The sequence below is a fragment of the Cyprinus carpio genome, chromosome B10, assembly GCF_018340385.1.
Source record: "Cyprinus carpio isolate SPL01 chromosome B10, ASM1834038v1, whole genome shotgun sequence".
NCBI classification, from domain to species: domain Eukaryota; kingdom Metazoa; phylum Chordata; class Actinopteri; order Cypriniformes; family Cyprinidae; genus Cyprinus; species Cyprinus carpio.
In genome coordinates this window covers 377,755-521,933 of record NC_056606.1, presented here as the reverse complement: position 1 = coordinate 521,933, position 144,179 = coordinate 377,755, and the positions used below count along the sequence as shown (strand labels likewise).

Below are 144,179 nucleotides of genomic sequence, written 5' to 3'. Positions count from 1 at the left end.
GATGTAAATAATATAAATGTAACAATAAATGTAACTGTAACAAATGTAACAATCATTGCTGTTCTTTCAATTTATCCCCCCTAAAAAACCTAAAAAAATATATTCTCAGCTCTTTTCAACATTAATAATAATAATAATAATAAAAAAAAAAAAAAAAATAATAATAATAATAATAATGATGATAATAATGATAATAATAACAATAAATGTTTTTTTTTTTGTAGGAAATAAGATTGTTAAAAGGATTTCTGAAGGATTGTGTGACTGGAGTAATGATGCAAAAAATTCAGTTTGAAAGTCAGCTTTGATTGATCCTAATAAACTGTTTAACTGCACTCACAAGTGAATATTAAATTATGTTGTGGGATAATTAAATATATTCTAAATAAATTACAAACAGAAAATTATATAACATTTATTTTGTCCTCGCATTCGTTCTTGTAACTCATCCCTCTCAGTGACACAGCTGACTGAATGGCTCATTATGCAGCTCATTATGCAGGCCTTTGTCTTCTCAGGTGTGAATTCATGATAGTTGACGCCTACTCGCATATGACTTTTACCAACAAAAAGTGTCTTAGAAAATTTAAATCAATATATTGTTTTCTGTAAGTGAGTAAACAAGATGATTTTCACATCATTTAGAAAAAAAAAATCTAGGCTACAAGCTCCAGTTCTCAAAAGTCCTGGGAACCAATTTTCTGTATGTGTTTTATTGCCTTATTCAAGTGATTTAACATTTTTAGTTTTTCACTAACCACGCATAACATTTTTTTTCTCAAAAACACAATCATGTACATACATGCTGCTCACATATTATTATAGCCTAGTTTGTGCTGATTACAGTGAGATTAGACTTTAGCCATTTAGATATTTATAAGAAACTGAAAAAAGCACAAACGTCAGGGCATGACAAAACTTCTCCAGGCCCCAAAAATACCCTTAGACTCCAGAGGGTTAATGACGGCCTCCGTGGCCATGACAGGACAGGTGGTGAGTTCGTGGACGGCCTCCGTGGCCGTGACAGGACAGGCCGTGAGTTTGTGGGTGGATACTACTGACACCTCCGAAGGTTCTGCAGCAGTTGCCGCCACCTCTGGAGGTTCCACAGCAGTAACCGTCTCCTTGACAGCAACACAACAGGCTGAGAGAACATTGCTTGGCACAACAGACAGGATGAGACGAGGCTCTGGATGATCAGCTGTGATGTGACGAGGCTCTGGAAGTTCAGCTGTGACATGTCGAGGCTCTGGAAGCTCAGTGTGACTTGACCTGATTTGTGAAGATCAGCTGGACTTGACCTGACTCTGGAAGATCAGCGACTTGACCTGACTCTGGAAGATCAGCGGCGACTTGACCTGACTCTGGAAGATCAGTGGCGACTTGACCTGACTCTGGAAGATCAGCGGTGACCTGACCTGACTCTGGAAGATCAGCGGCGACTTGACCTGACTCTGGAAGATCAGCGGCGACTTGACCTGACTCTGGAAGGTCAGCGGTGACTTGACTTTGCTCTTGACGATCAACGGTGACTTGACTTTGCTCTTGATGATCACCTGTGGCTGCCATCTTGTGCAGTGGTTTTGGGTTGGCGACCATCTTGTGCAGTGGTGCTGGGCTGGCGGCCATCTCGTGCAGTGGCGCCGGGCTGGCGGCCATCTCGTGCAGGGGCGCCGGGGTGGTAGCCATGACAGGATGAGTCTCAGGAGCGGTGGCCATTTTGTGAACAGCCTCCGGGCTGGCAGCCATTTTGTGGAGAGACTTTGGGGTTTTAAAGTCCTCTGCCTCTCCCACAGTGAAAGGAGAACCACATAACAAGAGTGCATAGTCCATAATGTCTCTTAAACTGCAGGTAAAATCCCTTTCAGGTAACTGTGATTTAATGGGTTCTCTGAGTCCAAAACGGAACAAGTCCTTAAACAATATCTCATCGTATAGCGGTACTTGATATGACAACTCACAGAACCGGTGAACATACTCCTCAATAGATAGGTCTCCTTGACGAAGATGTAGTAGCTGATCTACTGGGTCCATGGTTGAGCTGGATAGGTGAAATGCTGACGTAACGAGAGGATACCGGGCTGCTGGATCCTGGTATGGCGAAGTCTTCTGTAACGTGGAGTCAGAGACGTTCGGATCCATTTGCAGTAGTTTAATATCAGAATGGTCAAACAGGCAATGATCGGGGAACAGCGTCAGTTATGTACAGGGATACCCAAAATCAACAACAGAAACAAGCAGAGGTCGGGGCAGGCAGCAGAGAATCACAGTCGGTATAAACAATCCAATATCAAAACACGGAAGGAACAACACAGGGAAACCGCTCTGAAATGCTAGACGGGGCTAAACAAATGCAAGAGTCCTGAGTGGAGTGCCCTCTGCTGGAGTTCATGGGCACTCCAGCTGATGATCGTGACAATAAGAACATCTTTGAAAAGTATGTGTATTTCTGTTTGTGGGGTGCGGTTGTGGAATGGTTTGGAGCAGGGGTTAAAGCATTGTATACATATGAAGCAATTTATATCAATGTATAAAAACACTTTATTAAAAGAATATGTGTATGGATAGGGTGATTGTTGTGAGGGTTAAAATGTTGACTGTGTTAGGTGATTATAAAAAGACTGGTGTGTTGGAGTGAATATTTTGGTTGGCATTTAGTAATTATGAATTAGTAAATGGGTAGAAATATAGAAAGAAAAGGGACGGATGTGATATATTAAAGCAAAAAAACTGGAACGTTTGAAAGTGCATAGGTGGTGGGAAAAAGAATAAGCTGTTGCTTCATCCCACTCCTTTTCGGACAATTTTGTATTGTATAACATCTTGGAAAGAGGTTTCTTTGTGGATTAGCAACAATTTGCTGTGTTATATAAGTAGTGTTTTGTTCGAAATAAAAGAAAAAAGAAAGAAGAAATGTTGTGGTCAATAGTGTCGAACGCAGCGCTAAGATCCAATAGCACTAATAGAGAAATAAAACCACGATCAGATGATAAGAGCAGGTCATTTGTAACTCTAATTAGAGCAGTCTCAGTACTATGATACATATTCTAAATCCTAACTGGAAATCCTCACAGATACCACAGATACCACAGATACGGTGTTTACCTAAAACATAGAGACACTGATTGATGTGTCTGCATCATCTGACATTCATTTCAGCGGACTTAAATAGATCACCCTTTACAGCGGATTTCGTTCACAAACAACTGACAGTTTTGACCTAAATATGATTTTCAGTTACAATAATTAATACTAAATTTCAACATTAATAACTTTCTTTTAACAGCATCAGACGTGCGTGCGCTCACAAGATCTCCCAGTTTTTACTTATGAATTTAGTTCACTGGAGACTCGCACTAAACGGTTCATTTGAATCAGTGAGTTGTCGACTCTAGAACAGCTGCAATCGTTTGGTGCGATTTTCGATCCAATTTAAAAGGTTCTTTGAAAAGAATCAGTCCGTTCATGAATCAGAAACCGCTTCTGCGTGTCGGAGCACGTGATATATTATAAGGAGTAACAATATATTCTATGAAATTTAGTGAAGTAAAAAGTACAATCTTATGCTTTGGAATGTAGTGAAGTAAAAGTAAAAGTTACTCAAAATAAAACTACTCCAGTAAAGTACAGATACTTGAAAAATGTACTTAAGTACAGTAATGAAGTAAAGCTACTCTGTTACTGACCACCACTGAATTCTTCCTCTCCTATAGTAGAGAATGAGTGGAATTGGTCCTCAGGCGATCTATAGCACACTATCTGATGTGATACTATAGGTGATGGCTGCATGGTTACAATTTTATCTCTAATAGTATCAATCTTAGAAGTAAAGTAGTTCATAAAGTCATTACTACTGTGCTGTTGGAAAATTTCAACACTTGTTGATGCTTTATTTTTCGTTAATTTAGCCACTGTATTGAATAAATACCTGGGATTATGTTTGTTTTCTTCTAAAAGAGACAAAAAGTAATCAGATCTAGCAGTTTTTAATGCTTTTCTCTAGGACAGGTTACTTTCCTGCCAAGCAATACGAAATACCTCTAGTTTTGTTTTCCTCTAGCTGCGCTCCATTCTCCGGGTTGCTCTCTTTAGGGTGCGAGTGTGCTCATTATACCACGGTGTCAGACTGTTTTCCTTAATCTTCCTTAAGCAAAAAGGAGCAACTGTATCTAAAATGCTAGAAAAGAGAGAGTCCATAGTTTCTGTTACATCATCAAGTTGTTCTGAGGTTTTGGATATGCTAAGGAATTGGAATAAATCAGGAAGATTACTTACAAAGCAGTCTTTTGTGATAGAAGTGATGGTTCTACCATACTTGTAACAAGGAGTAGAATTTACAGTTTTAGCTATATGGAGTTTGCACAAGACTAAAAAATGATCTGAGATATCATCGCTTGGCTGCATAATTTCAACACCATCAACATCAATTCCATGTGAGAGTATTAAATTTAGAGTATGATTTCGACAATGAGTAGGTCCTGACACGTGTTGTCTAACCCCAATAGAGTTCAGAATGTCTATAAATACTGATCCCAATGCATATTTTTCATTATCAACATGGATATTAAAATCACCAACAATTAAAACTTTATCTGCAGCCAGCACTAACTCTGATATAAAATCAGCACATTCTTTAATAAAGTCTGTGTGGTGCCCTGGTGGCCTGTATACAGTAACCAGTACAAACATCACAGGTGATTTATCATTTACACTTGTTTCTCTAGACAATGTTATATGAAGCAACATTATTTTAAATGAGTTATACTTGAAGCCCACCCTCTGAGAAATACTGAAAACGTTGTTATAAATTGAAGCAACACCTCCCCCTTTACCTTTTGGATGTGGCTCATGTTTATAACAGTAATCTTGGGGGGTAGATTCATTTTAAATAATGTAATCATCAGGTTTTACCCAGGTTTCTGTCAAACAGAGCACATCTAGGTTATGATCAGTGATCATATCATTTACAAAAAGTGATTTCGTAGAAAGGGACCTATTATTAATTAAGCCAAGCTTTATCATTTGTTTATCCGCATTAAATCTGTTTTTTATTTGTTGAACATCAGTTAAATTGTTGCTCTTAAATTGGTTTGGACATTTTTTGTATTTTCTAGTTCAGGGAACAGACACAGTCTCTATAGTGAGATATCTAGGTGAAAGAGTCTCTGTGTGCTGAGAATAAACTGATTTCTGAGGCATGAGGCGGCTAGCAGACGGTTGGTTTAGCCAGTCTGTCTGTGTAATGATCGGTCAGAAGCTTAAGGATCCATTTGCAGCTCTTTATTGAATGAATCAAGGTCAACAACAGGCTATGGTCAATCAGCAGTGTAAGGAATATCAGAGGCAGGACGGAGACAGAAACAATATCAGGCAGGAGTTGGGGCAACCAGCAAACGATCAGAGTTCCAGGTAACAAGATCTCAAGGGTAGGCGGCAGAGAATCAGAATAGTCAAACAGTCCAGGGTCATACACAAACAAACTCAGGAAGGCAGGGAAACCGCTCAGAAATGTCAGCCGGGGCAAAACAAGACTTCACAGTGTTTGTGAGTGTGAACGCTGGTTAAATAGGCCAGTGATGAGCAACACCTGTGCAGGTAATCAGTCCAGTACGGGTTATGGGAAATGGAATCCGGGGTGAATGTCACTACTCTGAAGGTGCCCTCCGGTGGCCATCGGAGAGAGAGCCACAGAGGTCAGATTCATGACATTCTGCTTCCTGACCTGGGCCCCAGTTAGTCAAGTACAAACTCTAAGACTATGTGCCATATTTCTAGACAGAAGAGCGGCACCACCCCAGGAGGGATGAAGACCATCTCTTTTCAACAGGTCAGGTCTGCCCCAAAAACTTGTCCAATTGTCTATTAAACCTATTTTATTCTGTGGGCACCACTTAGGCATCCAGCCATTGACGACATTGCGTTACATACAGTAAATCATTTCAACAGTTCTAAAATCAATACTGAATTTGAAATCTAAATTTACCGTCTAAAGATAAAATTGTATGCAGCTTCTTTAACCCTCTGCATGCCAGCGCGTTCACATTAAGTTTTTACTGATTCACAGAGAAACCTTAAATACTCAGAGACAGATAAGACGAAAATCAATTGAATCTAAAAAGGGCCTACTTTTGTTTGTGTACACTGACAATAACATAACAAAACAAACAGGGTGCAATTTCTGCCATCTATGTCTCCGTGAGCAACTTTCTACATGTCACAAACTCAGCGAATATTTGGCGCAGAAACATGAGAAATAGGATGAATATTATTTATGTAATCCGTATGAAACTAAAGCGAGATACAGTCTTTTCCCATAGGCCTATCTGAAAGCTTGAAGTGTTTACTTTTAAATTGAAAGAATTAAAATCTAAAACAAATATTCTCTGATTATGTAATCTGTATGAAACTAAAGCGATGTACAGTCTTTCCTGTATCTGAGCTCATTATATGCAGTGACCTGTGCGCAAACACCCTCATCTAGATACAAAAAAAAAATAGATAAAAAAAAAAAATTCATATGCATTACATGGGGATGCGGGCAGTAACGTGAATAACAGCATGCGCATGCTCACGTCATGTTGCTGTGCGCATGGTCATGAAAACGTCATGTTTGCACGCATTTTTAAGTACTGGATTTAAAACAACTGATTTTAGGCTGTTGAAACACAAACAAAAGAGCTATATGAGCATACTGTTTCTGTGTGAGAGGAGTGCGTAAACCGTGCATCAGCTGCTAATAGAGCTCATGAGCATTTTTGCCACTTTATTGGCTTTGAATGATTGCATAAACACTTAAATGCATCAAAATGCCCGGCTTTGCAAGTATCCTCATAAACAGTCATTTAGGTCTGAAGGGAATGTAAACAGTTGCGAGAGAAAGCGCATATATAACAGTATATTGGGTCTGGACTTCGGTCTTAAAGAGGAAGCTGTCCAATATTCGTCCTGTCTGCCATTCATTCCGGAGGTCCTAGGCGGAACTGATGGCGCCAGCAACCATCGCGGAGATGTGGATACTGGAGGCCGCGGTGGAACCAGAGTGACAGAGGACTGAGGTGGAGCCGAGGGGATGAAGGAGCCAGAGGGACGGAGGGTCGAAGCGCAGGATGGTCGACGCCAGACCAAGGCAGAGCCGGAGGGACGAGGGAGCCAGGCGGAGCTTGTGGACTGCCGGGCCACAGCGGAGAGGAGGGAGCTAGGAGTCATGGTGGAGCCGACAGGTCAACGGGCCAAGGCGGAGTCCAGGCCTCAGAGGCTGGAGGCGGAGGTGAGGGAGTTTCCGACCATGGCGAAGCTAGAGGATGGCAGTCCCGCAGAGCTCGCACCACAATGATGGTGGGCTGAGGGCGAGCAGAGGGGCTGCCAGACGATAGCAGTGGAGGTGGCAGGAGCGGGTGGGAGGGAGGGCAGGCATTTTCAAGGAGCAGGCACTGGAGGACACATTCTAGGACCTGGCACTGGAGTGAGCTCTGGGGGTGGAGCCAACACTGGAGCGAGCTCTGGGGAGCAGGACGAAAGAGGGCTGGTCGGGACCAGCGGAGACATCGAAGAGAGGAGAGGGGGCAGTTCATCCTCCGGTTCAGACTCCCAGTCTGTAAGATACTCCCAATTTTGACACTTTTGGCACTCCTTAGTCCACTCACCCTCGGCCGCGATGCAGGGGACGGAGCTCCACTCCGCCATCACACCATCCGTGGGTCTCTCCCTTGCAATGGGCACTGTAGCTGGCTCTCGCACCTGGTCTGACGGGTTGGGCTCTGGCTCTCCATCATTGGTGGGCTCAGGTATGCTCTCCGCACATCGGGGAGATGGTGGGCTGGGCTCTGGGTCCAGAGTGGACCTGGCGAGATTCTTCATCGGGCAGACGGTGAGATGTGACCCATTTCCTCGCCAGAGCCCACTCCACGAATGCGGCGAATTCCTACCAAGGACCATCTTCGCTCTAGCAGGAGGAGGAGGAATTAGGGGCGAAGGAGGGGATCCATGGACACAACAATACGGAAAAAAAAGGACTGAAGAAAACTGAAAAACAAACAGAGGAGAGACACGCAATTTAAACTTTTTTAGGTCGGGTCTTCTGTCACACAATGCTACTGGAAAGTCAAGCATAATCGAGAGAGTCTTTATTAATCCAACACACTGGGTAAATCCAACATGGACCACAGGAGGAAGACACACATACTGACTTGGATGTCAGTATGTGTGTCTGAAAGGATATGGGTTTTAAAGACAGGCTAACGATGGACTAAGGAGACACACCTGGGAACTAATCAGACACACCTGGGAACTAATCAATCAAAGAGGGACAGAAACTGGGTCACACAGAACATGGGGAATGAAACACATGCAGGGAAAACACAACATTATGAGTCCAGGGGTTGTGACAGTAATTAGTTTCTAGTTTGTGATATAAAATGTCTCATATCGTGATATAAGATTTTGGTCATATCGCCCACCCCTATTTTAATCGTTTTTGAAAGAAGTCCTGTTATGAAGAACATTGTGATCTGACACAGCTTTCTTTATTCAGCAGAGAAGATAATTTATATAATTTATACTTACCTACATTAGTTAACATGTTATTTTTACATAAACCTGTACTAGGGCTGTGCAATTAATAGCATTGGATTGTTATGCGCATCACGTCAGTAAAGCCAGTCCCGTGATTAGTAGTAAATCAACATCACCTGCTTTCAGACTGAGCGGCTTTCACTACACAGAGCCGTAGTTCACTGACAAGCTAGGCAATATCCCGCAATCGAATGCGATTCATCTGCGATTATGAGTTGTCAGTGAACTACAGCTCTGTGTAGTGAAAGCCGCTCAATCTGAAAGCAGGTGATGGTGATTTACTACTAATCATGGGACTGGCTTTACTGACGAGATGCACATGACAATCGAATGCAATTAATTGCACAGCCCTAACCTGTATGGATTTTACTAGTTGGGCTTTTCCTGAACATCTTGCCAAACTGAAATGTATTGTTTAACTTTTCTTAAGCTTTTTTGTTATTCACATATGTTATTATTATTCAGAGTATTTCTATTTGTTAACCAAAGAGGGTTATATTTTTTCATATATATATATATATATATATATATATATATATATATAATATAATGAAGAGTTTAATTTCTATTAAGGTTTTAGGGATTTTAAGATGTAGCCTAATTAGCAATTTGAATATTTAAGTTACTTATTGTGTAACTAAGCTACTTTTCAGACAGAGTAATTGGTAATTTAAATACAATATTGATGATGTAATTAGTAATAGTAATTAATTACTTTTCAAAAGTAACTTACCCAACACTGCTCGTCACCATGGTAAGCAGGGAGGGGACCAGAGAAGTCATGGCCTAGTGGTTAGAGAGTTTGACTCCTAACCCTAAGGTTGTGGGTTTGAGTTTCGTGTGTGTGCACTTTGGATGGGTTAAATGCAGACCACGAATTCTGAGTATGGGTCATCACATTTGGCTGTATGTCACTTTCACTTTTTTTTCACTTTCACTTTTTTTCCAGAGCATATAACAGTGTCTGACATTTTGCTTGAGAAGGAAAATTTTGTTGTCAGTTGACAGCAATATTACCCCAACAAGCCAATGTAAACATCTCAGTTGCATTGTCTGTAAATTTGCAACAAACAAATGTATAGAGGTCCATTTTTTTTTTCTTTTATTTATGGCCTACAAAACATGTTAGGTAAAAAAAAAAATGTATAGCCCGAATGCACTGGAAGTCGCTTTGGATAAAATCATCTGCTAAATGCATAAATGTAAATGTAAATGTAGAACATTCTCAAAACAACCTAAGAGGACAGTTAAAAGCTTATTCAAATAAATACATAAAAATACTAGTAGGCTAATTTCAAATGGTACCATAAAATAGCCTGGTATCTGCAGGATTTTTCAAATCAAATTTAAGACTTTTAAAGACCATATTAAGACCTGCACTTCACATTTCAGAATTTGAACAATTTGTTCAAAAAAGGGATGAGTCAAAATGTTACGGGGGTATTAAGCCCGTCGTGTAGGGAAAATGGATTACGGCTGCCCTGGAAGTTTGGACAACGAAAGGATCTTGGTCCCCGTTCCCCAACGTTTTAGTCTCGTTATACACTAACATGTGTATGTGGTTTCTTACTTTACTGTGTCGGAACACTACTGATTGACAAGGGTAGGATTCAGGTATGGTAATGTTACACGGTGGCTTCCTGAAGTGAAATTGCATACATGAGAGTACAGTGTTATATGCTCCTCCCTGCCCAGATCTAATAAAGTAAGTGAGACTCCACCATTCCCTTACAGCTCTCAACAGAAAGGTACACTGTAGATAAGTGTAAAAAGGAATTAAACTATTTATTCTTTTAGATTTCTCTTTCTTATGATGAATTATTTTTTTTCTGTTTTAGAAATCATTTAAATGAAAATAATACAAAGAATTTACAGTATTTGTGCTGTCTTTACAAATTCAAACAATCATCTTCAACACATCATTTGAAAAAAAAAAAAAACCTTTCACTTTTGGTGTAACAAATCCCTTATGACACTTCAAAATGAGATCACTTGCAATTTTTCAGTTGGTAAACCCACAATTTCTCACCCTTTTCAAATGATTACCTTAAAACAATCACATTTGAAAACAACAAAATAAAAATAAACAATACACAATTAAATCTCACTTTAGAATGAGCACTTATATGAAACATCCTTTCAAAGGTTTATTCACAGTAACTTAAGTTCCGTAGTCCACTTGAATTATCACAGTTCCCAGTTTATCAGTTCAGTCACAGAATAAAAGGGGGAAAAATAGAAAAATACCAGTTCATAGAACGATGAATTAGAGTGCGTTGTTTGGATGTAGTGTGCGTTGAAAGAAACTGAAGATCACATAGTTTAAGTTCAAAAATTCACTCAAGTAACAACTCAATCTTAACCTAACTCGGATCGGTGGAAATGTTATGTCTCTGCATTAAATGCATTATACAGCGATCTCTGTCTCACGTGCGCTGACACGTGTGGGAAACTTAATTACACGTGAACAGTCTCATTGAAATGTTAGCTCTTGGTGCTGCATTTCAATCAAAACACAAAAAGTGCAAAATGCAACAAAAACATATACAAGTCTCTTAATGACAAAAATCAAGCAGGGTTTTCACTCTAAGCGTACTCACAATTTCCGTGGCCCTTCATGATATGTAACTGCGTCACTCTAACAGCCAACACATATCATGAGAAAAACTATTTTCTTCTATGAACTGCGGGGCACTGTCCACACCTTCACTTAGTGCTGTTGTCCTTTATTCGGCTCAAGCCTCGATAATCTTCCACTGAAGCAACTTTATCGAATGAGCTTCTCGATCACAACACTGCACTCACTTCTGTGTCAGTGTCTCAGCTTTGGTTTTGTGTTGTTATTATAATTATTTTGCAATTACAGCATGCGCAAAAAGCGGACCACTCTCCAAAATAAAAGTATTCCAAAAATAAACGTCTTTCAAAATAATATACCCATTACATTCCCCTCTGCTAAACCCTGGCACTCCATTGACATCTCTGGCAGATTCATCTCTGAAACACAAAACAACATATTAGGAAACATAACATTATACATTAATAACTTGTTATTACCCAAAGTTACAGAACACTCTGAACTCTTATCTCACAATGTAGTCACTTCTGTACTTCACAGGTAAGATACTCTTGTTTTGCCTCTGAGAGCGCCTAGGCTCAGAAATACTTTCTCTCAGCTTCGGAAACATCAGCATCATCTGAGTCATCTTGTACCCTCAACTCTGATTCTGCTATTACATTCTGATTCTAGTGGCTGTCACCCTGTCTTATTTCCTCTGACTCCTCTTGACCCGCCCTTGTGTGTGCATGGTAAGTGGAGTGTTGTGGGGTTTCAGGAAAGCAGATAAAGTCTGACATGTCTGTGTCTGTCTCTGTTTTGTCTCTCACCCTGTGCCGGCGTGTCCATGGTGTTGTGGGTGATGGGAACGAACAGTGCAAAAGCTGATCTTCGTGTACTACTTTTGTAGGACCGCCCTTTTCTGATTTGACGGTAAACACATGTATGTCTGAGTGGTTTTGCTTTATCACTATATATGGTGTGTCTTCCCATTTATCGAGAATTTTATTTCTACTCCTGTGTTTGTGATTGCGCAGTAGCACCCGATCTCCAGGCCTCACAAGAGCTACAAATGACTTGCGGTCATAAATCCTCTTTCTCTTTCAGGAAACCTCTTGAGATGCTACATTTGCAACCTCCACAGCCGTCTTCAGTCTTGCATGATGACCTTTCACCCAGTCGTCCAGGTTATCAACCTCATCCTCTTCTAGATCCTTTTCTCCAAGAACATCCATTGGTAAACGTGCATCCCTTTCAAACATTAAATAGAATGAAGAATAACCAGTAGATGAATGGACTTGACTGTTGTAAGCCATTACCAGCTCTGGAAGGTGAGTCTTTCAATCTCTCTTCTTCTCTGGAGGCAAGGTTCTTAACAAGTCGTGCATGGTACGATTAAATCTCTCACACTGAGAGTTTCCCTGTGGATGGTATGGGCTTGTACGACTTTTTCCTATACCATAGATCCTGCAAAGCTCTTTGATCACATTGGCCTTGAAACATCTGCCCTGGTCAGAATGCAGGTGAGCCAGACAGCCATAATAAACAAACCAGTGCTTGAGCAGGGCCTTTGCTGTTGTATTTGCGGTCTGATTCCTGGTAGCAACAGCGACTGTGAATCTGGTAAACATATCGGTGAGAACAAGCACATTATCATACCCTCCAGAAGACTGTTCAAGCTGTATATAATCCATGGCTAGGACCTCTAATAGAGCTGAAACACTACTGCATGTCATAGGAGCTTGAAGCCTGGGGAAAACATCTTTGACCAGTGTACATCTCTTGCACTGCCTTATCCAGCATGGAACATCTGCAGACATGGTAGGCCAGTAATAACTGCGTCTCATTCGAGTTAATGTACTTCTTTCTCCGAAATGACCTCCGTGTTCATGTTGTCCCTCATGCACTTCATGCTGTAGAGGCTCAGGAACAACCACCTGCCAGATCTCTTCCCCATCCCTAGGGTCCAGGATGCGTCTGAACAGCACTCCCTGATGCAACTTAAGACAGTCAAACTCTTTGGCAAGCTTTTTCATTTTTGGCTCCATACAACTATGATTCATTCTACTTTGCCTCTTGTTCTCGCATACTGTTTTGTAAATGGGGCCGATCATGTGGGAGATTTTTATTAATAAGATTTTTTATCAATCAAGTATAATTAAGGTGAATTTAGCCACATATGTCAATAGTTATTATTCCATTATAATCCTATGGTTTTAGTATAGGAAGAAATATGCCTACGTGGCCAGGAGGTACCACCAGATGAGAAACATCTGGGGAGACCAACAAAAGGGCATTTCTCTTTATCAAAACAAGTAGGGGGCCCCATCTCTCTAGGGAAGAATCAAATTGTAAGCATAGGGAAAGTTGTGAAATATTTGGAACGCCCTGTATACTGTATATAATAAGATGCCACCTAGCATTCGGGAGATCTTCTCGCAGAGAACATCTCGGCTTCGTTTCTCTCTGAAATAAAGTCTATCTTCTGGAAACAAAACCCCAAGACTGAGTGTGATCCCTCAGATCCATGGCAGCTGACACGACACTACAATCACAGGATTGTTCTTCTGCTACTTACTGATCTCACTCCAGCTATACCCGTTTATTTCTCCTCTTATTGATGCTTGAACCGCAGCTTTACCTTCAGGTTCCTCTTAGTCAATCCTCTTGCCTGGTCACAAGCATGCTCTCACCTCATCAGCTCCTAGCCAGATGAAATCCTTTCCATCATCGTCCTCCTCTGGTTCCTCCCTTGAGGGGATCCTCGACAGGGTGTCCGCATTTGTGTTGTGTCGGCCAGGTTTATAGCATACCTCAAAGTCGTACTCAGCCAGCTGCGCTACCCAGCGCTGCTCAACTTCACCAAGATTAGCGGAGTAGAGGTACCGTAGCTGGTTATGGTCAGTAATCACAGTGACTTTTGATTACATAAGGTATTCTCAAAATTTTTCTGTGATTGGCCACTTTAATGCAAGCAGCTCCAAATTGAATGCACTATAGTTTTTGTCATTCTTCTCTGAACATCTTAGTCCTCTGCTTGCGTATGCCACCACACACACATTCCCCTCCTGCTTCTGGCTGAGGACCGCTCCCAGTCTGTGATGACTTCCATCAGTGGTAAGTCTAAAGGGCTCACTAAAGTCAGGATACGCCAGAATTGGTGGGGACATTAAACATCCTTTCAACTCATCCAGTGAGGTCTGGCAGTCTTGAGTCCAAGTGAATGTTACTGGGGTCTTGCTTCTCTTTCCTCCACTTACCAGTGCATGTAGTGGTTTGACAATTTGAGTGAACCTTGGGACAAATCTTCGGTAATAGCTCATAAAACCAAGCACTTGCCTGACTTCTCTTACATTTCTGGGAACTGGCCATGTGTCCACAGATTTAACTTTCTCGTTATCCACTTTTATGCCTTCTGAGGAGATCTGGTGCCCTAAAAACCTTACTTCAGGCCTTAGAAGGAAGCACTTGCTTGGCTTTAACTTCAGACCATGTTGTCTTAGCCGGTTAAAGACAAGTTCTAACCTCTCACAGTGTCTTTCAAAATCTCTGGAGAAGATAATGACATCATCCAGATAGACCAGAAGAACATCGAAGGCCAAGTCACCCAGCACAACACCCATCAGGCGCTGAAAGGTGGCCGGAGCGTTGCACAACCCGAACGGCATCTTGGTCCTCTCAAACAGCCCAAATTGGGTGGTGATGGCTGTCTTCTCCCTATCTTTCTCACTCACAGCCACCTGGAAATACCCAGCAGTCAAATCCAGTGTAGAGAATGGTTTAGCATTGCCCAACGCATCCAAGGACTCGTCCACCCGTGGAAGCGGATAAGCATCCTTATACGTCACTTGGTTCAGCTTTCGATAATCGCAGCAGAAACGCACACTGCCATCTTTCTTCATTACGATAACTGAGGGTGATGCCCAGGGGCTACTGCTCTCTTTGAGGATTCCCTGGGACACCAGGTTCTGGACATGCCTTTTGACTTCTTGAAATATCTGTGGTGGTACTCTACGATGGTGTTGTTTTACACCACAGCTGTGGTGTAACCATAATCTTGGTCATCTCTGGAGAAGACATCTCTGTGTTTTGATAACAACTCAGCGAGTCTTTCACATTGTGCTGGTGTGAGACCTTCATAGGTTACTTCAACTGGAACTGGTGGCTGCATGAGTAAGTTCTTTTCAGCCTGAACATTATCTTCCTTTAATTCTTTGACATGAAGTACACTGTCATCTTCCTCTAATTCAGGAACATCCTTTGTGACTACCTCTTTTGGATTAAAAATAGAAGCCACTCTAGATCGGGGTGCAATTCTAACAGTCTTTCCACTCAAGTTCAGCATACGCACAGGGACCCTTCCACAGTCTGTTTTAGCAAGAACGTGAGCCACTAAGAGACCTTTCGGCAAACTAGTGCCAACTGCAGGTTCTACCAGCACATTACTCTTCACCCTAGGTGAAGCCTCCACAGCGGTCCTCAAGTACCTTCTCACAGCGGGGAGGAATAGTGACAGCTTGTCTTCCAGCAGTCTTAACATGCTTGTGGGCCTGGAGACGTGTGACTACTTAAATATGCCTAATTCGATCCTGTTCGTGACGCCACTGTCATGATCCTGGTTTCTTCTCCTCTTTCTCTGTCTCCCTCTTGTGGTCACACACTCACTCGCACACTCACTCACACAATCACGCACACACATCCACTCCTCCGCTCATTATCTCTTTCAGCTGTTTCCCCTTTCGTTCCCTTCTCCTCACCTGTCCCCTTTTTCCTCTTGATTGTCTCTGCTTCTTATTCCCTCTTCCTAGCCCTGTCTTGTTGTCGGATTATTCAATGACCTCTCGTGAGAAACGTCTGTTCTCTAGTCCTAACCTGTCTTGTCCGTGGAAAGTGAAATCATAATTTCTGTTTTGAGTTATACTGCCATTGGACTGTGTATTATCCAGCTGTGCCTGTTTGTAGAGTACCTGTTCAGCGCCCGCCTATGGCTGTTCACCCTGTCTGCTGTCTTCACTATATCTGACTGGCTGAATGCATCTTGGGGTCCCTGCCTCTGTCCTCGTGGAAGTTTATGCAGATTTTCTTAGATCCAGTCGTCTGGCAGTTTCTGTTCTGGCTCTGATTAATGCCTGTGATTTGTGTTCTAATTATTCAGTGAAGACAATTTACTTTATTCATTAAAGACTGTTAACTGCATCCCGCCCTGGTCTTCCATCGTTCTTACCCTAACCGAATAATCCGACCAGAAGATGGACCAGGCGAGTGGTAACCCCCTTCACAATGCTGTAGAGCTTCAGGGTGTTCTGCTGGGTAAACATGAGGAGGATTTATCCACCGCGAGACGTGCCGTTGATTCCCTGACCGCCCAGCTCTCGAATCTAACCCAGCAGTTCCATCACTGCCGTCATGAAACCACTGCTTCCGCTGGACAACGCGACTCTTCTGAGCCACGTATAAACAACCCGCCGTGCTACTCTGGCGAGCCTTTACAGTGCCGAGCCTTCCTCACCCAATGCGAGGTTGTATTTTCCCTCCAGCCGTTCACTTATGCCAAGTATCGATCTAAGGTGGCTTATGTGATTTCTCTTCTCAATGGACGAGCTCGAGAGTGGGCGGCAGCGAACTGGGAGGCAGAGGTAGACTGCATCTGCAAGTTTTCTCTTTTTAAGGAGGAGATCATCCGAGTCTTTGACCGGTCTGCATACGGTGACGAAGCATCCCACCTCCTATCCACCTTGCGCCAGGGGAAAAGGTCAGTCACTGATTTTTCAATTGAGTTCCGAACCCTGGCCACAACGAGTGGATGGAACGGTCCGGCACTCATCGCCCGCTTTCTCGAGGGCCTGAACTCTGAGATTAAGGATGAGGCCAGCGCTTGTCAGTAGGCGGAGGGTTGCTGGCGAGCGCTACTTCAAGGGTCTCTCCGTCTAAGTCCTGCACTTCCCTTCCCGTACACCTCGTCAGTTTCCTGCTCTGCATTGCTTGATTCGGGGGCGGAGGTGAACTTCGTTGACGAGACTTGGGCCTTGGAACAAGGTATTCCCCTCTTAGATTTACAAGACTCCTTACAAGACTTACACCCCCCTGTTCGCCCTAGATGGCAGTTCCCTTCCCAGGGTACAGAAAAGGACTTCTCCATTGACTCTCACTGTTTCAGGAAATCATAGAGAGACTATTTCTTTTTTTTTATTTTTCATTCCCCTTTTACTCCAGTGGTTTTAGGCCACCCGTGGTTAGTTCTCCACAACCCCCAGATTAACTGGGTGGAGGGCTCTATTCTATCTTGGAAATTGTGTTGTCATGTTGATTGTCTGTCTTCTGCTGTGCCCCCTGTCTCGTCCGTAACTGTTTTTCAGGAAGAGCCAGGTGATTTGTCTGGAGTTCCGGAGGAGTATCACGATTTGCGGGAGGTCTTCAGCCGTTCCCGGGCCAACTTCTCTCCCCCCTCATCGCCCGTATGACTGCAGGTATAGATCTTCTCCCAGGTACAACACCCCCCCGGGGAAGACTATACTCGTTATCCGCTCCCGAACGGGAGGCGCTCGAGAAATACCTTTCTGACTCGCTCAACGCCGGTACCATCGTTCCTTCCTCGTCTCCAGCGGGAGCCTTTTTTTTTTCTTTGTTAAAAAGAAAGACGGCTCCCTACGTCCCTGCATAGACTATCGGGGTTTAAATGATATCACTGTCAAGAATCGTTATCCATTACCACTGATGTCATCTGCCTTCGAAGTCTTGCAGGGAGCTAAGATTTTCACAAAGCTCGATTTACGCAAAGACTATCACCTAGTGTGTATAAAGGAGGGGGCTGAATGGAAGACCGCGTTTAACACGCCCCTAGGGCACTTTGAATACCGGGTTCTTCCTTTCGGATTGGTAAACGCCCCTGCGGTCTTTCAAACTTTAGTCAATGACGTCCTACGGGACATGCTCAACGTCTTTGTGTTCGTCTACCTCAACGACATTTTGATCTTTTCGCCATCACTCCAGGTGCACGTCCAACATGTTTGTTGTGTCCTTCAGCGTCTACTGGAGAATCGACTTTATGTAAAGGCCGAGAAATGTTCTTTCCACGCCCCCTCAGTTACGTTTCTAGGTTCAGTCATCTCGGCAGAGGGGATCAGTATGGACCCAGCTAAGTTCCAGGCGGTCACTGATTGGCCCGTGCCCGACTCTCGCCTCGTGCTACAACGTTTTCTCTGGTTTGCACATTTTTATCGTCGTTTTATACGAAATTTCTGTCAAGTAGCCGCTCCTCTTACAGCTCTGACCTCAGTCAAGTCCCAGTTTAGGTGGTCAGAATCTGTGCAGACTGCGTTTGACGTTCTAAAATCTCTTTTTACTACCGCGCCTATCCTTCTTACTCCTGACTTCACTAAACAATTTATAGTCGAGGTCGATGCCTCTGAAGTGGGGGTCGGGGCTGTGCTTTCCCAGCGGTCCGCCGCTGATGGAAAGATACACCCCTGCGCTTTTTTCTCTCACTGTCTTTCTCCTGCTGAGCGCAATTACGACGTGGGCAACCGCGAACTGCTCGCCATCCGTCTAGCGTTAAGCGAATGGCGACAGTGGCTAGAGGGAGCTCCCATTCCTTTTATTGTCTGGACAGATCACCGAAACCTAGAATATATCCGCAAGGCCAAGAGACTAAACGCTCGTCAAGCCCGCTGGGCTCTATTCTTTACCCGTTTCGATTTTGCCATCTCGTATCGCCCGGGTACCAAGAACATCAAGCCTGACACGCTATCTCGTCTTTTTGACTCCTCTTCATCTTCTGAGCCTGAGGAGATTATTCCCCCGGGTCATGTTGTTGGCACGACCGTCTGGGGAATAGAGAAGCTGGTTAAGCGTTCTCTTTCTCGAGTCATAGTCCCGCGCAACTGTCCTAAGGGGCTCCTTTTTGTTCCTGTATCCGCGCGTCGAGCTGTCCTTCAATGGGGACACACCTCTAAATTGACCGCCCACCCCCATGTCCGGGGCACCCTCGCTTTTATCCGTCAGCGCTTTTGGGTGGTCAGTCGCTTTGGATAAAAGCGTCTGCTAAATGCATAAATTTTAATTTTAATTTTAAACTAAGGCTGGCAATTCCCCTCCGGCTGGTCTACTTCGTCCGTTACCAGTTCCTACACGACCGTGGTCTCACTTAGCTCTCGACTTTATCACCGGACTTCCTCTCTCGGAGGGTAACACCGTTATTCTGACCGTGGAAGATCGTTTTTCTAAGTCGGCCCATTTTATTCCACTCGCTAAGCTCCCCTCTGCCAAGGAGACTGCCCAGATCATGGTTGATCATGTTTTTAAGCTACATGGTTTACCAACTGATATTGTGTCTGATAGAGGCCCTCAATTTTCTTCTCAATTCTGGAAGGAGTTTTGTCGCCTGATTGGGGCATCCATTAGCCTTTCGTCCGGGTTTCATCCCCAAACGAACGGTCAAGCAGAACGGACAAATCAAATTGTCGCCCGTATGCTTCGCAGTTTCATCCATCAGAATCCCGCGTCCTGGTCACAGCAACTTTCCTGGGCTGAATACGCCCATAATTCGCTTCCCTCCTCTGCTACCGGTCTTTCGCCCTTCCATTGCTGTCTCGGCTATCAACCTCCGTTATTTGCGTCCCAAGACTCTGAATCTAATGTTCCGTCAGTGCAAGCTTTTATTAGCCATTGCAAACGCACCTGGAGGAGAGTGCGATCTGCTCTCTGTCGAGCTAGAAGACGCATGACAGTTACGGCCAATAGGCGCAGAATTAGAAGTCCTCGCTACGTTTGCTGTCAAAGAGTGTGGTTATCCACTTCAAATTTACCTCTCCAGTCCGAATCACGTAAATTGTCTCCCCACTTTGTTGGACCATTCCGCATTGTAAAGGTCATAAATCCTGTCGCAGTAAAGCTTCACCTTCCGCCTAATTTACGCCGGGTTCATCCCGTGTTTCATGTCTCTTGCATCAAACCAGTCATCCGTCCCCCTTCTCGCCCGGTCCGCATTCATAGTCTTGTCAATGATACCCCTATCTACAGGGTTCGCCAGATTCTCAACATGCGCCGTCGGGGACGTGGCCGTCAGTATCTTGTCAACTGGGAGGGGTATGGTCCTGAGGAGAGAAGCTGGGTTCCCTCCCGGGATGTCCTGGATCCTGCACTCATCGACGATTTCCTCCGGTCTCGCCAGTTGTCCTCAGGAGCGCCAGGTGGCGCTCGTTGAGAGAGGGGTACTGTCATGATCCTGGTTTCTTCTCCTCTTTCTCTGTCTCCCTCTTGTGGTCACACACTCACTCGCACACTCACTCACACAATGACGCACACACATCCACTCCTCCGCTCATTATCTCTTTCAGCTGTTTCCCCTTTCGTTCCCTTCTCCTCACCTGTCCCCTTTTTCCTCTTGATTGTCTTTGCTTCTTATTCCCTCTTCCTAGCCCTGTCTTGTTGTCGGATTATTCAATGACCTCTCGTTAGAAACGTCTGTTCTCTAGTCCTAACCTGTCTTGTCCGTGGAAAGTGAAATCATAATTTCTGTTGTGAGTTATACTGCCATTGGACTGTGTATTATCCAGCTGTGCCTGTTTGCAGAGTACCTGTTCAGCGCCCGCCTATGGCTGTTCACCCTGTCTGCTGTCTTCACTATATCTGACTGGCTGAATGCATCTCGGGGTCCCTGCCTCTGTCCTCGTGGAAGTTTATGGAGATTTTCTTAGATCCAGTCGTCTGGCAGTTTCTGTTCTGGCTCTGATTAATGCCTGTGATTTGTGTTCTAATTATTCAGTGAAGACAATTTACTTTATTCATTAAAGACTGCATCCCGCCCTGGTCTTCCATCGTTCTTACCCTAACAGCCACTTTTGTAATGGGGGTATTAAGCCCATCGTGTAGGGGAAATGGATTACGGCTGTCCTGGAAGTTTGGACAACGAAAAGATCTTTGTCCCCTTCCCCAACCTTTTAGTCTCATTACAAACTAACGTATGTGGTTTTTTACTTTATTGTGTCGGAACACTACTGATTGACAAGGGTAGGCTTCAGGTATGGTAATGTTACACGGTAGCTTCCTGAAGTGAAATTGCATACATGAGAGTAGTCAAGTCAAGTCATCTTTATTTATATAGCGCTTTAAACAAAAAAGATTGCGTCAAAGCAACTGAACAACATTAATTAGGAAAACAGTGTGTCAATAATGCAAAATGACAGTTAAAGGCGCAAAATGACAGTTAAAGGCAGTTCATCATTGAATTCAGTGATGTCATCATGCAGCTCAGTTCAGTTTAAATAGTATCTGTGCAATAATTTGCAATCAAGTCAACGATATCGCTGTAAATGAAGTGTCCCCAACTAAGCAAGCCAGAGGCGACAGCGGCAAGGAACCAAAACTCCATCAGTGATAGAATGGAGAAACAAACCTTGGGAGAAACCAGGCTCAGTTGAGGGGCCAGTTCTCCTCTGGCCAGACGAAACCAGAAGTTCAATTCCAGGCTGCAGCAAAGTCAGATATTGCAGAAGAATCATCTGTTTCCTGTGGTCTTGTCCCGGTGGTCGTCTGAGACAAGGTCTTTACAGGGGATCTGTCTCTGGGGCTCTAGTCCTGGATCCGGGTGACTGCAGTGACCCTCTGACTTGGATACAGACTGGATCTGGTGGCTACGGTGACCTCGGAATAAGAGAGAAACAGACTAATATGAGCGTAGATGCCATTCTTTTAACGATGTAGCAAGTACATCGGGTGTTATGGGAAGTGTTCCCGGTTCCGGTTTACCTAATTAATGCAGCCTAAAAATCCTTTAATAGATTTGGATATTAGAAGTGTATTATTATGTTAGGTGTAAGCCAGGTTAAAGAGATGGGTCTTTAATCTAGATTTAAACTGCAAGAGTGTGTCTGCCTCCCGAACAATGTTTGGTAGGTTATTCCAGAGTTTGGGCGCTAAATAGGAGAAGGATCTGCCGCCCGCAGTTGACTTTGATATTCTAGGTATTATCAAATTGCCAGTGTTTTGAGAACGGAGTGGGCGTGGAGGACTATAATGTAACAAGAGCTCGTTCAAATACTGAGGTGCTAAACCATTCAGGGCTTTATAAGTAATAAGCAAGATTTTAAAATCTATACGATGTTTGACAGGGATCCAGTGCAGTGTTGACAAGACCGGGCTAATATGATCATACTTCCTGGTTCTAGTAAGAACTCTAGCTGCTGCATTTTGGACTAACTGGAGTTTGTTTACTAAGCGTAAACAACAGAGTACAGTGTTATATGCTCCTCCCTCCCCAGATGTAATAAAGTAAGTGAGACTCCCCCATTCCCTGACAGCTCTCAACAGAAAGGTACACTGTAGATAAGTGTAAAAAGGAATTAAACTATTTATTCTTTTAGATTTCTTTTCCTTATGATGAATTATTTTTTTTCTGTTTAAGAAATCAATTAAATTAAAATAATACAAAGAATTTACAGTATTTGTGCTGTCTTTACAAATTCAAACAATCACCTTCAAGACATCAGTTGAAAAAACCTTTCACTTGTGGTATAACAAATCCCTTATGACACTTCAAAATGAGATCACTTGCAATTTTTCAATTGGAAAACCCACAAATTCTCACCCTTTTCAAATGATCACCTTCAAACAATCACATTTGAAAACAACAAAATAAAAATAAACAATTAAATCTCACTTTAGAATGAGCACTTATATGAAATGCCCTTTCAAAGGTTTACTCACAGTAACTTAAGTTCCGTAGTCCACTTGAATTATCACAGTTCCCAGTTTATCAGTTCAGTCACAGAATAAAAAATTGTGAAAAATACCAGTTCATAGAATGATGAATTAGTGTTGTTTGGATGCAGTGTGCGTTGAAATAAACTGAAGATCACATTTGAAATAAACTGAAGATCACATAGTTTAAGTTTAAAATTCACTCAGTCTTGTAAAAAATATCCCACAGATAAACTGTCTCAAAAAGGATCAACTGAGATGAATCAAATGGAGATGTCTCTTGAATTGCAGGGTAACAACTCATCTTCAAACATGGATCGGCGGAAAAGTTACGTCTCTGCATTAAATGCATTATACAGCGATCTCAGTCTCACGTGCGCTGACCCGTGTGGGAAACTTAATTACACCTGAACAGTCTCATTGAAATGTTAGCTCTTGGCGCTGCATTTCAATTAAAACACGAAAAGTGCAAAATGCAACAAAAACACATACAAGTCTCTTGATGACAAAAATCAAGCAGGTTTTCACTCTAAGCGTACTCACAATTTCCGTGGCCTTCACTATATGTAACTGCGTCACATATAGTCTAACAGCCAACACATATCATGAGAAAAACTTGAAAGAAAAACTATTTTCTTCTATACACTGCGGGTCACTGTCCACACCTTCACTTAGTACTGTTGTCCTTTATTCGACTCAAGCCTCGATGATCTTACACTGAAGCAACTTTATCGAACGAGCTTCTCGATCACTACACTGCACTCACTTCTGTGTGCGACACACTCATACGCCGCGCTCTTCTTTGTCTCCCCCTGCTGCACTTACAGCATGCGCAAAAAGCGGACCACTCGCCAAAATAAAAGTATCCCAAAAATAAACTCCTTTCATACCTGTTATACCTGTTACAAAAAGTATCAATTCAATATCAATAGTATCAAGTAAACCATTATTTTCAATCAATTATTATATTAAATAACATGTAAACAGTGGCGGTTTCTCCATAAGGGCGATTGGGCGACGCACCACCAAAGTGAGAAAAAGGGAGCGATTTTATCTCTTTTATATTCAACCACAGTGTTACGCAAGCTTTCACTATTCTAGACTGTTTGTTCTGCCTCTAAATAGTCCAATCAGCATCAAGTCGCGTTTTGTGTAGTACCACCCCTTTTTGGGCAATTTCTGTCAAACTGAGAATCGCCCTGAGTGCTCTCATAGACTTCCATACAAAGATAATTTTTTTCACACTGCAGGCACTGCAATGCAATCTTAATGTGTTCCAGGAGGGCTAGCCCTAACGTGCTTTCGTCATTGTGTGTAACCTTAACTTGTGCGAGGATTGGTGGGAACAGTGACATCCAATAATATTTAAAAACTATTTTGAATTTTAACAAGAAAAAATGACTACTCTAATATCTTTATCAAATATGGGAAAAAAAAAAAAACAGAGAGAGAAGGGGAGAGATTTGCAGTTCTTTGCCCAAATTCAGTTGTCAGCTGAACTTGACCAACATAATGGCGAACGTTACCTCAGCGCAGATGAATTCTATCGTGTCACTGAAAGAAATACCATTCATTCGTCGCAGCAATAAGGATAAATTGGCAATTGAAGAATTAGGACCACCAAGACCAAATTTAGTATAAACGAGAAGTTTCGAGGACTTGGTATGAGCTGACGTTTTATTCTGCTAATTTACCGCTGCATTTTGTTACATCCCGAGAGCATGATGGACATTGCATGGACAACAACAGGTGTCACCGACATGCATCATCTCTCAGAGAAGGTGAAAAACATGAAAGAGCAAAGATGCATATGGCTAGTTGGGAGCAGTGTAATATAAGTGAGCTATGTAATATAAGTGAGTAATTTAAGTAAGCAGTGTAATGTAGGTGAGTAATGTGGTATAATTGAGCAGTGTAATACAAACGAGCTGTATAATATAAGTGAGTAAAGTTGTAAATGAGCAGTGTAATATACTGTAAGTAAGTTGTGTAAACAGTGTTGTGACTACAATTATTTCTTATTAAACTGAAATCGAAGTAAAAAGTTTTTTTTTTGGTAAAACCACATCCTGGCTTCAGTTTTCATTTGCTGCTGAATTGTGTTAACACGCATATAGAAACATAAGGAGAGCCTATGTTCCCCTATATTCCTAAAGTCAGTTTATTTTTAATTAATACTATAGTAGTTCAGTTTCCTTTACATCTTTAACTAGCCGTTAATTTATCAATTGAATGGGTGACCTATCCTCATTAATCAAGCAAACATTTGCCCCCCTAAAGAGGATTGGCAGGAGCCGCCACTGCATATAAATATATCTTAGTATCTTAATTGTTTAGATTTTTATAATGCATTATCTCGATCTACTGGTTCACATTTAAAAATATGTAGCAAAAATAGCAGATGGGCTTATTGAAAAAGCAAATTCAATCTCTGCCAACAGGTTTCACTTTTGGAGTTGCAGAATATAGTGGTTTCCCTGGTAACCGCAGATCAATTGAGATCATTGACAAGATCCTCCCGTGTAGTTCTAGGCTGATTCCTCACCGTTCTCATGATCATTGAAACTCCAAGAGGAAGATCTTGCATGGAGCCTCACACCGAAAGAGATGCAAGATTCAAGATTCAAGATTTTTATCCATACACGATTATGTAGAGAATACAAAAATATGAGTCAGGTCCGCTCCATGGACAGTGCAATTATTAAAGAATACAACACAGAGGGAAAATATACATAAATATAGGTATGAAATAATTAAATAAAAGTAAACAATGAAAATATACTTCCACTCACTACTACGGATCTACATCCCCTCCAGAAGTTTGAGATCCACTAGTGATCGACGCCTCGTGGTACCATCACAGAGAGGCTCAAAATAACTTTCCAGAACATTCTCGTTCACTATTCCTGGCTGGTAGAATGATCTTCCCACCCCTATCCGGAATGCAGGATCCCTGACAATTTTCAAGCGACAGCTAAAAACTCATCTCTTTCGAAGCTACTTAATTTATATATATAAAAAATATATATTTCTCTTTATTTATTCCTTCTCTTTCTAGCTTGTATGTATTTGAACAATGTCTAAAACTTGTATTACAAACACTTCATGTGACTGTTTGCCTCTTTAAGAAGAATCGCTTTATGCATCCCCCAATTGTAGGTCGCTTTGGATAAAAGCGTCTGCAAAATGACTAAATGTAAATGTAAATATAAGTATAAAATATATAAAATAAAATGTGCATGAAAGTATACTGTAGACTTAAATAATAAGATACACAGGAATGTACAAGAGACAAATGTGCAAACAGGTTGTACATGTCATGTAGCAGCAATACAAACAGAGAAAAAGAGAAAAAACAGAGAGTGCTTTGTGCAAGTGATACTTTCAATATGAGGTAGAGAATAATGAATATCTTACTGATTATTAAGTGATTATTAAGTGGAGTCATGTTGATGTTAAGAGGCTGAGTTTGAGTATAGGAGCCTGATGGCCTGGGGGAAGAAACTCCTCCTAAGTCTCTCAGTTTTTGCCATCGGGCTACGGAAGCACTTACCAGATGGCAGCAAAGTGAAAAGACCGTTACTAGGGTAGTCTGAGTCCTTGATGATTTTAACAGCTATGCTTTTGCAGCGCTTGAGGTAGATGTCCTGCAGTGAGGGAAGAGCAGACCCTGAGATGCGCTCAGCTAAGTGCACAACTCTCTCCAGGGCTTTGCAGTCTTGACTGGAGCTGCTCCCATTCCACACAGAGATATGTTGAGTTAATACACTTTCTATGGTCCCTGAATGAAAGTTTTCAGGATTGCTGGTGAGACCCTGAATTTCCCCAGCTGTCGCAGATGGTATAGTCTTTGCCTGGCTTTATTAAACTGTGTTTGAATGTGGGTAGTCCAAGTCAGATCCTCTGAGATGTTTACACCAAGGTACTTGAAGCTGCTCACTCTCTCCAAGTTTCTCTACCTCATCCAGGTATGCGGTCTCATTATTGTTGGAAATGAGGCCCAGAACCACAGTATCATCAGCAAATTTAATAATAGAAGTGGAGCTCTGGGAAGACACACAGTCATGTGTGTAGAGAGAGTAGAGCAGGGGACTCAGGACACAGCCCTGTGGGGCTCCTACATTCAGGGTGTTGGAGCTGGAGATGAACTGGCCTACTTTCACCACTTGAGGTCTGCCGGTGAGGAAGTCTTGAAACCAGTCACATAGAAAAGAGTTTAGACAGAGGTCTGTGAGTTTAGAAGCTAGCTTGCTGGGGACTATAGTATTGAAAGCTGAGCTATAGTTGATAAATAGCAGCCTTATATAGTTTCCGTTACTGCTTGCAATGTGCTTGAGGGAAGAGTGCAGGACGTGAGAGATGGCATCTTCAGTGGATCTATTGGGGCGATAGGCAAACTGAAGAGGGTCCAAAGTTTAGGGATGGAGAAGCAAATGTAGTTCTTTACCAGTCTCTCAAAGACCTTCATGACTATTGATTGGAAGGCAACTGGGTGATAGTCATTCACACAAGAGGGTTTATTGTTCTTAGGCACAGGGATGATGACAGATTTTTTAAAGGGGATGGGAACCACTGAGGCAGCAAGGGACTCATTAAAGATGTGCGTAAACAAACCAGCGAGTTGAATAACATATGACCTCAGAACACAGCCAGAAATCCCATCAGGTCCGGCTGCTTTCCTGACATTCACTCACTTTAGGGCCCTCCAAACCTTGTCCTCCGACATGGTGATTACATGATTATCGCTGCTCTGACTGCTGCTACCAGACACGCTGATCAGCAGACTCATGTTGCCTTGATTGTTTTCAAAGTGGCCGTAGAAAGAGTTTAAGTCTTCAGACAGCAACGTATCTGTTCTCACAGCTGCAGAGGATTTATTTCCAAAGGCACAGATGGTCCTCAGTTCCAGCCACGTGCTTCAGGAGTCATTGAGCTGAAAATGAGACTATATTCATTCCCTGTATAGGAGTTTGGAGGCTCTTACTGCGTGTCAGAGAGCATAGCACGATGCTTTGTACTCACTCTTGTTCCCCGACAAAAGACTGGTGTTGTATGCGGCAGTGCGTTTGTTTACCGCAGCACAGATTGTTCTGTCCATGCAAGGTTTTTGATTTGAGAAGGTCATTATAGTTATTGTATCAGTTGCTTGCTCGCCTAGCATGTTTACAAAGCTTAATGCTACATCTGTGAACTCACTGACGTCAGATGAACTTGCCCGAAACATGTCCTAGTCTACGTCATCAAGAGCCGCCTGTAGCATAGCTTCTCTCTCTGCACCAGGGGTTCTTGAACGAGCCTTTGTTTATATTGCGGTGTGAGGAAAATGGCGGCATGGTCCGATTTGCCAAAAGCCAGTAGTGAGTGGGCTTTGTAGGCATTCTTAAACTGAAAGTAGCAATGATCCAGTATATTTGGTCCTCTGGTTAAACAGGATACATGTTGATAAAAGTTTGTTATGACCTGCCTGAGGTTTGCTTTGTTAAAGTCCCCAGCGATGATAAAAGCAGCGTCAGGATGTTTGTTGATGTAGCCGCTAAGTGCATCGAGAAGCTTAGGCAAAGCCAAGCCAGTGTCTGCTTGTGGTGAGATGTAAACAGCAGTAACGATGATCGATGAAAACTCCCGGGGCAGATAGAATGGGCGGCAAATAATGGATGTTCCAGTTGAGGCGAGCAGGAGCTTGACAGAGTGGAGATATTCCTGGGGTTACACCATTTCTTGTTAATCATGAAACACACTCCTCATTCCACCTTTGGATTTACCGCCCTCGGCTGTTCTTTCCATCCGTAAAACAGAGAAGTTATCAGATGGCATTACAGCAGAGTCCGTGACCGAGGTCGTGAGCCATGTTTCAGAAAAACAAAGGATGTTACAGTCACTTATGTCCCATTGGAAACTTATCTTGGCTCTAAGATCGTCCATCTTATTCTCCAGAGATTGGACACTGGTGAGCAGAATGCTTGTTAGAGGAGGACTGTGAGCTCTTTTCCTCAGTCTGTTGCGAATCCCGTAAAAAAGTAAGTAAAAAAGTAAATAAAAGCACAATCTTGGTGGAGTGTGATGTATTTTATTCGGTCTGTTGTGAGTCATGTTGAAAGTTATTTTGTGTTTTTTATATTTGTGAATAATAGCACCAACTTTTGTCTCCTTCTCACCAAGCTGCTTGACGATGGTCTTGTATGCCATTTCAGCCTTGTGTAGGTCTACAATCTTGTCCCTGACATTCTTGGACAGCTCTTTGGTCTTGGCCATAGTGGAGAGTTTGGAATCTGATTGATTGCTTCTGTGGAAAGATGTCTTTTATACAAGTAACAAACTGAGATTAGAAGCACCCCCTTTGAGAGAGTGCAATTTTCATTGTTTACTTTTATTTCGTTCTTTCATACCTATATTTATGCATATTTTCCTCTGTGTTGTATTCTTTAGTAATTGCACTGTCCATGGAACAGACCTGACTCACATTTCACTGCTGGTTATATATTCTCTATATAATCGTGCAAGTGCAAGTAAAAATCTTGAATCTTGAATCTCCCTGTCAGGGACAAGTCAAGCCCGGTCAAATCCACCTCACAACGATCACTCTCCCCAGAGTACTAATCACCCACACCTGCTCGCCATTACCAACCTCATCACAGCACACCATAAAACACTCACCACAACCCCAGTTCAATGTCAATCCTCCAACAGGAACAGACCATATGGTGTTGTCTCCTGACCTGCTGATGCACCACGGATTCAAGGACGTGATGTATACTCACTTTTGAAACACTAACCTCTGTGTCATTGTTCCACTGCTTCCAGGACTCCTGCTTGATCCCCTGTTACCTGTGAGCTGACGCTCATCTGAACTTCCAGTGTCTCCCTCCGAGCTTGCTGGGTTACGTCCACATCTGAAAGAAAGAAAGAGAGACAAGGATTAACCAATGGTGACGACCTGGCATTGACATATTTAGAGTAGACGTGCTCACCTGCATTCAGCCCCGCACTGAGTAATCTGCACCGAACCCGCACCAGAAGTCACTGAAAACTCACCTTGCACTTGTGATTCTGAAATAAACACTGTGTTCGGATTCACTTACCTCTGCCTCGTGTCTCTATCCTGAAACTCCCTCGGTCTGGGGCCCCATGCAAGATCTCACCTCCTGTTTCAGTGATCATGAGAACGGTGAGGAATCAGTCAAGAACTACATTGGAGGATCTTTTCAATGATCTCAAGGCAGTTGGGACCATAGTCACCAAGAAGACAATTTGTAACACTACGCCGAGAAGGACTGAAATCCTGCAGCGCCTGCAAGGTCCCCTTGCTCAAGAAAGCACATGTACAGGCCTGACTGAAGTTTGCCAAAGAACATCTTAATCAACATTTGCTGGGATGGGCAACTGGCGGCCCGCAGTGTCTTTTAGTATGGCCCGCTGGATCACATTAGACTTGGATGATCATTTTAAAAATATTTGAAAAAGAGTCACGTAAAGATTGCTTTCAGTTTATGATGTTATACGATCTCCACCCAGGTGAGGTTGCTAGTTTCCAGACCCTCCCCGTATTAATTTCAGCGTAGTACAAGGCTCGAAATTGTGACCATTTTAGTCGCGTATGCTCCCTAAATTTAATGTGTGTGACCTCAAAATATATTTGGGAGCATTTGTGCGAGTGCAAATAATTGTTGAGGAGCGACCAGTTTTCATTTCTCAACAAAACGTTGGCTAATTACTACACAGTATGTTCCTGCTGTGAGCTCATATAGTCACCGGTCTATCACATAATTTATTAAACTTTATGTTCTTACGTTTAAAGCAAATTTTAGGCTGGTTAATATTAGCCGTCAATCACTCCTTCAATGCGCTCGTTGTCATGTGACAGGGAGATAACTAGCGTGGAAAATATAAAGAGATGAGGATGAAAAGAACACTGTTAAACAGGGCTGTCACATTAACACTTTAGTTTTTAAATCTTCTGTGGAAAGATGTTATTACATATGCCACAGTTAAGTAACATTACAAAGAATGCAGTTTTCCAGAATATCCTGAATAAAACCATCAAGATTGAAAATGTGACACTGATTTCATACAACAGTTCAGTAAACTGTAAAAAGTAGTCAAAATTAAATCACTTACATGTTATTCGCAATATTATCTATTTTTGTTCTGTTTCAGCAGCGAAAATAGTTCCAAACAAAGATCTCATCGGAACTATGGTGCATTTCACGAGAACACAGTCATGTTTCCATTACTGAATGATTCAGCGTTTTTAACGAATCGGTTGAGTCAAAGATTCAATGATCCATTCATAAACAGCTGCGGCTGCGTCCGTGTCCGAAATGGCATACTTCCCTACTATATAGTATGGAAAAAGCAGTAGGCGAGCAAATTAGTATGTTTGAATCCTCGGTGTTCATAAAAGAGTAGGCGAGAATTGACTAATTCTCGCGAGATTTGGATGTGCGTATACTTAATTAGCATTCTAATATGCCTTCTTGCCTACTATATAGTAGGGAAAAGGAGTATGTGAAGAAAGAAGTACGTTCGAAACCGCAGTATTCATAAAACAGTAGGCGAGAAATCCCCGGATGTCCTACTGCTTCACCCCAGATTATGCAGTGTTCATTGATGGATACTATTCAATCCCAGGATACGTCATCATCGAACGTGAAGGAGAGCAGCGACAAGGGTGTTCACAAAGGTGAGTATTATAAACCAAAACACGGTTCCCATGTCTTAAAATCATATTTGTTGAGCTACTGTAGAGTAAACTGTTGATTTGTTAATGTGTAAAGACGCCAGCCAGTAACGTTACAGTATATTTGTAAAAAAAAAAAAAAAAATCTGTGAAAACATGTTTTATGTATAGCGAACAGCGGAGTTCCAGAAAGCACATATACGTCTCCAAAGTGGATTTACATAAACCATATACATCTTAAAGAAGATTAAATGTCTATTTAATATATGACAGGAAAATGTTCCAAGAGAATTGCAGATGAGCAAATCATAACATGAACAGACATCTGAGTGAGATGTGTGTGTGCGCTATTATGTAGAAGCTATTATGTAGAATTCACTGTTGTCAACACTGCTTTAGATGAATGTAAGTAATAAACAAAACTTGCAAAGAGTAAGTAAACCTAAGTTTATCATCGTTTGACCATTAGTACCACTGATAAAATGAGGAACATGTGTGTTAGATAAAAAGTGAGTTAACACAACATGTAAATGCAGTATATCACAGATAAATCACAGAGGAGACTGACTCTTATGTTACAGGGACAGATGACATATTTATTATTGTAATTTCAAACAGAGTTATTACAGCACTTTTCTGATTCTTGATTGCTGTTCATTTGATGAAGATCTTTTGTGGTGGAGCAGGTGACGGCGGCATTTGTGAAAAAAAAAGGAAAACCTGAAACCAAAATATAAAGTCATTTTGTTACTTCTAATACAGATATGAAATGACACTGATGTTAAATGACTGCTTTGTTTTGTGTTTGTGCATCTTTGCAGGATCTGAAATGTCTGCAGACTGCTGTGTGCACTGAGGATGGAGAAGTCCACAGCATCATCCTGGAAAATGGTCCAGTGCCATGAATGAAACGCTCCATCACTGCATCTGCCCTTCTTGCCTCATCAGGACCGGATGCTGCTGTGGTCTCTTCATCATCAGTGAGAAAGCCAGTGAGAACATCTAGAGAAAGACCAAAAGACATTGAATTTGGTCAAGTTTGTGTTGCTGGTTTCTGTTCATATGACATCAGTCAATGAAACCTGAGTTTCAGAAGCTAATGTCAGATAATCAGATCAGATAATGTCATGAAGAATCTGAAAGTCAGGCTCCATTGACTGATACTGTATGAACACAAACCAGTAGGAGAAACTTGACCAAAATCACCTTTGTGTTGCAGCTGCACACACACACACACACACACACACACACACACACACACACACACACACACACACACACACACACACACACACACACCAAACCAGTAGGAGAAACTTGACCAAAAACATTTATGTTTGGGTGAACTAACCTGTCGGAAAGCCACTGCCACCAGAGATCGGATGAGCTGGTTGGTTTACAGCTAACCTGAGTTGTAATGTATTTTTGCCGTAGGGCCAGGGAACAGATTAAATAAGTGGTGTACAACGTAGGCAATCTGTAAAGTCCAAGTGATTTATTTACTGACAGTCCCGTCACACGTGCTCTCACCAAAGTTCAAAATAAACAAAAATAGTCCAACAAAATACTCAAATGAACTTCACATAACATAGAAATAAAACATGCTGAGAGCAGCAAAACAAGGCTTCAGACCTGGCCACGACAATTAAGACTCACTTGAGACATACACATTCCCTGCATTGGGCTTCACCTGTTACAGCCCTTGGCCATCCAAGGCCTCACCTCCCCTCAGTAAACCCAGAGCGATCACTTGTATGTGATCTTCCTGCCAAACACTAGCGGATCAGACCAACTGTAGGGGTAAATTAACACTCATTACAAAGAATACACATTAAGTTCTGCATCAGTGCCAATCAGATACACATTTAAACACACAATCATAATCATGAATATCACCATTGATCAAATGTAAACAATACACCTTCCAAATAATACAATTTCCAAGCATCCATATTCATCTCTGTCCCAGTAAATGGACTAACCACTAATTAACCTAGCAGATCAGGATGTTTACGTCATCAAAACACTCCCCTCCCAAACACAGGATCAGACAGATAAGTTAATAGGGGTGGCTTAGTGTTCTGTACGGAGGCCCCCCTGCCCTGCATATTTTGTATGTCTCCCTTATCTAACACACCTGATTCCACTCATCAGCTCATTAGTAGAGACTGCAAGAACTAAATTGGGTGTCTGATTAGGGAGACATACAAAATGTGCAGGGCAGGGGGTCCTCCAGGACAGGTTTGGGAACCACTGAGTTAGACTATAAAATGTATTAAACCAGTGGTTCTCAACTCCAGTCCTCGGGACCCACTGCTCTGCACATTTTGTTTGTCTCCCTTATTTATTGCACCTGATTCAGATCATCAGCTCATTAGGAGAGAGATCCATGAACTGAACTGAGTGTGTCAGATTCAGAAACATTCAAAATGTGCAGAGCAGTGGGTCCCGAGGCCTGGAGTTGAGAACCACTGTATTAAACAATAAACATATGCACCATAAAATAAATATGGAAACTTCAAAGCTTCTGTTCAATTCTTGTACTTGCCTACAAAATACAATTTGAACTTTAGACATGACATTGTTTCTATACACATCAAATCATAATCATAACATACCGTAAATCAATATACACAATAACACTGTGAACTGATGTTCACGTGATGATAACCAACGTATTCATCATCACATAACCCTTTAAAGCCCCAAATAGAAACTGTATGAAATATGCATGCATGAATATTATAGTAGTACTTTGAAGAAAAAAACTTTAAAAAATAAGCAGCTTTATTGAGCGTTTGTGCCCAAGACACAAAAAAGCATTTACAAAAATCACATTTACATTCATTCATTTGGCAGACACTTTTATCTGAAGTGACTTACAGTGATCTTATTACAGGGACCTCAATCCCTCTGGAGACACCGGGAGTAAAGACACACCGGTGGTGACGACTGCAGAGATTGATCCAGCAACCTTCTGCTGACCAGTCCAGTTCACTACACCACAGAACTAATGAAGCTTTATCAAATTAGCATGCATTTGTAAATATATGAAATTAAATTTAGCAATAAATATAATGCTGACAACATGAGATGTAAAGTGTTTTACTCTGTGCAAATGTTTTACAGGTAGTTGTGCTCATGGAGAGCAGCACACAGATGTTTGGAGCAGACAAAGCAGCAGGCAGATTGTCCCACATGTGTTCTCCTGCTCTTGTTCAGAGTTGTGTGGTTCAGGGCAGTCATCATGGTCTTCCTCATCCTCTCTGTGCACTCAGACAAGGACAGCCTCGATGTCTCTTTCCCATCCATGATCAGATTCAGTCTGACTACAGCAGAGAGGGACGTGGATGTGGGTTCACCATCTGTAAACTTTCAAAAACAGAACAATGATTGAATAAAGCTTTGTTTTATGTGTTGTTGACTTGTATTTATTTATTGTGATGGTTAATTGTATTTATTCTTTTACTCATTTATTCCTGTCTCCTGTTGTTGTCAGCAAATAAAATATGGCCTAATTGTTTCATTAACACATGCATTCATTCATTACTTGACTGAATATTTAGATGTATTCATCTTTGCTGCATTTGTGTGAAGTCATGCATAGCTATGGCATATGACAAAACAAATTACAATTTGTTTTACAAAAAATATATAATTACTGGTCACCATTTATCATTATTATTGTTCATAAGTGTTGGGGTGGGCTAGAAATGCTTTCTGGGGTAATCTTAATTTCTAAGTAGTAATACTTATATTTTTCGAGTGTAAAATAAACAGTGTTCTCCAAAGGCGAGATCTTCTAGCAGCTGATCCACGTCTCCTTTGTGCAGACATTACAAAAAGTGCAAATGCTTGTATACATAGATCTGATACTGGTTGTTTTGCTGCTGATATTAGTAGGTGTTTAATATTTAAGGATTAAACTGTGGGTCATTTCAGTAGAGTTAAAAATATAAAAACACAAAATGTATTGGTTATACTACAATCACAATAAAAGGGCATCTGTTTCTTCAACAAGACCACGAAAGGAGCAAACTGCATCAACATCAAAATATTTACAGATAGTAGATATTAAACCTGTCGCAGTCAGTCATATCTTTGAAGTTGTTGTGCTTGTTATAACGTCATAGGTCACATGATAATGTAAACATGGCGGATAGCATTCATACTCAACGAGATTTGGCTGTAGAGTACCTACTCTTTTAGCGCTCGTTAAGTAAGTACTTATTGAAATTAAGTACCTACTTACTGAGTATGCGATTTCGGATGCAAATCATCCGTTTGAACAAATGTTTGAATGAATGTCTTAATGACTCACTCATTAAGACGATTAGACGGTCACTTGCCCCTACCTACTGGTGGTTTAGTTTAATGTTTAAAAGTATCATTAGAAATATAATTCTTTCCAACATTTATTATATATATATATATATATATATATATATATATATATATATATATATATATATATATATATATATATAATTATTTTTCTAATGTGATTTATTTCATTTTATTTCTGCGGATTTATCCTTATATTCCTATGCCTGTTTGTAAAGAACTGCTCGTTGTTTGGATTGGTATCTACACTAAGGATTATGTGTTGCACTGGGGACATCTTTGGATGGTGTTCTTGAACATTGGATTTCATGGACACTGATTTCTACACTGTGTGGAATGAACATTCAGCTTCTTTATTATTGTCCATCATCATCATCATCATCATCATCAGAACAGATAAGATTTGATTTATATGCTGTTATGAGTTTGTGTTGGCGAAATATGTATGTTTGTAGTATTGTTTATAAAGGGGTTTGAAAGATAAAAGGAGGTAAATGAATGAGAAGCACTTACTTGGGGTTTTATTTATAGGTAACTTGTTTTAGTTATTGCCTGCAGTACATAGAGCTAATTTGCCTTATTGACGTCATCTGTTGTGCCTTAGACAAAATCTAGTTAGGGAATCCCTCCCTAAAAAGATTTATAACAACACTTGTTTTTGAGATTAAAGTAACGGTTATATAAATGGCGCCCAAACAGGGACCCTGACTAGTTGTTGGAAAACAGTTAATATACAATGGCAGATCAAACAGCTCTGGATAAGGATAAGTGTGTGCCAAAGGTAGATTTTACATCTGGTTCATTCACCACACCCAGAGAAACCCTCAAAGATTTAATAACTACCTTTAGTGATCTATACATATATTCTGAAAATGAAGGTGAAGACAGCATAGTTGATGGCTCTGAGTTTGTTTTTCCACCACCAACCCCACTTGCAACGGAGAGAGAGACGTTTTCTGATTCCGCTACCAACCTTATTGAACAACTTACTGATAGATTCAATGCGTTGGAGGGACGAGTTGATGAATGTGTGACGAAGATGAGTGGCTGGGTATCACAAGAGGAATTCCAGAACAAATGTAAAGGGATGGAAGATCGTTTGCTGTATCAAATGGGACATGAATGTGAGAGAGTCAAGAAAGTTGTGGAAATTTCTGTACAGGAACTTGGTCAATCAATGGTTGATTGTCTGAAAAGAAGGGATGTGCAACTTGAAGCCAAATTCAAATCAATTACTTCAACATTCGGGCCTGTAACATCTAAAATGGGTTATGGTGCTCATGATGCTGGGGTGCAATCAAAAACACACCTATGAAGTTCAGTTAAGCTCAATATGGTTTACCATATTGTAAATTCAGGAACTGTTGATCATAACAAAAAGGTCATACAACCATCTGTCTCACCATGGGGAAGTCGTGGCCTAATGGTTAGAGAGTTTGACTCCTAACCCTAAGGTTGTGGGTTCGAGTCTCTGGCCGGGAATACCACGACTGAGGTGCCCTTGAGCAAGGCACCAAACCCCCAACTGCTCCCTGGGCGCCGCAGCATAAATGGCTGCCCACTGCTCCGGGTGTGTGTGTGTGTGTGTGTGTGTGTGTGTGTGTGTGTGTGTGTGTGTGTGTGTGTGTGTGTGTGTGTGTGTGTGCGTGTGTGTGTGTGTGTGTGTGTGCACAATGCGTGTACTCATACAGAGCACGATGGGTCACCATACTTGGCTGTATATCACGTCACTTTTCACTTTCATGGGCATCGCCTGTTGTTGTTGTACCCAAAAAGGATGGAAGTTTCAGGTTGTGCATTGATTATAGACACTTAAATGCCAAAACACATCTTGATGCCTATCCCATGCCACAGATCCATGAAATATTGGAATCTTTCCATGGCCCTACTGTCTTCAGTACACTGGACCTCAAAAGCGGCTATTGGCAACTTGAGATGGAAGAGAATAGCATACAGAAAACAGTATTTGTGACATCTGCAGGCTTATTTGAATTTTTGCATTTACCGTTTGGCCTAAAAAACTCAGCGGCCTCATTTCAGAGACTTATGGAAACTGTATTGAGAGACCTTAAAGGCAAGTGTTGTCTGGAGTATATATAGATGATGTAGTCGTGTACTCCAAAAATGAAGAGGAGCACATCTATGATCTCACTCAGGTATTCCAGTGTTTACCTAAGGCTGGACTTACACTTAACCTCAGAAAATGTAATTTCATGCAACGCAACATCACTTACCTAGGTCACGTAATCTCAGCAGAGGGAGTTAAGACGGATCCCAACAATGTCTCAGCCATCACAACAATTTTCCCACTTCACAGTCTCTCAATGATGTGCAGAGATTTTTGGGATTAGCTGGGTGGTACCACTGTTTCATTCCACATTTCTCAACAACTGCAGCACCTTTACATGCCCTCAAACAAAAAAAAAAGTCCACCCGGATTTGGGAAGAAGAATGTCAATGAGTTTTCAACATCATAAAACAGGATTTGATTCAGGTACCAGTTCGCTTACCGCCAGACTTCAATAGACCATTCCGGGTGCAAATGGACGCAAGTGAGATTGGACTGGGTGCAGTACTTACCAAAAAAAGGGAGGATGGAGAAAGAGTAATTTCATATGCATCCAGACTACTCAGAGGAGCAGAGAAGTCGTATTCAGTATCTGAAAAAGAGTGTTTAGCAGTCATTTGGGCAGTTGAAATATGGAGGCCATATCTAGAAGGGAGGACATTTGAGGTCATTACCGATCACACTGCACTGCACTTGGGTATTTCAACATCCCAAGCTTTCATCGCGACTTACCTGCTGGACAATACGGCTACAAGGATATGACTTTACAGTCAAATATCATAGAGGCCAGTGCAACATAGTGCCTGGTGTGTTATCTAGGTCACCAGAACAACTAACCTCAGACAGTTGTAAGAGCTACCAAATCAAGCAACCTACCAACCAACCTACCAGTGGACATATCTAGTATCTTTGCCGCACAGCTAAAGGACCCAGAGATCCAGGAGCTGATCTTAAAGGTAAAATCACAGACGTCCCAAAACATTTCTTGTGTACATTACATGCTTGAAAATGGTATTTTGTTCCGGAGCATGCCAGACAGACAAACAGGTCAGAAACTGCAACTCATCATTCCCTCAGACCTATGCAAAGAATTTTTGCATTATGCCCATGACAGTCCTATCAGTGGTCATTTGGGCAGACTAAAAACACTACTTAGGCTCCTAGACATGGTATACTGGCCAAGTGTAAGATCTGATGTATGGAAGCATTGCAAAGAATGTATCACTTGCCAACAATACAAACCATCCGTGAGCAAATTATCCGGTCACCTCCAATCCACACCCATCGTTGAACCAGGTTATATGATTGTAGTAGACCTCATGGGGCCATTTCCAAAGAGCATTAGGCAGAATGAGCACCGCTTAGTTGTAGTTGACTACTGTTCTACATGGGTGGAGTTGTTCCCATTGAGGCAGGCCAAGGCACCACGAATTGCCCAGATCATGATAGAGGAGATTTTTACAAGATGGAGCACTCCTGCTTACCTTGTTTCTGACAGAGGGGCTCAGTTTACTTCCAATTTACTTAGCCAGGTATGCAAGCAATGGGGAGTTGTTCAAAAGCTCACGACTGCCTACCAACCACAAACTTAACTCACGGAATGCATCAACCCGACTTTGAAAACAATGATGCTGTCTTATGTGAAAGAACAGCATCGATGGTGGGACCAGTGGTTGCCTGAATTCTGATTTGCAATAAATACTCTGGTCGAAAAAAAAGCGCTGGGGTAATTATTACAAATATGCAGATTTGAATGTCAAAGCTGATGGAACACCCATGAGAATGTTGCTTCAGAATAAATTATATTTATAACACAAAAATCCTATGTATTCCGGAAAAGCGACTTTTACTTGGAAAAGTGAATGATAAGACTTAATGTCAAGCCCTATATAGTGTGTGTGTGTATATATATATATATATATATATATATATATATATATATATATATATATATATATTTACACATACACATTTTAGTTGTGGTACTCCTAAATTTTTGCTGGTGCTCCTAACTCCTAAAGTTAATTTCGAGACCTGTAGTAGGATGTGCACTCTAATGTTAACATTCACTAACATTCTTACATGTTCTTAGGGTTTTTGCGGGTCCTTGAAACGTCTTCAGTTGAATTGTTTAAATTTAAGGCCATGAAAACTCAAGAGGTCTTAAATTTGGGGATGGAAAGACAAGAATTGCTAAATAGATTAAAATGACAATTAAACTGTGATTTCACTGAATAAACTTGTGCTGCATGTTTAAAAGTCAGGCGCTGCTGCTTTGTGTTCTGCAGTTACCGGGGAAACCGCTATATTCTGCCGCTCCGAAAGTGAAACCTGCTGGCAGAGAATGAATTTGAAGCCCATGTGCTATTATTGCTACATATTTTTAAATGTGAACCAGTAGATCGGCAACAAGCTAATGCATTATAAAAATCTAAAACAATTAAGATACTAAGATATATCTATGTTATTTAATATAATAATTGATTGATAATAATTGTTTAAATTAATATAATAATTGATACTTTTTGACTCATCCCTCTTCTTACAAATCGTTCAAAGTCTGAAATGTGAAGTGCAGGTCTTAAAAAGGTCTTTAAAAGTCTTAAATTTGATTTTAAAAATCCTGCAGATACCTGGTTATTTTATAGTACCATTTGAAATTACTATTATTTTTATTTATTTTTGAATAAGCTTTTAACTGTCCTCTAAGGTTGTTTTGAGAATGTTCTGTAGGCCACAAATCAAAAAAATAGGACCACTGTACATTTGTTTGTTGCAAATTTACTGACAATGCAAGTGAGATGTTTACATTGGCTTGTAATATTGCTGGCAACTGACAACAAAGTTTTCCTTCTGAATTATCAACTGCACAAATGTTATAATTTAAAACAAATTAATTAAATAAACAATTTATGTTAATTATACTTTAATTTCCTTCAATAAAAAGGAAACTGATTAAAACTGTGTAAAAGGTGTGGATTAGTAATCTGGTCCTGGTATAAAGTAGAAAAAATGCTGGCCCTTGTCCCTATCAAAGTTGCCCATCCATGATCTGAATGATTCAGAGAAGGCTTGGGAGAAAGTGCTGTGGTCAGATTAGACCAAAATCAAGCTCTTTGGCATCAACTCGACGTGTTGGGAGAAGGAGGAATGCTGCCTATGACCCAAAGAACACCATCCCTGCTAAGGGGACAGGACAACTGCACCGCATCAAAGGAACGATGGACTGGGGCATGTACCGTAAGGGCCAGGGCATTGAAGCCAGCCAAGGCACTGAAAATGGGTCGTGGATGGGTCTTCCAGCATGACAATGAACCAAAGCACACGGCCAAGAAAACAAAGGAGTGGCTCAAGAAGAAGCACATTAAGGTCATGGAGTTGCCTAGCCAGTCTCCAGACCTCAATCCTATAGAAAATCTGTGGAGGGAGCTGAAACTTCGAGTTGCCAAACGACAGCCTTGAAACCTTAATGACTTGTAGGGGATCTGCAAAGAGCAGTGGGACAAAATCCCTCCTGAGATGTGTGCAAACCTGGTGACCAACTACAAAAAAAAGTCTGACCTCTGTGATTGCCAACAAAGGTTTTGCCACCAAGTCAAAAGGGTCAAATACTTATTTCACTCATTAAAATGCAAATCAATTTATAACTTTTTTTAAAATAGTTTTTCTGGATTTTTTTTATTTATTTTTTTTATTTTGTATCTCATTGCTTAAATAAACCTACCATTACAATTATAGACTGATCATTTCTTTGTCCGTGGGCAAACGTACAAAATCAGCAGGGGATCAAATCATTTTTCCCCCCTCTGTACGTTAATTCTTTTTCTTTACCTAAACATCTTTTCAAACATCATCATTATAATTCTATTTTTATTGTTGCTTAAGGAAAATCTATAGCATTAGAAGACATAATGTGAGTGATATTTGCAGGTACATCTGTAGTTGGCTAAAATGTAGTTGTCTGTTTGCACACAATGAAAAAAAAAAGAAACTTTTTAGATGGTCGAATCGAATTTCCCGCACTACATTGGACATTCAGTGGACAAGTAAATATGCCAAAAAACGATTGTAAATTTTATATATATATATATATATATATATATATATAATATGAAGTAGGTATATATATATAATTGAAGTAGGTTCACAATAAATAACAAAAAATAACCTTATTGCACGTATAATAAGAAAGTTATTGAATGTGGAAATATGTGCAAAAGTTTGAATGTGCGAATATAAAACCAACTTTACCCAGGTCTCTGGTCCCCTCTCTGCTTACTGGAGTGATGACATACATAGCAGACTGTCATCACTCAGTTAGCCCGTCACTATACAAAAGCGGTTTTTCATTGTTAAGTTATTTTCACCAACAGAACCTTTATGCCACAGATCAGATATTTACAATGTGAAATTTTAATCACATTGTGGGGGCAGGGGGCGGGAATTAGACACACCCACAGACATCAAGAACCAGCATATGTTTTGGTTAGTGCTAGGACCGGACGACTTCTTGATAGTGCAAACCACATCACCTGATCATTCTTATTTATCAAATTATGTTTTCATAACACTCATCACCATAATGGTAACCAAATATTTTCGATAAAATTTAAACCTGTTAATTTCTTAGAACTGTAGACCAATAAGAGAAATAAAGTCAGTCTGGATTGTAATAAGAGAGATTTCATGTTCTAAAATGTCTTAAAGTTTTCCTAATAAAAGACCTTAAAAAGTCTTAAAGTGTCTTAAATTCAGATTCGATGGGTTTGTTAAAGATTCTTAAATATTTTCGTCCCATTACTGCAAAAAAATTCTCCAGTCTGACGGACCCAGTGACTGTTTACGATCATTGGACAGACAGATTTTCCCACTGTAGTTACTGCATGCTACAGTTAGCTGACTAGCCTACTAGCTAGTTTAAATGCAAGTTTACTGAAAAATGGCTCGAGAATTTTACTTGCCCGACTGGACAAATTGCCTGATTAAAACTTAAGTGACAAAAATAACCAGTGAAGCATCAAAACATGAGAATGACTCTTCTGATTTTATTGCATTCAACATAAATATTGATTGATAATGGATAGTGTATTTCTGGTATCAGTGTCGCACTGTTTAGGTTTGCACTGTTGTCTGTCTCTTTGTAAGACACTTTAATGGAGATATCAAATCAAATGAGTGTATGAAATGAGCAAAAGAAATGAACGGGACACGTAAAGAAACTCACAGAAGAAACATACTGAGGTAAATATTCAAAATGTTGAGTTTTTTTATTTGTAACATGATGTAGTTAAGCAACATACCATGACAAGGGAGCTAATTGCCAAATATTCTCACGATTGCCAATGTTAAATTGATTTTAGTTAAATAAGTTTTAAAGTAGTCACATAATTAAGATACTTACATTTTAGACCCAATATTGACTGTTTTGTTCCATTTCACCAACTAAAATAGTTCCAACTTCCACAGCAGAAGTATTGTGCAATTTCCAAGCAGGCAGCGGTGTTTTGTTACTGAATGATTCAGCGTTTTGAAGAATCAGTTAATTGAATGACTCAATCGTTAAGTGACTTACCGCCACCTACTGGCACATTTTGTATGTTTAAAAGTATGTATTTTCCCCCAACATTTCTCAGTTGTATATTCAAAATTGTATTTAAAACCTTAATCTTATAACATGATTTATTGCAGTTGTAACTGTGCAATGTAAATTATTTAATTTGTTTAGTATAGAGCCTTAGTGTAAACTGAATCTATATATCAACTGTAAGAATTTGACATGAAATATGATGCATACATTTAAGGTTTAAAAAATGGCCTTTATAAAGGTAAATAACATCTTGAGGTTAATATCAAAACTATGCAGTTACATGTAAAAGCTAATAGAACACAGATAAAATATTGCTTCAGAATAAATTATACACCACCAGAAAGCTTTTGTGGAGTTACTTTGTATGGGATATTGTCTGCTGATATGAAAAGTTTTCTGTATATCTTAATAATAAATAGCATTTCTGACAGCTAAATTTTTTTTAATAAAGTTGATTTTGTAAAAAAAATGTTTTTTTATGTAACATTTTGCTTAATAAAGTTGATCCAATCCCCAATATATATACCTCTTTTGACATTTAACAAATAAAATATTACATTATACGTATGTATGTATATCAGGTGGTATTAAAAAGGTCTTTAAAAGCCTTAAATTTAACTTGTTCATATCTGTAGACACCCTGTAACACTGCTTCAGTGTTACTTTTAACACTGAGCGGTGTTGATTTAACACTGGGGAATTTACTTTGCAGGTATGCATTACAATGTTCATTAAAACTAAAACTGCAGAGCAGGAAACTAGCAGGTAAGTAGAACTGATATTAAAATGTAAACACTCCACTTCCCTTAATAAAAGTCCATTGTCTCGATAAAGGCCAATGTGCTGAGATTCCAGATCAGCCGTAATCCAATTTTAATTAAATTCCATTTAAATAATTGCATTTTAAAATATATTTATCACCATAAGGCCAGTTGTTATCCCAAAAAAAAAAAAAAAAAAAAAAAAAAAAAAAAAAAACCGAAACATTTGTAATAATGAAACGAACAATGTGGGTATTGCTTAATTTTTAGTAAACCACAAGCCTGGTGGAATAAGTTTAATCACAATAGACAAAATGCAATTTAGACAACATCCCAGTCATCATATTGAGACCCTTATTGATATCATAGGACTCGTACATGATGTGAAGTGCTTGCTGTTGTTCACCTGAACTGTCAGATTGTAGTTGGAATAGCGGCAGTTTTAGCGCTTGTCATAGCTCCATCAGTCTCTTGATTGTGTTACCACTATTGGCACTGTAATAATAATCACAACCACACAAACTAACAGAATTATGGCTGCAAGCATTTTACAAATTTTGTTTCTCTTCATTTCAGCTGCTTTCTTCTTGAGCAGTGAATCATAACCAGGGGTGTAGAGATCTTCCAGCCAGAAACTCAGCTCTTTTGGGTCCTCCTGAAAGATACAAAATCAGTTTGGACAGACATCTCTTAAATGAAAGTTTATAATTTCATACACTGATCAGCCACAACATCAAAACCACTGACAGGAGAAATTAACAACATTAATTACATTGTTACGTTGGCACCTTCAGTGCAGTGGGATATACACAGCAAATTTGAAAGTGTTAACGTAACACTCACAGTGAGAAAATTAATTTTCTGGGTTTATATAGGTCCACACTAGATAGAGTTAAACTAACACTTTAAATAGTGTTACTTTTTTACACTTGCATAGAGTAAAAACAACACTGTAAGTGTTCACCGTTAAAACCATTAGTGTTTTCACTCCCCCTCATTTACACCAAGTTAGTGTTGAAACCACACTAGTTGTGTCAATAATCTTAACACCAAGAGACTTGTTATTTCCACACTAATATAGTGTTCCTACAAAGCTTGATTAAGGCAATTAAGTGTAATCTGTATTTGACTAAAAATAACTGTGTGCATTGTTTAAAAAAGAAAAAGTCAAGGCTGTATTAGTTTGAAATTTTATTTTCAACACAGATGTAACAATTACACCAAGACAAAAGAAGGTACAATATATTCACCATCATCTGAAACATATAAACACTGCAGATCAAAAAGAGTGCAGAACTTCAAGCTGTTGGCTTTTGACACCAGGGCTTCCTTGTAGGACAGATTGAAGACATAGTGAACTTGAAAAAGTTCAAAAGGCACTCAAGGAGCTGGTTCCAACACAAGGGATGAGGTGCTTGTCCACAACGATGCAAGTGGACGATCCTGCCCCCAGTCCTTCCTGATTCCAGTAGGAATGGCTGGTGGCCCTCCCTCCCACTGAGATGGCCTTCAATACTGGTGCAGAACTGAAAAAAAGCACAAAGAAATTAGATTAAATAAAACCAAAAAAAAAAACTAATTACAATGTGAAACGATAAATGCATAATAAAACACACTATATATAACACACCTTAACCCAATACGTGCCAAAAAAAGCCCAGTTGATATTACGCTTTGTATATTACAGTGAAAGTAGTACATCATTAAATTAATTTCCTTACCACCCCTCACAATTTATTTTTATTCTTTTTAATTTTTTTATTAAATTTGCTGGTACACCCTCAGTCAAACCAAACTATGTGACTGACTGCATTAGAACACAGAGTTGTACATGGACATCAAGAGCTGTAGGTCAATATAATACACGTGAACATGCAATCAAGTTATAGAGTCCAAAAGTAACATTTAGACACTTTAAGCCAGTGTCTAGATAAATGTGCAGAGGGGTGGATCCCAAGGACCATATGTTTGAAAACCACTGCATTTAAACATTCACAATGACTTTGCAACAGTATTGTTAGTTTTACCTTATGGAAATGCACAAGTCTGTCAACGGCCTCTGTTGGACTGATCTTAGTCTTCTTTTTCCCTGGAGCAGGAGATGCAACTGTAGCTGGACAGATGACGTCACTGTCCCAATCTGAATGAGTAGATGTTTAGGGGGTGGTGGGCGATTTAGGAAAACAAAAACAAACATTTAGTGCTCACAATAACAAGTAACCAGAGCAAATATGAGATTTTGACATCCTCACAAATCATGCCAACCATTTTCAGATCCTTGTCCACCTGCTGCATTGAGAAGACACCAAATTTCTGCTGTTGAAGTAAGAGACTGGGCTTCATTGAAGATCTTTTGTTTGAATGCAGTCTCCCACCTCTCAAGAGTGTTCCTGTAGCTCAAGTGGTAGAGCATTGTGTTAACAAGCGCAAGGTTGGGGGTTCGATCCCCGGGAACACATGATAGGTAAAAATTGATAGCCTGAATACACTGTAAGTTGCTTTGGATAAAAGCGTCTGCTAAATGCATAAATTTAAATTTAAAATTTAAATTTAAATTTTAAGAAGCTTGTTGGATGTTTCAGCATTGGACAACAGAGCAAAGTCCTGATTTGTCTAATGACAAAGCATATTTCAAGATTTCTAAGGTTACTTTTTTATCCTTTACCACCAAAATGGATAGTAGTGTTGTTTTAGGACTAAGACATCATGAATGTGCAAATGAGTCGAACATAGTAATTATGCCACAAAAAAGGTGATCAAAACTTCATGTCCAACTAGATTGTGTTACAAGTACAGCAATACAAAAGATTCTTACATAGCCCTTTGATAAAAATGGGTCTCTCAGGATAGGACAGAGAGAAATAATGGCGGATGGGGATCCTCCTTCAATGTAAAAAGAAAAAAAAATGGTTAATGCTAAACTTAATATTGTTTTCTACACAAGATCTGTGCACTTAAGTCTTACCCATGAATTTCATGTCATGTGACTTGACAATATTAACAAGTTAACATCTGGTGCTTTACAATAAGGTTTCATTAGTTAACATGGACTAAGAATGCACAATACTTCTACAGCATTTAATAATCTTAGTTAATGTTAATCTCAACATTTCCTTATACATTATAAAAATCAAAAGTCTTATCTGTTAACATGAATGCACTATGTACTAAAATGAACAAATAGATATACTTGTATTAACTAATACTAAAGTTAGTAATTATTAGTTTGCACATTAATGTTAACAAATGAGACCTTATTGTAAAGTGTTAACATACACAATCCCTATACCTCAAGCATAGTACATTTCTAGGCAGTAGCACAAGATTCTTAGCTTACCTTCAGTGAAAAAGTCTTGGAACGTACTATCGCTGTGCAGTTTTTATAATTTCTTCACGCCTTAATGAACATGACGAAAACTGTTGGTCAAGAAAAATGCGAATTATGACGTTGTTATTTTTAAAGAAAATCCAGTGAGCTGCTCGTCAGAAGCTCCATTTGTCACCCCGCAAATGTTAACGTTACATTAAAGTGAAATTGCAGCAAATCAATTGTAAGTTAATGTATCTACTATTGCAGATGACTGCAATGTACTATTGCACGTCAAACACGTGTTTCATATGATGAGTGAATTCATATTAGTTCATAGTCATATGCTGGCAGTTCAGCAAAACACTTCTTGCTGGATTATCTGATGATTTATCTCTGCTGCCTTTTACTTTGCAGACGAGAGTAATATATTTTATGTAAATTCCTCGGACCATCAGAAGCTGTGCGTTCAAGGTCCAAGTTAAAAAAAACAAAACAAAAAAAAACCCGTTACTGATTGCTGCTCTCTTAAATAGTCAGAGATTGTTTGTGGAACAATGCACAGTTATACTAAAATATTGGAGACAAAAATGCATTACAATGTCTTTTGGAAACACAAACGTGAGCCCCAAGAAGGGGAATATGGATGCTGCGTTAATTTAACTCATTAAACTGGTACACAAATCACAGAAATTATGGCTTTTTATCCAAGATGGCGTCGCATCCACACGCAGCGGCTTCTCTCTCCACCGACAAAACGGTGTTTTCGTGTCGCAGTGTTTTTGTACGTTGTCATCGGGTCTACCTGACTGTAAGCGTGCATACAGTCGCGTGCATGCGGAACAGCTGCGGGCCCTCAGTCTACTCCGGAGGCCTACATCATCACCGACCCCCACTGATGCATCTCGCCCACAGCGGAGGCGCCACAAGTGGCGTGAGAGGAAGCAGAAGAGGGGCAAGCGCGGAGGTATCCGGCCTAGGCTAACAGCGAATCCACACAAGCCATCTATCCCCACCATCGTACTGGCTAACGTACGCTCTTTGGACAATAAACTGGACTTGATCCGATTACTACGTTCAACTCAGAGGACTGTAAGAGACTGTTGTGTTTTTGTGTTCACGGAAACATGGCTTAGCAACAGCGTTCTGGACTGCGCTATTCAGCTCGACCAGCTGACATGCTATCGAGCGGACAGAGCGGGCTTTGTGTTTACATCAATGATGCGTGGTGCCGCGATGCTGTTGTGATCTGCAAACACTGCTCACCCCTGGTGGAGTTTATGATTATTAAGTGTCGGCCGTTCTATCTGCCGAGGGAATATACTGCTATACTGCTCGTTCTGGTTTACATTCCCCCGAACAACAACAACAGCAACAGGAACGATGCACTAAATGAACTGCACCAGCACATCAGTAAGCAGCAGACACCCCGATGCTTTTCTCATCATAGCTGGGGATTTTGTCAGATTTCAACCATGCTGACTTAAAGAGAGTGTTTCCAAAAATACACCAACACATTAACTTTACAACAAGAGGTAAAAATATTTTGGATTCTGTTTACACCACACAGAGAGGAGCTTACAAAGCCCTCCCCCACCTTGGTGCCTCAGACCACATCACTGTCATGCTAATGCCTGCATACAGACCGCTCATTAAAGTTGCCAAACCAGTTCAAAAACAGATTCAGGTGTGGCCGGAAGGATCATCAGAGGCTCTTCAAGACTGCTTTGACACAACTGACTGGAATATGTTTAAGCAGGCTACCACTTACAATAACACCACTGACCTCCAGGAGTACTCAGAGACTGTCACTGCCTACATCAACAAGTGTATTGAGGATGTAACAGTCACAAAAACCATCACTGTCCGGGCTAACCAGAAGCCGTGGATGACAGGGGACGTCTAGAGACTCCTGGAGACGCGGAACGCTGCATTCAGAGCTGGAGATGAGGTGGGCCTGAGAACAGCCAGGGCCAACCTATCCTCCGGCATCAGAGAGGTTAAGAGACAGTACTCCAGGAGGATAGCCCATCAATTCAGCGACAGCAGAGACACTCGGAGCCTGTGACAGGGGATACAGACCATTACGGACTACAAGCCCCCACCACGGACCTGTGACAGCAACATCTCTCTGCTGAACGAGCTGAACACCTTTTTCGCTCGTTTTGAGAAACAAAACAGCTCCACTGCACAGAAGACTCCACCTTCTCCCAGTGACCAGGTGATGACGCTGACCCCGGACAGCGTGAGCAGATCCTTCAGCAGGATCAATGCATGCAAAGCTCCGGACCTGACAACATTCCTGGGCATGTACTGAGAGACTGTGCAGCAGAACTCACTGATGTCTTCACAGACATTTTCAACATCTCACTTAGTCAGGCTGTTGTTCCCACATGTTTCAAAAAACTACCACCATCATTCCAGTCCCGAAGAAGCCATCTCCATCCTGCTTCAATGACTACCGTCCTGTTGCACTTACTTCCATTCTCATGAAGTGCTTTGAACGGCTAGTCATGCACCACATCAAGTCTGCCCTCCCCCACCTCCCTGGACCCATTCCAGTTTGCATATCGGTCCAACCGCTCGACCGATGATGCCATCACTACTGCCATCCACTCAGCACTCACACATCTAGACAAAAAGGGACTCATACGTCAGAATGCTGTTCATAGACTTCAGGTGAGCATTCAACACAATCATCCCTCAACAGCTCATTCACAAACTGGTCGAGCTGGGGCTCAACACTTCGCTGTGCAACTGGCTGTTGGACTATCTGACTGGAAGACCTCATGCAGTACGGGTCGGCAGCAACACATCCAGCACCATCACACTGAACACTGGGGCCCCCAAAGGATGTGTGCTGAGCCCCCTCCTCTTCACTCTGCTGACCCACGACTGCACACCATCACACAACTCCAACCTCTTCATTAAGTTTGCGGATGACATTTCTGTGGTGGGTCTCATTAGCAACAAAGATGAGACAAACTACAGGAGCGAGGTGAGCCGCCTGGCCTGGTGCAGTGACAACAATCTCTCTCTGAACGTGGAGAAGACAAAGGAGATTGTTGTTGACTACAGGAGAGCGCACACTCAGCATGTTCCTCTGACCATCAACCGTGTGGAGAGAGTGAGTAGCACCAAGTTCCTGGGTGTGCACATCACAGAGGACCTCTCCTGGACCGACAACACTGCAGCACTGGCCAAGAAATCACAACAGCGTCTCTACTTCCTCTGCAAACTGAGAAGAGCCAGAGCCCCACCCCCCATCATGTACAACTTCTACAGAGGCACCATCGAGAGCATTCTGACTAGCCGCATCACTGCCGGAAGACTCTGCAACGCATAGTGAGAGCAGCTGAGAACATCATTGGTGTCTCTTCCCTCCCTCCAGGAAATTTACGGAATCCGTCTCACTCGCAAAGCCCTCTGCATCGCAGGTGACCCCACCCACCCGTCACACAGCTTCTTAAGTCTGCTGCCATCAGGGAGGAGACTGCGGAGTCTCCAGGCCAGGACCAGCAGACTGAAGGACAGCTTCATCCATCAGGCTGTCAGGAAGCTGAACTCTCTCCCGAACTTGCCTCCCTGTCCCTCTTCTGCCCCAGGCACCACTGAACTATGAACCTCCCCCAGATCCCACATCCCCAGGTCCTTCCACCCCCCCTTCCACTAACATACGATGACATGCACCAGTCACTTTGTGTAGCATTGATCTGTTCACTACCTCATTCACCATGGAACTGACATCATTCTACCACCTCATCAGGCAGTTTAAATAAAATAACTGCTCTTGAGCCCTTTTGTCACTTTAATCAGGCTGAATAAGCTTTTTTTTGCACTAAAAATCTTTTTATCTGCACTGTTTGTTCACTGGTTTGCACTCTATCTGCCACGTGCCTTGCACTGCTTTATTTAACTTTATTTAAATGTTTTATTATATGTCTTTTTTACATTCCCTTATTGTATAGTTGTATCTTATTTTATATTTGATCTAGATTTTTAGGCTCTACTGTTAGTGTTATCTGTATGCACCAGGGGGTCTAAGAGTAACGCAATTTTGATTCTCTGTATGTATGTACTGTACATGTGGAAGAATTGACTTGACAGAGCAGACTTGACTTGACTTGACTTGTTATCTACCACAGATTCTAAAATAAGTGCAATTACATTTAAAACTGCTAACTAACAAACATTTCCATTCTTACCTCAATTTGCTAGCTAACAAGTTTTGCTGCTAAATGGCCTTGAGATCCTGTCGGTGGTCTGTCGTGGTATCTGAAAATAAATAATGTTAGCACTCTGGCAATGTTGAGAAACGTACTAATATTATTCAGAATGGTGAGAAACGTAAACTAAACATGAAAATTGGTCAGTTTAAATGGTTATAATATATTATACCTGTTTAAACACTTTCCTCTCCTCGTGGTCGTCCGCCATTAATCAAAAAGGAAATAATGTTCAAGGACCGGAAATTGGATCAACTCATCACCAGTGTCAGTTAGGTCAACTCGCTGTAATTACACTGACTCTGACCACTGATTTACACTGCAAGTGTTAATGGCATTCAAATCAACACCAGAATCAACACTTTTTAACTCTGATAAATTAACAACAGCCGGAACATCCTTCCGGCTTTGCTACCGTTCGGACGTTCTAGCTTACTGCTCTGCGCTTTGCTTTTTATTTCTGTACCCTTCTCTGATTTTTCTAAGATTTTTACTTCAGCAGATCAGCACAGTGCTCAAACAACAGATTTTTGGCACAAACACTAAAACTAAAAACTCTTTGGGACTGGAATTATATACTACAAAAGAAGACTTTGCCTCCCACTGCCAGCAGCTTACATTCCGGACTCGAGACGGGAAAACAACTGCCTACATTCAAACAGAAGAGAGAGAAAATGCCTCCTGTTGAATATACTTGTTGCATGAACTGCTGCAAACTTCTACAAAGGATTGTGGTTCTTGAAACAAAGTTACTTGCTGGACTTTCAAAACAGACAGAACACCTAGCAGACTGTCGTCATGGACCCTCTCAGCATACAGCCGGTGAGTCCCATGAATCTTCTGAATCTCAACAGTTTATACCAAGTGTAGAGGAACAAGCTGAAACTGATCGCCACACTGATCGATGGCAGAAACAGGGAGCGAGACCCAAAGGAACACGAGACATCAGATTGTCACGAGTTTCTCGTATTGCTGCCGTAGCATCCTCTACGCCAGATTTGACTATGACAAGGCTTGTGAATACTGGTATTCTACCACCCCCTATACATCTTGAGAACAGATTTGAAGCATTAATGAATGCGGGTGAGGAATCCCCAAATGTGATTAAATATGGATCGGATCAGCCAGCAGCTAACACTGCTACTAACAGGCGCTCAAGGTCGAGCAGACAGCAGCATTCAGCTCAGAGCGCAGCCGAGCTAAGGACTCTGATAGTGGGTGACTCTATTATCAGAAACATCAGTAGCAGGACTACAACAACATGCTGCCTTCCTCAAGCAACGGTTTCTGATGTGAACAAGGAATTTCAGAACATTCTGATGAAGCACAAGACTGCAAATCGAATCATCATCCATGTGGGGTAGAATGATATTCGGAAAGAGCAGTCAGAACTCCTTAAGAAGGACTTCAGTGAACTCTTTGAAACACTTAAAAGACTCAAAGTTCAGTTGTTCATCAGTGGACCAATCCCAGCAAGGGGAACAAAATATGTTTTCACGGTTGCTTGGGCTGAACACATGGCTACAAAGATCTTGCAATATAAAAAGAGTGAATTTCATCGACAACTTCAATCTGTTCTGGGGCCATAGACAACTGTTTTAAACCGGATGGCCTCCACCCTAACAAACTTGGAGCTAGAGTGCTTAAGTCAATATCTACTTCTGCTTACGCCATTCTTCAGCAGAGTATGTCAATTCATTCAGCACACACACACACCAGGTCCGAGTCATCATGTGGTTGACATATCCCACAAGGACACTGATAACACCATGCAGCCACAACAAGCACTGCTGATGGACACTATCATCCCGGCTGAGCCCTGCCCACAGAGCTCCTCACAAGACTGTGATGTATCAAAACAGATACAAGACTCAGCACCCAAGGACGACTTTCTGGAAAACAGCCAGGGAAGCCAGGACAAACATATCACAGCCACCGAAAACACCAGAGACACAGCCCCTCTCACCGGACACATTATCCCTCTCTCCAGCATCTCCACTTCTGTGCTTCTCACAGAAAATGGAGGAATTGGTGTATGCTGGGACTAAACTCTCTCACTCATTCGCTGCAAGCCCGCAAATATCACCAAAAAAACGGTGGGCCCCCCAACCGCCAAAGCCTGTGGGCCCTGCTCCTGTGAGAGCTCTCTGACCGCTGCCACAACACCAGGGCCCAAACCCTCCATCTGTTGTAGGTGAACCAAAAACAATTGATAGCAGTTCTCAGTGATATGTGTCGGGTCCCCGCTATAATAGCAGCAACATTCACAAATGTTTAAAGAACAAGCGGGAACCCAGTGTGCCTGTAGCTTTCTCTATTCAGTTTTATCACGTGATAGAAAGTCTAAGGCCTTTTCAAGCTCAAGGGCAAACTCATCTAATCTGCGGCCTATAAGGCATCAAACTAAGATTGATGTAAAGACACAAAGCACTGCCATCAAGTTAGCATTTTTAAACATTCGCTCACTAAAAAATAAATCATTTCTAATCAATGCATTTATAACCCCAAACAATCTGGATTTTATGTTTCTAAATGGAACATGGCTAGAAGACAGCTGCAGTGCAACAGTCCTCAAGGAAGCAGCCCCTCCTAACTTTACTTTCATGAGTGTGTGCAGGACTGTTAGGAGAGGTGGAGGTGTAGCTGCTCTATTTAAAGATGTCTATCAATGCAAGCAAATGTCATTTGGTGAGTACTTGTCTTTTGAATATCTAGGGATTGTGCTGAAAGGTGCTCCATGCATTCTGTTTATCATTATTTACAGGCCTCCAAAATACTCTCCAGCCTTTGTTGAAGAGGTCACAGAAATGCTATATCAATGATTTCCTCAGAGTTTGACTGTTTTGCTATTGCAGGGGATTTTAATATTCACATAGATAATGCAGAAAACAAAACTACAAAAGAAATGATGACGGTTCTAAACACTTTTGACCTGATTGGACCCACACACAAAGGTGGACACACTCTAGATTTAATCATCAGTAGGGGTCTAAACATTTCAACCATTGTTACTATGTCTATTTTTGAAGCAATTGATAGCAAAATTTTGGAAGAAATAGTGCAGCACCTAAAATCGTCAACCTGCTATTTTGACACACTTCCCACATCTTTTTTCAAAAGTGTGCTTAACTGTTTAGAAGCAGATCTCTTAGAAGTGGTGAACACCTCACTTCTTTCTGGGACATTTCCAAACTCCCTGAAAACTGCAGTTGTAAAGCCCCTCCTGAAAAAGAGCAATCTTGATACTAACATTTTGAACAATTATAGACCAATATCTAATCTTCCTTTTATAGGCAAAATTATAGAAAAGGTAGTTTTTAATCAGTTGAACAAATACTTAAACTCAAATGGATACCTGGACAATTTTCAATCTGGTTTCTGACTGCATCACAGCACAGAGACAGCGCTCATTAAGATAATAAATGGTATTCGCTTAAATTCTGACTCTGGCAAAATATCAGTGCTGGTATTGCTAGATCTCAGTGCTGCATTTGACACTGTCGATCATAACATACTACTAGAGAGACTGGAAAACTGGGTCGGGCTTTCTGGGATGGTACTCAAATGGTTCAGGTCATACTTAGAAGGGAAAGGTTATTATGTGAGTCTAGGAGAGCATAAGTCTAAGTGGACGTCCATGACATGCGGAGTCCCACAAGGCTCAATTCTTGCACCGCTCTTGTTTAGCCTATATATGCTCCCACTAAGTCAGATAATGAGAAAGAACCAAATTGCCTATCACAGCTATGCTGATGATACACAGATTTACCTAGCTTTATCTCCAAATGACTACAGCCCCATAGACTCCCTCTGCCACTGTATTGATGAAATTAATAGTTGGATGTGCCAAAACTTTCTTCAGTTAAAAAAGGAAAAAAACTGAAGTTATTGCATTTGGAAACAAAGATGAAGTTTTCAAGGTGAATGCATACCTTGACTCCAGGGGACAAACAACTAAAAATCAAGTCAGGAATCTTGGTGTGATTAGAGAGACTGGAAAACTGGGTCGGGCTTTCTGGGATGGTACTCAAATGGTTCAGGTCATATTTAGAAGGGAGAGGTTATTATGTGAGTCTAGGAGAGCATAAGTCTAAGTGGACGTCCATGACATGCGGAGTCCCGCAAGGCTCAATTCTTGCACCGCTCTTGTTTAGCCTATATATGCTCCCACTAAGTCAGATAATGAGAAAGAACCAAATTGCCTATCACAGCTATGCTGATGATACACAGATTTACCTAGCTTTATCTCCAAATGACTACAGCCCCATTGACTCCCTCTGCCAATGTATTGATGAAATTAATAGTTGGATGTGCCAGAACTTTCTTCAGTTAAAAAAGGAAAAAAACTGAAGTTATTGCATTTGGAAACAAAGATGAAGTTTTCAAGGTGAATGCATACCTTGACTCCAGGGGACAAACAACTAAAAATCAAGTCAGGAATCTTGGTGTGATTCTGGAGACAGACCTTAGTTTCAGTAGCCATGTCAAAGCAGTAACTAAATCAGCATACTATCATCTAAAAAATCAGTGATTTATTTCTTGTTTTGTTTCTGGTTGAGACTTAGAGAAACTTGTTCATGCCTTTATCACCAGCAGGGTGGACTACTGTAATGGTCTCCTCACCGGCTTTCCCAAAAAGACCATTAGACAGCTGCAGCTCATCCAGAACGCTGCTGCCAGAATTCTGACTAGAACCAGAAAATCTGAGCATATCACACCAGTCCTCAGGTCCTTACACTGGCTTACAGTTACATTTAGGATTGATTTTAAAGTACTTTTACTCGTTTATAAATCACTCAATGACCTAGGACCAAAATATATTGCAGATATGTTCACTGAATATAAACCTAACAGACCACTCAGATCATTAGGATTGAGACAGTTAGAAATACCAAGGGTTCACACAAAACAAGGGGAGTCCGCCTTTAGTTACTATGCCGCCCGCAGTTGGAATCAGCTTCCAGAAGAGATCAGATGTGCTAAAACATTAGTCACATTTAAATCTAGACTCAAAACTCATCTGTTTAGCTGTGCATTTATTGAATGAGCACTGCAATGTCCGAACTGATTGCACTGTATTTTATGTATTCACTGTATTCTATGTAAAACCATTTTCTATTTTTAACTGTTTTTAATTCATTTTAAATAAGACAATTTTTAAATCATTTCCAATGTTTTAAAATTGCTTGTTTTATGTTTTAAAATTGCTTGTTTTATTTCTGTTATTATTTTTCTTCATGATTATTTTACTTTCTTTTATGTAAAGCACTTTGAATTACCATTGTGTACGAAATGTGCTATATAAATAAACTTGCCTTGCCTTGCCTAACACCATAAAAACAACTCTTAAACAACACTGGATATTTTGCTGTGTACTACGCAGCAAAGGAAAAGTCGGTTTTTGAATTTCATGTGTTGGAAGGAGACAAAATGGGCAAGTAGAAAGATTTGAGTGCCCTTGAAAAGGGCAAAATTGTGATGGCTGGACGACCGGGTCAGAGCATCTCCAAAATGCTAAGAACCCACATAGAAAACAATCTTGGGCTGAATGTGGCCTTAACTCGATTCCTGGAGGTCCACAGCCCTGCAGAGTTTAGCTCCAAATCACACCTGCTTTGAAGTTTCTAGTGATCCTGGAGACATTGATTAACTGGATCAGGTGTGTTTTATTAGGGTTAGATCTAAACTGTGCAGGACACCGGCCCTCCAGGATTTGAGTTTGAGACCAGTGATCTAAGAAGTTTTTCATGTTGAGTGTTTTAAAATGTCCCTGTGTGCTGAGACGGTGTGTTGGCCTGAGTGTCTGTCTCCGATCAAAGGGAGTTTCCTTCATTGTTATTTCAGTACAGTTGACATCTGGAAGAAATACACAGACATTATTTTTGTTGCTGCTTTGGAGTAAAGCTGATTCGGAACAAGTGATTTTTGCTGCTGTTCTTTCGTGGAAATCCTCACTTATTATTTTGACACATTACTACCACTGTGAACACGAATGGCATTTTTAAACTCTTTGATCCTCTTTCTGTCGTGTTTTTGTCTCAAGATTTGCGGTCCCTTCACCCATCCTTTCCCCCTGGGTTACATGGTCCAGGTCAAAAGTTGACAGAGAAATGCCAAGAACTCAAGTTACTATTCTCACATGAAACATTTACTATATTTTCAGGATTCATGATCGTAAACTTTTCATGTTTTGTATCATTTTAAAGGTCTCTGTGCGATTGGTAAAATGGTCTCAATTTCACAGTAGTCATTTATATTATGAGAAAGATTGAAAACTTTTGTAGAATTGTGTTCTGCTGAGAAGGTGGTGTGTCCCCTTTAGGGGTCTTTGAGAATGTTTATCTCGAGCTAGGTGTGACCCTGATGTGATCACGGGAACTTAAAGAGCCAAAATGTCTTTTATGTTTTTACAACTGATTTGAAGATTTCATTGTTGTCTGGTCTGAGTATATAAGGGAAGTGACACAACACTACTGGGTGATTCTGTAGTCAGATCAGCCCGTAGTGTGGAGTGTATTTCATATGCTCCTTACTATGTATCTTCCTGAAGTTAGGTATACTATTATTTATTCAAGAATGTAATTGTGTTAAACACATTGTGCCTATAGAGCACACTGTATAGTTGTTTGTGCTACTACATGTGCACATTGGCTAGTTAAGTTTATTCTCTAGAACACCTGAGTGCTTTGCTATGCATTTTAGACCATGTGTCTTAAATTAGGATAACTGTTACATGTGTGACTGTTAAATTTGAGTGCCTCCTGCGTGGATTACTTGGCCATTCCCCATATGGCTACAGTGTCTATGTGCAGGAGCAAAGTTGCAACACGACTACAATGTGATTCACAATTGCACTTTTAAATTGGCTTCTAATTGTTTCATTGTGTAATTGACATGATACAGTTTTACCTGACTAATAATAAATTGTTATATTTGATTTATCCTAAACTCTCCTGAAATCATTATGACTAGTAAACTGTGAGGAGGCTTTTGTTACTGCAAATCTACGACCAGGATAGGTCAAACTGAAGGCTCGAGAATGATAGGAGCAGTAGGCACGTCATCGGAGACCTTCTGATTTCTGTCTATCACTGCTGTTAGCAAGTTGTATGGCAAAAGACTTAATAAACTACACTTTTGTCATAAGGAATCAGTAGGCTGCAGGCGAAACATGTATTAGTCTACCTACATCCTCTGACTAACATCAGACTGGTGAGTTTGTGATCGTAAGATCGACGTGAAGCTAGCGTGAGACTTAAAAGAGACATTAGGTCCCCAGTGAACAGATAATTAAAAGTATAGTGAGTCTGGAATAGTCAAATATCTAAATGAATAAACAATCAATATTTGTGATCAGTTTTTAACTAGAAACATTGCCTAAATTTAATGATCACGTGAAATTGGAGTCAGATTGTACATGGAGCTAGACTAATATTCAAAAATGCAAGTAAAAGACCAAATACGCATTAAACCTTCGACCAGGCTGCTGGATTCCGCTTTTTGGGCCGGTGGGTTGATCCTTACAATGGACATCTGCATCGACTTACAGAACTGGTAACAGCTGCTATGTACCCTGTACAACCTGTTTGCACATTCTCCTCTTGTACTTTTCTGCTCATCTTAATATTTATTATTATTTATTAAGTCTACAGTATAAGCATCTTATTTTATTCTTATTTTTTAATCTTTTTCCATATCATATTTTTTTGTATAATTTTCTTGTGTTTGTATTCTTTAATAATTGCACTGTCCATGGAGCGGACCTGACTTACATTTCACTGCTGGTCATATGCTCTCCATATAACCATGTATGTGACAAATAAAAATCTTGAATCTTGAATCTTGAGTGAGAACCTAGATCCTGTCGTTTTACTAGTCGTTCAAGATATTGCAGAAGAGAAACATACCCCTACATTGTAGTAAAACCTCATTGTGATATGCTTGAAATGTTTGATATAAGTAGTGATAATTTGAAAAGGCTAAATTGATCAAATGTGATCAACTCACTCTATGCCGCTATACACTTGGTCTTGACTTTAAAAACAAAAACGTGAATTTAACAAACAAGAACATGTTCCAAACAATTTTTTCTAAATTAGCTTAATAAAGAAACTAAAATAAATAACCACTTTGCCATTAAAAACAAAACTGAACTATTTTAATGTCTGCGTAATGGGGAAGAGAGAAAGTCAAAAAGGCACGGGCTCCAGTCGGACTCAGGCCAGTAATTCAGACAAGGGCCTGGAACCCTAATTCAAACACTGCAGCAGAAGGAGCTACCATAAAAACAGGGCAGCAACACAACTAACAAGCAGCAAAACTGCATCTCTCCTTGCTGTTTTCACTCCTTTCAGGTATGTTTAGTGCCTAAAATCAAATAAATATCACACACAATCATCCTCACACTTTTCTTACCTGTAATTGACATGTTTCTGTTGAATATTTACTTTATGTAAATGGTTAAGTGTCTTCAAAAAAGACAGTTTTCAGACAATTAATCAATTCTTAAAACTGTTGGATCAAGCTTTGTATTTCATGTGATCAATAACAAAATTAAGTATTAAAACAATCAGTGATTATACTCCAAATTAAATCAGTTATTCAAGCCACTATATGCTGATTATGTCTTTATTTAGAATGTAACCAACACCTGATCGCATTTTCTCTTGGCTTTTTTGCCATATCAAACATGTCTGAACAACCACACAGTTATAACAACCAAAGCAATTGATCTTGATAATGGTAACTTCAAACAAAACTAAAACATCAACATCTACAGTCAATCTGGTTAGTAAATGTTTGACACTGGTGATGCTGTTTGTGGAGTTATTTAATCATCCTCTGCTGAGATTCTTGTGTTGATTTCATCTATGGCTGTGGCTGAAGTCAGCTGTAGTTCTTGTATTTCTGCTCGTCTCTTTTTTTTCTCTTCTTGTTTTTCTTTCTTTCAGTGATTCAGTTTGTTAACAGCAGGTGTTCATCATTAATGCTCAATCATCACCCAATTAATCACCTAATTATCTCATCAAATTTAACACTGCTTCAGGTCCGTCTACATGGAGACGCGTTTCGCTGTATACACATAAATGTTGTATCGTATAGCCGCATCGTCCACACGGATCCAGGATTTTGGGAGAGTGAAACCGATATTTTTTGAAACCGGGTTCCAGAGTGGATCAATTTGAAAATGCCGCCCTTGCATTTTCGTGTGGACAGTGAATCCGTATATTTTCTGAAACGATGATGTCATCAGCCCATGTCTCACCCCTAGTCAGACACCGCTACGTCACAGCAACAAAAACATGAACAAACACTGCACGATTGTCTTTTTTTTAACTAACATTAACAGAGATTAATAAATTTATTGTTCCATGTCTGTTTGTATACCGCGCGCAAGGTTTATGCGCATAGTCCAAGTCTTCTTCTCTGTTTTTAATATATCTCTGTGGCAGCATTACAGCTCCACATGCTGGTCTGGTATGTATACTACATCGTTTTATGTTGGTTTTGTGGTTTCGTGTGGACGCAGATATTTCTTGAGACTAGTGTTGCTTTCGTCAATGAAAATTTTGACTAAATATCGTCATCAACGAACCTTTCTCATGTGACGAAAACGAGACGAGACACAACGTATATGCTGGGCATGTGACGATGACTATAATTAAATGTATAATGCAATATCGTTGACGAATAAAAACGAGACTAAATGTGGTTTACAAAATAAAAACTATGCTAAAATGTCTCTTCATTTTCATTGACTAAAAAGAGACAAAACGAAATGTTTTAATGTTATTTCGTCTCGTTTAGTCATTATTATTATTTTGCAGCATTTCTGTTTCCTGTGTCTCACTGCGCACATGCGACCGACGTCACTTCCTCAAGTCCCACTCGCGGCATTTAGAAGACGACAACAAACAAAGTTAAGCGGGATTTATACTTTCACCTGGCTCCGCTGACTGCAAGCGCACCTTCCCAAATGGACGAGGCTTTTATACTTGTCGCTTTCGCCGTTGTACTATTCTTTCGAATGACAGGGGAGCGACGAGGAGTAATTGTCCTCTAAAACCGTCAGGAATCACTGGTGAAAAGAAGTCATTTGCCAGTATGGCCAGTACAAGTCTTGTGATGAATGAATTGATGAATTAATAATTTCTTTATGTACAAACTTAAAACAATCTTAAACTATTGGCTGTATTACGCATCAAACACAAGAAAACTTTAAGCAAATAGTGTATAATTAATATCTAAATGAATTCTAATTCTATTTTTTTACAATAAAAATAAAATGTAATTCAAATAAGAAGCCTTGGACAAACTATGTCCAAGTTTGAAGTTTGAACTTCACATTAAACTGCTTCTGTTTCACACAAACGCCAACAAAGATGTGCATGTTCGGCTAGAATCGCCCTGAACTCGTGCATGTTCGGATGCGGAGCTATGCGGAAAGTTACAAAAAATGCCGTGCACTCCGCCACGTGAATTGAGTTCACGCGCATTCAAAGCGAACTTCCAGCAACACCACAATGATGTCATATTTTCCGCGTTCACCCAAGCAAAATTGCAGATGCGTCGAGTATAAATCAGCCTTGACACAGAGAAAGGGACCGATGACTGGCCAGCCGGGGTTCGTCTTTGGGAGAAAAATTAGCAGATTATTATTATTATTATTATTATTGTTATTGTTTTTATTTATTTTATTTAAATTTATGTGTGTACTTCTAACATGTTTGGTTGGTAAAATAAAAGTAAATTCAAATCAGAGAGTCTTACGTGTCTGGAATGGATGTATTCTTAAGTCTATAAGGTAACAAAAATATAATAAGATAACCTTGTTTGAAATGGGTTTGGCTAAAAGAAAATTTTGGTTTCGTCTATACTTCTAGGTACTTGTACTGTACTGACTGGGTTAAATAGAACTGCATTACTAAAAAGAGACTAAAATACCATTTTCATTGACTAAAACTAGACTAAATGTCATCAGTTTTCATCGACTAAAACTAGACTAAAATGTCATCAGTTTTCGTCGACTGTAACTAGACTAGACTAAAAAGAGTATAACCGTGACTAAAACTAGACTAAAATGTCATCAGTTTTCGTCAACTAAAACTAGACTAGACTAAAAAGAGTATGAACATGACTAAAACTAATAAAAACTAAAATGACAGCTTCACACAAAACTAGACTAAAACTAAAATTAAAACAGGCTGCCAAAAACAACACTACTTGAGACGAGGAAAAAAAAAAAAAGAGATTAGATAGGGAAAGCTCTGGCTTCGTGTGGACATAGCCTCAGTGCTACTTTTTTAACACTCTAGAGTGTAGATTATATAAACACTGAGCAGTGTTAATTTAACACTGAGTATTTTGCTGTGAACCACGAGACTAGTAAATCAAATCTCAAACAAACACTACTGTTTCTTAAGTTTGGGGTTGGTGTGATTTTTTTTTTATGGTTCTTGAAAGTCTCATCTGCCCACCACAGCTTCGTGTATTTGATTAATAATACAGTAAAACAGTAATATTGTGAGATTAATACAATTTAAATAACTGTTATTTAATGCTATTTTAATAAATTTAGAGAAGTAATTGATTGCTGTGATCAAAGCTTATTCATTTCCAGCATCATTACTCCAGTCTTCAGTGTCACATGATCCTTCATAAATCATTATAATATGCTGATTTGCTCAAGAAACATTTCTGATTACTATCAATGTTGAAAACTGTTGTGCTGACCAATATTTTTCAGGTTTCTTTGACGAATAAAACATTTTTTAAAAAGTACAACATTTATTCAAAACAGAAATGTTTACTTTAAGATTTGAAAATTAACAATGATAAGACAGTTATTACATTTACATTTAGTCATTGAGCAGACGCTTTTATCCAAAGCGACTTACAAATGAGGACAGTATAAGCAATCAAAACTAACAAAAGAGCAACAATATGTAAGTGCAAATTACAAGTCTCGGTTAGCCTAACACAGTACACGTAGTTACTGTACTGCAATTAATACTACTACTGCTACTAATAATAATTAATTAGTATTGTAATTACATGTAATACAATTACATTTAACAATATTACTGCTTTTACTTCACTTTTGTTCAAATAAATGCAGCCTTAGTGAGCAGAAGAGACTTCTTTCAAAGACGTAAAAAATCTTACTGACCCCAACCTTTTAAACGTTAGTGCAAATTACATTTATGATGTTCCTCCCACTTCAGTGATACTGTGGCATGTGTGCTTCATCATATAGAAAATGTCTGTTCCCTAAATAATACATTTTTCTGCTTTTCGATTTATTCAGACATTTTGTTGGACATTCTAGTCGGAGGTATAGCTGTGTTGTTCAAAAGTGCTTACAGACACAGAAGAGGGAAGTGCGCCGACGGCCTGGTTAAGCTTCAATAACAGGTAATCAGGCAAATATAAAAGTGGTAGGTTTCACCGCGGCAGCGGTCGCGGCAGCCCTCGTGTGAAGCCTCCTCGTGTGAAGACCGACGAAAGTAAAGACCATTGACTCTACCTATGCGACTCCACCGAACAAGGACACAGACAAGGCTCTTAAGTATTGCTTTTCTCCCCTTTATTTACTTTTTGTATAGCTTGTTCTCAAATACTTATTTAGGTCACTTCCCTCAGCATTTAAGCAGGCTCGGGTAAGCCCACTGCTGAAGAAACCTTCTCTAAATCCAGCACTTCTAGAAAACTACAGACCGGTATTCCTTCTTCCATTCATTGAAAAGACACTTGAGCGAGCTGTATTCAACCAGCTCTCTATGTTCCTTGTACAGAACAACCTCCTGGACAGCAACCAATCTGGCTTCAAAAGCGGCCACTCAACTGAGACTGCCCTGCTCTCGGTTACTGAAGCCCTGCAACTGGCAAGAGCAGCTTCCAAATACTCGGTACTCATCTTGCTGGACCTGTCTGCTGCTTTTGACACCGTTAATCACCAGATTCTCCTGTCCACCCTCAGAAAGATGGGCATCTCTGGAACCACACTCCTGTGGTTTAAGTCCTACCTTTCTGATAGATCCTTGGAGGGGTGAAGTTTCTAAGTCACAACAACTTGCTACTGGGGTTCCTCAAGGCTCAGTACTTAGACCACTTCTCTTCTCCTTCTACATGACGTCATTAGGATCTGTCATTCAGAAGCATGGCTTTTCTTATCACTGCAATGCTGATGACTTTCAACTCTACTTCTCATTCCAACCAGATGACCTGACGGTAGTTGCTCGCATCTCAGCCTGTCTGAGTGACAATTCTAGCTGGATAAATGACCATCACCTTCAGCTCAACCTTATCTCAACCTTAACCTTATCGTTTCATCACAACTTCTCTAAACAGCTGGGTTCATCAACCATAACTCCTTCCAGGACAGCCAGAAACCTAGGAGTTGTGATGGATCATCAATTAAGCTTCCCAGACAACATTGCTACATTGACCCGGTCCTGCAGATTTGACTTATACTACATTAGGAAGATTAGACCCTTCCTGTCAGAGCAAGCCACCCAACTTCTTGTCCAAACTCTTGTTCTCTCCAGACTGGACTATTGTAATGCTCTCCTGGCGGGCCTTCCTGCATGTACTATCAAGCCTCTACAACTGATCCAGAATGCAGCAGCGAGGGTTGTCTTCAATGAGCCAAAAATAGCTCATGTTACTCCTCTCCTCATCAGGTTACACTGGCTACCAGTAGCCGCTCGCATCAAATTCAAGGTACTGATGCTTGCCTACAAGACGACCACTGGCACGGCACCAACATACCTAAGCTCACTAGTTCAATCTTATGTGCCCTCCAGAAGTTTGCGCTCTGCAAGTGAACGACGCCTTGTGGTGCCATCCCAAAGAGGTTCAAAATCAGCTAAACCTGTTTCAAGGACTGTTAAAAGATGATGAACTGATGAACCAGAGAGTGATTTACAAGCTTGTTTCGACCTCACTGATTCAAGTGTTTTTGAAGCTGCAGCCACTGATCTGGAAGAACTCACAGAGACTGTAACTTCATATATCAGTTTCTGTGAAGATATGTGAATTCCCACCAGGACATTATTATCATTTAATAATGATAAACCATGGTTTATTGGGAAACCCATCTTCAAGGAGATCTTCAACAGATCTCTGGAGCTGTGTGAAGTTCCCTGCTGCTTCAAATGCTCCACCACCATTCCGGTCCCCAAAAAGCCCGAAATCACTGGACTTAATGACTACAGACCTGTCACTCTCACTTCTGTGGTCATGAAGTCACTTAAGAGACTGGTCCTGGCCTACCTGAAGGACATCACTGGACCCTTGCTGGATCCTCTTTAGTTTGCCTACAGAGCAAACAGGTCTGTGGATGATGCAGTCAAAATGGGACTGTATTACATCTTTTAACACCTCGACAGACCTGGGAATTATGCAAGGTTCCTATTTGTGGCCTTTAATACCATCATGCCTGACCTTCTCTCAGACAAACTCACACAGCTCTCCATGCCCACCTTCATCTGTCAGTGGATCACCAGCTTCCTGACAGACAAGCAGCAGCTATTGAGGCTGAGTGAGTGAACGCGATCATAATGCAGCGTTCACACCAAACGCGAATAGAGTAACTATTTCCCCCTAATATACAGCTACTTTTTGCTAACAAGATAATGTGTTTATTCAGAGGACGTGTGCAGGAAAAATTGGAAAAGCCTCGAATGCTCGATCAACATCAGCCATCATGGAAACAGACAAACCGCCTAGCACTTGCCCCTCCCACAAAAAGCAGATGATTTCGCCTCGGACGCGCGTCAATTTCACTTCAAATTTTTGCTTTCTACGCGCGAATACATTCAAAATGTCCAAGCGACAAACTAGACGTGAATTTGACGCTCTATTCGTGTTTGGTGTGAACGCAGCATTAAAGGGATACTCCACCCCAAATTGAAAATTTTGACATTAATCACTTATACTCATTTTGTTCCAAACCCGTAAAAGCTCCGTTCGTCTTCAGAACACAGTTTAATATATTTTGGATGAAAACCTGGAGGCTTGAGACTGTCCCATAGACTGCCAAATAAATAACAGCGTCAAGGTCCATAAAAGGTATGAAAGTCGTCGTCAGAATACTCCATCTGCCATCAGACATGCAGTCTGAGTTATATGAAGCAACGGGAACACTTTTTGTAAGCAAAGAAAACAAAAATAACGATTTATTCAATAATTCCTTTGTCAACAGTCTCCTCTGTGTCTCTCCATATCACTGTCTGCTGTGTGTGCTCTTCTGTGTCATCCGCGCCACAAGGATGCGCTGTTTCTATGTGTATTTAGCTTTGATTTGAAATAAAACAGTGCGTCCTTGTGGCTTTATGTTTGGGTTAAGTTGGTAGGCCTAATTGTAATCTTATAATGTAAAAGTGCTCCCTATAGTTTTAAGCATAAGCTGAGGTAGATTTGCATTACTAAGAAAATTGAAACTATAACTGAATGTATTTCAAGAAAGAGCAACTTGTTCAGTAAACCATTAAAAAAAAAAAAATTGTTTTTCCCCCTGCTGTACTGAAATCATAACGAACCGTGGCGTTAAAACCGAGGTACATACCGAACCGTCATATTTGTGAACCGTTACACCCCTATTGCCTTCTGGTTGGTGCTACAGAGCACTGAGCACCAGAACAGCCAGGCACAAAAACAGTTTTAGCCGAAGGCTATACTTAGCCTGAACAATTAAACTTTCATAGTTATGCATTGTCCATCACAACTGACATATTTAAAATTAAATAGGAAAGGAAGGAAAGAATGTGGCGTATGGCAAAGTATGGTGTCCCATACTTGAAATTTGTGCTCTGCATTTAAACCATCCAAGTGCGCACACACACAGCAGTGAGTAGTGAACGAACACACACACACACACACACTGTGAACACACACCCGGAGCAGTGGGCAGCCAATGGTCTCACCTCAGTTGTGGTATTGAGGGTGGAGAGAGCACTAGACATTCACTCCCCCCACCTACAATTTCTGCCGGACCAGAGACTTGAACCCGCAAACTTCGAGTCTGACTCTCAAGTCATTAGGCCACGACGTAAACTGAACACTTTTAAACAATATTTTTTTTCCTATACTTCTATTTCTGTACATTTTCCCTATACTTCTATATAGTGCATTATTTCATTAAAGTTTTTATTTCTTCTTATATTAGTGTTATATTCAATCCCTACTGTGTTATTCCTATGTATGTTTGCACTGTCAAGTCAAGTCAAGTCATCTTTATTTATATAGCGCTTTAAACAAAAAAGATTGCGTCAAAGCAACTGAACAACAATAATTAGGAAAACAGTGTCAATAATGCAAAATGACAGTTAAAGGCAGTTCATCATTGAATTCAGTGATGTCATCATGGTGTAAAGAACAGAAACTGCTCTTTGTTAATAATTGGAATCTTTTCTGGGAGCGACCTAGGCTTTTTCGCGCTGATGGCCTGCACCCCAGCAGAGTCGGAGCGGAGCTGCTCTCGGACAACATCTCCAGGACTCTACGCTCCATTTGACTAGTAAGCCAATTCTCAAATAACTGCTATGATGGCTTTTGTTCTACCCGCTTAAATGTTAGAAGTACTTGCGCTGTCCAATCTATTAAGACTGTGTCTGTTCCCCGAATAGTGAGGTCAAAATATAAATTTAATGTAGGATCTAGAAAAAATCTTATCGTGACTAAACCAGAAAAATGTAAAATAAATGAACAAAAACAATTTTTAAAGTTTGGGCTCATAAACATTAGATCACTCACACCCAAAGCAGTTATTGTAAAAGAAATGATCACAGATAATAGTTTTGATGTACTCTGCTTGACTGAAACCTGGCTAAAACCAAATGATTATATTGGAGTCTACTCCATCAAACTACTGTTATAAACATGAGCCCCGTCAGACTGGTCGTGGGGGAGGTGTTGCAACAATATATAGTGATATTCTCAGTGTTACCCAGAAAACAGGATACAGGTTTAAATCATTTGAAATACTTATGCTTAATGTTACACTGTCAGATATGCAAAAGAAATCTATTGTATCTCTTTCTCTGGCTACTGTGTATAGACCACCAGGGCCATATACAGAATTCCTAAAAGAATTTGGAGATTTCCTCTCAGACCTGTTGGTTACCGCTGATAAAGCGCTAATTTTCGGAGATTTTTAACATTCATGTTGATAATACAAATGATGCATTAGGACTTGCGTTTACTAACTTATTAAACTGTTTTGGAGTAAAGCAAAATGTCACAGGGCCCACTCATCGTTTTAATCATACGCTAGACTTAATTATATCGCATGGAATCGATCTTACTGACATAGATATCGTACCTCAAAGTGATGATGTTACTGACCATTTCCTTGTATCGTGCATTCTGCGTATTGATGACAATAACTATATAGCTTCGCGTTATCGTCCGGGCAGAACTATTGTTCCAGCCACCAAAGACAAATTCGCAAATAACCTGCCTGATTTATCTCAACTGCTCTGTGTACCCATAAATACACATGAAATGACTGGCAACATGGGCACTATTTTCTCTAATACATTAGAAGCTGTTGCCCCCATCAAATTGAAAAAGGTTAGAGAAAAACTTACTGTGCCATGGTACAACAGTAATACCCACGCTCTCAAGAAAGAAGCTCGTAGTCTTGAGCGCAAATGGAGAAAAACTAACTTGGACGTTTTTAGAATTGCGTGGAAAAACCATATGTCCAGCTATAGACAGGCTCTAAAAACTGCCCAGGGCCGAGCATATCCACAAACTCATAGAAAACAACCAAAACAATCCAAGGTTTTTATTTAGCACAGTGGCTAGATTAACAAATAACCAGACGCCCACCCAATCTAAATATTCTCTAACAGTTAAATAGTAATGACTTTATGAATTTCTTCACTGATAAAATAGATAACATCAGAAATACAATAACAAATGTAGATTCTACAGCGTCTAATACTTTAGTTTTATCTATCGCACCCAAAGATAAACTGCAGTGCTTTACAACTATAGGACAGGAAGAGCTAAATAAACTTATCACTGCATCTAAACCAACAACATGTTTATTAGATCCTGTACCCACTAAATTACTGAAAGAGTTGTTACCTGTAGCAGAAAAAAACCGCTTCTCAATATTATTAACTCGTCGTTATCTTTAGGTCACGTCCCAAAACCATTCAAGCTGGCGGTTATTAAGCCTCTTATTAAGAAACCACAACTAGATCCTAGTGAACTGGCAAATTACAGACCCATTTCAAATCTTCCATTTATGTCTAAAATTTTTAGAAAAAGTTGTGTCTGCTCAGTTGTGCTCCCTACCTGCAAAAAAATGATCTCTATGAAGAATTTCAGTCGGGTTTCAGGCCCCATCATAGCATAGAAACGGCACTTGTTAAAATTACAAATGACTTGCTTCTTGCTTCAGATCAAGGCTGCATCTCATTGCTAGTTTTACTTGATCTTAGTGCTGCGTTCGACACCATAGATCACGACATACACTCATAGATAGATTACAAAACTATACAGGTATCCCAAGGGCAGGCTTTAAGATGGTTTAGATCCTACCTGTCCTATCGCTACCACTTTGTTTATCTAAATGGGGAGTCATCTCATTTATCACCAGTAAAATATGGAGTGCCACAAGGATCTGTCCTAAGTCCTCTGCTATTTTCAATATACATGTTGCCCCTTGGTAATATCATTAGAAAATACGGGATTAGTTTCCACTGTTATGCTGATGATACTCAACTATATATCTCAACAAGACCAGGTGAAACTTCAAAATTATCTAAGCTAACAGAGTGTGTTAAAAAATGTAAAAGATTGGATGACCAATAATTTTCTCCTATTAAATTCAGATAAGACAGAGATATTACTTATTGGACCAGAAAACATTACACAGAATCTCGTAGATTACAATTTGCAATTAGACGGATGTACTGTTACTTCCTCTACTGTCAAAAATCTGGGTGTTATATTAGACAGTAACTTGTCTTTTGAAATCATATTTCCCATGTTTACAAAAACAGCATTCTTCCATCTTAGAAACATTGCCAAGCTACGAAACATGTTACCCTGTTCCTGATGCAGAAAAGCTAGTTCATGCATTCATGACCTCTAGACTGGACTATTGTAATGCACTGCTAGGTGGTTGTCCTGCATCCTCAATAAATAAGCTACAGGTAGTCCAAAATGCAGAGGCTAGAGTCCTTACCAGGTCAAGAAAATATGATCATATTACCCCAATACTACAGTCTCTGCACTGGCTACCTATTAAGTTCCGTATCAGTTACAAAATATTATTACTTACTTATAAGGCCCTTAATGGCTTAGCTCCTGCGTACCTAACTAGCCTTATACCATGCTACAAAGCTACATCACGCTCCCTAAGGTCACAAAACGCTGGACTTTTGATAGTACCTAGGATAGCAAAGTCCACTAAAGGAGGTAGAGCTTTTTCGCATTTGGCTCCCAAACTCTGGAATAGCCTTCCTGATAATGTTCGGGGGTTCAGACACACTTCCTCTGTTTAAATCTAGATTAAAAACACACCTCTTTGGCCAAGCATTCAAATAATGCATCTCATAATTTTGGACTGCAGTTATATCTGATCAAATGTGCATTATTATTCTTTAGCTTGGGTTAAACTAATTAATTTTACTTGGCTGGAACAGCAGCCACGCTAATTATGTCTCTGTTTGTTTCTCTGCTTTGCCACAGGATTTACATCCCGTGGTAACTAGGATTTACACAAGCTCCAGTCTGGATCCAGAACACCCTGAGAAGAGATGATGCCAACCCCTCAGAGGACCTCAGATGATGCTAACCCAGAGACAACATACAGAACTACCACATTTTGCTATAAGTTTGATTGCATAATTGCTGTTAATAGTGTTTATCGTCTGTTTGTTTACGTCTTTTATTGATTTTTCTGAACATTTCTGCCATATGCACATGAACTGACAGTCACCACTGATAAGCTACTACTAATATTGTAGAAACTTAATTTTCTGTAAAGTTGCTTTGTAATGATTTGTATCGTAAAAAGCGCTATACAAATAAACTTGAATTGAATTGAATTGAATCATGCAGCTCAGTTCAGTTTAAATAGTATCTGTGCAATAATTTGCAATCAAGTCAACGATATCGCTGTAAATGAAGTGTCCCCAACTAAGCAAGCCAGAGGCGACAGCGGCAAGGAACCAAAACTCCATCAGTGACAGAATGGAGAAAAAAACCTTGGGAGAAACCAGGCTCAGTTGGGGGGCCAGTTCTCCTCTGACCAAACGAAACCAGCAGTTCAATTCCAGGCTGTCTTGTCCGGTGGTCGTCTGAGACAAGGTCTTTACAGGGAATGTGTCTCTGGGGCTCTAGTCCTGGTCTGGTGTAGAGGTCCTTTCTAGATGCTGATCCACCATCTGGGCTGGATATGTACTGGATCCGGGTGACTGCAGTGACCCTCTGACTTGGATACAGACTGGATCTGGTGGCTACGGTGACTTCGGAATAAGAGAGAAACAGACTAATATAAGCGTAGATGCCATTCTTCTAACGATGTAGCAAGTACATCGGGTGTTATGGGAAGTGTTCCCAGTTCCGGTTTACCTAATTAGTGCAGCCTAAAAATCCTTTAACGGATTTGGATATTAGAAGTGTATTAGTATGTTATGTGTAAGCCAGGTTAAAGAGATGGGTCTTTAATCTAGATTTAAGCTCCAAGAGTGTGTCTGCCTCCCGAACAAGGTTAGGTAGGTTATTCCAGAGTTTGGGCGCTAAACAGGAGAAGGATCTGCCGCCCGCAGTTGACTTTGATATTCTAGGTATTATCAAATTGCCAGAGTTTTGGAGAACGGAGCGGACGTGGAGGACTATAATGTAACAAGAGCTCGTTCAAATACTGAGGTGCTAAACCATTCAGGGCTTTATAAGTAATAAGCAAGATTTTTAAATCTATACGATGTTTGATAGGGAGCCAGTGCAGTGTTGACAGGACAGGGCTAATATGATCATACTTCCTGACTATAGTAAGAACTCTAGCTGCTGCATTTTGGACTAACTGGAGTTTATTTACTAAGCGGGCAGAACAACCACCCAATAGAGCATTACAATAGTCTAACCTTGAGGTCATAAACGCATGGATTAACCATTTCTGCATTTGACATTGAGAGCATAGGCCTAATTTAGATATATTTTTTTGAGATGGAAAAATAGCAGTTTTACAAATGCTAGAAATGTGGCTTTCTAAGGAAAGGTTTGCTATCCAAATAGCACCCCTAGGTTCCTAACTGATGACGAAGAATTGACAGAGCAGGCCATCAAGGCTTAGACAACGTTCTAGGTCATTACATGCAGAGGTTTTATGTTCTATAATTAATACCTCTGTTTTTTTTTTTCAGAATTTAGCAGTAAGAAGTTCATCGTCATTCTGTTTTTTATATTGATTGCATTCCGTTTGTTTTACAAATTGGTATGTTATGCCGGGCCGCAAAGTTATATAAAGCTGAGTGTCATCAGCATAACAGTGAAAGCTAACACCATGTTTCCTGATGATATCTCCCAAGGGTAACATGTAAAACGTGAAGAGTAACGGCCCTAGTACTGAGCCTTGCGGTACTCCATACTGCACTTGTGAACGATATGATACCTCTTCATTCACTGCTACGAATTGATGGTGGTCATATAAGTTCGATTTAAACCATGCTTATGCACTTCCATTAATGCCAACAAAGTGTTCTAGTCTATGCAAAAAGAATAGTGTGGTCAATAGTGTCGAACGCAGCACTAAGATCCAATAGCACTAATAGAGAGATCAACAAAACACGATCAGATGATAAGAGCAGGTCATTTGTAACTTTGATGAGAGCAGTCTCAGTACTATGATACAGTTTAAATCCTGACTGGAAATCCTCACAGATGCCATTTTTCTCTAAGACGGAATATAATTGTGAGGATACTACCTTTTCTAGTATCTGGAAAGAAAGGGAGATTCGAGATCGGTCTATAATTATACTAGTTCTTTGGGGTCAAGTTGTGGTTTTTTGATGAGAGGCTTAATAACAGCCAGTTTGAAGAGTTTTTGGGGACATACCCTAATAACAATGAGGAATTAATAATAGTCAGAAGAGGATCTATGACGTTCCCTGGAAGCACCTCTTTTAGGGAAGCTTAGATGGAATAGGGTCTAACATACATGTTGTTGGTTTAGATGATTTAACAAAGTTTAATACAGTTCTTCCTCTCCTATAGTAGAGAATGAGTGGAACTGTTCCTCAGTGGATCTATAGTGCACTGTCCTGATGCGATACTGTAGCTTGATGGATTCCTGGTTAAAATTTTATTTAATAGTATCGACTTTAGAAGTAAAGTAGTGATTAAAGTCATACTGCTGTGGTTGAGAAAGTCAAACACTGTTGCTGCTTTATTTTTCCGTTTTAAATGTAGCCACTGTATTGAATAAATACTTGGGTTATGTGTGTTTTTTCTAAAAGTAGACGAAAAGTAGATTAGATCTAGAGGTATTACTGCTTTCTGTAAGATAGGTACTTTCCCTCCAAGCAATAGCGAATAATTCTAGTTTCGTTTTCCTCCAGCTAGAGCGCGCTCCATTTTCCGTGTGTTTGCTATCTTTCGGCTACTCGTTCTGCTGTTGTACTTTCCTATAGCATGAAAACTCTGTCATCAAATTCCTTGTGTGCAACTTCTGATGCGATACTTAGCTGATTGGCTGCATGGTTACAAGTTTATACTTCCTGACTATAGTAAGAACTCTAGCTGCTGCATTTTGGACTAACTGGAGTTTATTTACTAAGCGGGCAGAACAACCACCCAATAGAGCATTACAGTAGTCTAACCTTGAGGTCATAAACGCATGGATTAACATTTCTGCATTTGACATTGAGAGCGAAGAATTGACAGAGCAGCCATCAAGGCTTAGACAACGTTCTAGGTTATTACATGCAGAGCTTTTAGGTCCTATAATTGACACCTCTGGTTTTTTTTCAGAATTTAGCAGTAAGAAATTACTTGTCATCCAGTTTTTTTATATCGACTATGCATTCCGTTAGTTTTTCAAATTGGTATGTTTCGCCGGGCCGCGAAGAAATATAGAGCTGAGTATCATCAGCATAACAGTGAAAGCTAACACCATGTTTCCTGATGATATCCCCAAGGGTAACATGTAAAACGTGAAGAGTAAGGGCCCTAGTACTGAGCCTTGAGGTACTCACTTGTGATCGATATTATACCTCTTCATTCAATGCTAACGAATTGATGGTGGTCATATAAGTACGATTTGAACCATGCTATTGCACTTCCATTAATGCCAACAAAGTTTTCTAGTCTATTCAAAAGAATGTTGTGGTCAATAGTGTCGAACGCAGCACTAAGATCCAATAGCACTAATAGAGAGATACAACCACGATCAGATGATAAGAGCAGGTCATTTGTAACTCTAAGTAGAGCAGTCTTAGTACTATGATACAGTTTAAATCCTGACTGGAAATCCTCACAGATGCCATTTTTCTCTAAGACGGAATATAATTGTGAGGATACTACCTTTTCTAGTATCTTGGAAAGAAAAGGGAGATTCGAGATCGGTCTATAATTAACTAGTTCTTTGGGGTCAAGTTGTGGTTTTTTGATGAGAGGCTTAATAACAGCCAGTTTGAAGGTTTTGGGGACATACCCTAATAACAATGAGGAATTAATAATAGTCAGAAGAGGATCTATGACTTCTGGAAGCACCTCTTTTAGGAGCTTAGATTGGAATAGGGTCTAACATACATGTTGCTGGTTTAGATGATTTTACAAATTTATACAATTCTTCCTGTCCTATTAGAGAATGAGTGGAACTGTTCCTCAGGGAATCTATAGTGCACTGTCTGATGTGATACTGTAGCTGACGGCTGCTTGGTTAAAATTTTATCTCTAATAGTATCGACTTTAGAAGTAAAGTAGTTCATAAAGTCATTACTGCTGTGATGTTGAGAAATGTCAACACTTGTTGATGCTTTATTTTTCGTTAATTTAGCCACTGTATTGAATAAATACCTGGGGTTATGTTTGTTTTCTTCTAAAAGAGACGAAAAGTAATCAGATCTAGCAGTTTTTAATGCTTTTCTGTAAGATAGGTTACTTTCCCTCCAAGCAATACGAAATACTTCTAGTTTTGTTTTCCTCCAGCTGCGCTCCATTTTCCGGGCTGCTCTCTTTAGCTCTCTTCTGTGTGTACTTTCCTCTGCACTGAAAACTCCTGTCATCAAATTCCTTGTGTGTGTAAACATACTTGGTAATAAAGCTTTTCTGATTCTGATTCTAAATCCGATTCTGATGGTGGCAATTGTAACTTGACGTACAAAACTGACAAATATTATCCTTATAGTCCCTTTCTTTGTATGGTTTCTGTGTCTCTAAAATCTGTATTTTATTTATTTATTTATTTATCCATTATTTTACCAGGATAGTCCCATTGAGATGCAAAATCTCTTCCAGGAAGTCCTTGCCAAATTGGCAGCACAAAAAGTTTCACATTAAAACATACCTGTATTACAAACACATGATACTAACAAATTTTTTCCCTGCACTCATATGATGACAAATCATAAAATTACTTAAAGCAAGTGCATGTTTCCTTTAGAGTAATCCATAAGAGGTTTTTAAAGATTTTTAAAGAGGGAAGTGTTTCCAGCATTATAATACTCTGCAGCTCATTCCAAAACGAAGGAGCAAATTAAAGGAAGGCAGTTTTGGCAAATTCTGAGTATACCCTTTGAACATTTAAAAGAAGTTTAGCCAGGGCAAACTCAAGCCTTTATGGGGCCCCAAGCAGAATTTTACTTGGTGCCTCTCTCTGCCGCCATTATGACTGATTAATGCTTCATTATCCGCACACTATAAATCTAACACACCCATTATCAGTTTTATTTGTTCACTGTAATATCTGATTAGTTAGGCTTTCATAAAAAGCCTCCAAACTGATGCCTTAAAGGGGTGATTGATTGCAATTTCAGCGTTTCCCCTGCCATTAAATTAATCCTGTTCCTTGCATCTCCTGCTCTGCACACGTTCTGCATCTCTGTCTCTCTTTCTCAGATCATCAGCTCAGCTCCATCAATGAACTGTGTTCCAATTATACACTTTATGTGAAAAGACAGACAGAAATGTTATTTTTTAAATTGAATGAAATTAAATGTTAATTTCATTCCGATCGGGCTTAATCTGATCGATTAAGGTGTTTATATGAAGGCTTTTTAGTCTGATAGAGATGTTAGTCCAATTACAAACAGATTATTTGGTTGCATGTAAACATAGCCAGTGTTTCAGCAGACTTTAACAGAGAAAGCAGGAAAAAAATAACTCAAAAAGATTAACAGCCAAAGAAGTAATTTCAGAGATTATGGACTGACACTGACACAGACAAAGATATTTCAGAGTTAGAGAATTCTTCAGAAGTGGAGAACAATGTTCTTGAAGATCCAGATAATGTCAGAATCAGAATCAGAATCAGAATGAGCTTTATTGCCAAGTATGCTTACACATACAAGGAATTTGATTTAGTGACATAAGCTTCCAGTACACAGAGACAACAACACACAGAGAAAAAAAAAATTGCAAATAAATAAATTGTATGAACAGTTGTGCAATAGATGCTAATGGAATAGAATAGAGTAAGATGCAAAGATGTACTTGGATGGAGGGGTAACAAATAAATATAAGAATATTGCACATTTTTATTGCATAAGTGGGGAACATTTAACTGTTCATGAGGTAGATTGCCTGAGGGAAGAAACTGTTCTTATGGCTGACTGTCCTGGTATTTGTGGCTCTGAAGCGCCGGCCAGATGGCAAAAGTTCAAAAGGGGGGTAACTTGGATGTGAGGGATCCAGAGTGATTTTGTGAGCCTTTTTCCTCACTCTGGATGCATACATTTCTTGAAGGGTGGGCAGGGGGGCACCAATAATCCAGCATTCCGAACTGTTCTCTGTAGTCTTCTGATGTCTGATTTTGTAGCTGAACCAAACCAGACAGTTATTGAAGTGTACAGGACAGACTCAATGACGGCTGAGTAGAACTGTTTTAGCAGCTCCTGTGGCAGGTTAAACTTCCTCAGCTGGCGAAGGAAGTAAATCCTTTGTTGGGCCTTTTTAACAATGGAGTCAATGTGATTGTCCCACTTCAGGTCCTGAGAGATGGTGGTTCCCAGGAATCTGAATGACTCCACTGCAGCCACAGTGCTGTCTATGATGGTGAGTGGGGGAAGTGCAGGGGGGTTTCTCCTGAAGTCCACGATCATCTCCACTGTTTTGAGTGTTCAGCTCCAGCTAATGTTGAATGGTTCTTTGAGTTCTTCAGAGGATGAGGAAGAGTCTGCCATATCCACACCTTCATTAGAGAGAAATGATGAAGAACAGCAACAAGCCATGTGTTTGGTGAGAAATGGAAACCACTTGATCTTACCAGAGCCAGATTATCCATAAGGGCACTTGGGTCAGTGCCCAGGGGCACCAACCATTCACAACCACTAGGGGGGCACCACATGACACAAGCTTTAAAAATGTTTTTCGTAAATTGTTTTCTTATTAACTTGAAATTCTTGAAAGACCATACATAACTCGTTTATGAACACTAACTTAACAACAACAATAATAAATTATAAATAAATAAAGATTACATGACCACTATCACCCCCCTCCCCAATCTGTTGAGTTGAGTTGGTCCACAACAAGTACGTGCAAATGTGTAATTTTTTTAATGGCTACAGAAAATGAATCAAAATGGACAGACGTCAATTGAGTGGTTTTGCAAAAAGAAAGTTAAAGAAAGACAAGGACGCTAGATGTTTAGCTATAATTAAAAATTTCCAGGGATCGAAAGTTTTTTTGTAAGAACCAGCAGCGCTGAGTCTGACGAAGCCGGAGCTAACTGTGGAGATGGTAACACTAGCATCTCAGATGGTACCGCCGGCGCTGCTAGCACCGCTAGCGGGGGAGATACTGCAGCCCTTACTGCTAATGTTAGCCTAGGCGTCGGTGATGACCGGCAGGCAAATGATGATATTCTTCTTGGGGGAGACAGTAGCGAGGGAGACTCAGGTGAGGAAGAGGACATTAATGAAGGTAAATATGGTGCAAAATGTGAGAGCTTGTAGAATACGATGTGAGAACTTGCAGAACAAAACATCTGAACAACTTACTGTAATGTATATTCCTCATACATAATATCGATCAATCAGTGTTTTTCAACTGCGGAAAGAGGTCAATAAAACAGCTGGAGAACAATTATGTCACATAACATTTACCTCAGGAAAGCCATTTAATGACCATAAAATAGGATATAGCACGTTAGTTGGCTAGATAGAGAAAAGAGCTATAGAGAGTATTTTGCTAAATATGTGTAGGCTTATTATAGGCTATTTTATTTTATTTTTATTTTTTTTATTAAATAAAGTTGTTATTCTAATAAAAAAACGCATTATATTTAATTTGAGTTATTTTTAAATAATACTGCCAGCTGAAAGGGCTCTCTGTATGTTTACAGCATTAGGTGAGATTAATTTTTTTCTTGAGAAAAATTAATGCCTATCTTGTGTACCTAATATTTATCCAAATGAGTCAATATTAAAACCAGATTTCCTCAAACCTCCTATATTTACCTTTCACAATATAAGTTACCTTATAATATTTTTATTTATTTATTTATTTTTTTCGTTTTTTTGTTCTGAAAGTTCTCACATCGTATTCTACAAGCTCTCACATTTTACACCATATTTACCTTTATAGACATTGGAGATATGGTCAAAAGCACTTTCCAGCCAGGTACATGAGAGTGCACTCCATGGAGATGGCGATGAGGAAGACCTGGGGGAAGATGAGGACGTTAGGGATGTCGTCAATGAAGACACCTCCAGGCCAGATGTGCCACCGAAGCCTGTGGATCATTTTACCCTCTCAATTGATCCTGCACAATGGGGAGATCTAACCAAGCTAATGATAGAACTGGCTTTTTCTAAAGGTTCCGCCGCTTATCACAATCAGGCAGCTAATACCCCTCCTCTGCACGGGACACTGGTATGAAAAAGCGATTTCTTACAAATTATCTTTTGCAATGCCACCTCCCAAACAAACAGGTGGTGTCTAGAGATTGGTTAATTTACTCGCCTTCAACAGCATGGTTTATTGCTTTGCATGCAAATTGCTGTCCTTGCAGCAAAATGCTTTTACATCTGGATATTCTGACTGGAAACATCCTGAGCGAGTTTCAGCTCATGAAAAGAGTGCAAGCCATCATGAAAGTATGTTAGGCCTTTTAAGGAGATCAAGGAATGTGGGCACAGTGGATGCCTTACTCAGGCAACAGAGAGATGATGAGGCAAAGTATTGGAGAGAGGTTTTGCAGCGTGTTGTGGCTGTAATCAAATTCTTGAGTGTGAGAGGTTTAGCGTTCAGAGGGGAGGACGAACTTCTGGGCTCATCGAGGAATGGCAATTATCTAGGACTGAAAATGATAAATGATCTTGAGTTAGACCTATCAAATTGCAGAGGCCAAAGTTACGACAACGCCAGTAACATGTCCGGTAAATACAATGGCCTTCAGGCTCATCTTAAAAAAAGAAATCCCCTGATTCATTATGTGCCCTGTGCTGCACATTCACTCAATCTCTTGGGGGTGAACAGCATAGAGGACAGTTGTCCACATGCAAGAAATTTCTTTGACTTGCTCCAGTCTCTCTATGTGTTTTGTGCTAAGTCCACACACCGCTGGGATAAAATCTTTCACAACACAGATGTGATCAGGACTCTAAAACCCTTATCCAATACCAGGTGGACATGCAGAGCGGACTCAACCAAGGCACTGAAGGAAAACTACAAGGCCATCAGAGAGGCTTTGGGTAGATTTTCCATCGATCCGGAGGAGAAGGGGTACGCCAGACGTGAGGCCAGATCACTCTGCACTGAACTTGATAAACTGGAGACCGCGATTATGACAAATGTTTGGGATAGCATACTAACCATGTACAAGGCCACTACTGAGACTTTGCAAAAGCATGACATAACTTTAGACAATGCAGAACATCTTTTGGAGTCACTGCATTAACTTTAGACAATGCAGAACGTCTTTTGGAGTCACTGCATTCTTATGTGGCATCGCAGAGGGATCAGTTTGAGAAGTACGGAAATGCCGCTCGAGATATTGAGGAAGTTACTCACCTATATGAGGAGGAGACCAAAAGAGTCAAAAAATGAAAATATTTTTCAGATGAATCAGGAGAAAGTGATGCTCTACTAGGCCTGCATGGCAGCCGACGATTCAAAGGGGAAACCTACAATGTCATCTTGGACAAGTTGCTGTCTTGTCTTGCCAAACGCATCGGCGCATACACAGAATTGAACAAACTATTTAGTGTTTTGTTTAACACCGACACAGACAGTGATAGTGTGCATAAATGCGCTGCTGCACTCTCCTCCAAATATTCGGATGATCTGGACAAAGACTTTGGAGAAGAGCTCCTGGGCTTTTGTCCAGAAAGAAAAAACACGATCTCCTAAAATAATGCTACAGCTTCTACACAGACATGGCCTCCAAACCACGTTTGCAAGCGTCTTTGTTGCACTCAGGATATTCCTAACCCTGCCTGTAACAAATGCTGAAGGTGAAAGGTCGTTCTCCCGATTGAAATGAGTGAAGAATGAGCTCAGGACGACAATGACACAGAAGCGATTGACTGCACTGTCCCTGCTTACCATTGAATTGGACTTGGTCAAAGAAATGAACATTGGGGATGTAGTTGACACCTTTGCTTGCGCAAAATCAAGGAAGAAGCAGTTCTGCTAAAGGTAAAAAACCTGATAGATTTATTATTATTTTTGGGCAAACGTGAATTGACGCTGTCAATGAATTGATGTACATTTTGAATTGAGACATTTGAATATAGTGCGAGATATTGAGGGAGTTACTCACCTATATGAGGAGGAGACCAAAAGAGTCAAAAAACGAAAATATTTTTCAGATGAATCAGGAGAAAGTGATGCTCTACTAGGCCTGCATGGCAGCCGACGATTCAAAGGGGAAACCTACAATGTCATCTTGGACAAGTTGTTGTCTTGTCTTGCCAAACGCATCGGCGCATACAGAGAATTAAACAAACTATTTAGTGTTTTGTTTAACACCGACACAGACAGTGATAGTGTGCATAAATGCGCTGCTGCACTCTCCTCCAAATATTCGGATGATCTGGACAAAGACTTTGGAGAAGAGCTCCTGGGCTTTTGTCCAGAAAGAAAAAACACGATCTCCTAAAATAATGCTACAGCTTCTACACAGACATGGCCTCCAAACCACGTTTGCAAGTGTCTTTGTTGCACTCAGGATATTCCTAACCCTGCCTGTAACAAATGCTGAAGGTGAAAGGTCGTTCTCCCGATTGAAATGAGTGAAGAATGAGCTCAGGACGACAATGACACAGAAGCGATTGACTGCACTGTCCCTGCTTACCATTGAATCGGACTTGGTCAAAGAAATGAACATTGGGGATGCAGTTGACACCTTGTTCCATTCAGAGGACGCTGTCCTTTTCGCCAGTAAATGCCCAAAAATCCTCCAAAATATGGCTTTAAAATTTAGGTCAGCCTGCAATGCTAAATCCAGCTATGTATGCGACATGTAAATTTGCACAGGCAAGCCACCAGGTGGAGCACCTGAGAGAGACCAGGGGATGCGGGTTGTTCTCCAAATGAGTGAAGGGCTGCAAGGTCACTGCATAACTTCACAGATAACTTCTTTACATCCTACAAACTTGGTGAAGAGCTACTCAAGTGAAACCTGACCATGATTGGAACAAAAAAAAAACAAGCCTGAGCTTTCCAGAAAGATTCTGGATATGAAGGACAGAATGCGGTATTCGTCAAAGTTTGCTTTCTTTGAAACTGCAACAATTGCTTCCCATTGTCCCAAAAAAAAAGAAAAAAAAAGAAAAAGAAAAATGTGCCTGTGATGAGTACAATGCACAGATATGCATCAATGAATGCAAGATGTATTTGAAGCCTGAAATGGTATTGGACTATAACTCCACGAAAGGAGGAGTTGATAACTTCAACAAAGTCACATCAGCGTACAGCTGCCAGCGCAAGACTGCCTGGTGGCCTTTGGTGGTCTTCTGTAACATCCTGGAAGTATCAGCATATAATGCCTTTGTCCTGTGTCATGAGATCAATCCAAACTGGAATGAGGGCAAACTGTGCAAACGTCGACTTTTCTTGGAGGAGCTTGGAAAAGCACTCATTACACCTGAAATCCAGCGATGCTGCCCCACCAATCATGACACCAAAACCAGCACCATGTGTGTAAAATGCAAGAAATTAATCTGCAGGAAGCACATGCTTGCTTTGTGCACATCCTGTCAAGAGTGACTTTTTATATTGTTCCATGAGCCTAAAGAACAAAAGAGCCTGTTTAGGGAAAAGCCTGTTTATGGAAAGAAAAGTTTTAATTTCATTTCACAGCAATACTAAATTGTTTATTTAAATTTCCAAAAAGAAAATATGTTGAATAAAAATTTTAGATGTTAAAAGTTACAGTAGTTTATTTTCAACATTTGTTAAAACAAACATGTTTAAAAAATTGTGGTTAAACACATTTTTGAAAATCATCATTAATTGTTTGCAATATCTGACAAATACTGATATTAAAATTGTTCTGTTCATACCTGATTCCTTCTTGTTTTTCATAATGTGTTATTTAGGGAATTACATTGAAATCAATTAGGGTCAATTTGACCCGCTACATCAAAATCGTACCCAGAAATCAAACATAATACATGGGTTAAGAAACCAAAACTAAGTCCTAGTGAACTGGCAAATTACAGACCCATTTCAAATCTTCCATATGTGTCAAAAAAATTTAGATAAAACTGTGTCTGCTCAATTGTGCTCCTTCCTTCAAAAAAATTATCTCTATGAAGAATTTCAGTCGGGTTTCATGCCCCACCATAGCACAGAAACTGCACTTGGTAAAATTACAAATGACTTGCTTCTTGCGTCAGACCAAGGCTACATCTCATTGCTAGTTTTACTTGATCTTAATGCTGCTTTTGACAACATAGATCAGGGGTTGGCAGGTAAGTTTGGCTTCGGGCCAAAAAAAAATTTTTGCCCCTAGATGGCAGGCCAGAACATAACAAAGGATAATTTAAGAAATTAATTGATGAAAAATGCAACTGGAATTGCCTGTAACAGACTGTTACAGTGTCTTTTGTCACTGGTAGTGAGCTGTTACTCTGTGTTAAATCCTGTAAGAGGACAGTCATTAACAAAAAGCAACATTTGTGTGGCGGTGTCCGGCAGAGTATGTTTGAGGTTTATGTGGGTGGTATCAGCACTCCTGTAGTTGTATACACTGACCACAATCCACTTGTATTTTTGTCCAGAATGTATAATACCAACCAACGGTTAATGCACTGGTCCTTAATACTCCAGGAATACAATCTAGATATTAAAGATATGATGAAATACCAACAAAAGTCCTTAGAGAATGTGCAGCAGAATTGGCCAGCCCCCTTAGTCGTCTCTTTCAACTTCTCTTCTCACATGGCGTGTTCCCTAAACAATGGAAAAACGCCAGAGTGATACCAATACATAAAAGAGACTCAAAATCAGACCCAACAAATTATCGTCCCATATCCCTCCTTTCAGTCCTCAGCAAAGTGATGGAATCCTCAGTTCATAAACAGCTCCAGGGCTAGCTCTTCCGCCATAAACTAATTTCTAATAAACAGTATGGATTTAAACCGAACCACAGCACAGCAGACCTCCTTACAGTTTTGTCACAGACGTGGAACAATATCTTAGATAAAGGAGGGGAGGTGTACATTGTTGCACTAGACATTAAAGGAGCGTTCGACCAGGTTTGGCACAACGGGCTTCTGGATAAGCTTTCTGCTAAAGGCATAACTGGGCCATTACATTCTTGTCTACAGAACTACCTGGAAGGAAGGTCCATCCAGGTCGTGCTCTCTGGTCAGTCCTCATCACCTCAACCAATCAACGCCTCGGTGCCCCAGGGATCCATTCTCGGCCCGCTATTATTCTCCATCTTCATAGACGATGTTGTAGAACAGTGCGATAATAGCATTTTTCTATATGCGGATGATTCCACCATTTACGCCCCAGTAACGTCACTTAATGGTCCCAATGTGGCAGCATCCCTAAATAAAGACCTGGAGAATATTCGCAGGTGGGCTGATACCTGGAAGGTCACGTTTGAGCCTAGCAAATGCAAGGCTATGGTTCTGTCGAGAAAGAAGCTTCCATCCTGCCCGGACCTTTTTTTGGGGGCAACCAGAATTGACCTTTGTGAGCAGTTGAATATTCTGGGACTATGTATCGATAGGAAGTTGCTATGGACTAATCACCTGTCAAACATCTGCAAGCGTGCTGGACAGCGTCTTGGAGCTCTGCGTAGGTTGGCCAACAAGCTTGATGTAAAAGGTAGGGCCAATGTCTATAAGGCACAAGTCAGGAGTACCATGGAGTACTCTTGCCTTGCCTGGATGAACGCATCTCAGACCACCCTTGGGCAGCTTGACAACATCCAGAAAAAGGCACTGAAAATCATTGGGGAGGATGAGGACACTGCCCTAAGGAAATATGCAATTAGCCAGCTCAGTCAACGTAGAACTGTTGCAGCAACAACTGTGCTTTTTAAAATGCACACTGAAAACTGTCCAGAGGATCTCAAAGCTCTGCTACCCCCACCTGATCTCCTTTGCCTCGGAGAGCATGACCAAGTCACGCCCTAAAACTCCCCAAGTCCAACACCAAATGTTTGGGGAGGAGTTTTCTTCATTCGGCTGTAACAACTTGGAACTGCCTCCCCTGTACTGTGGTAGGTGAAATCACCTCAAAGAATGTTCAGGCCTTCAAGAAGAGACTAAACAAACACCTACTCAGCTAAAAAACTGTAATCTCCTGATGCTTAATGTCACTTATCCTAAATATCTAGTCCTGAGCAGCTGCAGATCACGGAACATGAACTGTTAATGCCTGTATCTGCATAAGCATAAATAAAAAAAATAAAAAAAAAACATTAAAAAGGTTCTGAGAATGTAGTGGCAAATGCCTTATCTAGAGTGAATAGTCTTGTGGGCTAATGCTGTTGATTTACAAAGTGGATTTGTAAATTTAAGTGTGGGGGTGTTACATAATAGTACATATGCCTGTTGTGTCTGTTTCTACTTTCCTAGGTTAAGTAGCCTACACCTGTTGTTAACCAACGCTCCTGAGTGTCAACCTCTGAAGATTCGCTCTTGCGACTGTATGTCCTTCCATAAAAGCCAGCTAGTTTTCCAGTGCTGGAGGGGTGGGAGGTTTTCCCTACATCTCTCTGGCGAAGAGTCCCTGTCGCCTGTTGCAGATGTGTGGTTTCTTTTTGTTGTTGTTTGTTATAGGACTCTTTTCTTGGGACGTGCCAAACGAGGCTTTTGAAGCAGTGAGGCTTTTACAACAAACTGTATTTACAACAAACAGTGCTCTACCCCACCATCTGGTGGTCAATAAAAAATCTTACACCAACTGTATCATTTAGATGTTTGTTCATTGGGATGTCATTGTAAGGTTTAATTGTCTATTTAATAAGCATATGTGTCATAGCGAGGCGGCATTTGTGTGTGCAGCGATGGAGTTTCCAAAAATGTATTGTATTTTGCACAATACAATGACAATAAAACACTTTATTTTCTTAAGTTTTACTTGCATCAATCTTGTGTCTTTTCACACAAATAGAATGTTTAAACTGAACTGAGCTGCATGATGACATCACTGAATTCAATGATGAACTGCCTTTAACTGTCATTTTGCATTACTGACAGACTGTTTTCCTAATTAATGTTGTTCAGTTGCTTTGACGCAATCTTTTTTGTTTAAAGCGCTATATAAATAAAGGTGACTTGACTTGACTTGACTTCGTTACTGTACTTAAGTACATTTTTCAAGTATCTGTAATTTACTGGAGTAGTTTTATTTTGAGTGACTTTTACTTCACTACATTCCAAAGCATAATATTGTACTTTTTACTTTACTACACTTTACTAATTCATAAAACATATCGTTACTCTTTATAATATATCACGTGCTCCGACACGTGATTGCAGCTGTTCTAAAGTCGACAATTCACTGATTCAAATGAACCATTTAGTGCGAGTCTCTAGTGAACTGAATTCACAAGTGAGAACCAGGAGATCTTGTGAGCACATTCACATCTGATGCTGTTAAAAGTAAGTTATTAATGTTGAAATTTAGGATTAGTTATTGTAACTGAAAATCATATTTAGGTCAAAACTGTCAGTTGTTTGTGAACTAAATTCAAATTCCCCGCTGCCGTAATGTTAACAGTTTTATTAAAATGCTACGCATTTAGCCCTATGTGACGTCTGGTTTTTTATTGTTTATAAACTGTATAAATTTTTATATTGTTTGGATTAACTAGCCGAGTAGATAGATATGAATGTTTATTCATAACCATACTGGAAATAAGTAAATATTGTTAGCTGATGCTAACAGTCTAGCTAACAAGCTTGCTGGTGCTAAGTTGAGGTAATTTTTAGATATAAAGTCCAAATATTTTTATTCAACCACCTAGATAGATTACATTTGGGGGAAAAAGAAAGGATGTGATGTTCAGAACATGGTAACTACAGTAATTATCAAAGTGGGAAGTGATACCCTCTGGGGGCATTGGGACAGGGGTGTTTTTACACCACAGACAAGTTTTGAGAAGGAAAAATCATTATGAAAATATAATTATATGTTCCATAAAATGTTCTTCCTAACTTCAGGCCTTATTCTCATGTCATATATAACTGTGATGCTCTGCAAAACAACAATCTTTTTTTTCTCTCAGGTACATCACAGTGTAAGCTTCACAGTAAACATGTCAACGTAGTCCATATCAACAACAAAAATATATCTTGACTCCATATAGTGGTTATTTTGGGAAAATCCCAGGTATTTTGAGCAATAGGATTATATAAAAAAAAATTAAGTAGCCTATATAAAATTGCAAAATCTATCTTTCGGTACTTTTTTACTAAAGTACATAAAAAATTGAGTACTTTTGTACTTTCACTTGAGTAAAATTGAAAAAGGAGTACTTTTAATTTTACTGGAGTAATATTTTATTATACATATCTGTACTTTTACTCATACCTATATTTATGTATATTTTCCTCTGTGTTGTATTCTTTAATAATTGCACTGTCCATGGAGCGGACCTGACTCACATTTCACTGCTGGTTATATATGCTCTATATAATCGTGCATGTGACAAATAAAAATCTTGAATCTTGAATCTCCACAAGACCAGATGAAACTTCTAAATTATCTAAGCTAACAGAGTGTTTTAAAAATGTAAAAGATTAGCTGACCAATAATTTTCTCCTATTAAATTCAGATAAGACAGAGATATTACTTATTGGACCAGAAAACAGTACACAGAATCTTATAGATTACAATTTGCAACTAGACAGATGTACTTTTACTTCCTCTACAGTCAAAAATCTGGGTGTTATATTAGACAGTAACTTGTCTTTTGAAAATCATATTTCCCATTGTTCAAAAACAGCATTCTTCCACGTTAGAAACATTGCCAAGCTACAAAACATGTTACCTGTTTCTGACACAGAAAAGCTAGTTCATGCATTCATGACCTCTAGACTGGACTATTGTAATGCACTGCAAAGTGGTTGTCCTGCATCTTCAATAAACAAGCTACAGGTAGTCCAAAATGCAGCGGCTAGAGTCCTTACCAGGTCAAAAAAATATGATCATATTACCCCAATTTTACAGTCTCTGCACTGGCTACCTATTAAGTTCCGTATCAGTTACAAGATATTATTACTTACCTATAAGACGCTTAATGGTTTAGCTCATGCGTACCTAACCTGTCTTCTACCACGCTACAACCCATCACGCTCCCTAAGGTCACAAAATTCTGGACTTTTGGTAGTACCTAGTAGCAAAGTCCACTAAAGGAGGTAGAGTTTTTTCGCATTTGGTTCCCAAACTCTGGAATAGCCTTCCTGATAATGTTCGGGGTTCTAACACACTTGCTCTGTTTAAATCTAGATTAAAAACACATCTCTTTGGCCAAGCATTCAAAGAATGCATCTCATAATCTTGGACTGCAGTTATATCTAATCAAATGCGCATTATTATTCTTTAGCTTGGGTTAAACAAAGTAATTTTGCTTGGTTGGAACAGCAGCTACGCTAATTATGTTTCTATTTGTTCCTCTGTTTTTACACAAGCTTCAGTCTGGATCCAGAACACCTGAGAAGAGATGATGCCGAACCTGAAACAACATACAGAACTACCAAATAATTACTACATATAATAATTGCTGTTAATAGTGTTCATCGTCTGTTTGATTATGTCATTAACTGATTTTTACATTTCTGCCATATGTAAATCAAATTGACAGTCACTACTGATAAACTACTACTAAATATATTGTAGAAACTTTATTTTTTTGTAAAGCTGCTTTGCAACGATTTGTATCATGAAATGCGCTATACAAATAAACTTTAATTGAATTGAATTGACTAAACAAACTCCAGCTGGCCCAAAATGCAGCAGCTAGAGTTCTTACTAGAACCAGAAAGTATGACCATATTAGCCCGGTTCTGTCAACACTACACTGGCTCCCTATCAAACATCGTATAGATTTTAAAATCTTGCTTATTACTTATAAAACCCTGAATGGTTTAGCACCTCAGTATTTGAATTAGTCCTCCACGTCCGCTGCGTTCTCAAAACTCTGGCAATTTGATAATACCTAGAATATCAAAGTCAACTGCGGGCGGCAGATCCTTTTCCTATTTAGTGTCTAAACTCTGGAATAACCTACCTAACATTGTTCAGGAGGCAGACACACTCTGTCAGTTTAAATCTAGATTAAAGACCCATCTCTTTAACCTGGTTTACACATAACACACTAATTCGCTTCTAATATTCAAATCCGTTAAAGGATTTTTAGGCTGCATTAATTAGGTAAACACGAGCCGGGAACACTTCCCATAACAGCCAATGTACTTGCTACATCGTTAGAAGAATGGCGTCTACGCTAATATTAGTCTGTTTCTCTCTTATTCCGTAGCCACCAGATCCAGTCTGTATCCAGATCAGATGGTCATCACTGTGTCAACAACACAGTTACTGTCTTTAAATAAAGCAGCAGAACATCAGTGTTTGTGGCTCATCATTGACTGAAGCACAAAGAAAACAAACGTTTTTAAGCAGGTGTAATATTTTCTTTTTTTCTTTTTTCTTTTTTTGGCATTAACAATAAGTGTAGATAAATTTCAGTCTAATAATAATAATTCACTGAATGGCCAATTTTACATGTATTTTCAAAAAAAAACAAAATAAAAAAAAAACTGTGTTTGCATTTTGATAGATATTTTCCACACAGAATTTTGTATTTTGATCTGTTTGAACTATGGTATTGTGTATTTTTTTTTTAAATATGTTGTAATGTATTAAGGATTTACCCGGTGGACACTTTTACATTGGAACTTACAGCACACTGGATTCTTAAGGACTGTTTTATGTGATTGAAATGGACTCCATGCTTTTGACAGCTTAAGTTATTCTAGTTTTATTGTGTTGTTTTAAGTTCCTTGTGAATTGTCTAAATACACTTTTCATTCTTCTTTTGTAGTTGTCTCATCTTTTTAAAACACTCATTTTACCCTACACAGTTTAATCTGACCCCATTTAAGATTCAAGATTCATTCTAAACCCATGTTATTCGACTGTTTAGACCGATCATTACAACGCTGTCATAATCTGATGTTATTCAAATTGCAATATCAAGTGTGTTTGTCTTTGCCCACTTTGGGCTAATGCAATACCTTCATGTAGTCAGCCAGCTGACCATGTGCAGTGTGTCTGTCATAGTCCTGAATGGTCCAGGATGGCTTGGACTTGTTCTCCTCTGTGTCAGTGATGTTGATGTGAGAGAAGAGAGGGTTCTGCTTGATCTTTGGTTTCAGGGTTTGAGGAGTGATGTGTTTCTCCAGCTCTCTGTCTTCAAACACGTGACTGTCTGCTGATGGCTTTCCTTCCATTTCTCTCTCCCTTCCTTGACAACAAAGAGAGATACACAAAGAGAGTATTTCAATAAAACGTTAATCCTTTATCGATTGTGAAACAAATAAAACATACCCCCTTGATTCAACACTAATTAAACACACTTGGGACAGCTAATGAAGGTCTTCAGGGTCGCTAGAAACTTCAGGATCAGGTCAGATCAGGTTGGAGCTAAATTCTGCAGGAAATGGCCCTCTATAAACCATATTATTCATTACATTCAATTCTATTATAATGAGTGTACAACTCCTGTACACTCAAAAGGATTGGAAATCTTTAGGCACCTCAGGATTCAATCTGATTCCCCTTCTTTGGGAAAAAAAAAAATCATTGATTGACATTTTTTAAAATGATTAATTAATAAGTTTGCCAACATTGAATATTATATTTATTTGTGCACTTTTATTAAATTACTTAAATGAGTACATTTTAAATAAATGATAAATTAATAATAAATCAAAATAATTGTATGGTAATATATATATATATATATATATATATATAAATATATATATATATATATATATCTAACCACCAATATAGTTTCTAATATATATATATATATATATATATATATATATATATATATATATATATATATATATATATATATATATGTATATATATATATATATATAAAAACAAAAAATGCTTTCCAGTAGTGATGTCATGCTCGACACTGAAGCTCTGAAGCTTGTTTCACATCAAAGCACTGTAATGGAGCTTGATTTGTTTTGCCAAAAGCACGTAATCTGTGACGTTTGAAGCTTTGTTTGTCTGAAAACCACGTGACTACTTCAGTATCTGGTTCAAACGAAGTGAACATCAGTGACGTTTGCTTTACGTTACATTACTTTATAACGGGTAAGCATGTTTATTTTATTTTTTTCCAATATCGTAATTAAGCTCATATGAACTTTGCCTATAAATAACACTGAGACAGAGTTAAAATAGACAGATTGCAGATTTAATTTATATTTAATTTATTTTAGTGTCAGTGCCGACACAAATTCATGACTGTGGCAATGCCCATTATTTAAATACAATAAAATAAAACAAAAAAACTGTTGTAGAACCTGATTTGAAACCAGCAGCTGTAATGGAACGCTGCACTTTGGAGGGTGCTATTTATTTTTATGACCACTAGATGGCCACAACAACAACATAAACTGTGTTGAAAAGCTTGGAGTAATGAACCTTTTTCCGATACAATTGTGTTGAAAACTTCACTGGTTCAGAATGCTTCACTTCGCCATCACTAGTTTCCAGACAAGCGCAGTGATGGATTTTTCTGTTTTTCTGAACATTGTTGTTGTTTGATTATTACCGATGACATCTGTCAAACACCAGTCTGTCCTACAGAGTGCAGCTTCAAAACACCTGTCCAGTAGCTGATAGTAATCCTGAGCTGATTCAAGTGTGTTTAATTAGGGTTGGAGCTGAGCTCTGCAGGACGGTGGCCCTCCAGTTGCTGGATGGGCACCCTTGCCCTTAGGTGACCACCTACTTTGAATTGTAAAAAAAAATGCTTTTTCAGTTGGGTGATGAGACTGGGTTGCATTTATGTACCATGATGATAATGAATAATGCATGTGTAGTAGGGCAGTCTAGGTACCGCCCTATTAAACGTGGTTTTCACCTGAATGAACTATTTGCTGCCGCTCCGGGTGTATTTAAGGCGTAGTTTGTCACTTGGGTACGCATCGTACAATCATTGTTGTGTGTGGGTAGCTCGCGGGAGGTATGTATCTAGCTGTTTGGCTAACTTTGCTGCTAGTGTCTGTGCACTATTTAAGTGTGTATATTTGTTTATAGCCAGGTTATGGTCATGATTGGCATGACGTTGGTGTTGGGTACAGGCTGTCCTTCACTCCAGGTATGTAATTCCAATGGATTAATGTTTATGGTGTGAATCGTGGTAACATGCTTTGATCGTATTGCAGTGTGTGCATGCTCTAGAACGCCTGCATATTTGCAGTTCGTCGATTACGGATAAAGCTGTGAGTAACTGAACCAGTGTGTATAGCGATCTACTTCTGGGTATGTATATCTAGTCCTTTGAGCATTATTGGGGTGGTGTCTTTGATTTTATTAACTTTTGTCCATTTTAGTGCTTCTGCTCGTGAGCACTTCGTTACTGTGGACTGCAGGGCAAATACTCCTTAGACAGCGTTAAGACTTCACTGTTTGTTTTGCTGCTATTTTTACGACTGTGACCGTTTGTATTTGACTATTACTTTCTGGCTTTGTTTGTTTCTGTTTTTCACGCTCATGCTGATGGTTTAGGGGAAGGGTGTCCAGTCCGAGCCGTCATTTAAAGCGAGATGTATCGTTAACGGTGCCTGCTTAGCTCCACCGGTTGTTATATTACCATCAGCAGCGTGTTTGTTTTGTTTAATGTTGATTTGAGTTTTTTTTTTTTTTTTTTTTTTTTTTTTTTTTTTGCTGAAAGTTCTTTTCAGCTTTAAGTTTCTGTTCTTTGTTAACTTGTTTTTTTTATGTATTTCATGTGATTTAATTTGAAGACTGCTGTTTTCACTTGTATTGTTTGCTTTATTTCTTCTTTCTGGGTTTGTTCTCCTCTTTTTAACCTCTTGCTGCTCCATGGCATGTCTAGGTTCATGAGCTTTTGGCACGAACCTAATTGAGTATTTACATCTCTCTGTCTGACCCCTGTGGCCAGTAAATTGTCCATTGTTGTTCCCCTTCATGGTTTAAACTTATTCTAATGCAAGTTGTTGGATTGAATGTGAGTTGAACTAATTGTGTGTGTTTTGTTTTTTGTTTTTTTTCAGGAGCTGAAGGCCCCCAGTGAGGGAAGCTAGCTGTCTTGGCCCTGTGGTGGTGGTGTTTCTCTCACAGAGTGTTTTTGCCATTGATATCTGCGTCTCCCTCACTTAGAGTGTGTGTGGTGTGAGCATGAGTGTTTGTGTGGAGCATATTTGGGTGAGTGGTGTCTTAGGATACTCATTGTTCAGCTAGCTGCCCTACTGGTAAGCCTCAGCCGGAAAGTTTCTTGTTTTTCTTTATTTCTTCTCTTTGTTTGGTCAACAGTTTTCTACTTTTTAATTAATTATTGTGAAATAAAGGCATTTTTGTATTTATATCCACGTCTCTTGTGCTCAGTGGTAACGAACCTGTGTGCTATATTTTGGGTATAAATTTCCCCGTTCACAGAAACGGAGTGGCGTGGTCTGCTCTAATTTTTAGTTGTATACTAGTGTCAATTCTTGCCCGTCATCGCCCCGCCACACATGCATGAACAGATTTTGACTGACAGATTTAAATTTCATCATTATAACTGTTAAGAATACTGTATGTAGAATATTAGATAATTTCACAGCCCAGACATCAGCCGAACTGAAGACAATATTTACAACAGCGCCTAAAGTCAAAAGAACTACGTCAACTTAAGTATTAATCAAGATACTCCTTGACTGATTTAAAAGGTGTGTGTTTGGGGGGATCTATTAAAAAATATATAACTTCACCTTTCGTCAAATTGTTGAATGAACAACTGAATCCTAAATTTTGCTCCAATACATAGCTTTAACCATTTTAAGAGAGTTTACCTCCGAGTACATCTTGTTCTGCCACTGTCTTTGTCCAGACAACGCAGCACCAATCTGGAACATTCCATGTGTAGCTGGCAACATTCCCACATCCAGCTGCAGGAATTTCTCTGGATGATTGTTGTTTGGCAGTACCGCTATGTCCATTTTGTGACTTGTGTAAGGTTGAAATGAGCCTTACTGAGTCTGATCTCAGTGTGAGTGTGAATTATTCATGATGTAACTCTATCTGAGCCCATATGGTGCCACTATCCTGCTAGTAAAGGGCTAGTCCCACAGCTACTGACTGACAGAATGTTACGCAATAACTTCAACATGGATAAACAAGAAATTTTCTGGTTTGTTTTGTGGAATAACATAAAATCATACTATAATTTCAACTACAATCTACCATCAGTGTCTTTGTACTATCAAAAAACCTAATAATTACAATCTTTAAGAGTCACTTCCCTTGTATTCATGAGTATAAGGTAAGATTGAAATTCATTTGTGTTCACTTAATCATTGAACTTGCAATTATCAAAATAGTAAACATTAAAACACATAGTAAACATGCCTCCATCATGTAACTTCTGGATTTGAGGTATCACAAACTTTTAGAGCCCATCCTTCATAATATTAAGATCTAGTGTCTGAGAATGTGCTTTGAATTTCTTAATATTAGTGTGTGTGTGTGTGTGTGTGTGTGTGTGTGTGTGTGTACTTGTCTACCTATCCAACGGGGGACCATGGTGTCGTTACACACTCACCTACAGGGGACCTCAGAGCCAAAAGTGGACATTTTCCAAGTCCCCTGTAGGACATGCCTTAAATCATGCTAAAATCAACTGAAAAAACCCCTGGTGAAGTTTTTTTAATTTTGACCAAGTGGGGACCTGGACGTGTGTGTGTGTTTAAACTCATTCTCAGCAGCGCCCCTGTAGGCCGGGGCAGGAACTGTAAGGGTGAATTCACACACGTCGTTCACACTCCTCTATTGTCTGAATGACTGCTGTTCCAGAGAGGCTCTGGGGCTCTGAGAGGAGATTGAACACAAACCAGTCTTTTAAACTCCTAAACTCTTCTAAACTCTTAAAACATTCATATTCTCAAACATCCAGGAGGACCACATTACAGTGAGGCAAAATAGTGTCTGAATTATTAGCATTATTATTTCACTCTAATGCTAAAAAAAGTTTGTTTATATATATTTTTTACCCCAAAATCTTTTTACAGTGTATACTGAATGTCAAGAACTGGTATTTTAGTGTTATCATCGACATTGCCATTGCATGCACAGATAGTGAGAATGTGAAATATTGTTAAATGTAAGGTCAACCACCATCACACTTGACCATCTAACAGGGGACCACTGTGCTTTAGTCTAGTGAAAGCAGTACTATATGCACAGTATTATATGCACAGACCTGTTGCTGTGTACGTTTAGCATCTACAGTTTAGTCTGTGTAGAAATGACCATGCAGTAGTGGTGACCTAAACATGGAAACATTGAAATGAACTGATTTTGTTCAAGTGAAAAAAATTATTGAACATCATTGAACCAAATTTACACTTCAGTTTTCACCTACAAAACTGTTAGTCCTTGTGAAGTTCAGTCAAATTCTTGAATTGATTCTGCTTGAGAATCCTCATAAGGCTGTGGTTCTCGCGGTTGGTTGAGCATCTTTTTCTTCCACACTTTTTCCTTCCACTCAACTTTCTGTTAACATGCTTGGATACAGCACTCTGTGAACAGCCAGCTTCTTTGGCAATGAATGTTTGTGGCTTACCCTCCTTGTGAAGGGTGTCAATGATTGTCTTCTGGACAACTGTCAGATCAGCAGTCTTCCCCATGATTGTGTAGCCTAGTAAACCAAACTGTGAGACCATTTTGAAGGCTCAGGAAATCTTTGCAGGTGTTTTGAGTTGATTAGCTGATTGGCATGTCACCATATTCTAATTTGTATTTCCAATTGGTGTTTTTTTTTTAAATGTGAGCCAAAATCATCACAATTAAAAGAACCAAAGACTTAAACTACTTCAGTCTGTGTGCACTGAATTTATTTAATACACGAGTTCTAATTTATTGAGATGCACGTGTACATGAATTTCTTCTTTCAGACAAATATAATCAGAGTTATATTAAAAAATGTCCTGGCTCTTCCAAGCTTTAATACAGGGAGTCAGACTCAAATGAGAATTAAAATAGATGACTGTAACATTACTAGTCGTGTAACATGTGAAATGATGTAAGATACTCACTTCAGTGTGTTGAGTGTACAGTGTTTATCCTGCAGTAGAGCAGAGATCTGATTCACTCCTGTGTCTCCTAGTTTACGTTTACTCAGATTCAGCTCTCTCAGGAGTAACGGGTTTTTACCCACAATTCCAGTCACATACTGACAGCCTTCATCTGCAGCAGCACCCAAAAACCTGCAGAAGAGAAGATGAAGTAAACTTAACTGGGAACTGGAACATTTAAAGATTATCAAACATTGTTTGTAATGAAAAGCTCTGGTTCAAGTTTAAACAGCTGAACATTTCAATATACAAATATTTTTAAGAAAGACAAAAGTAAATTATTTTAGAGAAACTCAGGGGCAAAAGCTCACTAGATCATGATTCTCAAAAATCTGAAGGTCTTTCTGGTTTTTAAGCAGGAGATGAGGAAAGTTATCAAAGAGATAACTAGCTTGCGACAGCTAAGCATTCATAGTGATATATTTAGTTGATCTTTTGATGCCGGCTCATCCTATTATTATGTAGCAGAATTCACCAAACACTGGATTGCTTATCCACTAACAGAGAACATGATCTGGGTTCAGACCATCTCTGGATATTTTTATTTAACTGATGTCTGTGTTGATGCAACAGAGAGGAACTGCAGGTTCAGACGTGTGTGTGTGTGTGTGTGTGTGTGTGTGTGTGTGTTATCACTGATCCTCTCCTGACGCACATCACATGTTTGTGGTCTGTGATAGATCTGCTGTAGTAGATCTACAGTGTTGTGAATCTGAGCTTGATGGAAATTAATGTACAGTGCATTCAGTAATATTTAAACAATCAGGATAATAAATCACACTGAATATGTTTTCATGAGAAATGTCCACAATAACACAATCATAAATGTTAACTATCAAGGCACCAAACTACTGAACACCAGCACATCTAGTGACCCAAAATGTCTGATTAACCTGTAACTTTTAATACAACTAAACTGTGCTGACATTTATCATCAAAACAACAGCAGCTGCAGCATCTCATCTTTCATCTTTGATCTTTTTCAACAAAAAATTGTTTACCTTACTGAATTAGTGAAATAATGTAAGATAATATAATTCACATGTGTATCTTTATTTTCATCAGGTCTCACCTCAGAGTCTTGAGTTGACAGTTTGGATCCTGTGGTAAATCACTGAGCTGCTTCACTCCTGATGGTCCAGGATCATTTCCTGTGAGATCCAGCTCTATCAGGTGTGAAGGGTTTGATCTCAGAGCTGAAGACAGAGCTTTATAACCTTCTTCACTGATACTGCAGTCTGAAAGTCTATTAGAAAATATGTTATTCTTCATCATTACACAGCTCTGTGGAATTCTGATTGATTCTGATTGGTCAGTCGTGAAAGCTAATAACAGGTATGTTATCCCTGGATAACAACCTGTAAAAGCTAATAACACAGGCGTTTCATCCAGCTGCTGGTAACAGCAGTCGGCGCTGTACTCTATTGCTTGAACTAATTTTTTTTCTTGGTGCAAGCTTTGCATTTGTTTAGATAATTACGGCCAAAAAAATATTTTTAAAACTTGATTTCAAAATGGTGTACAATTGTTTAATTATGTCATCCTGGTATCGGGGACAAGTAGCTTCGTTTAATACAAATGCAGCTGCTGCCATTTTGCTATGATTGTTTTGTACGCTGTAATGGATTATAAGAGAACTAACAAACTGGTAAGGTTTTTAAAACATTTTCGTCTTAATTCTTTTATTGATTGACTTAATTATTTTGTGGTGAAATGTTTGTGTAATACGTGGTTTGACTGCACCGTTTCCCTTAAATGTCTGTTTAGTTTGATTTTTGCCGTGTGTGTACTTGCTCACAACTGCTGTCTTCACAGAAGCTTTGCGTTCAAATATTTCAACTCAAATCAATATTTTGCATCTAATTATTTACTTCTGTGGCAAGTAGCTGTGTAATAAGCACGATAATGTACATCCAGCCGGGTATTCTCGCAGAATAAACCCCTTCAGGCTGATACAAGACCCCTGCTTCGCTGATCACCCTGTCGGGGTTTATTCTGCGAGAACAACCGGCTGGATGTACATTATCAAGCTTATTACCCAGATTGTCACACAAGCACATGTTCTAGAACGAAGAAAATAAAAAGATGCACTATGGGGATTTTGACCTGAATGGACTCTTTTCACAGTAAAGCTGGGTACAGTTATATACTGGTGAACGTAAACTACAACAAATGCAATTTTTGCATTTTCATTTTACACAATTATAACCTACAGCTGTAATCAAAACTACTCAACCCCTCAGAGACTGCAGTACTTTACAAATACAAGCTTTTCTGAAGATCCAGGATAAAATAAAAATCACATCTATAACAGTTCACTGGCATACTAAAAGTCATAATGTCAGTATATAATGTACATTTTTTGAGTTATAAGATTTTAATAACAGAGCTATAATGTCATAATTATTCAACCCCTATTCAACATTGCTGTTTTTAAGTCACATCCCTGCATGTGCTGAAGTAGCAAAAATGGCAAAGTCAACAGAGATCTCTCAAAAGCTATAGAGAAGCTATAGAGAATAAACGGTATTACTTAAGAAAGTCTAAGGCTATATGAAGATTTCCAAGACATTAAAAGTTCCTAGAGACAGCTCTCAGCCTTATTCCTTAGCTTAAAGTGTGTTGTACCAGAAAACCTTTGAGGGTGTTGAAGAAAAATCACAATATCATAAAATGTTTAATCAGAGCAACTGAGAAAAACCTGCAATGTACAGCCAAAGACTTGCAAGGTGACCCGATGAAAGAAGGAAAACCATTTCAATGCAGTGTGTAAGAAGAACACTAGACAAGTATGGCCTTCATGTTGAGACATCTTGATAAATACCACTCTTGATCAAGAAGAACAAAAGGCACACTTGAACTTGCTAAAATTCTTTTGTGTAGACCTGTGGAGCTCTGGAACCATGTTTTATGGAGTGATGTGACCAAACTGGAACTTTTGGGACCCATGAAATCAGCGGTATGTCTGCTGCAAAAGAGACAAAGCTAATAAGCAGAAGAACACCATCTCCATCGTCAAACTTGGAGGTGGATCAGTGCTGTTATGGGGTTGCTTTACTGCAGCAGGAAGTGGAAATCATGACTGTATGAAGGACATCAGGGATTCTTTGAAGTATCAGGAAATTTTTTACAAGAATTGTGATGCCTTTGGTGCAAAGACTGAAGCTGATGATCAATGGACTTTCCTGCAGGACAGTCATCCCAAAGTACACATTCCAAATCTACTTCTGCTTGGTTCAGGGTTCAGTCATAGAATGTTCTTGAGTGGCCTGTTCAGTCTCCAGATTTAATTCTCATTGAAAATATCTGGTTGAATTTAAAGAAAGCAGTGGCAATGTGAAAACCAAAGATTATCAGTGATCTGGAAGCTTTTTCAGGCGAGGAATGGGCCAAGACTGTAGTAGAGAGGTGACAGAAGCTTCTAAACACTTACAGGCAGCGTTTATTGCTGATTTTAAAGAATAAAAGATTCTGCACAAAATTTGACTTTCTGAGGTCTGAATAATATTGAACACAAATATTTAGAGCCAATTTTGAATTTCATCATAATTCATCAATGTTATATTCTCAGAATAACTCAAAAGTGTAATAACAAACTTTCTCTAATACTTTACTGATGCCTTTGTTGAACTGGTATCATAAAATGTTGTTCTCCGCAGCAAAATGTCTTGCAGGTCAAGGGGGTTGAATAATTTTGATTGCAACTGTATTATAACCTTTTTTATGATACTGCAGTCTGAAAGTCTACAGAAAGATTAAATCAATACATAAAAACATTTATTACACCATTAGGATATTAACATTTCCCATCACCTTAAAAAAAAAAAATCAATCTGTCAATATTTTATGTGTATCTACACCAACACACCAATTTCACATCACTGACCCATTCATTGTGACACAGCATCAGTTTACAGACCAGCTGGAGCTTTACATAGATTAATTTTTAGATTAACTTGATCACGCATAATCTGGGATCAAAAAGCCAAACCAAAAGGTCTCTTTGGCGGACTTTTAAATATCCGAAGCTTAAAATCAAAAAGCGATCAAATTATCCACATGATGACTGAATCAAATCTGGATTATTTCTGCCTATCCGAAACTTGGCTGCATAAAAATTCCCCTACTGCTGCGCTTTTAGTTCCGGGGTACGTCTCCTACAGGAGAGATAGAGCTGATGCTAAAGGGGAATGTCTCTCACATTAATAGTTTTATATCGACCACCATCTGCTAACATAGATTTTTATGACAAGTTCAAGGAAATGTTAAAGCAGTGTGATTTTAAAAAGGAGGTTATAGTGATGGACGATTTTAATCTACACTGGGACGATAACAGTACAAGGAAAAAACTGCAGCAAATTATGGGTGGATTTAATCTTGTCGAGATGGTTAAAGGACCAACACGGATTACAAACAATTCTAGCACCTGTAGAAGATTTTTATTAATAAGATTTTGTATTAATCAAGTATAATCAAGGTGAATTTAGCCACATATGTCTATAGTTATTATTCCATTATAATAATATGGTTGTAGTATAGGAAGAAAGATGCCTACGTGACCAGAATGTCCAGACCCAGATGAGAAACATCTGGGAAAAGGGTCTTTCTCCTTACCAGACCAAATAGATGGCCCCTTCTCTCTGGGGATCGAATTTTAAGCATAAGGAAAATTATGGAATATTGGGAACGCCCTGTATATGGTATATAAGGAGATACCACATAACATTCGGGAGATCTCCTTGCAAGGAACTCTCGGCTTTATTCTCCTTGAAATAAAGTCTTTTCTTCTGAAAGCAAAACCCCAGACTGAGTGTGATTCTTCGGAGCTGAGGCAGACGACACTACACACCTCAATTGACTTAATCGTCACCAATCACCCGGAACGGATTACAAAATCGTACAATATGTTAAATGGTCTTTCAGATCATAACATGGTGCTTATAACAAGAAAATTAACCAGTAAGCGATTTGCAGCTCATTCCGGAAAAAAGGAGTTCATTGGCATTCCAAGGAGCAAACAGGATCAATTTCACTCTGCAATACGAAATATGAATGGGACACCCTATTATTGGACAATGAATTGGAAATACTTAGTCAGAAATTTACTGAATGCTTACAAACAAAAATTAAGGAATTTGCAGTGACAGTTAAACATAAAAACAGAAAGTGTTCACTTCCCTGGCTCAGTGATGATATTAAACAGTTAATGAAAGACAGAGACAATGCTCTTAAAAAAGCCATAAAATCAAAACTATGGTGTGAGAGACAAAAATTTGCTTCATTACGAAATAGAGTGATAAGACAACTACGAAAAGCAAAGGCAGACTTTTTTTTATCACAATTATTAAAAATTGTCATGGAAACTCAAAAGCGACTTGGGATCAGATTAATAAATTAAACAGGTAAAACTTCTTCTAGTAATAATTCAATACAGCTAAAGAATAATGGCATGCTTTTGCAGGATCCATCTGCTGTGGTACAGACACTAAATGAGTATTTTGTTGATTCTGTGGATACCATAGCTAAGTTTCCCTGTGAAATATAACAACTTACCTGTCATTACTTCAGATTTGTTAATTGAGCCCCAACTATATCCAAAATCTGTATCTATATCCGGATATATCTATATGTGGAAAAGACAATTATAGAGCTTAAGTCTTCAAGAGCAAAAGATGTGTATGGGATGGATACACTTATGCTAAAACAAATAGGTCAGTCAATTAAGGGTCCATTAACACATATCATCAATGTGTCATCAATGGGCAAATTTAAAGGAAAATGTGCTATTATTTATTATTTATTATTAGATAAGAAAAATTCTTGGAAATCAGGAATTCCTTCTAGAGCTCCAGAACTGTTAGCACTTGGAACAACTAACGGAAGTAAAATAACGCCTAAAGAATGTGAAAATCAAACTATTGCATTACCTTCAACAGAAATTTATGAAGACCAATCATTAATAATAGCAGATTTCTTTTGGATCTGTGGAGGTGAGATATTACTGCCTTCTTTACCAGTAGGATGGAAAGGTATATGTGTAAGAGTATGATTACTTCAAGAAGTTAACATGGCACAATGGGGAACAGAATCAAGCACAAGTAGGGAAGACAACAGAATTAAAAGAGGTTACGAGCCAGACCCCAATGTATATCCCTCTGGAGTCGATTAACGCGTATACGCGTTTTGGGGTATTTTCTCCTGATAACCCCGAAAAGAACTTAAATTACACTTTCAGTTTTGATCGTACAGATAAGAGCAATACATCAATCGAATCTGTAAACTTTGTGCACTTATAAAATAAAGATAACAAACAAGGTGTGCTATCTGCAGCCTTTGTCTGCGCTGATCTTCAGTTACAAACGCGTCATTAAAATGAACTGTAACTCCGTGAATACTCAACACAGAGACATGAGAGATATCTATAGAAAACCTGACATGTCTACTTTTAAACTAAACAATTGCTACCGACAACAAATATTCTGTAATAAAGTAATCCATATGAAAACAACGCGATGTCCGTTTTTCACGTCTCCCTTCATTATCTTCTAATGCGACCACGCCCCCGCGCCGAGCGCGCTTTTGAGATTCAAATGTTTCACTGAAGCGCGCGGCTTGAATACGCCCACACAACATAAAGACAACGCATCGACTGTTCTTCAAGTTTTTTTTATTTTACTGTTTGCTTCGCGATGAGAGGAATAAGACATAATTCACCCCAAAAAGATGTGATGTGGTTGAGGATTAGAGATTTGGATTTCCTCAGAAAAAAAAAAAGAATGAAGCACTTTATTCTGCAGAGATCATAAACATGAGTAAGTCTCTTTTTATTTATTTATATACTTGTACTAGTTTTCACATAACGTGTAAACATTTTACTAGTTAGACTTTTTCCAAAGACTTTTTCCAAACTATAATTCCTGAATGTACAATCAAGTGAAATATCATGAAGTTTCAATAACAATATACACTACTATACCATTTAAAAGCTTGATGTAAATAATATAAATGTACCAATAAATGTAACTGTAACAAATGTAACAAACAATGCTGTTCTTTCAATTTATCCCACCTAAAAAACCTGAAAAAAATATTCTCAGCTCTTTTCAACATTAATAATAATAATAATAATAATAACAATAAATGTTTTTTGTAGAAAATAAGATTGTTAAAAGGATTTCAAGGGGTAATTTGGTCAATACATTTGAATTGAATTTGCATTGAAAAAGTCTGGACTAGACTACTACGCTTAGCTTAGCTCTGCCTAATAATGAATCGACTAATAATGTACACAATGCCAAGAATAAAGTTCAGGTGCAAAGAAAAGAAAAGTGGATCAACGTGAGCCAGTGGGATGTGAAACATTTACCTAGAGACGAGGGATAGATGGCAGTAGTGTTTATCAGAGTCCAGAAATGGCGGGACTAGGGTTTTTAGGCTCTAGCTTGTCGCCTGAGGAGACATACAGCCACTGATAAACACAGTAGTGTCCTGCCAATTTTAAATAGGGATAGTTTAAGGTGTGGTTAGGAATTATTTGATTGAAATCTTTTCCTTGGCAAGATACGTTTCCCTTTCCTCTTTTGTGTGATTGCAGGTGTTCCAGCGCTCCAGAGGATGACCAAAGACATCCAGTGCCTAGACCCCACTGGCCATCTAGCTGAACATGCCTGACCATCCACAGAATACTATCTGCCACTTCATCAAAATCACAAAGTAAAAATAAGAAAGGACTCAAGCATTTAGAAGGATGTAGACGTCATCATGAACACTTATTCTGTCAGTATCTTAAGTAATGGAACCTGTATGCAGCATGGGGTATACATGATTTCTGAAAGTTTATTTTTATGATCAAATATGATCAAAGGGGGGATTGAAAGATTGTGTATATTGTCATCATCTTTAGTTATATGCATTTACATTGTGCCTCAGATAAATCGACTGAAACTGTTTCTGAGTTTAGGTGTCGGCCAGATGGCCCAGCCAAACGTGTACCTCAATAGATGCATTTACATTCTTACTGTGATTCAGATCAACTCCGTCTCATACATTGCAGTCAACTGAAACTGCCACACAAATGTATATTTCAGTTGACTAGGTGTCGGCCAGATGGCCCAGTCAAACGTGTACCTCAATATATGCATTTACATTCTTACTGTGATTCAGATCAACTCTGTCTGTGTCTCAATCACCTGTGGGTGGATCTAACAGTTTTCTATTGTTTGTAGCCCTTTTGTTTTCTTGTATAAAGTTCTGTCCCACCGACAGAACTTTGGGTTAAGTTGTTTGAAGGCCGAGACGCTGACATCGCTGCTGAAGAACTGTGCTACACTGCTACCTTCAATAAATACTTCTCCCCACAAGAACTCTGGTCAAGCTTACTTATTTTATGTATTAGAGAAATCTAATACATTGGCGAGCCACCCAAACGACGGCACAGCCAAATACAGCAAAATCTAACAATTAGCATGGATTAGCTTCACACAACCCTCATAGACTGTTGTAAGTTAATCAGATAATGTTTTTATTGTCGAGGATTTTTAGGTCATGTAAAATCTGTGACCTCTGACCCCGTTACTGGCTTCCATGGCTGCAAATGTAACCAACAAAAAAACTACTGGGTAAATTGGCAGTGGGATCTCACAGGCCCAAACAAGAACAGACAAACATACATTTCATTTTAAAGCAGACGAACTGACTGTGGTGTTGTGCATTTACACTTTTTCCTAAGTTTCTGCAAGCATATTATGGTACTTTAATGCTTCAGTATGGTTAAAAAATGACATACAGCATCTTTAAAGACGGGTAAAACAAAGATGATTTCCATCAACATCAATTAGTTGTCTCAGTGACATATTACTTGTTATTCTGGACATTCAAGGTAAAACGTTTAGCTCTTTCCTTTTACTATAACTGATCGTAACCTTTGAATTTTATTTGTCATTTATTTGAGCAGGAAACTGAGATTAAGAATCTCTTTCAGAGTCCTGGCCAAGACAAGCAGCCACAGATGTTCACACAATGTTGCGAAAAGTATCAACACAAATACAAATATATCAATCAATTTTTCCTTTACTGAATAAGAGATTTAAAGATACTCATTGACACCAAACTTTGCATCTTCAGATCGAAACGTTTCTTTCCAAAATAACTGCTTGAGTTAATGTGTCAATAATGAAGATACAGTTCATAATTACACGTTTTTAAAATTACACTTTGTTATAAACCAAGTTCATCATGATAATGAATATGTGGAACATGAAGACAGGCGGCTGCTGAATAGCCCACATTCATTCACTTATACATCTTACTTCTGGTCCTCGAATCCGAGTAATAAACATCTCCCGTCAAAAAGTTCAACAATACATGAATGTATTCATACACATAGAGAGACAGATAACAGAATAAGGTTATCAGTAGTAAAAAGCATTGTTATTAGTCCATCATACGTTAACCACATTTCCATCACTTTCTTCCTCCTTGTACTCCTTGTAGTAAGATACCGGTAATGCAATGGCCAGCAATATATAGACCACAGTGGTGGTCCAGAAAGCAAACAGGTACAGAGTCTTATCACAATAATCAGTGCCAGTGTAATCCGGCGGGTAAACCGAGTAGATCCAGACACTACCTGTAGAGGAGACGAGAGAGAAAAGGGCATTATGACACAGGGTTAATCATTTATTGAAAAACTGGCTGTTTGAATAATCTTTCCATTGATTGTTTGTTTGTCTGAGATTTGAAAATATATATTGAGAAAATCACCTTTAAAGTTGTCCAGATGAAGTCCTTAACAACGCATATCCACTCACAAAAATAAATGTTTGATTTATGTACAGTTGGACATTTACAAAATATCTTCATGGGGCATTATCTTTTCTAAATGATTTTTGGAAATGATAATTTTTACCCATACAGTAAATTGTTGGCTATTCTACAAATATGTATTTTCTACAAATAAACCCGTGCGACTTATGACTGGGTTTGTGGTCCAGGATAACTGTCTGTTTCACAAAAGCATCATGACTTAAGTAGCACTTGAAAATAAGTTCTCTGGAGTAATCTTTAAAGCCTAAAGTTCATCGTGAGAAAACAGGATTAGGAGGTCACCTACAGGACAACCAGCAGATTACAGCTTTATTCATGAGCAATGTGTAGAACATAACAAGGTTTTGACTGTATTTCTATAAACTTTGCTCAATGTTTGTGTGATGTCCTTTCATGGTTAAAAATGGAAATATTTTCAATATTGTGACGTAGCATATTTTTCACAGTTGTTTACAAAATGATGATTACATATTATCCGCTTCATTTCCTGTGATAATAAAATTAAGTGAATTATTAAATAAGTAAGCAAACAACAAGGCAACTTAAATTTGTTTTTAAAATTTCTGTAAATAATTTGCTGATACAAAAAGTAAAAAAAAAAAGCCATTTTTTACTTCGAGAGTCAAATGTCGCCCATGAATCATGATGATATCAATAATAATCTAATCAATCGAATCAAAGCTAATATTCATGTTGCGCTTTAGTATTAACTCTCTTTTGAACCCTGCACACTGGTTAAAACTACATAATGCTACATAATCTAAAAAAAGTTAAACATATCTTACCAGCAATGAACCAACAGAAGAGGAAAAGGCCCACAAGTAAATACCAGACATATAAAGCGCAGACGCATTTAAGTATTTTACGGCACGGGCACCAGGCCACCACATCGAGCACCAACGTGAACACACCTGACACCAGCAGATAAATGGGAATATAGGGCTGCTTTGGGCAGTCATAGAGAAATACTGCACCTGTGAAAAAGAAGGGAGAAGATAGGCATATTTATACGCCAAAATGAACTTATGTTTATAAAGACAAGGAATAATAAAGACATACCAATTGATACCTCAGCGATGGGCAGGGCAATCCCAATGAATTTGGAGATTACTGTGAAACATGATTATAGACAATTAGGATATTTCCCACGTATTTCTAGTTGCTCTAGTTTGATCTTTTACAACAAGGTTTATGGATAATATTTGTGTTTGTATATCCTGGATGCTCTAACATGTAGCTCTCTAGTGCCAAAGCATTTTTAAAGGAAAATCACCATTAATAACACAATTTAATGAGGCATCGCATTAATATTTTAGACACACACACACAGAGAGAGAGAACAAAGTAATTGTGAATACTTTCAACGGGTTTGCTGAGTGCGGGCGGCGTGGGAATCGATTTCAATAAGCCTTCCATCTTCTTTACTTTACACAGATAAAGCAAACAAACAAAAAACAGAAATATATATTATTTTGACAGGATAGGTGTTATACAACCCAAAGCTTGCTATATCAAATAGGCTACATTAAACCATATTAGAGGTTTTATTTTGTTTCTATGGGAATGATTAATGTGTGAGTGAACATGCTGATTCAGATTCTGCCTCATAAATAAGCTGTATATCCTCCAGTATCACATCATCTTGATGCATTAAACTTGATGCATGTCCCTGATTCACATATAATCTGTGCAAGCCATTATATGAATCCATTCTGACCAAGAGTCTCTAATATCTGTTAAAGCTAGAATAAAATTGAAAAGATGCATGAATGTAAAAAAAACAAAAACAAAGTCATACCTGAGGATATCTGGATTCCTGCTGGATGTCATAAGATGTGTCTTGTTTTCTTGAATTATTTTGCTGTAGTCTTTTATCAATGCATTGTGGTCTTTAAATAACTGTACTCTTGCTAAACATAATGCATGTCAGCCAATCAGAAAAGATCTGTATAAGATTTCTGTTCCTCTTTCTGTTAAATCCTTGACTTTCAGGGAAAAAAACAAAGTGACTCTATAGGGCAAATAGTTGTGAGGAAAACCATGTGAATTTCTTTAGAATTTAAAAAAGAGGAATCCACTCCACAAAACAAATGTATAGATAGATAGATAGATACATACATACTTACATACATAGGGGGGTGAGTGTAACGGAGGCCAGATAGTGGTTGCTGTGCAAACAAAACCTCACGTCTCTAAACTAAAGAAATGCTCTATCGAGTGACGCTAGAGGCAGAGGCAGGGCTACATCTAAGGTAACTTATAGAAAAAGTATTATTTGTTAAGGTACAAGAGGAAAGGTTGCCAAATCATATAAAATTGATCTGTTCTGTATTTAATCATGTAAAAAAAAAATGTATTTGGGGGAGATGATTTTCCACTTAATTAGTATAACCCTTTTAGCAACAATTAAACATGATAAGGACACCTTTATGGGATATCTAAAATAAAAACTAGAAGATTGATGTCCAAAAAGAGGCCAACTGAAGGGCCAGGCTGCCCAAAGTGCTCAAGTGCAGGACATGCTTGTCAGAGGGGCTGCAGTAATCTTATTCGAAGACACAACTGCTAACTGGAGTGGGCCTGTGTGGTATGTAAGCCATCTTATTGCTCCTAACCCTCACTCAGTCACAACACCAGTGGGGTTTGTTTGGAACAGCAGCCAAAGGTTCAGAGGTGTCAGCATGTATGATTTGTTAGTGAAAGGCCCAGACTTTCTTAACCAGATATGTGCTGTCCTGCTGAGGTTCCGTAGTGGAGTTTACTCGGCATTAGAAGACATCAAGATGTGCAATTCCGTTTGGTTAACCTGTTAACTGTCACCAGTGCGCCGTTAACAGTTGAAGGGACTGACAGTTAACAGGTTAAAGGGACCATGAAATGAATCTACACAGATTTCTTTGGCAAAACTCTGAAGACGAGGAGCTGCAGGAATACGCGGTCACGTGAGTCCACATTGGAGACAAGCCAGCAGGGTGCATCGCGCAGCTGGTAATTCATGAAACTGCTGATTTGCCATCCTTTTCTCACCTTGAGGAAGAGCGCAGATTGCTCCATGTTGACGACATTCTCATGTCCCACAAAGACTTTCAACAGCTAAAGTACATTGTAGCAAATGTGGAGCTGATCTCGAAGGCAGGAGGATTCCTTCTGAAGCCATGGGTCTTCTTAGCCCTCTGGAACCAAAGAAAAAAATCATGGTTTTACCAAACCAAATGCACAGTGATGACAACAAAGCACTTGGCCTGGACTATGACTTGAAAGATGACAAGCTTTGTGTGATCACCAGTCATTTTCTCAAAAAGAAAAAAGAAAATGAGACTTTGTCAGAATTTTTCACAAGAGCAAGTCGGAACCCAAACACCAAATCCACTGACAAGTTGTTGAGTCAGATATTGGGTGTGAACGATCCAGTAGGCCTAGTGACTCCTGCCAATCATATGGTGGCAATTCTAGTCCACAGAGCTTTCCAAAAGGGAAAAGATGGAAGGGTTCCAGTCAGTGAAAGTTGGGTCATGCTCAATCACCAAGCTTGTGGTGTCCAAAGCAAAAGTGACTGCATTAGACCACAAAGAAGACGCTGTCAAAGCAGAGATGTGTGGAGCAGAGTTTGCATCACGGCTGCGGAGGTACTTTGACCTGCAAAGCTGAATTCAATTTGGAAAGTGGTATCACTTGGTTGATAGCCAAAAAGTCCTTGGTGCTATACAGTGAGAAAGCTATGGCTATCATTCGTCGCTAACAGGATTGGGGAAATCCAAGGAATATCGAAGGCACATGAATGGTGGCAGATACCAGGTCTGCAGAACATTGCCGTTGTGTGATTACTAGGGGGCACATCCTTAAAATCTTGATGATAATTCAGAGTGGCAATATGGGCCAAAGTTCCTGAGCTTACCAGTATATGAATGGCCAATCAAGCCAGCAAATGATCTACTGTCTGAGAAAGCATGAGTAAGTTTTAAAAGAAGGCATTCGCGGCTGCACTGACAAGCAGAAACCAGCTATATTATCAGGGCAAAATGAGGACCTTATCTAAGTCCAAATAGAACCCAGGTAACCACCTGCAGGATTAGCTGTGCAGGTCTTTAAAGAAGATCAAGTTAGCTTTCCGATCCTTCCCTACAATGCATGGGTGTCCACACTGCTAGCCCGAGAATCTCACAGAAAAAGCCACAGCGGCTTGGCTAAAATTTTACTTAGGATGAGGAGGAAAAAGGGCACTCCAAAACTGTGAAGTCAAGTCTACTCTCACTTACAGTGAATTTCAAACAGTCCTTCAAATGGCAGCCAATCTTGCAAAACAACGGCTCATCAATGCCAGAGCATAAGCCCATAAAATTGCTTGGGAGGTATCAAGTCAAACTGGTAAAGATACAAATTAATTACAAATAGAATACAAACAAATCAATAAATAACATGTAAAAATATATATAAATAAATAAAAATAATTAAGAAAATAACTATAGTAATCTCAGCCAATCGGAATGAAGGGCGGAAAAAGAGAAACCAGAAAACAATATCCAGTGCTGTAATGAGAAGCGGCTGGAGAGCTCTGCCGAAACTAACGAGCTGGACACAAGGAAAACGTGCACAGACTTTCAACATCATCACATGGGATGTTAATTATTTCTGGAGTCCACACATGATGAAACAAATCGCTAAAGTAACAAATAATGTGATAAATATTATTTCACATGCACATATTGTTTTTTACAAGTGTTTAAGTTAATTTTCTGGAATGTGAAAAGCACTAATTAAGCTTATTAAGCTTGTTAATAATATAATTTGAGAGTGCTTCACGTAAAAGGAAAAATGTAAAAGGGTATCAATGATAAATTATGTTTAATAAGCTTTTGTATAAGTTTTGTAATATTGGCGACAACACCTTTAGAAACTTTTATGTCCAAAATTTCATCAGTCCTCAGGTTCATGAGGAAAGTGGGAACATTTATTTCTTATAAATTCACGAGTCTAAATATATTGATGGCATTAATTCTACCTGCAAGTGAAAGTGGGAGGTTGTCCACCTATAAATCCGGATAGTATAACTTATAAAGATTGAGTACACTGCAATTAAAGTCTGTTAAATCATTGATGCAACTTAAAACTTTGTTTAGTAACACTTGTGTGTAAAAGTTAAGTGTAAGCTTTATTCAATATTTTAATTAAATTGTGATAACTGAATTTATATAATTACTCTTAAAAAGAATATAAGAGTTTTACCCAGGACACAAATGTATCACCAAACCCAAATTCTTTTAATGTATAAAATAAACCGTCACACTCAACAGGGTCAAAAGTGTTAAGAGAGACTAGGGCCTGTGGCAAAAGGGTGTCTGACGAGGTCTAAGTTATGTTTATTAGTCTCCTCAGGTTAAAAAATCCTTTTTTTATGAAGCTGTTTGGTCCGGATGGATGATATCTTGAATAACCGTTTACAACCTTACAGAGAGAATCTTAGCCAGGATTTTCACATCCACGTTAAGAAGAGAAATTAGACTATATGACCCACAGTCTATTATTTTTTTTTATTTTTATTTTTTATTTCAATATCAGATAAATCAAAGCCTGATGCATATAGTGAGGAATATGCCCAGTATTTAATGATTCTTCAAAGACAGGAATGGGGAAAGTTGAAGAAAAAACCTCTGTTGCCATCTTTGGCTCAGGGATTTTTCACTCTACATCTGTGTAATGGCTTGCAGTTAGACTAATGGGATCATCACTGATTTGAGGGAAATCAAAATTATATCAAGAATTTGACCGATAAACTACAATTTACTTATTTTAAATTAATCATGTGATACAATGCACTTATTGTGTACATACATGTTTTTAGATTAAATTTAAAAAACACCTGCTTGTAATTACACCTGTAATACATTTTTTGTAATTACATTTATAATTACACCTTAACCCACCCTTAAACCAACCCATACCTAACCTTACCCATATCCACCTCAATAGCAGCAAATGTGTTTTGCAATTCAATATGAACCCTATAAGTACTTATTTTTTATGTAAGTACATAGTAGTTAAGGCCACTTAATATAAAGTGGGAGCCAGTTAAATTTCTGTTTAATTTGAAAGTGTCTCCAGACCGTATATGATGACTATCTTTTGCCATTTGCTACATAAAGTTTTCTTTATCTCGATCAAGTCTAATGAAACTGGTCAACATGCCCAGGTCTGAGAGGAAAATTATCCTTTTATTGTCTCTTTTTAAGGTTTATTCACATACTAGTACCTCTCATTGGACTGCAATTTATACTTTTCTTTTTCATGTTGTTTCTTCCTCCTAAAACTGTTATCATACTGTTTAAATAGAACAGTAAGATCTGTGTATGTATACCATGAAAATTAATAATGAGAATAATGAGAATGCTAATTTTTGAAACTATACTGGCGTAATTGTGTTTATGCCAGTACTCTAATGTGAAATGATAGTAAAGCTGTAAACTGAACAACATTTGCTATTTGTACTGTTGAATTACAGTAAAAAGCTGTTAACTTGAAAAACTGTGAAATTACGGTAAATGTCTGGAACCACAGCTGCCAGTATTTGGTAAACTTATGGGTAAATTACAGTTAGAGCTCTTCCTTTACTCATCTTGAGCTCCTCCTGTGGTTGTGAACTTCCTCTGATCGGAGTGATGACATTATGCTAGAGTTAATATAGAGACGCTGTGCCAGTTCATAATGGAGAAGTCGTGTATGTTCTGAGTGAAACTGAAAGACTTTGACACAACACTGGTTGTGAAACATCATCTTCAGTGTGAGAAGTGTATATTGTAAACCACTCTGACTCAACACACATCTGATCTGAACACAGTTCATAGCAGTGGTTCCCAACCACATTCCTGGCACATTCACCGCGACTTGAATTTGATTGACCTTTGCAGAACAAAACATTGAAGACAAGCCAAAAAAAGAATAAAAGCTTCTCTGTTATTATTTCTGCAAAATACACAAAATGCTCAGAACAAATTAGAAAATAATAATTAGTCAACATTGGCACATTTTGCAATCTGATGCAAGAACACAACTGAGATTTGAAGATAAAGGGAAAACAGATGTTTGGTAAAAGAAAAGATACATTGTTCTTAAGTGTTTACAAGGAGAAAAGATATATATACAGCGGGGGGAAATAAGTATTTGACACATCAGCATTTTTATCAGTAAAGAGATTTCTAAGTGGGCTATTGACACAAAATTTCCACCAGACGTAGCCATCATAACAAATATTGGATTCATACAAACAAATCAGAACATTTAAGTATACAAGTTGAGTCATAATAAATAAAGTGAAATGACACAGGGAATAAGTATTGAACACACTTTATTTAATACTTTGTAGAAAAGCCTTTGTTGGTGATTACAGCTTCTAGACATATGGAGAGACCAGTCGTTTGCATTGCTCAGGAGTGATTCTGGCACATTCTTCCACACAAATGCTCTTTAAATCTTGAAGGTTCTTTGGGCGTCTATTATGAACTTTGATCTTCAATTCTCTCCATAGATTTTCTATGGGATTTAGGTCAGGTGATTGACTGGGCCATTCAAAAAACTTGATTTTCTTTCTTTGAAACCACTTCATTGTTTCCTTGGCCTTGTGTTTGGGATCATTGTCTTGCTGAAATGTCCACCCTCTTTTCATTTTCAGCTTTCTGGTAGATGGTTTCCCCATTCATCCTGCTGAAAAGCAGCCCCAAACCATGATGCTTCCACCCCCAAACTTAACTGTTGGTATGGCGTTCTTGGGGTGGTGGGCAGTGCCATTTCTTCTCCAAACATGGTGTGTAGAATGACTGCCATAAAGTTCAATTTTGCTTTCATCTGACCTGGATCATTCTGAATACATATGACTTGAAAGAATGAGCTAACCTATAAAAGAAAACCTTTTTATGAATGTTGGAAAATGGGATAAAGTGCAAGTGCAACAATGGAGTTCGATGTTTTGGGTGAATTTGCTTTTAGTTTTCTCCAAAACTATACAGTAAAATGCCTTGAAAATATACACAGTGATAGTAGGGGTCACTCTGAATACATATACATTAAAAGAATGAGCTAACCTTATAAAGCAACCATTTTTATGAATGTTGGAAAATGAGAAAAAGTGCAAGTGCAACAATGGAGTTCGATGTTTTGGGTGAATTTGCTTTTAGTTTTCTCCAAAACTATACAGTAAAATGCCTTGAATATTAATACAGTGGTAGTCAGGGTCACTCTGAATACATATGATTTGAAAGAATGAGTTAACCTATAAAAGAAAACCTTTTTATGAATGTTGGAAAATGGGATAAAGTGCAAGTGCAACAATGGAGTTCGATGTTTTGGGTGAATTTGCTTTTAGTTTTCTCAAAAACTATACAGTAAAATGCCTTGAAAATGTACATAGTGATAGTAGGGGTCACTCTGAATACATATACATTAAAAGAATGAGCTAACCTATAAAGCAACCCTTTTTATGAATGTTGGAAAATGGGAAAAAGTGCAAGTGCAACAATGGAGTTCGATGTTTTGGGTGAATTTGCTTTTAGTTTTCTCCAAAACTATACAGTAAAATGCCTTGAATATATAGAAAGTGATAGTAGGCGTCACTCTGAATACATATGCATTAAAATAATGAGCTAACCTTATAAAGGAACCATTTTTTTATGAATGTTGGAAAATGAGAAAAGTGCAAGTGCAACAATGGAGTTCGATGTTTTGGGTGAATTTGCTTTTAGTTTTCTCCAAAACTATACAGTAAAAATGCCTTGAATATTAATACAGTGGTAGTCAGGGTCACTCTGAATACATATGACTTGAAAGAATGAGTTAACCTATAAAAGAAAACCTTTTTATGAATGTTGGAAAATGGGATAAAGTGCAAGTGCAACAATGGAGTTCGATGTTTTTGGTGTGAATTTGCTTTTAGTTTTCTCATAAACTATACAGTAAAATGCCTTGAAAAATGAACACAGTGATAGTAGGGGTCACTCTTAATACATATGCATTAAAAGAATGAGCTAACCTATAAAGCAACACTTTATATGAATTTTGGAAAATTGGATAAAGTGCAAGTGCAAGGATGCATTTTTGTTGTTTTGGGTGAATTTGCTTTTAGTTTTCTCCAAAACTATACAGTAAAAGGCCTTGAAAATATACACAGTGATAGTAGGGATCACTCTGAATACATATACATTAAAAGAATGAGCTAACCTTATAAAGCAACACATTTTTATGAATGTTGGAAAATGAGGAAAAAGTGCAAGTGCAACAATGGAGTTCGATGTTTTGGGTGAATTTGCTTTTAGTTTTCTCCAAAACTATACAGTAAAATGCCTTGAATATTAATACAGTGGTAGTCAGGGTCACTCTGAATACATATGACTTGAAAGAATGAGCTAACCTATAAAGTAACTTTTTTTATGAATGTTGAAAAATGGGAAAAAATGCAAGTGCAACAATGGAGTTTGATGTTTTGCATTAATTTGCTTTTCGTTTTCTCAAAAACTATACAGTAAAATGCCTTGAATGAATACAGTAATAGTAGGGGTCACTCTGAATACATATGCATTAAAATAATGAGCTAACCTATAAAAGAAAACACTTTTATATGAATTTTGGAAAAAAATGGGATAAACTGCAATTGCTAGGATGCATTTTGATGTTTTGGGTGAATTTGCTTTTAGTTTTCTCCAAAACTATACAGTAAAATGCCTTGAAAATGTACACAGTGATAGTAGGGGTCACTCTTAATACATATGCATTAAAATAATGAGCTAACCTATAAAGGAACACTTTATATGAATTTTGGAAAATTGGATAAACTGCAATTGCTAGGATGCATTTTGTTGTTTTGGGTGAATTTGCTTTTAGTTTTCTCAAAAACTATACAGTAAAATGCCTTGAAAATGAATACAGTGATAGTCGGGGTCACTCTGAATATATATGACTTGAAAAAATGAGCTAACCTATAAAGGAACCCGCAACTATGAATGTTGGAAAATGGGAAAAAGTGCAAGTGCAACAATGGAGTTTCGATGTTTTGGGTGAATTTGCTTTTAGTTTTCTCCAAAACTATACAGTAAAATGCCTTGAATATTAATACAGTGATAGATTGGGTCACTCTGAATACATATGACTTGAAAGAATGAGCTAACCTGTAAATGAAACCTTTTTATGAATGGGATAAAGTGCAAGTGCAACAATGGAGTTCGATGTTTTGGGGTGAATTTGCTTTTAGTGTTCTCAAAAACTATACAGTAAAATGCCTTGAAAATGAAAACAGTGATAGATTGGGTCACTCTGAATACATATGACTTGAAAGAATGAGCTAACCTATAAATGAAACCTTTTTATGAATGTTGGTAAATGGGATAAAGTGCAAGTGCAACAATTGGAGTTCGATGTTTTGGGTGAATTTGCTTTTAGTTTTTTTTTAATACATATACATTAAAAGAATGAGCTAACCTATAAAGGAACACTTTATATGAATTTTGGAAAATGGGATAAACTGCAATTGCTAGGATGCATTTTGTTGTTTTGGGTGAATTTGCTTTTAGTTTTCTCAAAAACTATACAGTAAAATGCCTTGAAAATGAAAAACAGTGATAGATTGGGTCACTCTGAATACATATGACTTGAAAGAATGAGCTGAACCTATAAATGAAACCTTTTTATGAATGTTGGTAAATGGGATAAAGTACAAGTGCAACAATGGAGTTCGATGTTTTGGGTGAATTTGCTTTTAGTTTTCTCTAAAACTATACAGTAAAATGCCTTGGAAATGAAAACAGTGATAGATTGGGTCACTCTGAATACATATGACTTGAAAGAATGAGTTAACCTATAAAAGAAAACCTTTTTATGAATGTTGGATAATGGGAAAAAGTGCAAGTGCAACAATGGAGTTCGATGTTTTGGGTGAATTTGCTTTTAGTTTTCTCCAAAACTATACAGTAAAATGCCTTGAAAATGAAAACAGTGATAGATTGGGTCACTCTGAATACATATGACTTGAAAGAATGAGCTAACCTGTAAATGAAACCTTTTTATGAATGGGATAAAGTGCAAGTTCAACAATGGAGTTCGATGTTTTGGGTGAATTTGCTTTTAGTTTTTCTCCAAAACTATACAATAAAATGCCTTGAAAATGATAACACAGTGATAGTAGGGGTCACTCTGAATACATATGACATTAGAAAGAATGAGCTAACCTATAAAGAAACCCTTTTTATGAATGTTGGTAAATTGGAAAAAGTGCAATTGCTACAATGGAGGCTAGGATGCATGGGTGAATTTGCTTTTAATTTTCTCCAAAACTATACAGTAAAATGCCTTGAAAATTAAAACAGTGATAGTCGGGGTCACTCTGAATACATATGACTTGAAAGAATGAACTTACCTATAAAGCAACCCTTTTTATGAATGTTGGTAAATGGGAAAAAGTGCAAGTGCAACAATGGAGTTCGATGTTTTGGGTGAATTTGCTTTTAGTTTTCTCCAAAACTATACAGTAAAATGCCTTGAAAATGAATACAGTTATAGTCGTGGGTCACTCTGAATACATATACATTGAAAAAGAATGAGCTAACCTATAAAGGAAAACTTTTTTATGAATGTTGGAAAATGGGAAAAAAGTGCAAGTGCAACAATGGAGTTCGATGTTTTGGGGTGAATTTGCTTTTAGTTTTCTCCAAAACTATACAGTAAAATGCCTTGAAAATTAATACAGTGATAGTCAGGGTCACTCTGAATACATATGATTTGAAAGAATGAGATAACCTATACAAGAAGAATAAAATGACACCTTTTTATGAATGTTGGAAAATGGGATAAAGTGCAAGTGCAACAATGGAGTTCGATGTTTTTGGGTGAATTTGCTTTTAGTTTTCTCTAAAACTATACAGTAAAATGCCTTGAAAATGAAAACAGTGATAGATTGGGTCACTCTGAATACATATGACTTGAAAAGAATGAGCTAACCTATAAATGAAACCTTTTTATGAATGTTGGAAAATGGGATAAAGTGCAAGTGCAACAATGGAGTTTGATGTTTTGGGTGAATTTGCTTTTAGTTTTTTTCTCAAAAACTATACAGTAAAATGCCATGAAAATTAAAACAGTGATAGTAGGGTCACTCTGAATACATATGACTTGAAAGAATGAGCTAACCTATAATTGAACCCTTTTTATGAATTTTGGAAAATGGGGATAAAGTGCAAGTGCTAACAATGGAGTTTGATGTTTTTGGGTGAATTTGCTTTTAGTTTTCTCCAAAACTATACAGTAAAATGCCTTGAAAATGAAACAGTGATGATTGGGTCAGATACATTGGGAATGACTCTGAAGAAACATATGAATGTTGGAAAATTGAAAGTGCAAGTGCAACAATGGATGTTCGATGTCTTGGGGAATGAGCTAAACCTATAAAGTAAAAGGCCTTTTTATGAATGTTGGAAACTGGAATACTGGGAGTTCAAGTGCAACAATGGAGTTCGATGTTTTGGGTGAATTTGCTTTTAGTTTTCTCCAAAACTATACAGTAAAATGCCTTGAAAATTAATACAGTGATAGATTGGGTCACTCTGAATACATATGACTTGAAAGAATGAGCTAACCTATAAAAGAATAAAGGAACCCTTTTTATGAATGTTGGAAAATGGGAAAAAGTACAAGTGCAACAATGGAGTTTGTTGTTTTGGGTGATTTTGCTTTTAGTTTTCTCCAAAACTATACAGTAAAATGCCTTGAATGAATACAGTAATAGTAGGGGTCACTCTGAATACATATGACTTGAAAGAATGAGCTAACCTATAAAAGAAAACCTTTTTATGAATGTTGGAAAATGGGATAAAGTGCAAGTGCAACAATGGACTATCGATGTTTTGGGTGAATTTGCTTTTAGTTTTCTCCAAAAACTATACAGTAAAATGCCTTGAAATATAATACAGTGATAGATTGGGTCACTCTGAATACATATACATTAAAAGAATGAGCTAAACCTATAAAGGAACCTTTTTTATGAATGTTGGAAAATGGGATAAAAAGTGCAAGTGCAACAATGGAGTTCGATGTTTTGGGTGAATTTGCTTTTAGTTTTTTCCAAAACTATACAGGTAAAATGCCTTGAAAATGAAAACAGTGATAGATTGGGTCACTCTGAATACATATGACTTGAAAGAATGAGCTAACCTATAAAAGAAAACCTTTTTATGAATGTTGGAAAATGGGATAAAGTGCAAGTGCAACAATGGAGTTCGATGTTTTGGTGAATTTGCTTTTAGCTTCTCCCAAAACTATACAGTAAAATGCCTTGAAAATGAATACAGTGATAGTCTGGGTCACTCTGAATACATATGCATTAAAAGAATGAGCTAACCTTTAAATGAGAGACTTTATATGAATTTTTGAAAATGGGATAAAGTGCAATTGCTAGGAGGAACACTTTTGTTTTGGGTGAATTTGCTTTAGTTTTCTCAAAAACTATACAGTAAAATGCCTTGAAAATGAAAAACAGTGATAGATAGGGGTCACTCTGAATACATATGACTTGAAAAAGAATGAGCTAACCTATAAATGAAACCACTTTTATGAATGTTGGTAAATGGGAAAAAGTGCTTGTGTATAAGTGGATTTAGATGTTTTGGGTGAATTTGCTTTTAGTTTTCTCCTAAAACTATACAGTAAAATGCCTTGAAAATGAAAACAGTGATAGAGTGGGTCACTCTGAATACATATGACTTGAAAGAATGAGTTAACCTATAAAAGGAAACCCTTTTTATGAATGTTGGAAAATGGGATAAGTGCAAGTGCAACATTGGAGTTCGATGTTTTGGGTGAATTTGCTTTTAGTTTTCTCCTCCAAAACTATACAGTAAAATGCCTTGAAAATATAAACAGTGATAGATTGGGTCACTCTGAATACATATGACTTGAAAGAATGAGCTAACCTGTAAATGAAACCTTTTTTGAATGTTGAATGGGATAAAGTGCAAGTGCAACAATGGAGTTCGATGTTTTGGGTGAATTTGCTTTTAGTTTTCTCCAAAACTATACAGTAAAATGCCTTGAAAATGAATACAGTGATAGATTGGGTCACGCTGAATACATATGACTTGAAAGAATGAGCTAACCTATAAATGAAACCTTTTTATGAATGTTGGTAAATGGGATAAAGTGCAAGTGCAACAATGGAGTTCGATGTTTTGGGTGAATTTGCTTTTAGTTTTTTTTTAATACATATACATTAAAAGAATGAGCTAACCTATAAAGGAACACTTTATATGAATTTTGGAAAATGGGATAAACTGCAATTGCTAGGATGCATTTTGTTGTTTTGGGTGAATTTGCTTTTAGTTTTCTCAAAAACTATACAGTAAAATGCCTTGAAAAATGAAAACAGTGATAGATTGGGTCACTCTGAATACATATGACTTGAAAGAATGAGCGAACCTATAATGAAACCTTTTTATGAATGTTGGTAAATGGGCTAAAGTGCAATTGCAACAATGGAGTTCGATGTTTTGGGTGAATTTGCTTTTAGTTTTTCTCCAAAAACTATACAGTAAAATGCCTTGAAAATGAAAACAGTGATAGATTGGGTCACTCTGAATACATATGACTTGAAAGAATGAGTTAACCTATAAAAGAAAAACTTTTTATGAATGTTGGAAAATGGGATAAGTGCAAGTGCAACAATGGAGTTCGATGTTTTTGGGTGAATTTGCTTTTAGTTTTCTCCAAAACTATACAGTAAAATGCCTTGAAAATTGAAAACAGTGATAGATTGGGTCACTCTGAATACATATGACTTGAAAGAATGAGCTAACCTGTAAATGAAAACTTTTTTTATGAATGGGATAAAGTGCAAGTTCAACAATGGAGTTCGATTTTTTGGGTGAATTTGCTTTTAGTTTTCTCTAAAACTATACAGTAAAATGCCTTGAATATTAATACAGTGGTAGTCAGGGTTACTCTGAATACATATGATTTGAAAGAATGAGCTAACCTATAAAGCAACCCTTTTTATGAATGTTGGGAAAATGGGACCTATAAAAAGTGCAAGTGCAACAATGGAGTTTGTTGTTTTGGGTGAATTTGCTTTTAATTTTCTCCAAAAAACTATACAGTAAAATGCCTTGAAAATGAAAACAGTGATAGTATTGGGTCACTCTGAATACATATGACTTGAAAGAATGAGCTAACCTATAAATGAACCCTTTTTATGAATGTTGGTAAATGGGATAAAAAGTGCAAGTGCAACAATGGATTTTCGATGTTTTGGGTGAATTTGCTTTTAGTTTTCTCCAAAACTATACAGTAAAATGGCTTGAAAATAAAATACAGTGGTAGTCAGGGTCACTCTGAATACATATGATTTGAAAGAATGAGCTAACCTATAAAGCAACCTTTTTTATGAATGTTGAAAAATGGGAAAAAGTGCAAGTGCAACAATGGAGTTCAATGTTTTGGGTGAATTTGCTTTTAGTTTTCTCAAAAACTATACAGTAAAATGCCTTGAATATGAATACAGTGATAGTTGGGTCACTCTGAATACATATGACTTGAAAGAATGAGCTAACCTATAAAAGAAAACCTTTTTATGAATGTTGGTAAATGGGAAAAAGTGCAATTGCAACAAGGAGTTCGTTGTTTTGGGTGAATTTGCTTTTAGTTTTCTCCAAAACTATACAGTAAAATGCATTGGAAAATGAATACAGTGATAGCGTGGGTCACTCTGAATACATATGACATTAAAAAAATGAGCTAACCTATAAAGGAAAACCTTTTTATGAATGTTGGAAAATGGGATAAAGTGCAAGTGCAACAATGGAGTTCGATGTTTTGGGTGAATTTGCTTTTAGTTTTCTCAAAAACTATACAGTAAAATGCCTTGAAAATGAAAACAGTGATAGATTGGGTCACTCTGAATACATATGACTTGAAAGAATGAGCTAACCTATAAATGAAACCTTTTTATGAATGTTGGTAAATGGGATAAAGTGCAAGTGCAACAATGGAGTTCGATGTTTTGGGTGAATTTGCTTTTAGATTTTTTTTGAATGCATATACATTAAAAGAATGAGCTAACCTATAAAGGAACACCCTTTATATGAATTTTGGAAAATGGGATAAACTGCAATTGCTAGGATGGATGTTTTGTTTGTTTTGGGTGAACTTGCTTTTAGTTTTCTCAAAAACTATACAGTAAAATGCCTTGAAAATGAAAACAGTGATAGATTGGGTCACTCTGAATACATATGACTTGAAAGAATGAGCGAACCTATAAATGAAACCTTTTTTATGAATGTTGGTAAATGGGATAAAGTACAAGTGCAACAATGGAGTTCGATGTTTTGGGTGAATTTGCTTTTAGTTTTCTCTAAAACTATACAGTAAAATGCCTTGAAAATGAAAACAGTGATAGATTGGGTCACTCTGAATACATATGACTTGAAAGAATGAGTTAACCTATAAAAGAAAACCTTTTTATGAATGTTGGAAAATGGGATAAGTGCAAGTGCAACAATGGAGTTCGATGTTTTGGGTGAATTTGCTTTTAGTTTTTCTCCAAAACTATAAAGTAAAATGCCTTGAAAATGAAAACAGTGATAGATTGGGTCACTCTGAATACATATGACTTGAAAGAATGAGCTAACCTGTAAATGAAACCTTTTTAGTAAATGGGATAAAGTGCAAGTGCAACAATGGAGTTCGATGTTTTGGGTGAATTTGCTTTTAGTTTTCTCCAAAACTATACAGTAAAATGCCTTGAATATTAATACAGTGGTAGTCAGGGTAACTCTGAATACATATGATTTGAAAGAATGAGCTAACCTATAAAGAAACCCTTTTTATGAATGTTGGTAAATGGGAAAAAGTGCAAGTGCAACAATGGAGTTTGATGTTTTGTGTGAATTTGCTTTTATTTTTCTCCAAAACTATACATATGACTTGAAAAATGCCTTGAAAATTAATACAGTGATAGTCAGGGTTACTCTGAATACATATGACTCTTTGAAAGAAAATGAGCTAACCTATAAAAGCAACCCTTTTTATGAATGTTGGAAAAATGGGGAAAAGTGCAAGTGCAACAATGGAGTTTGATGTGTTTTGTGTGAATTTGCTTTTAGTTTTCTCTCCAAAACTATACAGTAAAATGCCTTGAAAATTAATACAGTGATAGTCGGGGTCACTCTGAATACATATGACTTTAAAAAGAATGAACTTACCTATAAAGCAACCCTTTTTATGAATGTTGGTAAATGGGAAAAAGTGCACATTGCTAGGATGCATTTTGTTTGTTTTGGGTGAATTTGCTTTTAGTTTTCTCCAAAAAAACTATACAGTAAAATACCTTGAAAATGAATACAGTGATAGCGTTGGTCACTCTGAATACATATACATTAAAAAATGAGCTAACCTATAAAGGAAAACCTTTTTATGAATGTTGGAAAATGGGATAAAGTGCAAGTGCAACAATGGAGTTCGATGTTTTGGGTGAATTTGCTTTTAGTTTTCTCTCAAAAACTATACAGTAAAATGCCTTGAAAATGAAAACAGTGATAGATTGGGTCACTCTGAATACATATGACTTGAAAGAATGAGCTAACCTATAAATTAAACCTTTTTATGAATGTTGGTAAATGGGCTAAAGTGCAATTGCAACAATGGAGTTCGATGTTTTGGGGTGAAAATTTGCTTTTAGATTTTTTTGAATGCATATACATTAAAGAATGAGCTAACCCTATAAAGGAACACTTTATATGAATTTTGGAAAATGGGATAAAACTGCAATTGCTAGGATGCATTTTGTTGTTTTTGGGTGAATTTGCTTTTAGTTTTCTCAAAAACTATACAGTAAAATGCCTTGAAAATGAAAACAGTGATAGATTGGGTCACTCTGAATACATGAATGTACTTAAAGTGCAAAAGAATGAGCGAAACCTATAAATGAAACCTTTTGATGAAAGTTGGAAAATGGGATAAATGTTGTACAAGTGCAACAATGGAGTTCGATGTTTTGGGTGAATTTGCTTTTAGGTTTTCTCCAAAACTATACAGTAAAATGCCTTGAAAATGAAAACAGTGATAGATTGGGTCACTCTGAATACATATGACTTGAAAGAATGAGTTAACCTATAAAAGAAAACCTTTTTATGAATGTTGGAATATGGGGAAAAGTTTAAGTGCAACTATGGAGTTTGATGTTTTGGGTGAATTTGCTTTTAGTTTTCTCCAAAACTATACAGTAAAATGCCTTGAAAATGAAAAACAGTGATAGATTGGGTCACTCTGAATACATATGACTTGAAAGAATGAGCTAACCTATAAATGAAACCTTTTTATGAATGTTGGTAAAATGGGATAAAGTGCAAGTGCAACAATGGAGTTCGATGTTTTGGGTGAATTTGCTTTTAGTTTTTCTCCAAAATCTATACAGTAAAATGCCTTGAAAATGAAAACAGTGATAGATTGGGTCACTCTGAATACATATGACTTGAAAGAATGAGCTAACCTATAAATGAAACCCTTTTTATGAATGTTGGGAAAAAATGGGATAAAGTGCAAGTGTGAAACAATGGAGTTTTCGATGTTTTTGGGTGAATTTGCTTTAGTTTTCTCATTAAAAAAACTATACAGTAAAAATGCCTTGAAAATGAAAAATACAGTGATAGAGTTGGGTCACTCTGAATACATATATACTTAAAAAGAATGAGCTAACCTATAAAGGAACACTCTTTTTATGAATGTTGGCTAAAAAATGGGATGAAAGTGCAATTGCTACAATGGATTTTGTTTGTGTTTTGGGTGAATTTGCTTTTAGTTTTTTCTCAAAAACTATACAGTAAAATGCCTTGAAAATGAATACAGTGATAGTGGGTCACTCTGAATACATATATGCATTGAAAGAATGAGCTAACCTATAAAAGAAAAACCTTTTTATGAATGTTTGGAAAATGGGATAAACTGCAAGTGCAACAATGGATTTTGTTGTTTTGGGTGAATTTGCTTTTAGTTTTCTCAAAAACTATACAGTAAAATGCCTTGAAAATGAAAACAGTGATAGATTGGGTCACTCTGAATACATATGACTTGAAAGAATGAGCTAACCTATAAATGAAAACCTTTTTTATGAATGTTGGTAAATGGGATAAAGTGCAAGTGCAACAATGGAGTTCGATGTTTTGGGTGAATTTGCTTTTAGTTTTTCTCAAAAACTATACAGTAAAATGCCTTGAAAATGAAAACAGTGATAGATTGGGTCACTCTGAATACATATGACTTGAAAGAATGAGCTAACCTATAAATGAAACCTTTTTTGCTTTGCAATGAATGTTTTTGGAAAATGGGAATAAAGTGCAAGTGCAACAATGGAGTTTGATGTTTTGGGTGAATACATTGCTTTTAGTTTTCTCCAAAACTATACAGTAAATGCCTTGAATATTATAAGTGCAACAGTGATAGATTGGGTCACTCTGAATACATATACCTTGAAAATTAAGAATGAGCTCGAACCTATGATAAAATGAAACCTTTTTATGAATGTTGGTAAATGGGAAAAAGTGCAAGTGCAACAATGGAGTTTTCGATGTTTTGGGTTGAATTTGCTTTTAGTTTTCTCCAAAACTATACAGTAAAATGCCTTGAAAATGAATACAGTGATAGATAGGGTTACTCTGAATACATATGATTTGAAAGAATGAGCTAACCTATAAAGGAAAACCTTTTTATGAATGTTGGAAAATGGGATAAAGTGCAAGTGCAACAATGGAGTTCGATGTTTTGGGTGAATTTGCTTTTAGTTTTCTCTCAAAACTATACAGTAAAATGCCTTGAAAATTGAAATACAGTGATAGTAGGGTCACTCTGAATACATATGACTTAAAAGAATGAGCTAACCTATAAAAGAAACACTTTTTTATGAATGTTGGAAAATGTGGATAAACTTGCAATTGCAACAATGGATTTTGATGTTTTGGGTGAATTTGCTTTTAGTTTTCTCAAAAACTATACAGTAAAAGGCCTTGAAAATAAACACAGTGATAGTAGGGGGTCACTCTGAATACATATACATTGAAAGAATGAGCTAACCTATAAGGGAAACCATTTTTTATGAATGTTGGAAAATGAGAAAAAGTGCAAGTGCAACAATGGAGTTCGATGTTTTGGGTGAATTTGCTTTTAGTTTTCTCCAAAACTATACAGTAAAATGCCTTGAATAATTAATACAGTGGTAGTCAGGGTCACTCTGAATACATATGATTTGAAAGAATGAGTTAACCTATAAAAGAAAACCTTTTTATGAATGTTGGAAAATGGGATAAAGTGCAAGTGCAACAATGGAGTTTGATGTTTTGCATTAATTTGCTTTTAGTTTTTCTCATAAAACTATACAGTAAAATGCCTTGAAAATGAATACAGTGATAGTAGGGGTCACTCTGAATACATATGCATTAAAATAATGAGCTAACCTATAAAGGGAGACACTTTATATGAATTTTGGAAAATTGGATAAACTGCAATTGGCTAGGATGCATTTTGTTGTTTTGGGTGAATTTGCTTTTAGTTTTCTCAAAAACTATACAGTAAAATGCCTTGAAAATGTACATAGTGAAAGTAGGGGTCACTCTTAATACATATTGGAAAATTAATGAGCTAACCTATAAAGAAACACTTTATATGAATGTTGGTAAATGGGAAAAAGTGCAATTGCTAGGATGGATTTTGTTGTTTTGGGTGAATTTGCATTTAGTTTTCTCCAAAACTATACAGTAAAAATGCTTGGAAAATGAATACAGTGATAGCGTTGGGTCACTCTGAATACATATACTTGAAAAAAATGAGCTAACCTATAAAGGAAAACCTTTTTATGAATGTTGGAAAATGGGATAAAGTGCAAGTGCAACAATGGAGTTCGATGTTTTGGGTGAATTTGCTTTTAGTTTTCTCCAAAACTATACAGTAAAATGCCTTGAATATTAATACAGTGATAGATTGGGTCACTCTGAATACATATGACTTGAAAGAATGAGCTAACCTGTAAATGAAACTTTTTTGAATGAATGGGATAAAGTGCAAGTGCAACAATGGAGTTTCGATGTTTTGGGTGAATTTGCTTTTAGTTTTCTCAAAAACTATACAGTAAAATGCCTTGAAAATTGAAAACAGTGATAGATTGGGTCACTCTGAATACATATGACTTGAAAGAATGAGCTAGCCTATAAATGAAACCCTTTTTATGAATGTTGGTAAATGGGATAAAGTGCAAGTGCAACAATGGAGTTCGATGTTTTGCTTTGAATTTCTCTTTTAGACAGTTTTTTTTTAATACATATACATTAAAAGAATGAGCTAACCTATAAAGGAACACTTTATATGAATTTTGGAAAATGGGATAAACTGCAATTGCTAGGATTATTTTTTTTGTTTTTGGTATATTTTATTAAGGAACACTTTATATGAATTTTGGTAAATTGGCTTGAAAATGAAAACAGTGATAGATTGGGTTACTCTGAATACATATGACTTGAAAGAATGAGCGAACCTATAAATGAAACCTTTTTATGAATGTTGGTAAATGGGATAAAGTGCAAGTGCAACAATGGAGTTCGATGTTTTGGGTGAATTTGCTTTTAGTTTTCTCTAAAACTATACAGTAAAATGCCTTGAAAATGAAAACAGTGATAGATTGGGTCACTCTGAATACATATGACTTGAAAGAATGAGTTAACCTATAAAGAAAACCTTTTTATGAATGTTGGAAAATGGGATAAAGTGCAAGTGCAACAATGGAGTTCGATGTTTTGGGTGAATTTGCTTTTAGTTTTCTCCTCCAAAACTATACAGTAAAATGCCTTGAAAATGAAAACAGTGATAGATTGGGTCACTCTGAATACATATGACTTGAAAGAATGAGCTAACCTGTAAATGAAACCTTTTTATGAATGGGATAAAGTGCAAGTGCAACAATGGAGTTCGATGTTTTGGGTGAATTTGCTTTTAGTTTTCTCAAAAACTATACAGTAAAATGCCTTGAAAATGAAAACAGTGATAGATTGGGTCACTCTGAATACATATGACTTGAAAGAATGAGCTAAACCTATAAATGAAACCTTTTTATGAATGTTGGTAAATGGGATAAAGTGCAAGTGCAACAATGGAGTTCGATGTTTTGGGTGAATTTGCTTTTAGTTTTTTTTGAATGCATATACATTAAAAGAATGAGCTAACCTATAAAGGAACACTTGATATGAATTTTGGAAAATGGGATAAACTGCAATTGCTAGGATGCATTTTGTTGTTTTGGGTAAATTTGCTTTTAGTTTTCTCAAAAACTATACAGTAAAATGCCTTGAAAATGAAAACAGTGATAGATTGGGTCACTCTGAATACATATGACTTGAAAGAATGAGCTAACCTATAAATGAAACCTTTTTATGAATGTTGGTAAATGGGATAAAGTACAAGTGCAACAATGGAGTTCGATGTTTTGGGTGAATTTGCTTTTAGTTTTCTCAAAAACTATACAGTAAAATGCCTTGAAAATGAAAACAGTGATAGATTGGGTCACTCTGAATACATATGACTTGAAAGAATGAGTTAACCTATAAAAGAAAACCTTTTTATGAATGTTGGAAAATGGGATAAGTGCAAGTGCAACAATGGAGTTCGATGTTTTGGGTGAATTTGCTTTTAGTTTTCTCCAAAACTATACAGTAAAATGCCTTGAAAATGAAAACAGTGATAGATTGGGTCACTCTGAATACATATGACTTGAAAGAATGAGCTAACCTGTAAATGAAACCTTTTTATGAATGGGATAAAGTGCAAGTTCAACAATGGAGTTCGATGTTTTGGGTGAATTTGCTTTTAGTTTTCTCCAAAACTATACAGTAAAATGCCTTGAATATTAATACAGTGGTAGTCAGGGTTACTCTGAATACATATGATTTGAAAGAATGAGCTAACCTATAAAGCAACCCTTTTTATGAATGTTGGTAAATGGGAAAAAGTGCAAGTGCAACAATGGAGTTTGATGTTTTGTGTGAATTTGCTTTTAATTTTCTCCAAAACTATACAGTAAAATGCCTTGAAAATTAATACAGTGATAGTCGGGGTCACTCTGAATACATATGATTTGAAAGAATGAGCTAACCTATAAATGAAACTTTTTTATGAATGTTGGTAAATGGGAAAAAGTGCAATTGCTAGGATGCATTTTGTTGTTTTGGGTGAATTTGCTTTTAGTTTTCTCCAAAACTATACAGTAAAATAACTTGGAAAATGAATACAGTGATAGCGTGATTTGCTCTGAATACATATACATTAAAAAAAATGAGCTAACCTATAAAGGAAAACCTTTTTATGAATGTTGGAAAATGGGATAAAGTGCAAGTGCAACAATGGAGTTCGATGTTTTGGGTGAATTTGCTTTTAGTTTTCTCAAAAAACTATACAGTAAAATGCCTTGAAAATGAAAACAGTGATAGATTGGGTCACTCTGAATACATATGACTTGAAAGAATGAGCTAACCTATAAATGAAACCTTTTTATGAATGTTGGTAAATGGGATAAAAGTGCAAGTGCAACAATGGAGTTCGATGTTTTTGGGTGAATTTGCTTTTAGATTTTTTTGAATGCATATACATTAAAAGAATGAGCTAACCTATAAAGGAACACTTTATATGAATTTTGGAAAATGGGATAATACTGCAATTGCTAGGATGCATTTTGTTGTTTTGGGTGAATTTGCTTTTAGTTTTCTCAAAAACTATACAGTAAAATGCCTTGAAAATGAAAACAGTGATAGATTGGGTTACTCTGAATACATATGACTTGAAAGAATGAGCGAACCTATAAATGAAACCTTTTTTATGAATGTTTGGTAAATGGGATAAAGTACAAGTGCAACAATGGAGTTCGATGTTTTGGGTGAATTTGCTTTTAGTTTTTCTCTAAAACTATACAGTAAAATGCCTTGAAAATGAAAAACAGTGATAGATTGGGTCACTCTGAATACATATGACTTGAAAGAATGAGTTAACCTATAAAAGAAAACCTTTTTATGAATGTTGGAAAATGGGATAAGTGCAAGTGCAACAATGGAGTTCGATGTTTTGGGTGAATTTGCTTTTAGTTTTCTCCAAAAAAACTATACAGTAAAATGCCTTGAAAATGAAAACAGTGATAGATTGGGTCACTCTGAATACATATGACTTGAAAGAATGAGCTAACCTGTAAATGAAACCTTTTTATGAATGGGATAAAGTGCAAGTTCAACAATGGGAGTTCGTGTTGTTTTGGGTGAATTTGCTTTTAGTTTTCTCCAAAAACTATACAGTAAAATGCCTTGAATATTAATACAGTGGTAGTCAGGGTTACTCTGAATACATATGATTTGAAAGAATGAGCTAACCTATAAAGCAAACCTTTTTATGAATGTTGGTAAATGGGAAAAAGGTGCAAGTGCAACAATGGAGTTTGATGTTTTGTGTGAATTTGCTTTTAACTTTCTCCAAAACTATACAGTAAAATGCCTTGAAAATTAATACAGTGATAGTCGGGGTCACTGAATACATATGACTTGAAAGAATGAACTTACCTATAAAGCAACCCTTTTTATGAATGTTGGTAAATGGGAAAAAGTGCAATTGCTAGGATGCATTTTGTTGTTTTGGGTGAATTTGCTTTTAGTTTTCTCCAAAACTATACAGTAAAATAACTTGGAAAATGAATACAGTGATAGCGTGGGTCACTCTGAATACATATACATTAAAAAAATGAGCTAACCTATAAAGGAAAACCTTTTTATGAATGTTGGAAAATGGGATAAAGTGCAAGTGCAACAATGGAGTTCGATGTTTTGGGTGAATTTGCTTTTAGTTTTCTCCAAAACTATACAGTAAAATGCCTTGAATATGAAGACAGTGATAGATTGGGTCACTCTGAATACATATGACTTGAAAGAATGAGCTAACCTATTAAATGAAACCTTTTTATGAATGTTGGTAAATGGGATAAAGTGCAAGTGCAACAATGGAGTTCGATGTTTTGGGTGAATTTGCTTTTAGATTTTTTTGAATGCATATACATTAAAAGAATGAGCTAACCTATAAAGGAACACTTTATATGAATTTTGGAAAATGGGATAAACTGCAATTGCTAGGATGCATTTTGTTGTTTTGGGTGAATTTGCTTTTAGTTTTCTCCAAAACTATACAGTAATATAACTTAAAAATGAATACAATGATAGTCTGGGTCACTCTGAATACATATACATTAAAAGAATGAGCTAACCTATAAAGCAACCCTTTTTAAGAATTTTCTTTAATAGTATATTTTTATTTTAAAAAAACAGGCAAGAAAGAGAATATTTTGTTAAAATGCTCTTTTTTGTTGTTTCAATATGCTCTTGATGATTGCATGGTTACATGTGAATAAAAAACTAATGTTTGAGAGTAATGCAATTTTTTTGTGTTTGCAGGTCTATGGTAACAGCAAACCAGAAATCAGAATATGTGCTGAGGTTTTCAGTCATTCATAGTGTTTTAAAGTCTAAATGTTTGCACCTTGACAAAAAAAACAAAAAAACAAATAAACACAGAATTTAAAAAAAGCCAGATGGGGACTGTTTAATTGCCTTTGTTCACAGTGCATTTAATTAGATCAGAAGATTATCTATTACCTGTTTATTTTAGTATGATCATTACATTACAATTTTTTAAATAGCTAATAAATCTAGCATTTCTCTAGGGAAATGTGATATTGCAAGAAATATCGTTATCGCAATATTCAACAACAATATTGCATATCGCACATTTTCCCAATATCGTGCAGCCTTACCTGTAACGCTGCCTGAATCATAACAAAGCACTGTTTGCCAGAGGAGAACTGGCCCCCCAACTGAGCCTGGTTTCTCCCAAAGTCTTTTTTTTCTCCATTCTCATCACCTGTTGGAGTTTGGGTTCCTTGCCGCTGTCGCCTTTGGCTTGCTTAGTTGGGGACACTTGACATTCAACAATGTTTTTGATCTGCCTGCACTGACACCATTGTATGTGAACTGAACTGAGCTGAGCTGGATGATGACATCACTGTTTTCTCCAGTGCTGATATATAGATAAATTAACTAATTATTGATTTTTACAAACGAATGAATCAATACTGAATTTACTTAAGCTGGACAAAATGATTCACTAGTTATCACTGTAAACTGCTTTGATGCTATCTGCATTGTAAAAAGCGCTATATAAAGGTGACATAAACATTGACTTGACAATGACATAAACACCAACCTCTTTGTTCTTCAGTATCTTCAGTGTGTTTCATTCTGCAGGGTTCTGGATCACTTATGTTCTCACTGTCCTCTTTAATAAACTCAGTCTTTGCAGATTTCAGCTCTTTCTGATGCTCGTCTGATGGAAATATTCCAGAATTTATTGATGAACTGCGGTGGGAGGAGCTTCACTGATGATGTAATTACAGTGGGAGTAGCTTAACTGATGAAGTGAGTAATGTGGGAGGAGCTTCACTGATTATGTGATTGATGTGGGAGGAGCTTCATGGGTGAATTTCTGTGGGCGGGGCTTCATTTACTGAACTGAAGATTGGTTGGAGGAGCTGATCTGCCAAAATCAAAAATATATCAGTTACAGTTTGTTTTTATAGGGTTAAAGACCATAAATCTAATTTTAGTGTCTGCAAAAAAAAAAAAAAAAACATCAAATGCAAATAACTAATAAAACAAGTCTAAATATAGGTGAAATAATGTTCCATCATCATTCAGTGTAACAAATATATTTAATGTAAAAAGGAAACAACAGTTATTTTGACCAGTACTTAATAAAATATATAAAAGAATAAGAGATCACACTAAATTTCATTATATTTTAAATGATAAAAAGCTTATTGCTGACAAATGAGAGAAATCTAGTGGTTTGAAGGAAAGTGTCAAAATATAAAGATTTAAAATGACAATTAAAGAGTATTTTGGGCAGCACTGTGATCCTTAAATACAGCAAATCATTCTTGTTCTAAATAAAGGTGTTTTTTGGTTGTTGTTTTTTTTTGCTATATTAACTTTTTGTTTCAAATTCTAACATTCTGTTTCTTCATTAAAATAATGACAGATATCTAGAAAAGTATTAAAAAACTGGAAGAAAAACAGTTAAAAGCATAAAGACTACATATTTGTAGTCAAGAAATCCGCTCAGTCTATTGACAGGAATGAAATTAGCTTTAAGTGTCAATTTACAGCAGATCTGAAGACATCAGCATAATAAATGACGTGAAAACAGGAACTATTGACATGAAATAAAGAGTGTTTTCAGCAGTTTCTCTGTTAATATTGATGACTATCAATAGTCATTCATAAAAGACATTCAGATCATCTCACTTTATTCTGAGTGTTTGCTGTTAGAAACTGATTATTTGAGTCAGGATATATGAGAAAACACTATAAAACTCCTATAAAGAACAGCACAAAGCCAATGTCAAACTGTATTCATATATTAACGTTTACATTTTGATTTTAAATGTTTCATATGGCTCGCTACAGGCTCGATGTAAAGATGTGAAAATAGATAAAATGGCAAAATAAAATGGAGCAGATCTGAAACTTTTTACTTAAAATTCATTAGCAGTTTTCACTATAAAACATCGAAACAATCTCACAAACGAACACAAAATCGCTCAGGTCTGAATGAGTTCAACATATGTTCCTCACATGCTGCACTAAATGTTTATTTCAGCAGGAAGACGACAGAAAAGACGCACAAGTATCGCTGTGCTCGAAGAAAACAACACAGAAATGAGCCTGTCGCTTGATCAAACTGTGTAAAGTGTGTTTGATGATCGTGTAAATATGAGAAATACCGTGAACTGCTCGACTCTCCTCAGAAGACTCGACGCTGAAACTGAATGAGAGGAAGGCGCGCGCGTGCTGTGACATCACCGTCCAGAGACGCGCCAAATACTATAAACATGAACATAATAATCACACAAAAATATCAAGCCTCTTATCTTTCTCTTCCTGCTGGTTGTGTAAAGCTGTGGTGAAATGAACAGTAATTATTTCAGTTATGTAAAAACTAAGTGTTTGTGATCAACACTATTTAGAGGTCAGACATTTGCATAAGTTATTTTATTATAATGTGTCCTGGTGTGCACTTATAACGCTACTGTGATTTTTCCATCACAAATAGTCATAATTTAGAAATAAAGTCATTTTTTACACTCATTTGAAAGCTCCGTTTGAAGGGGCGTGTCTCTGTGAGACATGTAAACGACCACTGCTGTGATTGGCTGACATCTTTGCATATGAAATAAGTACATGTGGAACTCTCTAAAAATTTTGATTCTCCATTTCATGACCTCTTATAACTAATAACAGCCCAAAGATATTGGTTCCTGACATTTAATGAACCCGGGGGAGTCAAACTCATTTTCTGTCCGAGTCACATCAATGATACTGAATATCTAAGACCAGTTTTGATACTCATTAAAGTATTTCTAATTCAAGTTATTGTTGTCTTTATTGAGAATGGGGTAATATAACTAAAGAAGGTGTTTCACTCAAGTCACTTGTAACTAATTATCATAATGACAACATGAAATGAAAGCATGATTATTATATAAGTTTTATGACTTCTATGAGTCTCTATTGAGCCATAACTAGTTTATTGTCTAAAAGATCATTTGTATGTTATTGTATGTGTTTGTTTCTCACTTGTGGACTTTCAGGCCCTCTGGTGGAATGAAACAGATATTACATGTGAACTCATTAATGCTCTCAACACACTGTTTCGGGTAAAAATAGTAAAAATAATACTTTACTCTCTAAAGAAATTTGAAGTAAGCAAATCCATAAGTATTTCTAAAGGGAATCTTTTTATTCTCCCAGATTTCCTGACAAGAGTAAAGAAGTTACACAGTTTTTTTCATAATAGTCTAATACTTTAAAATAAAACTTTTTAATGATTTATTGGAAAATGAAGCAGTATTTCCAAGGTTATGTCAGGAAAACATGAGGGTGTACAAAAACATTTACAGGACAGACTGGGCTGAAAACATACACCCTTTGAAACTACATCTAGTTCGTTGTCGACTCAAAGTGAAATTCAAGACTTGTAACGTTTGGTGTCGCTGCTGGATCTAGAGATGATCTAGTTACTGTGATCGAGACTGTAGACTAGATCATTGATCAAACGCTGATGTGTTTCTCTCCAGTGAGAATCCTTTCATGTGTTTCTAAGGTTTCAACACATAGTGCTGTGTAATTTCTGCTATATTATTACGAATAAATCTTCTCCTTTGTGTGAATCTTCAGGTGTTTCTTCAGGACTGATGCTCAATGTTCACCGCACTGATCACAGTTAAATGGCGTTTCTTCAGAACAAGAAGGCAGATGTGATTTCACTGATTCGTTTCTTCCCAGTGTGAACTCTCATGTGAATCTTCAGCCTTGATTTACATGTGAAGCGTTTTTTACACTTTTGTCTTCTGTTTTTCTTTTCTTGTTTTCGTCCATCAGATCTAAAAGAAACATTAAATCATGTGAGATTTCAAATGAGAGACAAAATGAAATGAAAAGTGAAGCTCAAAGATCATGAGGAGTTTAATAGTCATTTTAATCTGGTCAACAACTGCTGTGTCATGATTATGATCTATTTTAATGTCATGAAGATGATTTGTGTTATGAAACGGCTATAAATGATCCAACTCGCATGCGATCTAGCTGGGACTCGTTCTTTCTGTTTACAGATGTGACGCAAAGACATGCTTGAATTTCCCTCGAAAACCCACCAGTACCACCCGAATTATGAAACATTATTACAAGCTTACCGTTGTGAATCGGGCTAAGGTAAGGAGATAGTTTTGAACACTGGCTGGTTGCTCAAATATGGATTTTAGATCATTTTTAACCAAAAAAACGTTACGGGCAGCAGCTTTAAGTAAAACAAATCTCATCAGATACTTTCTGTCATGATTCGGATCGTGTGCCAAACTGCTGAAATGACTTTGGCGCTCTGGGGCCGTATTCACAAAACATCTTAAGGCTAAAAGTACCTCCTAACTTGCCGATGTAATGGGCGTGTCAGTCCTAATTTTAGGAGTCCTAAATTTTTGCTCTAAGAGTATTTCACAAAGCATTTTAGCACTAAAACTAGCTCCTAAATCTGTGAAACGTTAGGAGCAGTCAAGAGGACTCCTAAATCACTAAGAGCAAATCACAAACAGTCCTAAATCCACCCAAAGACACTGAACACCACTGAGGGAATAGCAATAGAGCCTTGGGTGCTGAACTTTTTCTTCATAAATGCAATACATTTTGATTTATAGATTTAAATCTATGATGACACCAAAAATAAATCTTTAACAAATAAATAAATATTGTCTGATTACCTGTGGCAATTGTTTTCATGAGTTCACATTGAATAGAGTTATGTATTATATATACTCTAATAATGTTCTATTTCTTAGTAAAAGTTTGTCTCAGCAGCTTTGTGAATAGGTTTTAAGAGAAAACTCTTAGCTAAGAACTTTTACTGCTATTTAGGAGAACTCTTAGTGGTAAGATAAAATGTTTTGTGAATACGGCCCCTGAACCGCTGATTCAACACACTAATTCATAACGCTCTGATGCTTCCTGAAGCAGTGTTTTGAAATCGTCCATCACTATACAAGTCGTTATTTAATGTTTTTGGCACACCAGAAATATTCTTGTGTCTTTATAATATTAATATTGAACCACTGTAGTCACATGAACTGATTTAAATATGTTTTTAGTACATTAATGGATCTTGAGAGAGGAAATGTCATTGCTCCCTATGGGGGCCTCACGGAGCCATCAGATTTCTATGGTGACCGGGAGGGGACATGTTTGGTTCACTTAGTTTTGTCGTGGCCACGACATATAAACTTGTGGGAACGTGATAATATATATCGTGGCCACAAGATATTAATTCGCGGGAACGTGATAATAAGTCGTGGCCTCGAGATCATATGGTGAGGGAACGACATTTTTCTCATGGCCACGAGTTACATGTGTAAACAACGCGCGCTACCATAGCAACCTGGAATTAAGAATGATAAAATAAGTGCGGAATTAAGAAATTATTATTATTTGAATGCTGTCTATATAGTGGCAACATCGCGCGCAATGTAATAAGCGTAATTAGCTGGAAGAAAACAAAACTAGAAGTATTTCGCATTTCGTGGAGAGAGAAAATGATTGAGTACAGAAAGGCCTTAAAAACTGCCAGATCTGCCAATTTTTCAAAACTCTTAGAAGAAAATAAACACAACCCTAGGTATTTATTTGATACAGTGGCTAAATTAACAAGAAATAAAGCTTCAACTTCTGATGTTTCCAAAGAGCACAGCAGTAATGACTTTATGAACTTCTTTACTTGCAAGATTGATAATATTAGAGAGAAAATTATAACCATGCAACCGTCTACTACAGTATCGTGTCAGACATTGCATTGTAGTGTCCCTGAGGAAAAAATCATTTCATTTACTGCTTTAGGAGAGGAAGAATTGTCTAAACTTGTTAAATCATCAAAATTAGACCCTATACCAACTAAGCTATTGAAAGAGATGCTTCCAGAAGTCATAGATCCCCTTCTTAATATTGTTAATTCATCTTTGTCATTAGGATACATACCAAAAACTTTTAAGCTGGCTGTTATTAAACCTCTTATTAAAAAAACCACAACTTGATCCTAAAGAATTAGTCAATTACAGGCCGATCTCAAATCTTACTTTTCTGTCAAAGATACTTTGAAAAGGCAGTTTCATCGCAACTATGTTCCTTTTTAGAAAGAAATAATATCTGTGAGGATTTCCAGTCAGGATTTAGACCGTACCGTAGTACTGAGACTGCTCTCATTAGAGTTACTAATGATTTGCTCTTATCATCAGATCGTGGTTGTATCTCTCTATTAGTGTTACTGGATCTTAGTGCTGCATTTGACACTATCGATCACAATATTCTCTTAAATAGACTTGAAAATGATGTTGGCATTAGTGGAATTGCATTGGCATGGTTCAAATCATACTTATCTGACCGTTATCAGTTTGTAGTAGTAAACAATGAGATATCATATCGATCACAAGTTAAATATGGAGTACCGCAAAGCTCAGTACTAGGACCATTGCTTTTCACTCTGTACATGCTACCCTTGGGAGATATCATTAGGAAGCATGGCATTAGTTTTCATTGTTACGCTGATGATACTCAGCTCTATATTTCTTCACGCCCTGACGAAACTTACCAATTCACAAAATTAACAGAATACATAGCTGATATAAAAAACTGGATGACCAGTAATTTCCTACAACTAAATTCAGATAAAACAGAGATCCTAATTTTTGGACCAAAAACTTCTTCACGTAATAACCTAGAATGCTGTCTAACACTTGATGGCTGCTCTATTAAGTCTTCGTCGTCAGTTATGAACCTGGGTGTGCTCTTTGATACCAATCTTTCATTTGAAGGCCATGTTACTAGCATCTGTAAAACTGCATTCTTCCATCTTAAAAATATATCTAAACTACGACATATGCTCTCAATGAAGAATGCAGAACAGTTAGTTCATGCGTTCATGACCTAAAGGTTAGATTACTGTAATGCTCTACTGGGTGGTTGTTCCTCCCGCTTGATAAATAAACTACAGCTCGTACAAAATGCAGCAGCTAGAGTCCTTACTAGAACTAGGAAGTATGACCATATTAGCCCAGTTCTGTCGTCACTGCATTGGCTTCCTGTTAAACATCGTATAGATTTCAAAATCTTGCTAATTACTTACAAAGCACTAAATGGTTTAGCCCCCCAGTACCTAAGCGAGCTCTTAAAGCATTATAGTCCTTCATGTTTATTGCGATCTCAGAATTCAGGCCAGCTCATAATACCCAGAATATCAAAATCAACTGCAGGCGGTAGATCCGTCTCCTATTTGGCACCTAAACTGTGGAACAACTAAATTTAGCCAACTATGATAACTTCGCTAGATGGTAAATCAATACAAAACATGGTTTTGGCGAGCGCTTTGTAATATGTATTCACATTAGATTTTAAAGAAACACAATTCGTTTGCAATAAGACAAACCAGATTCAAATTGCCCGGCAAATTCGTAAAGCAAAGAAAAATCATTTCTAGCTGATCAACATTATGAAAACTGGTAAAACCTTTAGGAACTTCAAAAGATAAAACAGCGAAATTCCTAATATTACTTCCAATATTTCCAAATTATGTTCATTTTCATAGAGCGGGCCAATATCGTGACGATTATTTAAAATCAATCGAGAGAAGCAGATATCGTTATCGTGTTAAAATATGATTAATCGTGCAGCCCTAATTTGATTTAATTTGACTTGACATTTGATATTCAACAGTATCCTTGACATTTATTCAACAGTGCTTTTGATCTGCCTGCATTGACACTATTCTTTAAAAGGAAAAATTATATACCCAATTATCAATGTCAAGCTGCTTTGACACAATCTGCATTGTAAAAAGCGCTATATAAATGAAGGTGAAATAGCCTATTGCACTCGATGTTGCCACTATAGCATTCAAATGATAATTATTATTATTATTATTATTACTAGGCTAGTATTAATAATATGCCTATTAAACCTAAATAAAATGAATAAAATTATGTTTTAGTCTAGGCTATATCAGTGAATGGATTTTTTTTTTTTTTTTTTAGCTTAAATATTCTTTTAACATATAACCAATTAATAATAATAAATTATTCGAACTTCATTCAAATGCTGTTACGGGCACGAGGGTCTACAAATGATAACAGACGCTCATTTATCCTATCTTCACGGCTACAATACAGTCATAAAGTCACATTTTATTGGCATGATTTGGCATTTAAAGTGTTTACAAAATATAGGTAACAACATAATACAGGCCTACAGAAAGGATACATGAAATGAAGGGGAAAATAAAGCAAATAGGGCTACATAACAATGAATAAAAAAAAACATTTAACCAATAATGATAGCCTAATAATAATCATACTAAATAAAAATAAATAAAAAATTAACAATCAGTGAATGGATTTAAAAGACTGTTACATGGCATATTCTAATAGGCATAGCCTATTTATTGATAAAATTCATTCGAATGCTGCTGTAGGCATCGCACACAACACAATAGGCAACATGTTAATATAATCACTTCTTAATTCCGCGCTTTTTAAAAAATAAATATTATAATTTTATCCATTTCTGATAGTTCCAGGTTGCTATGGTAGCGCAGATTCTTTATTCTTTTCTCGTGGCCACGAGAAAAATGTCGTTCCCTCACCATATGATCTCAAGGCCACGACTTTACATTGCGTGGCCACGAGATCGTTTTGTCGAGGTAACAACATCCTTATGTCATGGCCACGCGATGTAAAGTCGTGGCCTCGAGAACATATGGTGAGGGAACGACTTATCACGTTCCCACAAATTAATATCTCATGGCCAGGGCATATCACGTTCCCACGAGTTTATATGTTGTGGCCACGACAAAACTAAGCGAACCGAACATGTCCCCTCCCGGTCACCGTTGATTTTAACTAAAATATCTTAATTTGTGTTCCGAAGATCAACAAAGGTCTAGCGAGTGTAAAACAGCACGAGGGTGAGTAATTTATGACATCATTATATTTATTTGGTGAACTAACCCTTTAAGCAGCACCATTGCACAAAGGCTGTGTTGCGAGGCTTCTTTTCTTCAGCTTTTTTAGTTGATTTGATTTATATTTTGTTGAGTGATTTTTTTCTTCTTTTTTTTTTACTGTTACTGTGTTAACACTCTTTTCTGTCAGGACCACTATTGTCAAATAAGATTGATAATGCATAGAGTTTGTATTGGCGGTACAGTTCTGTTCTGGGCAAGAACTCCCTGCACATCCATGCAGCCTAGCATTGATAAGAGTAGGGAGAGCAGCAATAAAACCCCTGGGGTAAACAGAACAGGACCAACGTATGTAGATATCACTTAATGTCATAATTTAACATGTACACTTAAGTCTGATCAGGGCAATAATAAGGCCAGTCCTGATTGAGGAAGAGGAAGAGCTGGGGATAGAGGAGGAGCTGGGGATGGAGGAGGGTAATTTGCTCCTAAGAAATTCAATAGCTGCTGATAATACTGAGAAGATTATATTTTACACACACACACACATACACACACACACCTAAAGGATTATTAGGAACACCTGTTCAATTTCTCATTAATGCAATTATCTAATCAACCAATCACATGGCTCACATGGCAGTTGCTTCAATGCATTTAGGGGTGTGGTCCTGGTCAAGACAATCTCCTGAACTCCAAACTGAATGTCAGAATGGTAAAGAAAGGTGATTTAAGCAATTTTGAACGTGGCATGGTTGTTGGTGCCAGACGGGCCGGTCTGAGTATTTCACAATCTGCTCAGTTACTGGGATTTTCACGCACAACCATTTCTAGGGTTTACAAAGAATGGTGTGAAAAGGGAAAAACATCCAGTATGCGGGAAGACTGGCTATATAAGTGAGCATTTCGCCATAGGATTTCAGGTCATTTGACTGAAGCGACGACACTGAAGCTGCAGCCTCGTACTGCATATGGGGGAACAAATTCAGCCTCGCCGTGCCACGGGAGGGAACGACTGGACAGGACACCGGAGGGGTCCAGAGGACAAGTGAGAAGGCCGAAGCCGTTGAACCATTTGTTACACTTGCTAAGAGGGAGCTAGCTCCCTAGGAGTGGCATAATGACAGAGCTTGACAGAGGCTGTTGTATCATACCGAGAGGACACAAGCATGCAAGGTCAGAACGTACAGGTTATAAAATCTGACAAAAATGGACAGCGCCAACTGGCCGCCGCACAGATGTCTTTGACAGAGACACCACTAGACCAGGCCCACGAGGAGGCCATCCCTCTAATGGAGTGGCCTCTTACTCCTATGGGGCAATCAAGGCCCATAGAGGAGTAACAGAGCAATAGTGCCGACTATCCAACACGGGAGTCGTTGCTTTGAGACCGGAGACCCAAAGCAGACAAAAAGCTGGTCAGATTTTCAAAACATTGCCACTCAATGTAAGTCCTCAATGCCCTTACTGGGCAGAGTAATTTCAACTCTTGCTCGTCTGACAAGGGAGGCAGCGCTGAGAGGAAAATGACCTGTGCTCTGAATGTGGTCGAGAGGACTTTAGGGACATAGTCATGCCTGGGCTTTAGAATGACTTTTGAGTCATTGGGCCAAAACTCAAGGCATGCAGGGCTCACGGAGAGGGCCTGCCAACACGCTTGACCGATGCTAGTGCAAGTAGCAGAGCGGTTCTGAGCGTTAAGGGCCGAAGGTTAGCTGACCGCAGTGGCTCAAAGGGGGGCCCTTTGAGCGATCTGAGGACCGTGGAAGGTCCCAAGTGGGAACAGTGAGAGGATGTGGGGGGTTCAACCACCTAGAACCACTGATTGGCCAGTGATAGGAGCGTGGAATGCTGCAATGGCAAATACATACACCTTGAGCGTGGAAGGACTGAGGCCCTTGTCCAGACACTCCTGGAGAAATGACAGTATCAGAGATACATCATACACGACTACACATTTGTGCAGAGCACCAGTCGACGAAGACCGACCACTGCTAGGCATAGCTGCATGTTGTAGACTGGGCTCTCGCCTGAGAAATGGTATTCAGCATGTCCCTGGGGAGGTTTAAAGGCTCCCATCGAGGGACCATAGGTGCAGACCCCAGAGTTCTGGCTATGGATGCCAGATTGCCCTGTTCGCCTGAGAGAGGAGGTCCCGTCTCAGAGGGATCGGCCATGGGGCTTTCATGGAAAGCCTGAATAGCTCTGAGGACCAAACTTGGCTCCTCCAGAGTGGGGCCACAAGGAGGACTCTGTGCTCGTCTTCCATCGTCTTGACATGCACTCAATCAGACTGAAAATGTATCATGAGTCTCGCCTAAGTCGGGGAAGAGCATCATGTCAAATTCAGCTGAGAGTGAGAGCTTGCTCTCGTGTTCCCGTAATGAGAGCACGCATCCTCAATGAACGCGGTTTGCAGGGGCTGACCCAGCAAATGATGCATTCGGAGGCACAGCATTTTGAAGCAAATGCCAGCGAGAAAACAGAAATACAATCTCTGTACTCACTTGACGGAAGATGGTAGGGATGAGCTGAATGCTCCCAGATGCTGAAGGCGGCACGGTGAACAGCTGCTACAGAGCGAAGATCCTCAGAGTGAGAGAATGCCATGAAAACGGCGGAGAAATTGCTCTTTTAAGCGGTTAAAACCCACTGGAAATAGCTCTTTAAATTGTTGGCCGGATGGCTGCAGGAGAAGTGCTGAGAGACCTGGAGGCACGAAGTGGGCGGGCAGTCTGTGAGGGCGCCGGCACTGCAGGTGGCCGGTGAATCTCAGCTGGTCCGCTGCGGTGCCTCTTCAACGGCGGGAAGCTCGTTCCAGCAGGCGAAGGCGTTCAGCATGGAGTTCCGGCGAAGGACCTGAAATCTTATGGTGAAATGCTTGCTTATATAGCCAGTCGCCCCGCCCATTTTGGCGGGCTTTGGCACGCTGCATTGCCATAGGCT

General features: G+C 38.4%; 3 protein-coding genes across 6 annotated transcripts in view; all 3 read right to left on the bottom strand.

Moving 5' to 3' along the window:
• Positions 1-44,033: 44,033 nt before the first annotated feature.
• On the bottom strand, positions 44,034-94,767 carry minar2 (membrane integral NOTCH2 associated receptor 2). Its single transcript, XM_042732064.1, has 3 exons — positions 94,468-94,767; positions 90,687-90,906; positions 44,034-44,917 (listed from the first exon to the last, which is right to left on the bottom strand). Exons 1-3 carry the CDS (start codon positions 94,641-94,643, stop codon positions 44,726-44,728), a joined length of 588 nt encoding a protein of 195 aa, XP_042587998.1. The 5' UTR covers positions 94,644-94,767; the 3' UTR covers positions 44,034-44,725.
• An 11,060-nt stretch (positions 94,768-105,827) lies between these two features.
• Positions 105,828-108,531, bottom strand: LOC109078125 (transmembrane protein 272-like). Of its 3 annotated transcripts, none has more exons than XM_042732061.1 (5): positions 108,400-108,531; positions 107,960-108,025; positions 107,661-107,711; positions 107,387-107,575; positions 105,828-106,404 (listed from the first exon to the last, which is right to left on the bottom strand). In XM_042732061.1, exons 2-5 carry the CDS (start codon positions 108,015-108,017, stop codon positions 106,217-106,219), a joined length of 486 nt encoding a protein of 161 aa, XP_042587995.1. In that variant the 5' UTR covers positions 108,018-108,025; positions 108,400-108,531; the 3' UTR covers positions 105,828-106,216. The 3 variants fall into 3 exon arrangements, with proteins under 3 accessions (XP_042587995.1, XP_042587997.1, XP_042587996.1); XM_042732063.1 differs by having other exon boundaries at positions 107,513-107,575; XM_042732062.1 differs by having other exon boundaries at positions 107,960-108,020; positions 108,400-108,505.
• Positions 108,532-135,528: 26,997 nt separating this feature from the next.
• LOC109084945 (zinc finger protein 271-like) overlaps positions 135,529-144,179 on the bottom strand; it is a 15,832-nt gene continuing 7,181 nt past the window's right edge. For both annotated transcript variants that reach the window (XM_042732058.1, XM_042732059.1), the window contains exon 4: positions 135,529-136,125. The gene's annotated coding sequence lies outside the window, so the exon portion shown is untranslated. The remainder of the gene's footprint in view (positions 136,126-144,179) is intronic.

Bases quoted from the DNA above. Each gene is read 5' to 3' on its own strand.
- minar2 (XM_042732064.1), bottom strand. From the start codon at position 94,643: ATGGACATAGCGGTACTGCCAAACAACAATCATCCAGAGAAATTCCTG. The intron at 90,907-94,467 runs GTATTGGAGCAA...AGGAAGGGAGAG, and splicing joins CTTAAAATGGTTAAAGCTAT to AGAAATGGAAGGAAAGCCAT. The intron at 44,918-90,686 runs GTATTGCATTAG...TGTATCTTTCAG, and splicing joins AGCTGGCTGACTACATGAAG to GAGGACCCAAAAGAGCTGAG.
- LOC109078125 (XM_042732061.1), bottom strand. From the start codon at position 108,017: ATGGAAGGCTTATTGAAATCGATTCCCACGCCGCCCGCACTCAGCAAA. The intron at 107,712-107,959 runs GTATTCACAATT...CATGTTTCACAG, and splicing joins ACTCAGCAAACCCGTTGAAA to TAATCTCCAAATTCATTGGG. The intron at 106,405-107,386 runs GTAAGATATGTT...TCTCCTCTACAG, and splicing joins CTTCTGTTGGTTCATTGCTG to GTAGTGTCTGGATCTACTCG.